Below are 103,684 nucleotides of genomic sequence, written 5' to 3' on the forward strand. Positions count from 1 at the left end.
GAATAACAAGGATTTGGACCTGGTCCGGGAGAAACAGTATATCTTTCGCTTCAGATTCATTAACGAAAACATCTTCGTCCAGTTCGAGGTGAGTCATCGATAAAATGCAATTGTTTTCACTGTCTGTCACTTATGCCTGCACATACCATAACCCCACCATGTGGCACTCTGTTCACAACGTTGACATCAGCAAACCACTTGCCCACCTGACGCCATCTGCCCGTTACAGTTGAAACTAGGATTAATCCGTGAAGAGCACACTTCTCCAGCGTGCAAGTGGCCACCGGAGGTGAGCACTTGCTCACTGAAGCCAGTTCTGACACAGTCCGGTCAAAACCCTGTTGAGGACGACAAGCACGCAGATGAGCTTCCCGAGACGGTTTCTGATAGGTTGTGCACATGTCTTGGTGTGGTGGCTGGTCTCAGACGATCCCGCAGGTGAAGAAGCCGGATGTGGAGGTCCTGTGCTGGCGTAGTTACACTTGGTCTGCGGTTGTGAGGCCGGTTGGGCGTACTGCCAAATTCACTAAAAGGACGTTGGCGGTGACTTATGGTAGACAAATTAACATTCAATTCTCTGAAAACAGCTCTGATGTACAGTCCTGCAGTCAGCATTCCAATTGCATGCTCACTCTAAACTTCATATCTGTGGCATTATGTTGTGTGACAAAACTGCACATTTTAGAGTTGCCTTTTATTGTACGCAGCACAAGGTGCACTGGTGTAATGGTCATGCTGTTTAATCAGCTTCTTGATATGCCACACCTGTCAGGTGGATGGATTATCTTAACAAAGGAGAAATGCTTACTAACAGGAATGAAAACAAATTTGTGCACATCATTTGAGAGAAATACGCTTTTTGTGCATATAGAACATTTCTGGGATCTTTTATTTCAGCTCATGAAACATGGAACCAACACTTTACATTTTTGTTTACAGTTTTGTTCAGTAGTTACATGACGGAGAGCTTGCTATGTGGTATTGAAGAATTCTCCGATTTTACAAACATTTTTGGTGTACCAATAAACATTTTCATAGCTTATATCACTTTTACCTGAAAAAAAGGTAAACAATCATTGTTCAGCATAGTTTTGTAGAGGAATATGAAGAAACAACAAGAAAAATAATCATTCTAAAAAGGGCCCAAAACACACATTGATATCTACCAGTTTGTACTTCCCAGTTAACCAGCAGCCAAAGGAAACCTTTTTGTTTCCCCATAAAATACACAAGGAGACTTTGTAAAACAGTCACACATTGGTATTTCCCCTGTCCCTCAAGTTGTTTCTCTGTAGACAAAGCAAAACATTGTCAATGTCAAGAAATTGCTTGTCATTTGGAATGATTCTGACAGGGAAGTGCGTTTGAATAATGCATTTAAATACATTGGAGTTGGCTCGTTCTCAGCATTGATTGTCAAACATCATTTCAAATGTCTCATTCAACTTGAGTCACAATGTTGTGAAGTTTCAAATATTAAAATGTGAAAAGTAGTCAAAAAAAAAAGAAAGTTGGTTCTGGTGTTGCTTGTCAAACATTGGCTAACCTTTGGCTTGAGTAGTATAACAAGCGTTCTTCTTGGCTAGTTATTTTCTTGTGTGACTTGACCACTTCCAATACATTCTCTTCCCTCTTTGATGCACCCTTGTTTTGACATTTCCACCCATTGTGCAACTAGAGGTGTACCACACGCAACACACAAAACCAATAACATTATCAAGTCCACCTCTACAACTCAGCACCTCTTCAGCCCCACGTCACCCCAAGGCACAGTCAGGGATCAGTCACTCAATCAGAACAATACAATAGACCTCCACGGTCAACGTCATTGACGTCCCTCCTCACCCTCCCTCGCATCCCTCTTGTCCTTCCTCTGATGTAGTGCAGTGGCTCAGACTTAGACCAAATATGGACCCATCTGTCCCTGTGTACTGTGTTCCACCTCCTCAAATCTCAATCTTAAACCAGCTCAAAACTAGCCCAGACCAGTTCAAACCGACTCAAACCAGCTCCCTGCACCCGAGGAGACATGCCTAGCACTACCAGCCATGGTAGACAGTACACATCACTGTGCAAGCTTTGATTGGAGTCAATAACACACATCCATCCTTCTATGGGCTACTTATTCTTGACTTGGCTTTCTGAAGTTGCTCCCCCGTTGGATGCAGTGGGGGCATTGGCAGTTTCAGATCGTGGTTTAGATTTAGGAGCGGCGTCTGGCTCCCAGAGGAAGAACTCGTGCAGGAGGGTGTTGACGCTCTCGGGACACTCCATCATCACCATGTGACTGCCCTCATTGATTATCTTCAGGAAGGCCAGCAGCAAGATCTGAGAAGAGGTAGAGAGGTTAGATTAGGTTTAAAGAAAGGGTTCAAGTTGGCGTTTAAAGGTTTCTCTCTCACCTCTGCCATACGTTGATCCTCCTCCACGGGCACAAACTTGTCGTACATGCCGTGCACCAGTAGGATGGGCACAGTGATCTCTGCATGGTACACTTCGTCGCCCTCTGGCCAGTACTGGCCACTCATCATGGCACGCAGCACGAAGGAGGACACGTTGAAAGCATTGTTGTCTTTCAACAGCTGCTTCTCCTTTGCACCCTGATGGGCAAATCCAGCCCTGAGGGAAGCAGAGGAGAGAGTGAGTAGGATATAGGATATCATACTTGAACGTCATAGACGGAAAGATATTTGTACTGAAGTTTGTCTGTATGGGAGGGAAGGTGCGCACACACTCTCTCTCACTCTCTCTCACTCTTACTTGAGAAAGCTCCAGGAGAGGCAGGGGGAGAGGCAGTGCAGGATGCAGGTGGGCAGGTTGAAGATGGAACAAAGGCTGGGCTCCAGGGCTGTGGGGCCTCCTCCGTTTATCATCACCACCTTGTGGACCTGGTCCGGGTACTCATGGGCCAGGAATGTACAGAATGACACACTGTACAAAGAGAGAGATGGAGAGAGTCTGGGAGAGCAAAAGGCAGAAAATATGTGTGTCTATAATATGTCTATAACTAACACACTTCTGTCTAACTCACCCATAAGAGTGTCCAATGAGAATGTTCCTTTTCCGTGCATATCTCTTAAAGATGGCCCTCATGTCCTCGGCCAGGGCATAGAATGTGTATGCCGCCGCAATCTGGGGCGCCGAGCTCGCCCCGTGACCTACCAGATCTGGCACGATGACCTCATAGCCCAGACGGAAGAAGAAGTCCAGCTGACTGCCCCAGATGTCCAGCGAGCCACCCACACCGTGCACAAAGAACAGTGCCACGTCCGCGTGTGTCCCCTTACACGATGTGATCTTCCTCTCGCTGTCGATCACCACTGTGCGCTTGGGCTTCCGCCGTCGCTTCCGGGCCTGCTGGGTCAGATCTGGAGCTGTTGCTGCTCCCCCTGCCCCAATCTCCCCTGTCCCAACCACTGACCCTGTCTTGTCCACTTTGGTGTCAGAATTGAGAGTTGGATTGGAAGGTGGGTCTGCAAGCTCTACCTCTACTGTACAGTTGGGTTCTGCTTCTCCGTTCAGAGCATGTAACCGCTCCGGTCTCACCGCATCCCCCAGGTTTTCTATCAGTAGCTGTCCGTTACGATACACTGTGATCTTCCTCTTGCAGCGGACGCTTCCCCCTGGCCCGCTGGGCTCTTCCTCCACCTCCCGTTCCGGAATGACATGTCGGACCCTCAGGACGCGACCTGGTTTGACCTCCACAAACTCGTAGCCGTCAGCGGGTTCTGAGGTTTCTATGGGAACCACAACATTGGCCGACTTCCCCGTCAGGCAGCAGAGGAGGCCGTCCATTAAGGTGGTCAGCATGGCTGCCCCTGGATGTTCACACACATAGACATAAACAAGAGTCAATTGCATATGAATAATGAAGGCAATAACAGTGTCTGACGATACATAGCCGGCTGTTTCACTATACATATACAAATATAAGGAAACACGCACCCACTAACAGCATCCACACACAAACACATGCTGCCAGGATAATCCCTATTCTAAAGCCGTTAGGGGTAAGGTTAGACTATGTGAACAGAGTCCACTCTTAGAATCCCAGCACAACAGAATAATGAGCGCATAATATATCAGAAATGGGAGAGGAACTCCTTTGACACGTTGGTGACTCGTTGAAACGCCCGAAACGTGACCATTTTCCTTCAGACGTGGCTGATAAATAGGCTCTTCTATCAAGCCTCTTCCCCTAGTGAGGCCTTAGAAGTATTAATAGAAAGGGGGGACCGTAATAGCCCATGGCTGAGATAAAGCCGGCTACAGTATGCCCCCTGTGTCTTCCAGAATTATTACACTTCATAGGACCCAAGGCCTGGGGTGAATATTGTTGAGGCTACAAAGCAAGAACGTGTGTGTTTGTTTTGATAAGCAAAGTAAATGACAAACTTTGGATTTAATTTGCTGATGCTGTTTTCCAACTACTGTTTTTTTTAATTTAGAATACTTAAAACAATGGTTCTGTGATTTTCGGGCTGTTCCAATCTGATTATGAAAATGGGGTATTTGGGAGTGGGACTGCTCTGAATGAAACGAAGATGACATGCGTTCACAGATGTTGCCCACACAAACATAAATCAGGCTCTGGACAGCCCTTGTAAAGGGATTGGGGTGTGGCTCTTCTTTAAGATCCCATTTAAATCAAATAAACTATTCTGAGTGGGCAGCATCTTGGCTTTTAACATAGACTTGTTACTCTGTTTTCACATATTGACAAACAGCTGACAAAATGTTCCTGACAAAAGAACAAAACAAAATCAGACAAAACCAGATAGTGTGAAATACATATCAGTAGTTGTAACAATGTCCTCTCACTGTGTTCCTAATGTATTATTTCCTGAGCAGCAACTCTTAAGATAAGTGTTTATTTATCAGACTGGCAATAGCAGAGAGAGTCAAGCTGGGTCTGTCTCCTGTGCTATTAGTCTTCCTGCTGCTCTCCTCACCTTTCTTTCCTGGGAAAAGAGGGATGTACACCCCTTTCTTTCGCTCCCTCCAGACACACTGCAATCCGCAATATGTTTGTCTATCTATCCTTTTTTTTTAAATATATTTTTAAAATATGTGATCCCATTAACAATTCTTTCAACTTTTGTGTTTGCAATAGAATAGAATAGAAAAGGCCAGATATGTCTTTTCTTTTGTGGTTTGATGTTGGAACCAGACGTTCTCTTTGTACAACTGCAGACTTTTCAACCTCAGCCCCCACTGCTCACTGTGGTTGGATGAGGATTATAGTAACAATGTAGCATATAACTCTGCTCCTCTGGTTTCCTCTCCTTTCCCCCCCTCTCTTTTGCTTACTTGCACTTCCTCAGCCCACACAGTGTTCTGTGGTGCTGTGTGTTGTGTGATAAGCTGTAGGCCTCGATGTCTGACACATCAGGTTTGAACTATTGAAAAAACGTGTCCCTCGACTACTGTGGCGTGGCCCTCCATTTTCTCTCAGTGTCGATTCTGACAGGGGCATGGCCAGCATGTAAAGACCCTGTCCTGTGTTTTAAAGGTAAACCTCTTATAGGCTACCTAACTTACCATACACTTTACTGTTAATAAGTAGTCCATTTCAGGTGTCATTTTAGGTAGAAAACTGACACACATTGCATCCCCCTCCATAAATGACTGCCTTTAAACCACACCTACCCCTCCTTTTCATAGCAGTCTCCCTCAGTGCTCATATATATTATTCAATAACCAGGAGTATAGATGCTATAGGTTTAAATTATTCATAATTCCAGTGATTCCTAAAAACAGACTCAGTGTCTCGTCACAACACACTGAATGAAAAATCACTGAGTGGGACCTCTCCCATAAATGCCACAAACTGCAACCGTGGGCTTATTTGTGGTGTGGCACACAACGGTTTTACATCTCTCATATGTGGTCTTATCTGAAATAATAATAAAGGATTCGAAGGTACTGCCACCCACTTTCTTGGCCAATAACGCTGTTATGATGTTATCGGCATAACACGGCACTGGCTACAAATAGCAGAAGTCCCACATACATTCTTCGCGTGCACACTCATTAAAATCCCCCCGCTGTCTACCCACTGAGGAACAAGTGTGTAACTTTTTGGCAACTACAAACAATTTCAGCAATTGGGTCAAAATCTCTGGTCCATATGCAAATTTAGTCAATCCTTCAAAATTGGCCAGTAATATCTGCAAGGCTAGCAGTAGCAACACACAGACTTCCTGCCAATGGCGTAGCTAAAAGAGTGTTATATAAGCCCAGATCAAAGGGTAGTCAACTCTGCGTAGGGATTGGCGCTTAGAAAAGAGCAGATAGCATCAGATGGATTAAAACACATTATGGCCTGTGCTGACGGTCTCGGGCCTGCTAAGGGTCAACAAACACTAACAATAATCCTTCTTCTTCTTCTAGGTGTGACTACGGGCGTGCTTCTGTTCTGCACGATGCAAAGTGGCATCCTTAATATATCAAAGGTCACAATATTGTGTGATTGTATGTAGTTCTGTCCTTCAGCGGTCATTGCCTGTTCATGTTATGTATTATGTCATATTTTATGTTTTGTGTGGACCCCATACTAACAATGGCTCCAACTTCTGTGGATGAGTGTCAGGACAATTGATTTGATGGCTCATGGTGAGAGTCATAACCATGAGATGTGCATAGGCTACATGGGATCAATAAATACTTTTAAAATGGTGTTGAAATATGATGCTAAGCGGACTCTAAATTCAGAATACATGTTGTGTATTCTGTACTAAATCAGAGGCGAGACCAGCCATGAGAAAAGTTTGAGGAGTTGATCAAAATCAGAGCCTATTTGGTACTAAAAACACAATAATTTCTAAATGCTGCTGAGAATGTGTTCAATATCCTCCAATGGACTGGTGTCAGCTGGAGGATCCAATCAATATCAGCTACTTTACAAGGCAACACATCACATGACCTATCACTGGGTGACATCTTCAAATCAATACAGGATAGGTGCTTTGTCTTGAATACAAAATAATCAAAACAATTGGTCACAAAACCAATCAAATAGGATATTGGTGTGACACTAAATACAAAAGACATCCTGAGGTAGTCGGGAACATTATTTTCATGACGATGTATTAATAATGTATCTATTTATATAGTTATTAGGCCTTTTGAAATGACATGAAATATATATCATCCAAGCTTATTTTGAAACCCTCAACCAGTACAATATAATCTCAGGAATATCTTGCAATAAATGAGCTGTCCAAAGGACAAATCCTATCTGGGCTCTCATGAATCACATGTCAATAATTAGGTCATATCGCAACTGAAATGAATCTAATATCATTTATTGTTAGCTATCTAATAAATGAGGTAGTTTATTTGCTACTGTTCCGTTTACTATAGGTCCCCTTCCATATAATGGACAACAACAAAGCGTGCGCACTGCCTTTTACTTCTGAATTGGATCACTGACCGAACATCTGATGCAGCAAATATACAGCAAACGCCAGAATGTTTTTCACCTTTTGTTCACCAATTTTCAAGATGCATTAGATCAGCCATACCACTTTACACACAAGTAATACCACATCCCCATTGTGGTATTTGATTTACATTGAGAATTTGTTATGCAATTGGTTTAGTGGATCTCCCTACTTTCCCGGTGCGTTCTCTTTTTGCCTTCTGTTGACACGAAATACAATTATAATCATACATCAGGCTTCATTCATATACATTCTCAACAACGAAGAATCATACCTTATTATTGTCGAAGTCCACAGGGGTAAAATGGTTAGATCATAAGCGTCTTCCTCCGTATACTGCGTCTTGGAAGCAGGCGCGCTATAATCTGTTGCAGCCAATCCAATAATCTAATCTAATTGGAGTCAGCAGCACTGTTCTCAACCTCAACATTCTTACCCGTTAGTTTACCTGACAAGCTACTAAAAATGAAAACCAAGGTGCATTATCAATTCCATTGCATATTGGACGTGCCCGTGGGCGCATAGTGGATGCGCACGGCCGGTGTCTATCTACATGTGCAGGTTTTTAATCCATTGTAAAGCGCGCGGTTCACTCTTTTTCCAACTGTTCCCTGGTCCTGTGACTGCCTCTCCCGAACCTGGTCTCAGAGCAAAACGTATTATATTTGACTAAAATCCGGGTCAATCCGTTTAGTATGAAATGTTACTTTACATTAGGTTACATTACATTGGCCCTACCAATGTAATAACGGTCGTAAAATATAATATGAATTGTAGGATGTATAGTATCCTATATCTTGATCACATTTGACCTGTTTAGTATGATACATTACATTTGACTACTTTAGTGTGATATGCTAAATTCGACTGCTTTAGTATGATATGCTATGTTAGGTTAGGGTTAAGGTTAGGAGTTAGGTTAAAGGGTTCAATTTAAGGGTTAAGGTTAGGGAAAGGGTTAGCTAACATGCTAAGTAGTTGCATTGTAGCGAAACAGTAGTAAGTAGGCAAAAAGTCCATATGGCAAGAACAGCTCAAATAAGCAAAGAGAAACGACAGTCCATCATCACTTTAAGACATGAAGGTCAGTCAATCTGGAAAATTTCAAGTGCAGTAGCATAAACCATCAAATGCTCTGATGGAACAGGCTCTCATGAGGACTGCCACAGGAAGAGCCAGAGTTACCTCTGCTGCAGAGGACAAGTTCATTAGAGTTACCAGTTTCAGAAATGGCAGCCCAAATAAATGCTCCACAGAGTTCAAGTAACAGTCACATTTCAACATCAACTGTTCAGAGTAGACTGCAAGAATCAGGCCTTCATAGTAGAATTGCTGCAAAGAAACCACTACTAAAGGACACCAATAATAAGAAGACTTGCTTGGGCCAAGAAACACAAGCAATGGACATTAGACCGGTGGAAATCTGTCCTGTGGTCTGATGAGTCCAAATTTGAGGTCTTTGGTTCCAACCGCCATGTCCTTGTGAGACGCAGAGTAGGTGAACGGATGAGGTGTGGTTCCCACCATGCAGCATAGAGGAGGTGTGATGGTGTGGGGGTGGGTGCTTTTCTGGTGACATTGCCTGGGATTTATTTAGAATTCAAGGCACACTTAACCAGCATGGCTACCACAGCATTCTGCAGCAATACACCATCCCATCTTGTTTGCGCTTAGTGGGACTATCATTTGTTTCTCATTTGTTTTTCAACAGCACAATGGCCCAACACACCTCCAGGCTGTGTAAGGGCTATTTGACCAAGAAGGAGAGTGATGGAGTGCTGCATCAGATGACCTGGCCTCCACAATCACCCGACCTCAACCCAATTGAGATGGATGGGGATGAGTTAGATCGCAGAGTGAAGGAAAAGCAGCCAACAAGTGCTCAGCATATGTGGGAACTCATTCAAGATAGTTGGAAAAGCATTTAAGGTGAAGCTGGTTGAGAGAATGCAAAGAGTGTGCAAAGCTGTCATCAAGGCAAAGGGTGGCTACTCTGAAGAATCTCAAATATAAAATATATTTTGATTTGTTTAAAACTTTTTTGGTTACTACATTATTCCATTTGTGCTATTTCATAGTGTTGATGTCTTCACTATTATTCTACAATGTATAAAATAGTAAAAATAAAGAAAAACCCTTGAATGAGTAGGTGTGTCTAAACATTTTACTGGTACTGTACGTGTGTCAAGGTAAGTTCTGATACAAATTTCCTCTGACACAACATCAATGTACATCCAATTCAATGGAAGGAAACATTTAGCACACATACACGCAAGTGAGATCAACTTATTTTGTTTTCTCTCTCCTTGGACATTTCCAAAGTGATTCAATAAAACATTTCACTTGGTCCAAAAGGGACTGATATTCCGGTAATGGCTGAAACTGGTTTCAATACCATGGATCAATATCAGTTTAGGCCATTTCCAGATCTATGTATAAATTGTCCATTGCCCCCCCCCTTACAGTGCCAACATTTGTCAGACACAGAAGCTTGCATGAGTTTAAATTTCTTAGGGGTCATACATTTTAAATGAATTAATAATATATTCATAACAGAATTGGATAGTTAGCACGTTTTTCCAGATATTTTCCCATGTTTCAGGAGAAAGGCGGACACCCAAATCAATCTCCCAGGACAGTTCTACACCGTGGTAAACAGAAGATCTGGAATTATTAATGATTTTATAAAGTTGACTAGCTATGTGTCTTTTGGACTTAAAAATGTAAATAAGTTTGTTTTCAAATTCAGTAGACTTTGGAGGGTAGATCTTGAGTAGGAATTTTTTATTGGGTAAATTGAATACATTTCTAAACAATCTCATATTGTTGTCAAAGAGGGGCTTGGGGTGATTATATTCCAACAAAGCCCATAGTTTTATGTCAATTGAAAGCAATCTTATGATAGGATTCTTTATCCCTTACCAGTATTTCAGATGGTCTCTTCAAGGCTGAGTGGTACAAAGGACATTTGTTCATGTCTAAGACTTCTTGTTCTATGATCTCCCAAGGAGTGGGAGTGAAATCGTTGTGAAAAGCCCATTTAAGAGGGTACCTTGTATTAAATGCCAAATAGTATTTCTGAATATCAGGAAGGCCCAGGCCACCTCTATTTCTGTCCATTGATAATTTTGAGCAGCTGACTCAAGGGGGTTTCTCCCTACAGAAGAACTTCCTGAATAAAGTATTGAACCTCCAGCTAACTTGTCTAAATATTCGGAAATAACTTTTAGAAAGATAAGCTTGAACTGTGCTTGGTGTAGGCTAATTGACTGAACAACAAAATACACATATCTAAGTTTAGCTTTCTTAATTATCCAGAAAATCTATTGTTCTTTCTGAATTGTTTATTGAAGTTAGCTGGCTAACTAGTATACCCCTCTGCTCTGTGAATTAATTAACCCAGCTGTCTCCATGGAGATGGTTTCCAATGTATCATATGTAGGCTGCCGTGTTCACCTCCTAGCAGACACACTACTGATACAGGGGGAATGTAATCTATTCATGGATAAACAGTTTCTGAAAAGTACCATTTCAGTAAAAGCTAAGTTGTTTCCATTTACACTGGAAAACAGTTGCAACTGTAACTGATAAAGCCAATGAATCCCATTGGTTTCCAAACAAGTCTAACAGGAAAATGCAAACTCCCAAAATCTTCCTCTCTCCCTATCCTCCTCTAGCTGACAACCACTGCTGATGTGGTTTCTATTAGTTTTGTTGCTAAGGAACAGTTACCAAGGGTCCAGGTGCCAGAGAGGTGAGACAAGGCAGACTTCCATACATCAGCGGTGATGGCCTATATTCACAGCTGTGTTTCACATAGACTTACCACAAAAATAATCATACAGAGCAGCAACATAGGTCTCAAATAAAGTTTAGAAATTCGCTGAAATGATCTTGCGAAGATATTCTGTGATTGGCCTATATCAATTTAGTCATACAGCATCAATGCACTAGCGAGAAAGAACTGGTAGGGGAAAGCAAATTCCACAAAGTCTGCATTTGTGTCATACATCAATGAGAGGAGACTATCGAGATGCATCATTTCCATCCCTACCTGACCATTTGTCAACCTATCCCTGGTTTTGGAGTGGGGCTAAAATATTATAGCCAAGAATGGAGAGCCCTGCTCTAATTATAATCCTACCTGACTTCAAAAGGAATATTAAGAAATGTAGGATGGGACCTACAGGACTTTTTGAAACATTCAAAATAAAAAAACTAAATTAGGCTTTTGAAATATCTAAGGGCAGGTCTGTTTGTGACAGCCCTTTCACAGACTCATTCACAACCAGACAACCAACCATTCCACTACAGGAGTGTCCCCAGCATCCTTCAGGTTGGGATAAGCTTCCAGGGTAACCCTTCATTTTACAGCCTGTTAGTAGGTAAATACATAGTAGCAAAAACAAAATATGTACCAACAATTTAGTCTTAAACATAGTTACTAGGAACCAAGCAAGTAAGTACTACATATATAGTATAGTTAAGTACAAGTAAGTACCAGTGAGCCTACCAGATGAGCTAAATGACTTCTATGCTCGCTTCTAGGAAAGCAACACTGAACCATGCATGAGAGCGCCAGTGGTTCCAGATAACTGTGTGATGATGAGGCAGCCTATAGGGAGGAGGTCAGAGACCTGGCAGTGTGGTGGCAGGACAACAAACTATCCCTCAACGTCAGCAAGACAAAGGAGCTGATCGCGGACTACAGGAAACGGAAGGATGAGCTTCCGACCCCATCCACATCGCGTTCCTCAAAAAGTTATACAGCTGCACCATTGAGAGCACTGGCTGCATCACCGCTTGGTACGGCAACTGCAAGGCACCCGACAGCAAGGTGCTACAGAGGGTGGTGAATACGGCCCAGTCCATCACTGTGTTTGAAAGTAACTCCTATAACTTTTCTTACACAAGCTGTATGTGAAAGTAAATTCAGAGTGAGGTTGGGATCATGTGCTTTTTTTTAACCAATCTATCAATAGGTTCCCTTCTTAGTAAGGCATTGCAAAACCTCCCAGGTCTTTGTGGTTGAATCTGTGTTTTAAATTCACTGCTCGACTGAGGGACCTTACAGATAATTGTATGTGTGGGGTACAGCGATGAGATAGTAATTCAAAAATCATGATAAACACTATTATTGCACAAAGAGCCTTGTAACTTATTATGTGTGACTTGTTAAAGCATATTTTACTCCTGCATTTATTTGGGCTTGCCATAACAAAGGGGTTAAATACTTATTGACTCAAGACATTTCAGCTTTTCATTAATAATAATAATTTAGCTTTGACATTATGGGGTATTGTGTGTAGGCCAGTGACACAAAATCTTAATGTAATTCATTTTAAATTCAGGCTCTAGCACAAAAAAAATTGGATAAAGTCTAGAGGTGTGAAAACTTTGAAAGCACTGTATGTACATACAGTTCCTTGCAAAAGTGTTTTTCCTATTTTGTTGCATTACAACCTGTAATTTAAATTGATATTTATTTGGAGTCCATGTAATGGACATGCATAAAATATTCCAAATTGGTGAAGTGAAATTATTGTTTTATTTTATTAAAAAAATTTTATATAAAAACATGCATATGTAGTGGTGCGTGCATATGTATGCACCCTCTTTGCTATGAAGCCCCTAAATAAGATCTGGTGCAACCAATTACCTTCAGAAGTCACATAATTAGTTAGATTGCACATAGGTGGACTTTATTTAAGTGTCACATGATCTCAGTATATATATACATATATTATATATACATATACATATATTATATATACATATACATATATTATATATACATATACATATATATATATTATATTATATATACATATACATATATATATACATATATATTATATATACATATATATTATATATACATACATATATATATATATATATATATATATATACATATACATATACATATACATATATTATATATACATATATACATATACATATACATATATATATATATATATATATATATATACACATACATACACACACACCTGTTCTGAAAGGCCCCAGAGTCTGCAACACCACTAAGCAAGCGGCGCCACCAAGCAAGCGGCACCACGAAGACCAAGGAGCTCTCCAAACACGTCAGGGACAAAGTTGTGGAGAAGTAAAGATCAGGGTTGAGTTATAAAAAAAAATACCAGAAACTTTGAACATCCCATGGAGCAACATTAAATCCATTATTAATAAATGGAAAGAATATGGCACCACAACAAACCTGCCAGGAGAGGGTCGCCCACGAAAACTTACGGACCAGGCAAGGAGGGCATTAATCAGAGAGGCAACAAAGAGACCAAAAATAACCTTGAAGGAGCTGCAAAGCTCCACAGCGGAGATTGGAGTATCTGTCCATAGGACCACTTTAAGCCGCACACTCCACAGAGCTGAGCTTTACAGAAGAGTGGCCAGAAAAAAAGCTATTGCTTATAGAAAAAAATAAGCAAACATGTTTGGTGTTCGCCAAAAGGCATGTGGGAGAGTCCCCAAGCATATGGAAGAAGGTACTCTGGTCAGATGAGACTAAAATTGAGCTTATTGGCCATCAAGGAAAATGCTATATCTGGCACACACCCAACACCTCTCATCACCCCGAGAACATCATCCCCACAGTGTAGCATGGTGGTGGCAGCATCATGTGTTGGGGATGTTTTTCATCGGCAGGGACTAGGAAACTGTTCAGAATGGAAGGAATGATGGTGGATGGCCCTAAATACAGGGAACTTCTTGAGGGAAACCTGTTTCAGTCTTCCAGAGAATTGAGACTGGGACAGAGGTTCACCTTCCAGCAGGACAATGACCCTAAGCATACTGCTAAAGCAACACTTGAGTGGTTAAAGGGGAAACATTTAAGTCTTGGAATGGCCTAGTCAAAGCCCAGACCTCAATACAATTGAGAATCTGTGGTATGACTTAAAGGTGGCTGTACACCAGCGGAACCCATCCAACTTGAAGGAGCTGGAGCAGTTTTGCCTTGCAGAATGGGAAACAAAATCCCAGTGCCTAGATGTGCCAAGCTTATAGAGACATACCCCAAGAGACTTGCAGCTGTAATTGCTGCAAAAGGTGGCACTACAAAGAATTGACATTAGGGGGGTGAATAGTTATGCACGCTCAAGTTCTGTTTTATGTCTTATTTCTTGTTTCACAATAATAATACAAATATTTTGCACCCTCAAAGCGATAGGCATGTTGTGTAAATCAAATGATACAAACCCCCCCCAAAAAATCAATTTCAATTCCAGGTTGTACGGCAACAAAATAGGAAAAATGCAAAGGGGGGTGAATACTTTCACAAGTCACTGTATAGGTAGGGTTAAAGTGACTAGGCAACAGGATTGATAATATACAGGAGCAGCAGCATGTAGCCATATGATTCGCTATTTAGCAGTTTTGTTGCTCAGTCTTATGGCTTGGGGGTAGAAGCTGTTCAGGGTCCTGTTGGTTCCAGACTTGGTGCACTGGTACTGCTTGGGTGGCTGGAGTCTTTGACAATGTTTTGGTCCTACCTCCGACACTGCCTGGTATAGAGGTCTTGGATGGCAGGGAGCTCAGTCGTATTCACCACCCTCTTTAGTGCCTTACGGTCGGGTGTCTTGCAGTTGCCGTACCAAGTGACAATGCAGCCAGTCAAGATGCTCTCAATGGTGCAGCTGTAGACTGTTTTGAGGATATTTTGGTGACGAGTCACTGCTCTCTTCACAACTGTGAGGGTTAGTGTTAACCATGTACTTTCCTTAGTGACATGGACGCCGAGGAACAAAAATATAAAACGCAACATGCAAGAATTTCAAAGATTTGACTGAGTTACAGTTCATATAAAGAAATTTGCTAATTTTAATTAATTAATTAGGCCCTATTCTATGGATTTCACGTGACTTGGAATAGAGATATGCATCCCTTGGTCATAGAGACCTGAAAAGAAAAGTAGGGGAGTGGGTCAGAAAACCAGTCAGTATCTTTGTGTGACTACAATCTGCCTCATGCAGCACATCTCCTTCACATAGAGCTGATCAGGCTGTTGATTGTGACCTGTGGAATGTTGTTCCACTCTTCAATAGCTGTGCGAAGTTGCTGGGTATTGACGGGAACTGGAACAAACTGTTTTACACGTCAATCCAGAGCATCCCAAACATGCTCAATGGGTGACATGTCTAGTGAGTATGCAGGCCATGGAAGTACTGGGACATTTTCAGCTTCCAGGAATTGTGTATAGATCCTTGCGACATGTGGCCATGTATTATAATGCTGGAATATTCTGCAAACCGCTCACTAAAGTCGGTGACGACGCCGAACTGCAGTCAGGTCAAAACCCTGGTGAGGACAATGAGCACACCGATCAGCTTTCCTAAGACGGTTTCTGACAGTTTGTGCAGAAATTCTTCGGTTGTGCAAACCCTGTGCAAACCCACAGTTTCATCAGTTGTCTGAGTGGCTGGTCTCAGACGATCCCGCAGATGAAGAAGCCGGATGTCGAGGCCCTGGGCTGGCGTAGTTACACGTCGTCTGCTGTTGTGAAGGCGGTTTGACATACTGCAAAATTCTCTAAAATGACGTTGGAGCCGGTTTATGGTAGAGAAATTAACATTCAATAATCTGGCAACAGGTTTTGTGGACATTCCAACAGTTAACATGCCAATTGCACGCTCCCTCAAAACTTGAGACATCTGTGGCATTGTGTTATGTGACTGTACATTTTTGAGTGGCCTTTTATTGTTCCCAGCACAAGGTGCAACTGTGTAAGGATCATGCTGTTTAATCAGCTTCTTGATATGCCACACCTGTCAGTTGGATGGATTATTATTTTCAAAAAATATTTTGGGGGTGGGAGTAGATAAACTTTAATATTGCAGATTGATTGAAGCCACAATCTATGTAATAGGCTGCATAATTTCCAATCCCCCAATATATTTTCCCCTAACCCTACCACCCCAGGATAACACAATACAAAATGAACAAGGGAAACTAATATACAGGCAAAGATGTTTGAGTGTAATCATGTTGGACATATTGGATTCAAAATTAAATGTATCTATATCTTTATGGGCATGAGTGTTGCACACAATTCTGAAAAATGTCTCTCACTAATAAAATGCATATTTACAGGTGATTTAACCTCCATCAAATGGTATTATGGCAGCCATATTGGATACCATATTGGATTTGAGGCAAAATCCAAAGTTGCCCCCAAAATAATCTGTGTTGCCGCCCTGATATATTTGTAAGAGTAGGGGCTCATGTGTAACTGTATTTGCTTTTGTAGGCAGGACCATACATCACTGAATGAGAGCAAATTTGACTTGGAAAGTTGTCTATTAATTAGTTAACAAAATGTAAAGCTTACATTCTTCATAAATATTCATAGTTGATATTTCTGCATATTGTATCAATGTGTTACAGGTCTATATTCCCAAAATGCCATTTTTATTTTTATTTTTTATTTCACCAGGTAGGCCAGTTGAGAACAAGTTCTCATTTACAACTGCGGCCTGGCCAAGATAAGGCAAAGCAGTGCGACACAAACAACACAGAGTTACATATGGGATAAACAAACATACAGTCAATAACACAATAGAAAAATCTATATAAAGTGTGTGCAAATGTAGTAAGATTAGAGAGGTAAGGCAATAAATACGCCATAGTGGTGAAATATTTACAATTTAGCAATTAAAGACTGGAGTGATAGATGTGCAGAAGATGAATATGCAAGTAGAGACACTGGGGTGCAAAGGAGCAAAAAGACAAAAACAATATGGGGGTGAGGTAGTTGGGTGGGGTATTTACAGATGGGCTGTGTACGGGTATAGTGATCGGTAAGCTGCTCTGACAGCTGATACTTAAAGTTAGTGAGGGAGATGACTCCAGCTTCAGTGATTTTTACAATTAGTTCCAGTCATTGGCAGCAAAGAACTGGAAAGAAAGGTAGCCAAAGGAGGAGTTGGCTTTGGGGATCACCAGTGAAATAAACCTGCTGGAGCGCATGCTGCTATGGTGATCAGTGAGCTGAGATAAGGCGGGGCTTTACCTAGCAAAGACTTATAGATGACCTGGAGCCAGTGGGTTTGGCGACGAATATGAAGCGAGGGCCAGCCAACGAGACCATACAGGTCGCAGTGGTTGGTAGTATATGGGGCTTCGATGACAAAACGGATGGCATTGTGATAGACTACATCCAATTTGCTGAGTAGAGTGTTGGAGGCGATTTTGTAAATGACATCGACGAAGTCAAGGATCGGTATGACAGTCAGTTTTGCGAGGGTATGTTTGACAGCATGAGTGAAGGAGGCTTTTTTGCGAAATAGGAAGCCGATTCTAGATTTCATTTTGGATTGGAGATGCTTAATTTGATTCTGGAAGGAGAGTTTACAGTCTAACCAGACATCTAGGTATTTGTAGTTGTCCACATATTCTAAGTCAGAACCGTTCAGAGTAGTGATGCTAGACGGGCGGGAGGGTAAGGGCAGCGATCAGTTGAAGAGCATGCATTTAGTTTTGTTTGCATTTAAGAGCAGTTGGAGGCCACGAAAGGAGAGTTGTATGGCATTGAAGCTCGTCTGGAGGTTAGTTAACACAGGGCCAGAAGGGCCAGAAGTATACAGAATGGTGTCGTCTGCGTAGAGGTGGATCAGAGAATCACCAGCAGCATGAGCGACACCATTGATGTATACAGAGAAAAGAGTCATGCCGAGAATTGAACCCTGTGGCACCCCCATAGAGACTGCCAGAGGTTCGGACAACAGGCCCTCCAATTTGACACACTGAACTCTATCTGAGAAGTAGTTGGTGAACCAGGCTAGGCAGTCATTTGAGAAACCAAGGCTGTTGAGTCTGCCGATAAGAATGCGGTGATTGACAGAGTCGAAAGCCTTGGCCAGGTTGATGAAGATGGCTGCATAGTATTGTCTTTTATTGATGGTGGTTATGATATCGTTTAGGACCTTGAGCGTGACACCCATGACCAGCTCGGAAACCAGATTGCATAGTTGTAAAAATCACTGAAGCTGGAGTCATCTCCCTCACTAACTTTAAGTATCAGCTGTCAGAGCAGCTTACCGATCACTATACCCGTACACAGCCCATCTGTAAATACCCCACCCAACTACCTCACCCCCATATTGTTTTTGTCTTTTTGCTCCTTTGCACCCCAGTGTCTCTACTTGCATATTCATATTCATCTGTTTGTTAACTTGGCGTTAGAAAACTTTAGAAAAGCAGAACAGGATGGATATAGGTCTATAACAGTTTGGGTCTAGAGTGTCTCTCCCTTTGAAGAGGGGGATGACCGTGGAAGCTTTCCAATCTTTAGGGATCTCAGACGATACGAAAGAGAGGTTGAACAGGCTAGTAATAAGGGTTGCAACAATTGCAGTGGATACTTTTTAAAAAGAGAGGGTCCAGATTGTCTAACACAGCTCATTTGTAGGGGTCCAGATTTTGCAGCTCTTTCAGAACATCAGCTATCTGGATTTGGGTGAAGGAGAAATGGGGAGGCTTGGGCAAGTTGCTGTGGGGGGTGCAGAGCTGTTGACCGGGGTAGCCAGGTTGAAAGCATGGCCAGCTGTAGAAAAATGCTTATTGAAATTCTCGATTATCATGGATTTATTGGTGGTGACAGTGTTTCCTGGCCTCAGTGTAGTGGGCAGCTGGGAGGAGGTGCTCTTATTCTCCATGGACTTTACAGTGTCCTACAACTTTTTGGAGTTTGTGCTACAGGATGCAAATTCTTGTTTGAAAAAGCTAGCCTTTGCTTTCCTAACTGCCTGTGTATATTGGTTCCTAACTTCCCTGAAAAGTTGCATATCGCGGGGGCTATTTGATGCTAATGCAGTACGCCACAGGATGTTTTTGTGGGCAGTCAAGTCTGGAGTGAACCAAGGGCTATATCTGTTCTTAGTTCTACATTTTTTGAATGGGGTATGCTTGTCTAAGATGGTGAGGAAAGCACTTTTAAAGAATAACCAGGCATCCTCTACTGATGGAACGAGGTCAATATCCTTCCAGGATACCCAGGCTAGGTCGAGTAGAAAGGCCTTCTCGCTGATGTGTTTTAGGGAGCTTTTGACAGTGATGAGGGGTGGTCGTTTGACCGCGGACCCATTACGGATGCAGGCAACGAGGCAGTGATTGCTGAGATCCTGGTTGAAGACAGCAGAGGTGTATTTAGAGGGCAAGTTTGTCAGGATGATATCTATGAGGGTGCCTGTGTTTACGGATTTAGGGTTATACCTGGTAGGTTCCTTGATAATTTGTGTGAGATTGAGGGCATCTAATTTAGATTGTCGGACGGCCGGTGTTAAGCATATCCCAGTTTAGGTCACCTAACAGTACAAACTCTGAAGATAAATGGGGGGGGGGGCAATTAATTCAAATATGGTGTCCAGGGCACAGCTGAGGGGGTCTATAACAAGCGGCAACAGTGAGAGACTTATTTCTCCATAACTTATTTAGGCATGCCATAACGAAGGGTATGAATCCTCATTAACTCAAGATATTTCTGTATTTAATTTTCAATAAATGTGCCAAAATTACTAAAAACATGTTTCCACTTTGTCATTATGGGGTATTGTGTGTAGATGGATTAAAAACAAATGTTTTAATCCATTTTTAATTCAGGCTGTAACACAACAAAATGTGGAAAAAGTCAAGGAGTGTGAATACTTTCTAAAGGCACTGTAAATCCGACCTGTCAGCCCCTTTTCGCTTAAAGATAACAACAGATTAGATAATGTATCTAATGATGTTCTACTCAATATGTTCTTTATTAAACTCTATTCCTGCATCCCCTTTCCCCTCATTCTCTATCTCAGTCTCTCCCTTTCCATCTCATACCATCCACACTGTATCAGTACATGTTCCACTGTCTTTGTTTCCTGGCAGTAATCAAACCTTCCTGTTCAATGCTTTCCTATCATATTTCATGTCTTACTCAGCCGGCTGTGTCCCACCCTTAGCCTTCTAAAGATGGCCTCCTCTCTTCTGTCTCTTCCTGCCGTTCTCCCCGACTTTCCTCTGTACTTGGAATACATGTCTACCATTTGTGTCTCTGTTCCACTGCTCCTGCCATCTCTGCACCACTACTTCCCATATCAGTCGCTTAGACTCAGCCTTGCTCATTGGCACCTCCACATCCATCTCTCCTAATAGGCTAGTGGCAAGAACCCCAACATTTTGAGATAAGCCTACCCGAAGTATAACAAAACAAAACATGTTTTCCATATTTCTAATGTCTCCCATATATGAAATGGATGGTTGTATAAAAATATTTTACTGCAAAGTGGTTAAATTGATAAATATTGTGTTAAAACCCCCTTAACTCCTGAGTGGCACAGCGGTCTAAGGCACTACATCTCAGTGCTAGAGGTGTCATTACAGACACCCTGATTCGAATCCAGGCTGTATCACATCCGGCCATGATTGGGAGTCCCATAGGGCGGCGCACAATTGGTCCGGGTTTGGCCGGTGTAGGCCGTCATTGTAAATAAGAATTTGTTCTTAACTGACTTGCCTAGGTTCTAAATAAAGGTTCAATCAAATAAATAACAAACAAACTGCAGAAAAATGACTGTCTGGATTGGGGAGGGGCCACAAACTCATGTAACCCAATATTTCAAGCTTTTTTGAATACAAGTAGGTGTCTACCCCACAAACACAAACAGAATTAGGATATATTATTATATTATGAGCTCCCCAAGATGGCGTAGCAGTAGGATGTGTGTATTTGTCTTTGTCTTATCCTGTGTAAATAGCAAGTCTTTTTTTGTATATATCTTAATCTCACTTTCTATCTACAAACTAAATATACTTTCCTGCAACCCGCCTCACCCAATGTGGTACGGATCTGCTATTGTTATTCCTTATAACTGGAACTTCCATCATGAGCTCGCCAGCTACTAGTCTTTATTAGCCAAGGTCTTCACCTTTTTCTCTGTCAACAAGCCAGCCTTAGCTCGGACAACACCTGCCAGTCTGCACAGCGCGAAATCAACCCAGAGCATATCGGACTGCTTCTCCCTACCATATCACCGGATTCCTGCCGCTCTGGATCAATACACCAGATCATTGCAGCTAGCTAGCTGCAAACGAGTGGCTACTGTTAGCTAACGCCTCGAAGCAAGCAAGCAAGCACCAGCTAGCCTTGATCTAGCCTCAAACTAGGCCCATATACCAGCTAATTCTAGGTACAATACCTCATTTGCCAATTGGCCTGGACCCTTTATTGTCAACACGGAACCCCGCCGATCCATCACGACTGGGCTGCCAACGTGATCGCCCGATGTGGTCTCAACAGGCTATTCTGTTACGATGTCGCTACAAGCTCCGGACCGCTAGCTTTTCTGAACGCTGTGTCCCCTGCTCGACTAGCGTAGTAGTGACTACAGAATGGCACCCTGACTCACCTATTGCTGCTCTTTTGACCCTATGATCACTCAGCTACACAGCTGATGCCCCCTGGACTGTTTCAATAACACGGTACCTCATTTTGTTTACCTGTCAGCCCCAGTCTCGAACTCAGGTCCTGTTTGTACCTAACTGACTCGCTGTGCCCATTCATCGCCATTTACCCGATGTTGTCTTAGCTCTCCTAATCAACACCTGTGATTGCTTTTTACCTCTCTCGAATGTCAATATGCCTCGTCTACTGCTGTCTTGGCTAGTTCTTATTGTTTTATTTCACTGTAGAGCCCTCAGTCCCCCTCAAAATACCTTAAATAGCTCTTTTGTCCCACCCCACACACATGCGGAGACCTCACCTGGCTTAACTGGTGCCTCCAGAGAGGAAACCTCTCTCATCGTCACTCAACGCCTAGGTTTACCTCCACTGTACTCCCATCCTACCATACCATTGTCTGTACATTATTGCCTGAATCTATTCTACCATGCCCAGAAATCTGCTCCTTTTATTCTCTGTCCCCAACGCACTAGATGACCAGTTCTTATAGCCTTTAGCCGTACCCTTATCCTACTCCTCCTCTGGTGATGTAGAGGTTAAAAGGGGGTGGAGTTGTAATCTATTGCAGAGATAGCTTTGTACTTTTAAAAAGTAGAACAAGTCAAGAGGTATGAATACTCTCTGAAGGCACGGTTGTTCCTTACTGTCTCTGGCCCACACTCACATACAGTTGGTGGTGTTAATGCACCATTAATGTTTGATGCTAAACGGCAATAAATCCCATCGAAGGAGAATGCTAAAGAGGTCGGTGACGCTCGCCGCTTTGTGCGATGCAGATCCGCAGGAGAGAGTGGGAAATGGAAAAGTCTGTTCTTTTGAGTTTTGATGTAGAGTCTTTACCATAAGATTAAGGTAAGAAGTGTAAGTTATCCTGTGAGAGCGTTTGTTCCTAAAATACTAAAGTGTTTTAGGTGTCAAGTTTATGGGCATGTTGCAGCAGTATGTAGGAGGGAGAGTCCTAGATGCGTGAAGTGTGCAGGAGGGCATGAGACAAAAGAATGTGTAGTTTCAGTGGAGAAAGTTGTGTGTGTTAGTTGTGGGGTTGCCCATGAGGCTGGAGCTCAGAGGTGTCTGATGAGAGAAAGGCAGGTTGAGGTTGCTCGTACAGAAAGTGTTATATGCTGAAGCAGTGAAGAGAGTGGTAGAGGAAGATGGGTACAGGGTGAAGGGACCCTGAGATAATTCCTGTGAGTAGGCAAAGACTAACAGAGTGATGGGAAAAATATTTGCATCAGTAATGTAGGTTTCTTGGCATTCATAGCTATGGTTGTCAATTGTACTGCAGTAATGGATCAAAAGTCACAGAAATAAAGGTTGTGGTGGCAGCAGCAGAAATACACTTGTGATTGCGAGGTTTTACTGCAGAACAGTTCAGGGGGTGTTGAGTGGTAGTGTTCTGTCCTCCCAGACTGTTGGGCTGGAGTTTGATTAGATTTATTTACCCTATCTAATCCTACTCCAGCCCAAATAAGGGTAAATAATGGAGTGGTGTTTTTTTTTTAGAGAGAGAGAGAGATGGCTAATAGTTGGCATGGTAATTTTTCCTTTTCCCCAATTTTATAGTACTGTGCCACAAATTATTGAATGTCAGTAGGCCGTGAATGGCGTCACACCCTAGTACATTAGGGTGCGGTGTCTGCACCTTAAATTGAATGCGATCCGCAAACACAATCTCAAGATTTTCTCCAACTGCTAACATCAGTGGAATCTGAGGACGATTGCTGGGACGAGGGTTGATCGGAGCTCCGGTATCAATCGTTGATAAACACACAATCAAACCTTTCTCTGCGTGGCGGCTGTTCGGCACGGCTGTGCTGTGACTGGGGCAGAGATGGTATGAGATAGTGATAGAGAAGAAAGTCAAGCAAGTATGGAGCAAAGCGGTACAAGGGGTGATTAGGAAAGAGAAAAGGAAAGCGGGAGAGAAAGGGAGTAGGGGTTTTAAGGGGAGCGAGAGGTTTAAGGAGGCAGAAAAATACGTTTTAGGAAAGCAACAGTTTCCAACGCTAGCGGCAGTTTCCAACGCTAGAGGCAGAGAGCGCAGAAGAAGTGCGAGATAAGTTGCGAGGGGAGCATAAAGTGATTCTGAAGTTTAGGGAGGAAGGGAGAGTTGGGGCAATGAGTCTGATAAGGTTGACGGCTGTGATAAAATAGTTGATTGGGGAAGTTATCAATGCTAAAGAGATGGGAGCGTGTTGGTTCTGTAAGAACATGGCGCAGAGGGAAAAATCTCTCAGGGTGAAGCAAATAGGGAAGTGTAAGGTGGTGTCGAGCTGCTGGGATGTTCAAGCAGGGAAGCAGTGGATTAAAGGAGTGATAACAGGAGTGTCTGTCAGTTAGCATTAAAGAGGTTAGCAACAACTTGAGAGGTGTTTTATTGAATGTTCAAAGATTGCAAGCACTAAAGTGGTGCAATTAGGGTCGACAGCCTGTCTATTCTGTTACACATCAAGGACAGGGTACTGCCAAATAAAGTAAATATAGGATATGAGTTATTATGAGAGGGCGTATGTACCGAAGCCTTTAAGATGTATTACTGCCAGAGATTTGGGCATGTGGCAGCAGTTTGTAAAGAGAAAAAGAGGTGCTAGGTGAGGAGTGGAGCATAAGTATGGGAAGTGTGGGGATGGTGTATAACCAAAGTGTTGCAGCTGTGGGGGCGCTCAATAGTGTGGCATATGGTGGGTGTGTTGCCATGAAGCAGGCAGTGGAAGTGCAACAAGTGAGAGTGGAGAGAAGGGTGTCATATGCTGAGGCAGTGAGGGTGGTCCAGGAGAGATGGGTAGGAGCATCTAGACAGAGTATTACAGGGCAGGTGGGCGGCGATATGGCATACATAGATAAAAGAAAGCTGGTGACGTTTATAGCAGGAGCTATCAATAGCACTGCTAAAGTAGAGTAGCTAAAGTAGAGCCTAAAACAGAGAGGATTCAGCTAATAGTGAATGCGGCTGGGAGGCGTCTGAGAATGACAGGGTTGACATGGGAAGAGGTTAGAGATTACCTCAATCAACCAAGGGTGGAGTAATTTATTACTGGATCTTTGTTATGGTGGTAGTACTACCATGGACTGCTCGAAGCGTGTTGGCAGGAGTTCAAGCAGTTCATAGTGGATATGCCAGGTAAGCAACAAAAAAACAAGATGGCGCCAACAGAGCTGGTTGCCTCGCTTCAGATTCTTAAGAAACTATGCAGTAATTTGTTTTTTTTAATGTATTATTTCTTACATTGTTAACCCAGAAAATCTCAAGTGTAATTACATACAGCCGGGAAGAACTACTGGATATAAGAGCGACGTCAACTTACAATCAGGAATAAGACTTTCCCGAAGCGGACCCTTTGTTCAGACCTCCACCTTGGACATGGGATCTTATCTCAGAGGCCGACACAAAACAACACGGTTGCGCCGCAGGAGAGGCAGATGGAGCAGTCTACTGGTCAGACTTAGAAGTTGAGCACACCATCCACCGCTTCCGAGCATACTACTCGCCAATGTCGAATCTCTAGACAATAAGGTGGACGAAATGATGGCACGATTTGCCTTCCAGAGAGACAGAGATTGTAACATTCTCTGTTTCACGAAAACATGGCTCACTCTGGATATGTTCTCAGAGTCGGTACAGCCACCCGGTTTCTTCATGCATCGCGCCGACAGAAACAAACATCTCTCTGGTAAGAAGAAGGGTGATGGTCTATGCCTTATGTTTAATGGCTCATGGTGTAATCATAACAACATACAGGAACTCAAGTCTTCTTGTTCACCTGACCTAGAATTCCTTACAATCAAATGCCGAACGCATTATCTACCTAGAGAATTCGCTTTGATTATAGTCACAGCCGTGTATATCTTCCCCCCAAGCAGATACCTTGAAGGCCCTGAAAGAACTTCACTGGACTTGATGTAAAATGGAAACCATATATCCTGAGGCTGCATTTATTGTAGTTGGGGATTTTAATCTCTCTAGGACAGGGGGACAGTCACGTCTCACTTGGCCAAAAGCCAGGAAAAATGCAGAGTGGCAAATTCAAATAAAATTATATAAAGATCAAGCTTTCATTAAATCACACATGTAAGATACTAAATTAAAGCTACACTCGTTCTGAATCCAGCCAACATGTCAGATTTTAAAAAGGCTTTTCGGTGAAAGCATAAGATGCTACTATCTGATGATAGCACAACAGTAAACAAAGAGAGTAGCATATTTCAACCCTGCAGGCGCTACACAAAACGCAGAAATAAAATATAAATCATGCCTTACCTTTGACGAGCTTCTTTTGTTGGCACTCCAATATATCACAAATGGTTCTTTTGTTTGATTAATTCTGTCTATATATATATATATATATATATACACACAAAATGTCCATTTATTTTGCGTGTTTGATCCAGAAAAAACAGCTTCCAATTTGCGCAAAGTCACTACAAAATATCTCAAAAGTTACCTGTAAACTTTGCCAAAACATTTCAAAATACTTTTGTAATGCAACTTTAGGTATTTTTAAATGTTAATAATCGATCAAATTGAAGACGGGTCTATCTGTTTTCAATAGAGGACGAGAGGTAACTAACGCTACTTTTCTAGTCTTGCCCAACTCTCAACAGTAGTACCCTGTTCCAAGATGGCCGTACTTCTTCATTGCACAAAGGAATAACCTCAACCAAATTCCAAAGGCTGGTGACATCCAGTGGAAGTGGTAGGAACTGCAAACAAGTGCCTAAGAAATATTGTTTCCCCATGAGAACCCATTGAACAGACAGTGACCTCAAAAATAAATCATTCTGAATGGTTAGTCCTCGGGGTTTTGCCTGCTACATAAGTTCTGTTATACTCACAGACATGATTCAAACAGTTTTAGATACTTCAGAGTGTTTTCTGTCCAAATCTACTAATAATATACATATCTTATATTCTTGGCATGAGTAGCAGGAAGTTGAAATTGGGCACGCTATTTATCCAAAAGTGAAAATGCTGCCCCCTATACCAGAGGTTAACAAAGCTAATCCGAGAACAAGGCTTCCTGCATCTACAGATGCACAATCGAGAGCATCCTGGCGGGCTGTATCACCGCCTGGTACGGCAACTGCTCCGCCCACAACCGTAAGGCTCTCCAGAGGGTAGTGAGGTCTGCACAACGCATCACCGGGGGCAAACTACCTGCCCTCCAGGACACCTACACCACCCGATGTTACAGGAAGGCCATAAAGATCATCAAGGACATCAACCACCCGAGCCACTGCCTGTTCACCCCGCTATCATCCAGAAGGCGAGGTCAGTACAGGTGCATCAAAGCTGGGACCGAGAGACTGAAAAACAGCTTCTATCTCAAGGCCATCAGACTGTTAAACAGCCACCACTAACATTGAGTGGCTGCTGCCAACACACTGACACTGACACAACTCCAGCCACTTTAATAATGGGAATTGATGGGAAATGTAAATATATCACTAGCCACTTTAAACAATGCTACCTTGTGTAGTGTTGCTTACCCTACATTATTCATCTCATATGCATACGTATATACTGTACTCTATATCATCGACTGCATCCTTATGTAATACATGTATCACTAGCCACTTTAACTATGCCACTTTGTTTACACACTCATCTCATATGTATATACTGTACTATACCATCTACTGTATCTTGCCTATGCTGCTCTGTACCATCACTCATTCATATATCCTTATGTACATATTCTTTATCCCCTTACACTGTGTATAAGACAGTAGTTTTGGAATTGTTAGTTAGATTACTTGTTGGTTATTACTGCATTGTCGGAACTAGAAGCACAAGCATTTCGCTACACTCGCATTAACATCTGCTAACCATGTGTATGTGACAAATAAAATTTGATTTGATTTGAAATTCTATCAGCATTTTGAATGAGCGACATGAGCTGGTAGCAATCTGGACCATTGCTAATCTGGACAATTGCTTCCGCGAGCCTATAGACAGAAACTAAAACAGGAAACGCCCATGCTCAGGTCTATCCAACGCTGGTCCGACCAATTGGATTCCACACGACAAGATTGCTTTGATCACGTGGACTGGGATATGTTCCGGATAGCCTCAGACAACAACATTGACGTAGACGCTGACTAGGTGAGCGTATTTATTAGCAAGCGGGTCGGTGATGTTGTACCCAATGTGACTATTAAAACCTTCCCTAACCAGAAACTGTGGATTGTTGGCAGCATTCGCGCAAAAATGAAAGTGCTAACCACCGCTTTTAATTATGGCAAGGCGACTGGAATCATGACTGAATATAAACAGTGTAGCTATTCCCTCTGCAAGGCAATCAAACAAGCAAAGTGTCAGTATAGAGACAAAGTAGTCGCAATTCAACGGATCAAACACAAGACGTATGTGGCAGGGTCTACAGTCAATCATGGATTAAAAAAAAGAAAACCAGCCCCGTCGCGGACATCGACGTCTTGCTCCCAGACAAATTAAACAACTACTTTGCTTGCTTTGAGGAAAATACAGTGCCACTGACACGGGCCCACTACCAAAGCCTGTGGGCTCTCCTTCACCGTGGCCAACGTGAGTAAAACATTAAAACGTGTTAACCCTCCCAAGGCTGCCGGCCCAGACCGCATCCCGAGCCGCGTCCTCAGCGCATACGCAGACCAGCTAGCTGGTGTTTTTACAGACATATTCAATAAATCCCTATCCCAGTGAGCTATGCTTCAAGATGGCCACCATTGTTCCTGTTCCAAAGAAAGCTAAGGTAACTTAACTAAATGACTATCGCCCCGTAGCACTCACTTCTGTCATCATGAAGTGCTTTGAAAGACTAGTCAAGGATCATATCATCTCCACCCTACCTGTCGCCCTAGACCCACTGCAATTTTCTTACCGCCCCAATAGGTCCACAGACGACCCAATCACCATCACACTGCACAATGCCCTATCCCACCTGGACAAGAGGAATACCCATGTAAGAATGCTGTTCATGGACTACAACTCAGCATTTAACACCATACCACCCTCCAAACTCATCATGAAGCTCGAGACACTGGGTCTCAACCCCGCCCTGTTCCACTTGGTCCTGGACTTTCTGACGGGCTGCCCCCAGGTGGTGAAGGTAGGAAACAACATCTCCACCCCGCTGATCCTCAACACTGGGGCCCCACAAGGATGCGTTCTCAGCCCTCTCCTATACTCCCTGTTCACCCATGACTGTGTGGCCATGTACATCTCCAACTCAACCATCAAGTTTGCAGTACAGTGGTAGGTTTGATTACCAACAACGACGAGACGGCCTACAGGGAGGAGGTAAGAGCTCTCGGTGTGGTGTAAGGAAAATAACCTCTCACTCAACGTCAACAAAACAAAAGAGATGATCGTGGACTTCAGGAAACAGCAGAGGGAGCATCCCCCCATCCACATCGACTGGACAGTAGTGGAGAAGGTGGAAAGTTTTAAGTTCCTCGGCATACACATCACGGACAAACTGAAATGGTCCACCCACACAGACAGCGTGGTTAAGAAGGCGCAACAGCGCCTCTTCAACGTCAGGAGGCTGAAGAAATGTGGCTTGTCACCTAAAACGCTCAAACTTTTACAGATGCACAATCGAGAGCATCCTGTCAGGCTGTATCACCACCTGGTACGGAAACTGCACCGCACACAACTGCAAGGCTCTCCAGAGGGTGATGCGGTCTGCACAACGCATCACCGGGGGCAAACTACCTGCCCTCCAGGACACCTACAGCACCCGATGTCACAGGAAGGTCAAAAAGATCAAGAACAACAACCACCCGAGCCACTGCCTGTTTACCCCGCAATCATCCAGAAGGCGAGGTCAGTACAGTTGCATCAAAGCTGGAACAGAGAGACGGAAAAACAGCTTCTATATCAAGGCCATCAGACTGTTAAATAGGCATCACTAAGAGAGTAGCTGCTGACAACATACAGACTCAAATCTCTGGCCAACTTAATAAATGTTATAAATTGATTTAATAAAAGGTATCACTAGTCACTTTAAATAACGTCTACATATCCTACATATATACTGTATTCTATACCATCTACTGCATCTTGCCTACGCCGCACGGCCGCACTGCATCTTGCCTATACCGCACATCCATATATTTACATGTACATTTTCTTATCTTTTTCTTTACATTTGTGTGTATAAGATAGTCTTTGTGAATTTATTAGATTACTTGTTAGATATTAATGCCCTATCTGAACTAGAAGCACAAGCATTACGCTACACTCGCATTAACATCTGCTAACCATGTGTATGTGACAGGAAACATGTCTCAGTCTGACTGTGGAGGGATATGTAGTGGTTTCTAGGGACAGATATGGGGGGGTGAGCCACCTTCATAAAGCAAGGACTTTATTAAGGTGGCAAAGGTATTGAACAGGAATGTGTGGTGGTAAAGGTGTGGTTGAGACTGCGAGGAAGGGGCTAGTGGTAGTGAACTACTATAATCCTTGTCAGATATTGGACTGGGAAGTGCTGGAGAGGGTGGAGGGCCAGAATTGAAATAAGGTGATGTGGTGTGGGGATTTTAATGGATGGAAATGGCCAAGTGATGGAAAATCTGATAGTAATTAAAAATATGGTGTGCCTGAATTATGGCCGAGGGACCAGTATCTATGTAGCCAGAGGGAAAGAGTCTGCCTTGGACCTCACTCTGGTATCTAGTGCGATGGCAGGAATCTGTGAGTGGGAGGTATGGGAGGAGTCGACAGTAGGGAGTGATCATTACCTCATAGTATGCACAGTTGGCCGGAGGGAGGCAGAGGTGTCAGTGGATGGGGTAGGCAGGTGGGTGTTTGGAAGGACAAAGTGGGATCCGTTTCAGGAGCTGAGTGAGCAGGTGATTACTCAGGTGGATAAGAGAGGGGATGTGGACAGAATGAATAACTTGGTGAGAACAGCATTAGTGGGGGCAGCTACTGAGGCTACACTTCAGGGAGGAGAGTTCAGGGAGGAGGAGGAAAGCAGTCCCATAGTGGACAGAGAAGTGTGGGGCAATGATGAGGAGTAGGAACAGGGCATTTAGAGCACAGAAAGGGACAAATAACTTCCAACATCTGATTCAGTATAAGCAGGCCCAGGCCCTGGTGAGGAGAACTATCAATCAGGCAAAGGGGTCATGCTGGCGTTGGTTCTGTGACACCATTGGAAGGGGATGATTAAGAGGATGAGTGGGGTCAGAAGGGAGTGGGGTTATCCAGTGTTGACACGTGGGAAGGATGTGGCAGTAACAGGTGAGGAAAAGGCAGAGATGATGGCCAAATGGTTTGTCCAAGTGCATAGCTCTGCAAATTTGTCAGGAGGGGCGGAGGGGGAGAGAGAGAAAGAGAGGAGCACCCTGGAGTGCTAGAAAGGAGGGATGACGTAAATTATGTGTTGAATGCACCATTTACTATGGCAGAGATGAAAAGGATAATAGATAAGCTTCGGTTAACGTCACCTGGGAAAGATGAGGTGTGCTATGTTATTTTGGCCCATTTTTGTGATGAAGCACTGGATAAGGTATTGTTGTTGTACAACAGAGTGTAGGAGGAGGGGAAACTACCAGGCAGCTGGAAGGAGGCAGTAGTGGTTGGATGTTAGCGGAGCCCGAGGCTTGCACCGAAGGTCAGGATAAAGATGAGTCTGTGACAGTAGGAGTAATGTTTAGAAAAAGTGGACCCTTGCCTTTTAGCTAATCCATTTGTGATTTCAGGGTGGGTGAAAACAGAGTTGGGTGCTGTTGAATTGGTGAGGGTAACCAGAAGTGGTCTTGTGATAATTGTTAGTGTTCCTGCTGGTCAGAGGGAGTAGGCGCTCCTGGTTAAAAGAATGGGGGCAAGAAATGTGAATGGTTTTGCTCTCGAAAAGAGCGCCATTGAAAGGAGTGATTACTGGGGTAGCAGTAAATGTAAAGGTTGACCAACTGAAGGGGAAGATTCCCGGTGTTTGCGGGTGGCATGAGTGGTGAAACAGAAGAATTATTGTCTGTTCTTTTGAATTTTGATGTGGAGTCTGGCCGACAAAGTGATGTTAGGATTTATAATTTATCATGTTCGAGCTATTATGCCGAATACATTTTATTGTTACAGGTGTCAAGCTTATGGGCATGTGGCAGCAGTGTGTAGGAGGGAGGTTCCTAGGTGTGAGAAGTGTGCAGAAGGGCATGAGACAAAGGAATGTGTAGCATTGGGGAAAGTAGTGGTATGTGTTCGTTGTAGGGGTGCCCATGGAGCTGAGGATCAGAAATGTCCTGTAAGAGAGAGGCAGGTTGAGGTTTACAGAGTTAAAATAGTGCAGCATATGCTGAGGTAGTGAAGAAAGTAGAGGAAGATGGGTCAAGAGGGAGGGATCCTGAGAGGAGTGGTGTTTGTAGTGTATACTGTATGTACCAGCACAGAGGGATAGGCCAACAAGTGATATATGTTTCAGTAAGATTGGATTTATAGCAATGGTTATCAACTGTACTGCAGGGATGGAAGGTAAGTCACAGAAAATTGGGTTGTGGTGGCAGCTGCAGAGAAGTATTTGGGTGTGCGAGATTTGATATCAGAAGAGTTACAAGTGTTGGTATAGTTTTTTTTAAAGCAAAGTATAAGGGAGTTATACTCCAATCTAGTAGGTGGCGGTAATGCAAACATTTATTGGATGCCAACCGCAGTTAAACCTAGTCGAAGAAGTGCCTCACCGTACTTGCGGTTTTTCATGATTACAGAAGATAAAGTTGGACGCAAGAATGTATACAACAGCGTGCTTCAAATAACAAGTGACTGTGGAGGATTTCATAAACATTGGCTAGTAGGCTGGAGAGAAGGTAGCAATCTAACTAGCTAAAACAGCAGTCTAACGTTCGCTGGCTTGATAAAACAGTCCATTAACTTTACCTAGCTACCTGCCACATTATCTATCCAGCTGCAAGATATTGTGCAAAGCTCAGTCTGCGTTTCATCTTGCGACACAAAAAGGGAACATCATGGACAAGGTAACTTACCGGCAAAACGTTTTGCGAAGAGAAAGCAACCACCTAGCTGGCAGCTTAGCAAGACAACGTTAGCTAATGTCAGTTCAGTGATCTCATCATATGGCTGTTCATTTTTCAGTTATTTCATTGTATGATCTGAAGTAGCCTGCTCGCTTTCTGTCTTATTGGTAACGTTCATGTGTTGCCATTAAATACTTAGTTAGCTTGTATCACATAACAATGAGACAGATATTTCACCAGATGGATAAATGTGAAGCATCCGGTTGGCGTTTCCACTCACTATCAAATATGGTAGTGAGAGGAAGCCCAGTGTCCGGCAGTGGGAGAAGATGGAACGAGATGGATTTTGGCCGACATTCTGTTAATATACTAATCGATGAAACATTTGATCTCAATAGTTTTCTGTAACCAAAACAAAGGTCTGTTGCAAACAGTGGGCTTTTTTGTAGACTTTACCCTTTTACAAAGTTTTGTTTATTTATTTTAAATTTGCGTTTAGACGGGGTGCAAAGGCGTCTCGAGTTATTGTACACGCGCATTTGAGTAGGCGTTCCCCAACGGAAATATGCAAATGTTGCTAGAACACGCCAATTGGATCTCGCTATGTCGTGCTTTTGGGTCTTCCCCCCTTGCTTGTTCTGCCCACTATGGCTCATTTGTTCCCATTTGAAACGACAGACCACAGCCTATCTTGTTTTAGTTATACAAATCTTTGCTTGTATCTCACCTGCCAGCCAGCAAGCCAGATAGAATCCTCCACTTGTTTCGACCATATGACAGGGAACGCCCAGGGTGTCAGCCACATGGCATCAGCCCCGGTTTTGAGCAGAGGTGTACCCCACCCACCGAATGGTGTCTTGGAGCTCACTTATTCCAGAACATACAGTCCTTTGCTTCTCTGTAGTTTGAACCAACTGCTGTCAAAGGGGCAGTAAAGAATCCTTCATATTGAACTAACTAGATGTCAACCTAAACTAGCCATGTACCCCAACTCCTCCACTGAGTTGAGCGCAGACTAGAGTTTAAAAAAACATTTTAACCTCTGATTCCTTCGAGTCACTCTGTGTCGATACTTAAATGTACCCATGTTTGTCCTCTGTTGCGTGCCTTTCGCTGTTTCTTTTTAATAAAACTTTAATTAAAAATACAACCACCTCGGCGCTAATGCTCATGTGCCAATTTAATTTCAATGTGGAGGAGGTACTTAGCTAACCTAAAACCGGACATCATAGATAAGGCAAGGGATGGTACAGAATCTTGCAGGGCAAGAGGCTTGGTCACCCATGAACTACAGGACTAGGATGACGCTCTGCAAAATTGGCAACTATTAGATGTAGTCTACACCTTTGCTTAGCTACACAACACATACTGAATCATATTTTTCTACAGGCAGATTTCTTAAAGGGTCTCCCTGTTTACAACAAGAACAATTTCAGCCTGTTCCATGCAGACCCTGTGTGCAAAGCATCGGTGAGCACTTACTCATCTATCAGAACATTTGTAATATGACAGATGAACATCATCAGTCTTGCTCCACCTGAAACGATTTTAAATCACTTTTTACAGAACCGAAGACCATCCGTGTACCTCCCGACATGCGAGTACCCCTCAGAACAGAGTAAGTTCCTTCATCCTTACTGGAGAGCACATACTTCATCGATGGTGTTTATTTTCTTTGTCTTGGGAAATATGTACTGCTAGAAATGTAAAAATGTATTTTAAACTCAAGCCATTTCCCCTCCCAAAACAACTAAATTATTCCTCATAAATGGATTTCTTTTACTTCCTAGTCATTGTCACGGAGAAAACAAATATCCTCCTTCGCTACCTTCACCAACAGTGGGACAAAAAGGTGAGTTGGCGGGGGCTTCCCATTCCTGAATGAATAGATACATTTATGAATAGCAAGGTGTCATGCAAGAGTAACAGATGTGACCTGTAACAGACCAGGAACTGCTTAAAGCATGGTCAGCAATGCTCACTCTGAAACTGGAACATCAACTTTGTAGAGGAGGTTGTCAATCAGGTGAGTGAAAGCACTGATTGTCCTCCTCTGTTGAACAGAATGCAGCGAAGAAGAGGGAACAGGATCAAGGAGAGGGAGGGAGTCCAGCACCTCCACACAAAATTGCAAGGACAGATAGCCAAGAGATGAACGAGGACTCTTAGGAGTGTGTGTGTGCATCTGGAGGAAGTACAGGCACACAACAGACATGACTATAAAGACATACGAGACACTCACACTTTGACAAACAACCTGAGAAAATGTTCACCCTGGTTTGGGAAAATGAAAAAAAGTGGCTTTTTTTTTTTGTTACCTTCAAAGAGTTTCCTGCCTTGTCTAGTGCCCTGTTTTCAGCTTCACTCGCAAGCCCTGACCACATGGGGCGCTGCAACATCTTTCCACACAGTTTACAGACCCAATACACTGAACTTCTGCCTGCCACAGCAGGGGAGGACCCGAGGATGTATATAAACTCTGGTTTGATGATGCAATGTATTGGCCGTTGAGAGGCTTTGAAGCCACTGGTCGGCCATATTGGCACTCTCCAGTAGGAGCAGTCCGCCGTAGGAATTCATGGAATTCAACAGTATTTCAATTAAATGTTTGAAGAACAAAATTACATGCATTTCATTTTACAGTAACCCTAGTACTCACAAAAAAATATAAACATTTAATGTTCAGCTCACATAATATAATTTAAAAGTATGTATTAGTGTCTAATAGACTGTGTCAAAAACGAATGTGCCTTCCACAATCTTTTTTTTTTTTTTTACAATGGAGGATTACCAAGATGGCTGTGCTGAGGCTTCAATACAGTGCCCCCTGTCAGTCATCCAGGGTTTATACACATCATTGGGAAGAACCCTCCCCCTGGACTTAATGTTCAACGTGCATTATCTTCCATTCTGCTCTGGATTTGTTTGTGTTTGAAGTTTGCTGCTTTGTTTTACTGTCAATTTTAGTTCTGAGATGTTAACTAGGACAAGTCAGTTAAGAACAAATTCTTATTTACAATGATGGCCAAACCTGGACGATGCTGGGACAATTGTGCGCCGCCCTATGGGACTCCCAATCACGACTGGATGTGATTCAGCCTGGATGACAAGTGACTCAATAGTATACTCGCTTAGTTTGAATTTTTGCTGCTTTCTGGCAAAGTATCCCTGTTAAACAAAAATGATAATATGTCATGCCAAATTGTTTTAGTCACAGGTGTTGACTACTCAGTTTGCTAGAATTGCTTTTCAATTTGTTTATACTGCAATTGATGGACCCATTAGGTATTTTAAACTCAAACGTTATAGCACCGGTAGAACAAAGAATAGTAGCCTACATCAATTGAGGGGAAGAGAGAAAGTTGTATTCAGTATGAAGACCTACAGTGCCTCCTGAAAGTACACACCCCTTGCACATTCTTCACATTTTTGCTGCCTTAGAATTAAATCTAAAAAGGAATGAAATGGGATTTTTTTTCTCCACCTTGTAGATCGGTTGAAAAATAAACAAATGTAGTCCTGTGTTGTCTTTTTATTTTATTTTTATATAGCAAAATGTGAAGACTGCAACTTGTATGTAAATATAATAACCAGTGCCAGCTGTTAGATATTAAGGTCTTGGCTTGATATTTATCAAAATAAATTACTTTGAATCTGCCTTTTTGTAAAAATGAATACACGTAGCTACATGGATATTATACTAGATGCTGTTATTAAATGTTAAGAGAAGCACTGCTACCCAAATGTTTGATCTTGAAGAAGAAAAAACGTCAAACTTCCCGAGCTGGGGGGGAAGTTGTGTGGAGAAGAGGATAAGGGAATAAAGATGGTATGATATGTAACAGACCACTTGCCGTGGAACGCTAAAATAGGTGCAGTCGCCATCCTGCCTTGTTCCAGAGATTTAGTTGGTACTAGCACTGGTGTACATTCACAACATTGAAGATAAAATAGTAATGAAAAGAGATGACATGATTAATATCTGCTCTGGAGGTCGACCGATTTATCGGCATGGCCGATTGATTAGGGCCGATTTCAAGTTTTCATAACATTCGGTAATTGGCCTTTTTGGATGCCGATTATGGCCAATTACATTGCAATCCATGAGGAAACTGCGTGGCAGGCTGACCACCTATTACATGAGTGCAGCGCGTCAAAAGGACCTAGTTGCTAGTTAGCATTAAACTTATCTAATAAAAAACAATCTTCACATAATCACTAGTTAACTACACATGGTTGATGATATTACTAGTTTAACTAGCTTGTCCTGCGTTGCATATAATCAATGTGTTGCCTGTTAATTTATCATCGAATCACAGCCTACTTCAACTTCGCCAAAAGGGTGATTTAACAAAAGCACATTCATGAAAAAAAGCACTATCGTTGCACAAATGTACCTAACCATGAACAGCAATGCCTTTCTTAAAATCAATACACAGAAGTATATATTTTTAAACCTGCATATTTAGTTAAGAAATTCATGTTAGCAGGCAATATTAACTAGGGAAATTGTGTCACTTCTCTTGCGTTCAGTGCAAGCTGAGTCCAGGTATATGCAACAGTTTGGGCCGCAGCTCCATGTGAACTGTGAGCTAATTTGCCAGAACCTTACATAGACATTGACGGTTGTGCAATGTAACAGAAATATTTAGACTCAGGGTTGCCACCCATTCAATAAAATACAGACGGTTCCGTATTTCACTGAAAGAATAAACTTTTTTTTCCCTCAAAATTATAGTTTCCGGATTTGACCATATTAATGACCAAAGGCTCGTATTTCTGTGTTTATTATATTATAAGTCTATGATTTTATATTTGATAGAGCAGTCTGACTGAGTGGTGGAAGGCAGCAGCAGACTCGTAAGCATTCATTCAAACAGCACTTTACTGCGTTTGCCAGCTGCTCTTAGCAATGCTTGATGCACAGCTCTGTTTATGACTTCAAGCCTATCAACTCCCGAGATTAGGCTGGCAATACTAAAGTGCCTATAAGAACATCCAATAGTCAAAGATATATGAAATACAAATGGTATAGAGAGAAATAGTCGACACATCATAATTCCTATAACTACAACCTAATAAAATGGGTTGATTAATCGCCATCTGCTTTTTTTGGTCCTCCAATAATCAGTATCTGTGTTGAAAAATCATAATCGGTCAACCTCTAATCTGCTCTATATAATACATTTTCTGTAACGTTGCACCCTTCAGAACAGGCCCCAGACCTATGTTAATATTTACACTGCTCAACAAAATCACTGCAAATATATTTTCCAGATGCTGCAATCGAAGTGAGTTGACGGTTGTCAGTGATGTTCCTTCTGTAGGTCTACTTGCCATCCTCTGACTTTGAAGCATAATGTTATGCTTCTACTAAACTGTTCTCAATACACATGCTACGCCTTGCCCTGTTTTATTGTGTATAGATGGGTTGGCTGACAACATCATGAAAATTATGGGCGCACATCGATGTGGCCGGAAGGTGCACGTTATGATTCTGAAAAGTCAGAAAAATTGCAACAATGAAAAGAAGCTGCCTTGTGGGGGATCGTAGGTGGCTTGTTTCAGTTCATATCTTGTTATTGAAGCCATGTCTTGTTTTGACTGATGTCTATGCCTATATGGCAAAGATTTGCTAGCTAGCGAACCAACAACTGTAAATATGTATTTGAGAGACAAGTGCTCATTGTGCGAATGTATTTGTTTTCAATAAACATTGAGATTAAATATAGTTTACTTGTCAACAGTCTAAGCCAACCCCGTCTGTTTTGCCCCATAGATGCGTATGTGTCGAAACAACTAACCTATCTATGTAGGTCAAATGTTCTTTTCAGCTTCGCTCAAAAAAAAAAAAAGATTTAAAAGTAGACCGCTGCTGGAAACTAAGACATTGCAGTGCTTAAGGCATCTCTACAGACCAGGGTTCAATCCCAGCCTGTGTCGCAGCTGGCCATGACCGGGAGATCTATGAGGTGGCGCACAATTGGCACACAGTTGTACGTGTTAGGGGAGGGTTTGGCCAGCCGGGATGTCCTTGTCCCATCGCGCTCTATAGCACGCGCTCTAGCAACTTCTTGTGGCAGGCCGGGCGCATGCACGCTGACTTCGGTAGCAAGCTGTAGGTGTTTCCTCTGACACATTGGTACGGCTGGCTTCCGGGTTAAAAGCGAGCAAAAGTAGCAGTGCGGCTTGACAGGGTCATGCTTCGAGAATGCATGGCTTTCGACCTTCGCCTCTCGGCGATGGGACAAGACTGTAACTACCACTTGGATATCTCAAAAATTGGAGAAAAATGAGTAAAAAGTACCCAAAAATTATAATACACATTTTTTAAAAGTTGTTTCCGTTATGTAATTGAAACAATGTAAATGTACATTTGTTTCATACTTTCATGTTTCAGGGAAGAAAGAAATGAACATTTCAGTTTACATTTGTTTTATTATCTATTTTCAAATCTTACAAAAAATATGACAAAATAAAATAAATAATCCCATTTCCCAGTATTATATTTTTCTTGAAAATAAAGATTTTTTTTGTACAGTGGTACATTGGAAGAGAACATGATGTCTTGTCAGTGAGGCTGTTGTGAATAAGTTTTTTAAAATTTAGTTGAGGTTTAAGGGAAGGGTTCTACATACTGGTAGCTGTACAGTACACCTGTACACCTCCACTTCACGGCATCAACAGCACTCCTCCCACAAGTCTCCAGAAAACATATGTTTTGGGACTGAGAGGGACCTTTTCATTATAAAGTTGGAGGAAATACATTCCTAGCATGCAAGGAATGTGTTTGCTGGCCTCGTAAATGCTCGCCAGCTAGTTAACCTGTTTGCAATTCCTTTAGCGTTGCTTGCTGGATAGCTACAGAAGGTTAGCTGGCTAGTTAGCTACTGCCATCAGTTGTTGTGTTGGTATCATATTTGGCCTATTCCACCATTTGTAGAATGCATACTGGCATTTGAATGTAGCGTGGGATAAGGGAATCCGGACACGGTAGACACATTTAAATATAGGTGTAGACACGACGCATTCGTAATACCATGATCCAGAACTCTGATCGGATATTAAACTGAACTGTCAAGTCAAATGTCAAGTCTAAACATGGCCTCAGTTCTCTTCTCGTAACCCTTGTAATATTTGTAACTAAGCAGTGGAATGATAGAACATCAAAAGGTAAACTCTTTCAGAGTACTTCCTTACAGTTTTAAAATACGTATAGTTGCATTGATACGGACATGAACCATTTCACTACTTCTAAGAAGCTCTGTCTGATAAAAGGGTCAACGTGTTTAGTGAGGCCAAAGGACATGGACGGCCGCTGACCCAAGGCAGGCTGCATCTCGATGGTGAGCTCCTCGTCTCCTTTCCATCATCGGCACTTATCTGAAAATACCGGACAGGTAAAAGCAACATGTTAGTTGCCTGCTGGGAATTTGCTTTAGCTTGTCCATTTCTTTCAGATCAGGGAAATAGAGGAAGCCATTCAGAACTACGAAGATACAGGTTGTATCAAAGGTGAAACAAACAAAGAAACCAACCTAGTCTGGTTCCAGAGCTGCGGCAGGCAGGTGTACCATGGATGACTGTTACTAACAATAGTCTATGACAGAAAACCTAATCAAACACTTCCAAATGTGTCTGACTAAGCAGCTGCAGTAAAAGAGAACAAAATTGAAATCATGTGTCATCCGTGGCCTAGTTATTTGGCATTATTCACAAATGTATGGTGACGATGATAGTAACCAAATGGTTTCCTTGTTATTTGTACAGAATTACTTAATGGCTGTAGAGTGAGGGGGAAATGTAATGATAAGGTCAAACAACTGCTCTTTTTGTTTCCTTGAAGTGCCTTTTCAGCTCAAATACATTCTCATGTAACTACTAGTTCAGTCAGTCAGAGCTCAATACTCATTGTTTCAATCATATGCATGAAAATACTCAACCTGGTCTCAGAGCATTTCTTATCATTCTGTACATAAATCCAAGAAACTCCACTTAGTATGATGTCGTATGATATGTATTAATTTGTGATGTCCATCACCAACATTGTATGATATGTTACAAATTACAATTCGTATTATATGTTACAAATTTGCAAAACATCCAATATGTTACAAATTTGCTAAATGTATATGTTACGAATTCTAGCTAGGTGTCTAACATTAGCTAGGCTAGGGGTTAAGGTTAAAGCGTTAGGGTTTGCTAAAATGATTAAGATTAGGGGAAGGGTTAGCCTAAAGGGTTAGGGGAAAGGTTAGCTAACATGCTAAGTAGTTGCAAAGTAGCTAAAAAGTAGTAAGTAGTTCAAGTTGCTAATTAACTATAAATTGTCCATGATGAGATAAGTCACCATACTAAACATAATATATCATACTAACTTGAGTGTCCCGGATGTACATGTACTATGTCTAGTCTATGAGACCAGGCTGAAATACCATATTGAGTTTCATTGCAGAAGCATGACATTATTTTGTAGCTTGTATAATTACAACAAGGCAATCCATGCAAAATGAAAGTTTATGCATGTTTTTGCCAAAATTCATATTTGATAGGCATTTTAGGTAACCTCATCTCATATTTAAAGCACAGAGAGAGATGAAAAGTACAGTGAACCAGGGAAGCTTCCTTAGATTAGGTTTCCTATTTCAGAAGGGAGACAGCTGTGTGTCTGGTTCAGCCCAGATGGAGAGAGGAGAGATGAGATGTTAATACCCACACTGAGAAGCCAGGTAAGATGGAGGAGATCGAAAAATTTGGGTGGTGGAACAAGAGATGCAGTTGGCTAAGGCATGGACCAGTAGAAGACTAGTGTATATGGCTGAGCCACTATGTCCCTCCAATACTATATTATTGCAAAGATCCTGGCCAAAGAGGATGACATGGAGGTGCAAAGTTAGTTTACTGCATGTCTCTGTGCTGAATCTCTGCTGTGAATTGCAGTGGTTCTTCTCTTTAATGAAGAAGACTGGATGTACTATGAGTTTATAGGCACAGATCTAATGTTAGATTAACTTCCCCAAATCCAAAATTTAACAGTAGGGGTAGGGGACACACAACTGACTGCTGATCAGTATCCAAGGACAATGCCACCGTACTCTAAATTAGAGACGTACAAACCACTTTCTTGTTCTCTTGGCACCATCCTCTGGCCACATTATAGAAAATAAAGATGTTTGAATAATCCCTTTGGATTTTCTTATAAAAGGAATATAGAAATCTGGCATCTCCAGAAATGTAACTATGTTCTCACATGCCAGAAAGGTACCGCTTTGGCAACATCCCAAATGACATATGTCCCCAAAGACACAAGGTGAAGTAAAATATATGTCAGCTCTCAAATGATTGGGATCATCAGCCATCCAGATGAAATAACAACAGCATCAGTATAAAATACTAGCGATAGAAAAAGCAAGTGTTTGCATATGTTAGGTTGTGTTATGAGCCAGGCTGGTATGGTCCTTCCTTACACCTGCAGAACAAGCTCTGCTGTCTCAGTGCAGTACTTCGGGGTTTAGTGCAAATGTTCTCTCTTTTCTATCTCACTAATCTAGTCAGATCTTTGTGTTGAAATGGAGTGCCATGATTAGTATACTGTCTATAATGTGTCTCTCTGCCGGCTTGAATGGGGAGAGATTAGAATGGCACACAGTAGACTACAGTAACCTAAACTCTCCATAGCACATACTGTATACTGTCTAGTCTACACACACATCCATGTCAACATCCTGTGGCATCTTCCTTCATCGGACTCTCAGTTTCCTGGGCAGGCATCAGTCAAAACAACTGTCATTCTCTCCCTCTCTTTCTTTTCCTCTCTCCCTAGAACACATACTGATACGAGACAGTATGTGTTGGTTGTCTTTTATCAAACAACTTTCATCTCGGTCTTTCACAACATCCACTCTCACTGTCAGACATACACTTCAGATATTCCTGTTGTTTTCTTGGGAGGTATATACTAAGCTCGGGTGGTTCTTTTTGCTTTGTAAATAAAGCTCATAGCACTTCATGTATGTCTTTAAATGGGAGATGAGGCTGATGAGAATGAACTTCACGTGTTTTGCAGTACTGCCCAAATTTTAAACACTGATTGATATTGCATGGCTAGCAAAGCCGCTTCGTTTAAGTAGAAAAGCTGATAGGCCTTCATAGTTCAAAATTTGTATGAGATCAGGCGACCATATTGTGGATACTACGAAAGGTCTCATTATGCCTTTGATAAATGTTTTTCCTTCTCTCCCCAAAACCAGGCTATTATGTTTCAGTGGCAAGATGGCCACCAAGATGATTTAAATTTTCAGATGAGAATAAATCAAGATAAACTGCTCTCCCTTTTTTCCCCCAAAAAGTTTTAGAAACACAGCTCATGCATGTCTATATGTATTGCAGACAAAAGTGAGGTATGTGTGTGTCTCTAAGCGCGCACGGGTTATGTTATCATCATCAACACCATCAGCCCATTCCCCTCACAGCCTCTAGGCAGTGTCTACATACACAACCTCAGACAGCATGGAGAGGCTTGGCCTTTTCACCCCACTTATTTTTTCCTTGTAGTAGATATATCAAGTTAAGTTCTCACAGCAGTTTATTATCTCTTTCCAAAGAGAGACTAGACTTTACGGTCCGGGGAGTCTGTGTGGTGTTCGTTCTCCCCTGCGTCCCCTCCAGGTGAACGTCTCTCTTCCGTCACCCCATTCAGGTCAGACTTGGTGAGCTGTTTGTCAGACACCTGGGACCCCTCTCCTGGTCGGGGTAACTGGGTCCCATTCACACAGGAGCCCCCCTCCGACTTCCCAAAGTTAAACAGTTTCCCAGGGTTGAATGACTTGCTTGGCGACTGAGACCACTCCTGGTTACCACTTGGGACGGTCGCAGACATCGTGTTATTCGTTGCCGTGGCTGCCGCTACTGCAGCAGCAGTCGCTGCCGCTTCCTTCTTATTCTCGGGCGACTTGAGGAACTTGAAGCTAAGGAACCCGGGGAGCTTGGGTTCGTTTCCGGTGGGAGACTGAGGGGAGCGCGCGCTGCTTGAGGAGAACTTGTTCTGTAAGGGGATGATTTGTTTGAGCTTCATCACGTTGTTGTTGGCCAAGAGGGAGCTGGGCCTCTTGGGCTTGTCCCCCCCTCCACCCCCCAGTGTGGGACTTCCCCCTATGGCTCTTGTCGTGGTGGTCTCCCCCAGAGGAGTCCTTCCCCTCATCTCTCTCCCTTTCCCTGCGAGCCTGATACTCCGCCTGCCTCTGCCTCTCCTCCTCCTCTCTCTTCCTCCTCTGTAGCTGTTGATAGTGTTGCTGTGCTTGCCGCTCGTGCCTCTGTAGGGAGAGAATCAACCGTTACAACAACTCATACAATCAGTCTGACAAAACTGTGCACACTCTGAACCGAGAAACTATCTATTCACTCTTCACCTCTACCAGGTACAGCCAGAAGAGGATGGTTTCTTTTCTGGGGAGTTTTCCTACCCAATGTGCCTCTGCTTGCTCTTTGAGCTCTAGGCCGGGTTACTGTATCACTTTGGGTTACTGGGTCACTTTGTGACAACTAGTGATATAAAAATGGCTTTCTAAATCAATTTGATTGATTATTGATTGATTGATACAATAAACTCCTCACAACACCAATGTGATTCAGGCATGGACAATTTACCTTAAAGGCCTCCCTGCGTTGGTACTCCAGTTTTGCTATCTTCTCTCCTACCCAGCTGGGGATATCTGGGATCGCTACGTGAATGATGTACTTCAGCAGGATGGCAAAGTGCTGAGAGAGAGCGAGCAAGAGAGAACGTTATAACATTTAAAAAACCGGGCTGGTCAGGCCTTTTGAGTTAGCAGGCCCAAGCCAGAGAGCTGTTTACCTGTGAGCTGTTTACTGGCTGCAGTGCTGTGTTGTGTTTATTTAGCATGTTGAGACTGTCCTATCCTGTCCACCCCACTCCCTCCCCTTTATACCTCACCACCGGGAGTGTGACAGAGTGGTGGAGATGTCCAGAGATCATGTAACACTTGAGCTTTCTTACAGGTACGTACAGTCTCTGGCTAGGAGTAGGGTTCACATCACTCACCACCCACCTGCCCTGTCAACAACCACAGAAGTAGCCAGGAATGATCCGCCTCATTTCACACTTACTCATTTTTACTGCTATGGGCACTTAGTTGAATAGCTGAAAGCTGCCTCAGAGAAGGATACATTTCATTGAGGTAGCTGTGGCTAGCTTCAAAATAGTATTGCCTGTTTCTAAGCTTTCATAGGGGCTTAAGACACACCTGCTGCTGACTAGTGAGCAAGACTAGCTTCAACATGGTAGATACCATTCTAACGAAAATCCCTTCTCTGGGATGTAAAACAACTTTGACATCTTTACTTACGAAAGATTTAAATAAAGGAGGAAGCTCATATGAAATTGCAAATGACATGCCCAGCAGTCTCCAAAATATTTGTCATATTTATTATATTGACTTAATTTTAATCTCATCTGAAAGCCTGCTAGTATACTGCACACTGAGGACGGCTTGATGCCAAAACGCATTGGTGGAGCTGCAGGTCATAATAAACGTTTGAAATGTGTCTTGGAAGACGCTACTATGACCACAGCCCCCCGAGGTGACTTTTAAAGAGACAAGTCTATAAGGCCTGCTGGGCTGCTGTCAGTTTGAGAGGTTGAGCTGCTCTGAGATCAGTTGACCAGCCATATATCCTCCCCTCAACTATTAGAAGACGTCAATCAAATCTGACTCTGGATCAGTGCTGAGAGTTAGTCTACCTCCTACAAAATCCCTATTTAAACCCTGCCAACACTGAAACAGAGTGAGACTCAAAAACCCCATCAGCCAACTGAGCTAAAGCCTAGGCATTAGCTGATGTCAGGTGTGTGACTGTAGTAGTCTGTACTTCGAGGATGACAATGGAGATGATGGCCATCTCAGGGCTGAGCCAGGGGAAGAGTCGCTGCAGCTGACCACACTGACCAATCAGGTAACAGTTAACTATGATGCCGATTAGACCCATGGCTTCCATTGCTGTCTGCAGAAAGAGACACACACACACACACACACACAAGACAGGCTTACTGTATTTACATGCAGTATAACACATGCTTTCAAAGCTTACACAGGGTAAATTCATGATTAGGTTTATACTAAAGGACAGGGCTCTGTTTATGAAATATTAGTGCTGGGCTGCAACAAAAGCCCGTGAACACTGTGGCCTTCCATAACCAGTCCCCTGTTCCCACTGCCAGTCTTAGGACTGTCCTTTATTCCTACCTGTCACTGTCCCTTAGTCCAACCTGTCCTTGTCATTGTCCCTCAGCCCTACCGTCCTGTCCCTCTGTCCTACCTGTGCCGTCGCTCAGTACTATCTGTCCCTCAGTCCTACGTTCCACTGTCCGTCCCGCAGTCCTACCTGTCACTCAGTCCTACCTGTCACTGTCCCTCAGTCCTACTTGTCACTGTCCCTCAGTCCTTGTCACTGTCCCTGTCCTACCATCCTGTCCCTCAGTCCTGCCAGTGTCCCTCACTGTCCCTCAGTCCTACCTGCCAGTGTCCCTCAGTCCTGCCAGTGTCCCTCAGTCCTAGTGTCCTCAGTCCAGTGTCCCTCAGTCCTACCTGCCAGTGTCCCTCAGTCCTCAGTCCTGCCAGTGTCCCTCAGTCCTACCTGCCAGTGTCCCTCAGTCCTACCTGCCAGTGTCCCTCAGTCCTACCTGCCAGTGTCCCTCAGTCCTATCCATCCTGTCCCTCAGTCCTATCCATCCTGTCCCTCAGTCCTACCTGCCAGTGTCCCTCAGTCCTACCTGTACTTCAGTCCTACCTGCCATTGTCCCTAAGTATCATTTCTACTTTTTTTTGTAAGTGCTTTCAATTTGACATTATATTAAGTACTGAGCTTGAACAGACTGTTCTACCTGCCACTGTCCGATGCTCTCCACCCTCTGACCAAAGGGCCTCTGCAGGCCGGTACAGAGCTTTAAGGCGTCGCTGCGGATCTCTATGATGTTGTTAATGAGAGCACACATGGCCGCCAAGGGGAAGGCTGAGGAGAAGAGAACCACATAGCCAAACTGGACAAACATCTCCTGGTAGTCCTGGAAGGTGTCCTGGAAGGGACAAAATACACAACAGACACTGTTACCACTGTGACATGGATAGATGATTATCACAGTGTTTAATATCTTTATTGTTTCAGTACAGAACAGAAGTTGTGTAAATGTAGTTGTACATGTATGGGAAGTTAGCTAGTCATGGCTAACTTTGCCTCGCACAGTGACGTCAAAAGACCTAAAGTAAATATCTTACTGATTCTCAGTGCAAGACACAGACACCATGTATTTACATTTCTTGGTGGTAATACATACTGTATCTGCACTGTAGGGTTGTTCCACGAAGAGTGCCTTTTGTGTCTCTTTGATATTTTAATATGAAATTGTGCACCAATATATTGCATTTTAAAAGCCAGTTATATTAGGGGCCTCCCAAGTAGCGCAGTGATTTAAGGCACTGCATCGCAGTGCTAGCTGTGCCACTAGAGATCCTGGTTCGAGTCCAGGCTCTGTCGCAGCCGGCCGCAACTGTGAGACCCATGGGGCGGTGCATGCTTGGCCCAGCGTCATCCAGGTTAGGGGAGGGTTTGGCCGACAGGGATGTCCTTGTCCCATCGTGCTCTAGCGAGTCCTGTGGTGGGCCAAAGATGGCACGCTGACACGGTCGCCAGGTGTACGGTGAATCCTCCGACACATTGGTGTGGCTGGCTTCCAGGTTAAGCGGGCATTGTGTCAAGAAGCAGTGCGGCTTGGTTGGGTTGTGTTTTGTTTTCGGGGGACTTAAATCACTGCTCTCGACTTTTGCCTCTCCCGAGTCCGTACGGGAGTTGCAGCGATGAGACAAGACTAACTACCAATTGGAAACCATGAAATTGGGGAGAAAAAAAGGGGTAAAATATGAAGAAAAAAAATATCAGCCAGTTATATTAAATTAAGTGCCTTTTAATATAGACCACATGGAGAATTCAATAAATCTTATTTTTATATGAATAAAGACTTGCTCAAGTGCTGACATACAGCATTTTGACACGCCCCCCTGTGCACCCTCTGACTTATAGGAAGATTTTAACCCACTTAACCAACATTTCTCCAAGTTTTCACCATTAGTAGCTAGATTTCCATCTAATTGGTGATAGATTTTCATGTGCATATTCTAAAATTTGCATGAAATAATATCCATTTTCCCACCAGATATGTTTCAATCAAATATGTGTTTCTATCAAAAAAAGGCTTTGCGTGATGATGTAGTGCACTTAAAATACCCTTTGAAGTCAAATGGGTTTCCATTGCATTTTCAACTCTACTGATGTTTTTCTCATAAAAATGTTGCACTATATAGCATGTGCCCACTCTGGTATTGGCACTTGTGCTCTAGCCAACAGCTCTTAGATACAGTGCGGGTAGGATAGCCTACATGAGATTATTATGGAGAGCATCATGTTGTGGGGGTGCTTTGCTGCAGGAGGGACTGGTGCACTTCACAAAATAGACGGCATCTTGAGGGAGGAGAAATTATGTGGATATATTGAAGCAACATCGCAAGACATCAGTCAGGAAGTTAAAGCTTGGTCTCAAATGGGTCTTCCAAATGCACAATGACCTCAAGCATACTTCCAAAGTTGTGGCAAAATGGCTTAAGGACAACAAAGTCAGGGTATTGGAGTGGCCATCACAAACCGCTGACCTCAATTTTATAGAACATTTGTGGGCAGAACTGAAAAGGCGTGTGCGAGCAAGGAGGCCTACAAACCTGACTCAGTTACACCAGCTCTGTCAGAAGGCATGGGCCAAAATTCACCAGCAGGGAATTTTTACTAGGATTAAATGTCAGGAATTGTGAAGAACTTAGTTTAAATGTATTTGGCTAAGGTGTATGTAAACTTCCAACTTCAACTGTATCCATGTATGTGTGTTTGTGTGTGTGTGTGTTGTCCTACCTCATAAGTCTGCATGCAGCTCTCAATCTCAGCCTGTGCCAGAATCGTACTCTCTTGCTCCTCTGGAGGGTCGATCCACGACTCCCTCTTGGTCTCAGAGTCTAGTCTCTCCAAACTCCTCTGCCTTCTGTGATGACGCACCCTCACCGTGCTCTCCGGCCCAGAAGGCAGTGGGGCAGCTGCCACACTTTCATTGGCCAAACCACCTGTGTCCTTCATCTCATTGTCATCGGCATCATCATACGTCTCGAACACCGAGGCCGGGTCCATCCCCTTCTCCACCATGGTGGGGCTGCCATCCTCCAAGAAACTATCCTCTATTGTAGGGACGCAGCCCCCTCCAGACGACTTCCTGTCCACCTTCTCTATGAAGCTAACCTTCCTCAGCTTCAGGCCACAGTCTGTCAACTCCTCGTTCTCTCCCTCACTGAACCTCCCGCTGTCTCCCTCCTCCCTCTCCTCCTCGTCAGGCACCCCACATCCCCCGTTCAGACACTTCTTCTCCCTATAGAACAGCAGAAAGGTTAGGCTTCCACTTACAATAGTGTTGATTAGACTAAAGTATGTAAATGTCAATAGATCACACATCCTCAAACAATTCAAAACATAGGCTTGTCTATAGTCAAAGAAACATGCCCTAAAAAAAGCTCTAATTTAACTTATTCATGAATGAATATAAGCCGTTGTGTCAGCATTACCCGCGGCCAGGCTGTCCCACCCCGGCTCTGGTTCCCCTCAGGCCGTGGCTCGGTACGGCCTGGTCGGTGGGTGAAGCCTGGGCCTTTCCTGCGGCCAGCCGGCAGTACTTGAGCAGGGCTGAGAGGAGCAGGTCCCAGACGCCGTGCAGGGTGAGCTTGCCCAGCTTGTGGCGCTCGTACAGGTAAGGCTGCAGCACCTCTTTCACGTTCTGGACAAACTGCCGGGTGATCAGAAGGGTGGCCAGCATCTGACAGGATCAAGGCTTAAAGGTCAGAGTTGTCATGATCGGTCACTGGGTTTGAATACCATGGGTGGAGTTTCCCATAAGTAGGCACCACACTAAACAAATAAAATGGTAAAAAATAGAATTCCTTTGCAAAAATACACTGCGTATACAAAACATTAAGAACACCAGTCCATGACATAGACTGACCAGGTGAATCCAGGTGAAAGCTATGATCTCTTATTGATGTCACTTGTAAATCCACTTCAATAAGTGTAGATGAAGGGGAGGAAACAATTTAGACATGGATTGTGTGTGTGCCATTCAGAGGGGGGTAATGGGCAAAATATTTAAGTGCCTTTCAATGGGATATGGTAGTAGGTGCGAAGCGCACCGGTTTGTGTCAAGAACTGCACCGCTGCTGGGTTTTTCATGCTCAACAGTTTCCTGTGTGTATCAAGAATGGTCCACCACCCAAATGACATCCAACCAACTTGAAACAACTGTGGGAAGCATGGGAGTTAACAAGGGCCAGAATCCCTGTGGAACGCTTTCAACACCTTGTGGAGTCCATGCCCTGACGAATTGAGACGGTCCTGAGGGCAAAACTCAATATTAGGAAGGTGTTCCTAATGTTTGGTATACTCAGTGTATAATATTCACTCGGTACTATATATGATGGACTGAAAACAATCCTCTATATAAACCGCAAGCAGTTCACGCCCATTCAAATACAGTAGATACACACACTACTCTGTATGCAGCCTAGTCAAATGTGCGACATCAAAACCATGACATGTAAAACTACTACTGCAGGAATAACTACAGGGCATTGTGCCCAGAGGTAATACCCAGGACACAGACACAGTTTCCTTTCACTGCAAACCATGACCAAGTCAACGCACAAACCACAGATAGCACATTTACAGACAGCCCATAGTCAGTCCATCAGTTTACACAAAGGCCCATTCAGTGCTTATAATGTTCCTTAACACGAACAGAAAGTGCAGTATGAAAAGATATCCCAGACATTTTTAGCTTACAGAAATAAAACACTGGGAATATACAGGAAACACCCAAAGACAGTAATAACAGAGTGGCTGAAAGACAGACGGAAAAGAGTACAGAGTGATGTGCCAGGCACATGACTTTCACGACACAAACCTTATAGGTCAAATGTCCAAATCCACAGGTAGTCAGACGCTATAAAACCCATAACATAACACTGCTTAACAGACATGTCAAATGCTTCAAAATTTACATCATATACACAATTACACAATAGAACAAAAAACAACTGTGGGAAGCATTGGTTTTGTGTGTTATGTTCTGTAAATCAACATAGCATTAAGTTCTGGGTACATACATGTTAACTTCTTGGATATAGGGGGCGCTCTTTTAATTTATGGATAAAAAAACGTGCCCGTTTTAAGCGCAATATTTTGTCACGAAAAGATGCTCGTCTATGCATATAATTGACAGCTTTGGAAAGAAAACACTCTGACGTTTCCAAAACTGCAAAGATATTATTATTATTAAAGATATTATGTGAGTGCCACAGAACTCATGCTACAGGCGAAACCAAGATGAAACTTCAAACAGGAAATGAGCAGAATTTTTGAGGCTCTGTTTTCCATTGTCTCCTTATATGGCTGTGAGTGTGCCAGGAATGAGCCTGCCCTTTCTGTCGTTTCCCCAAGTTGTCTACAGCATTGTGACGCATTTGTAGGCATATCATTGGAAGATTGGCCATAAGAGACTACATTTATCAGGGGTCCGCCCGGTGTCCTTTGTCTAAATTGGTGCGTAATCTCCAAGCTGCACGCATTGATCCATGTGATTGAGGGGAGAGGAAACACCTTGAGGATTGATTCTAAACAACGTTTACCATGTTTCAGTCGATATTATGGAGTTCATTTGGAAAAAAGTTTGGCGTTTTGATGACTGAATTCTCGTTTTTTTTTTGGTAGCCAAACGTGATGTACAAAACGGAGCGATTTCTCCTACACAAATAATATTTTTGGACAACTGAACATTTGCTATCTAACTGAGAGTCTCCTCATTGAAAACATCCGAAGTTCTTCAAAGGTAAATTATTTTATTTGAATGCTTTTCTAGTTTTTGTGAAAATGTTGCCTGCTCAATGCTAACGCTAAATGCTACGCTAGCTATCAATACTGTTACACAAATGCTCGTTTTGCTATGGTTGAAAAGCATATTTTGAAAATCTGAGATGACAGTGTTGTTAACAAAAGGCTAAGCTTGAGAGCTAGCATATTTATTTCATTTCATTTGCGATTTTCATGAATAGTTAACGTTGTGTTATGCTAATGAGCTGCGGGGATAATTGCACTCCTGGATACAGGTTTTTTTCTTAGCTAAACGTGATGAACAAAACGGAGCGATTTGTCCTAAACAAATCATCTTTTTGGAAAAACTGAACATTTGCTATCTAACAGAGTCTTCTCATTGAAAACATCTGAAGTTCTTCAAAGGTAAATTATTTTATTTGAATGCTTTTCTTGTTTTTGTGAAAATGTTGCATGCTGAATGCTACGCTAAATGCTACGCTAGCTATCAATAATCTTACACAAATGCTTGTTTTGCTATGGTTGAAAAGCATATTTTGAAAATCTGAGATGACAGTGTTGTTAACAAAAGGCTAAGCTTGAGAGCTAGCATATTTATTTCATTTCATTTGCGATTTTCATGAATAGTTAACGTTGCGTTATGGTAATGAGCTTGAGGCTGTATTCACGATCCCGGATGGCTAGAATCAAGAGGTTAAGGGATCAAGAAATGCTAGAACGATGAGCTCCACCCTCTCTCGGCAAGTTACGGGCCAAATGTCCCTCCTCCTCCGAATTTCGAAACATACTAACTGCGAAATCGTGATTTATCGAAAAACCCTGGGACTACTGCTACTCTTATATTACGCATCCCATTCAGTCCCGACAGATTCTCTCGATTTACACGCATAATCTTTCCACGAGAGATTCACCTAAACATATAAACGCGTTCTATGCAATGCCAACGATGCATAAGGAGGCTACAAACGACAAGCACAACAAACGTACAGACTACAACTCTAAACAAATAAGCGCGGGTGAAAGTAAAGTGCTTCGGTACGGCGTCCTGGCAAAACACGAGCCGATCACATTAGTGGCCACGTATAATCTGGCCTAATGTCAATCGGCATTACACTTTTTGGTGTTTTGTGTAACAGGTGTCTCTTTCCATTCACCACTGTTTGGAGGCTGGAAATATGTTGCGAGTGGATGAACATGCGCGGGTAGCCTAGTAAAGGAGCCCTTTGAAGTGAGTGATTGACAATCATATGAAAACATCATAATGGGTTGCATTTATGCCACAATAAATACATTTTAAAAGTTGAAGACACATCTTCACACCTAGGCCCACAGAGATAATATTGAATTAAATAGGGATTCTATATGTAATTCTATGATTAGGCCAATAAAAAATGTGGGGTGCTGGGCAGGTAATGTCGAGATGACTAACCCCTGACCCCACGGTGGTGGGCAAAGTCGTACTTTGGACCTAAAAGAGGCCCTGATGACCCAGATGGTGAAGACCATCAGCTGGATCTTGGGAAAGAGATATGGCAGCACATTGTCCTTCAGCTGCCTGAGAAGACTCTGGCCCAGTGAGAACACCAGTAACATCGAGGACCACACGACAAGACCAGCACCAAAGACCCACACCACACAGAGACAGATGGAGAAATAGGCAGAATGGAGAGAGAGCAACATGTGAAGAAGGTAGAAGGATTAAGGAAGGAAGACCAGGGAGGTGAAAATGGTTTGGGTAACTTTTGGAAGGAGAGGAAACATGGTGGGATTTCAGTGGCTTTTACCTCTTTCAGACGCTCCATGTCTCTGAGGTAGAATCCAATGTAGAAAAGACTGAGATACGAATTTACAAACTGAAACTGCAAATAAAGAAACAAAACATGCGAGTTGAAAAACTTTCGAGAGAAAGTATAAGTGTGGATTCTGTATTTCAATCATTTCTCATGTGAAAAGTGAGTCCAATTTCCATGTAATAAGGAAGAAGATGACACCACTCACAAGAACCATTTTGATGATGAGATTTTTCTCATAGGCACTCTGGAGTCTGTAGTTTTCTGTGGGGGAAGAAATATAAATGTCAGCATTCACAGAAATAATCATCATCACCTGAATAAAAAGAAAATACACTGCTCAAAAAGATAAAGGGAACACTTAAACAACACAATGTATCTCCAAGTCAATCACACTTCTTTGAAATCAAACTGTCCACTTTGGAAGCAACACTGATTGACAATACATTTCACATGCTGTTGTGCAAATGGAATAGACAGGTGGAAATTATAGGCAATTAGCAAGACACCCCCAATAAAGGAGTGGTTCTGCAGGTGGTGACCACAGACCACTTCAGTTCCCGAGGGCCCGGGGCCCGACGTCAGGGTCCGACGTCTACATGTGGGGGTTGTGCTTACAGCCCAACACCGTGCAGGACGTTTGGCATTTGCCAGAGAACACCAAGATTGGCAAATTCGCCACTGGCGCCCTGTGCTCTTCACAGATGAAAGCAGGTTCACACTGAGCACATGTGACAGAGTCTGGAGACGCCGTGGAGAACGTTCTGCTGCCTGCAACATCCTCCAGCATGACCGGTTTGGCGGTGGGTCAGTCATGGTGTGGGGTGGCATTTCTTTGGGGGGGCCGCACAGCCCTATATGTGTTCGCCAGAGGTAGCATGACTGCCATTAGGTACCGAGATGAGATCCTCAGACCCCTTGTGAGACCATATGCTGGTGTGGTTGGCCCTGGGTTCCTCCTAATGCAAGACAATGCTAGACCTCATGTGGCTGGAGTGTTTCAGCAGTTCCTGCAAGAGGAAGGCATTGATGCTATGGACTGGCCCGCCCGTTCCCCAGACCTGAATCCAATTGAGCACATGTGGGACATCATGTCTCGCTCCATCCACCAACGCCACGTTGCACCACAGACTGTCCAGGAGTTGGCGGATGCTTTAGTCCAGGTCTGTGAGGAGATCCCTCAGGAGACCATCCGCCACCTCATCAGGAGTATGCCCAGGCGTTGTAGGGAGGTCATACAGGCACGTGGAGGCCACACACACTACTGAGCCTCATTTTGACTTGTTTTCAGGACATTACATCAAAGTTGGATCAGCCTGTAGTGTGGTTTTCCACTTTAATTTTGAGTGTGATTCCAAATCCAGACCTCCATGGGTTGATACATTTGATTTCCATTGATCATTTTTGTGTGATTTTGTTGTCAGCACATTCAACTATGTAAAGAAAAAAGTATTTAATAAGAATATTTCATTCATTCAGATCTAGGATGTGTTATTTTAGTGTTCCCTTTATTTTTTTGAGCAGTGTATATATCAACTCAGCAAAAAAATAAATCATCCTCTCACTGTCAACTGCGTTTATTTTCAGCAAAACTTAAAATGTGTAAATATTTGTATGAACATAAGATTCAACAACTGAGACAAACTGAACAAGTTCCACAGACTTGTTACTAACAGAAGTGGAATAATGTGTCTATGAACAAAGGGGGGGGATTCAAAAGTAACAGTCAGTATCTGGTGTGGCCACCAGCTGCATTAAGTACTGGCAGAACACTGTCTTGCAGGAAATCCCGCACAGAACGAGCCGTATGGCTGGTGGCATTGTCATGCCGGAGGGTCATGTCAGGATGAGCTTGCAGGAAGGGTACCACATGAGGGAGGAGGTTGTCTTCCCTGTAACGCACAGCGTTGAGATTGCCTGCAATGACAACAAGCTCAGTCCAATGATGCTGTGACACACCGCCCCAGACCATGATGGACCCTCCACCTCCAAATTGATCCCGCTCCAGAGTACAGACCTCGGTGTAACGCTCATTCCTTCGACGATAAACGTGAATCTGACGATTACCCCCGATGAGACAAAACCGCAAATCGTCATTAAGGAGCACTTTTTGCCATTCCAGTCTGGTGCAGCGAAAGTTTGTGCCAATAGGCGACGTTGTTGCCGGTGATGTCTGGTGAGTACCTGCCTTACAACAGGCCTACAAGCCCTCAGTCCAGCCTCTCTCAGCCTATTGCGGACAGTCTGAGTACTGATGGAGGGATTGTGCATTCATGGTGTAACTCGGGCAGTTGTTGTTGCCATCCTGTACATGTCCCGCAGGTGTGATGTTCAGATGTACCAATCCTGTGCAGGTGTTGTTACACATGGTCTGCCACTGCGAGGACGATCAGCTGTCCGTCCTGTCTCCTTGTAGCATTGTCTTAGGCGTCTCACAGTACGGACATTGCTATTTATTGCCCTGGCCACATCTGCAGTCCTCATGCCTCCTTGCAGCATACCTAAGGCACTTTGACGCAGATGAGCAGGGACCCTGGGCCTCTTTCTTTTGGTGAGTCAGTAGAAAGGCCTCTAGTGTCCGAAGTTTTCATAACTGTGACCTTAATTGCTTACCGTCTAAGTTGTTAGTGTCTTAACGACCATTCCACAGGTGCACGTTCATTAATTGTTTGTGTTTAATTGAACAAGCATGGGAAACAGTGTTTAAACCCTTTACAATGAGGATCTGTGAAGTTATTTCTATTTTTACAAATTATCTTTGAAAGACAGGGTCCTGAAAAACGCACTACCGGTCAAAAGTTTTAGAACACCTACTCATTCATGGGTTTGTCTTTATTTTCACAATTTTCTACATTGTAGAATAATAGTGAAGACATCAAAACTATGAAATAACACATATGGAATCATGTAGTAACCAAAAAAAGTGTCAAAATAAAAATATATTTGATATATTTTTGAGATTATTCAAAGTAGCCACCCTTTGCCTTGATGACAGCTTTGCACAGTCTTGGTGGCATTCTCTCAACCAGCTTCACCTGTTATGCTTTTCCAACAGTCTTTAAGGAATTCCCACATATGCTGAGCACTTGTTGGCTGCCTTTCCTTCATTCTGCGGTCCGACTCATCCCAAACCATCACAATTTGGTTGAGGTCGGGGGATTGTGGAGGCCAGGTCATCTGATGCAGGACTCCATCACTCTCCTTCTTGGTAAAATAGCCCTAACACAGCCATGTGTTCATGTGTTCATGTGTGTGTGTGTGTGTGTGTGTGTGTGTGTGTGTGTGTGTGTGTGTGTGTGTGTGTGTGTGTGTGTGTGTGTGTGTGTGTGTGTGTGTGTATTTGCCTACGTGTTCTCACCCATGTCGTTGAGCCAGCAGGCTATCTTCCGGTACACCTCGTCACAGGCGGTCACAGTGATGGCCAGCATGATCTTAGGGATGAACCTGGCCAAGCGAGGTACCTCCTTGATCCCCATCACAAACTCCTGTGAGACAACAACAGCTGCCTAATATTGTTGCAATCCTCGCTAATATGAGCCACGTTACAATTCCCACCAAGCGGGCTAACTCTATTGGCACAACGCATGGGTGTTGACATTTCACGGCAGCGACCCGTTACAATCAATTCCACAGGTATATTTCCTTTCAAATCCTTTCTACGGTTGAAGGAAATTTTCTTTTGTAGGGTTGTTAAATTCCATTAACTTTCTCAAAATTCCCAGGTTTTCCAGAAATCCCAGTTGGAAACTTTCCAGGAATGACGAAGGAATAAGCACAAAATCCACAATTCTCCAACCAGGTTTTCTGGAAAACCTGTGAATTTTGGGGAAGCTCCCTAGACACTAGGAAGGCAGTTATGTAGGTAGAGCAGCAGCAGCCAGAAGGAGCAGTACTGACATACCTGTAGCTCGAAGCAGATGAGCATGGCCAGGAAGACAAAGCAGAGACAAAGGATACAGATGGGCAGGCTGACCAGCCACCTGAACATCCTCCTCCTCCACGGAGAGTAGTATAACTCCTCACAGCCTGTTATGGGACTGCACCGCTTTACGCCCTGCAGGGGGGAGGGGGCGAGAGAGGAGATGGAGGGAGAGAGGGGAGATGGAGGGGATGGGGCAAGAGGGAAAGGGTGAGAGAGAGGATAAAGGGTAGGAGGAGAAAGGTGGAGGGAAACTGAGAGGGAAGAGAAAAGCAAGAAAGGGTAGAGCTGCCACTTTCAAGTAGCGGAACTATTTTAAAAAATATATATATTTAACCTTTATTTAACTAGGCAAGTCAGTTAAGAACAAATTCTCATTTATAATGACGGCCCACACCGGCCAAACCCGGACGACGCTGTGCGCCGCTCTATGGGATTCCCAACCAAGGCCAGATATGATGCAGCCTGGATTTGAACCTGACTGCTGCGCCAATCGGAAGCCCCTAAAGCTTATAACCCGGAAGCTTATAAGTAATCCTGCTATACAAGACTAAGATCGAATCGTACTACACCGGCTCCAACGCTCGTCGGATGTGGCAGGGCTTGCAAACTATTAAAAACTACAAAGAGAAGCACAGCAGAGAGCTGCCCAGTGACACGAGCCTATCAGGCGAGCTAAATTACTTCTATGCTCGCTTCGAGTCAAGTAGCACTGAAACATGCATGAGAGCATCAGCTGTTCCGGACGACTGTGAGATCAGGCTCTTTGCAGCCGATGTGAGTAAGACCTTTAAACAGGTCAACATTTACAAGGATAACCAGGACGTGTACTCCAAGCATGCGCTGACCAACTGGCAAGTGTCTTCACTGACATTTTCATCCTCTCCCTGTCTGAGTATGTAATACCAACATGTTTCAAACAGACCACCATAGTCCCTGTGCCCAAGAACACTAAGGTAACCTGCCTAAATGACTACCAACACGTAGCACTCACGTCTGAAGCCATGAAGTGCTTTATAAGGCTGGTCATGGCTCACATCAACAACATTATCACAAAAACCCTACACCCACTCCAATTTGCATACTGCCCTAACATATCCACAGATGATGCAATTTCTATCACACTCCACACTGCCCTTTCCCACCTGGAGAAGAGGAACACCTATGTGAGAATGCTATTCATTGACTACAGCTCAGCGTTCAACAACATAGTGCCCTCAAAGCTCATCACTAAGCTAAGGACCCTGGGACTAAACACCTCCCTCTGCAACTGGATCCTGGACTTCCTGACGGGCCGCCACCAGGTTGCAAGGGTAGGTAACAACCCATCCGCCACGCTGATCCTCAATACGGAGGCCCCACAAGGGTGCATGCTCAGTACCCTCCTGTGCTCCCTGTTCACTCATGACTGCACGGCCAGGCACGACTCCAACACCATCATTAAGTTTGCCGATGACAACAGTGGTAGGCCTGATCACTGACAATGACGAGACAGCCTATAGGGAGGGGGTCAGAGACCTCGCCGTGTGGTGCCAGGACAAACAACCCCTCCCTCAACATGATCAAGACAAAGAAGATAATTGTTGACTTCAGGAAAAGGAGGACCAAGCAGGCCCCCATCCTTATTGACGGGGCTGTAGTGGAGCAGGTTAAGAGCTTCAAGTTCCTTGGAGTCCACATCACCAGCAAACTAACATGGTCCAAACACACCAAGACAGTCATGAAGAGGGCACGACAAAACCTATTCCCCTTCAGGAGACTGAAAAGACTTGGCATGGGTCCTCAGATCCTCAAAAGGTTCTACAGCTGCACCATCGAGAGCATCCTGACTGGTTGCATCACTGCCTGGTATGTCAACTGCTCGGCCTCCAAATGCAAGGCACTACAAAGGGTAGTGCATATGGCCCAGTACACCACTGGGGCCAAGCTTCCTGCCATCCAGGACCTCTATACCAGGTGGAGTCAAAGGAAGGCCCTAAAAATTGTCAAAGACTCCAGCCACCCTAGTCATAGACTGTTCTCTCTGCTACCGCACGGCAAGCGGTACCGGAGCGCCAAGTCTAGGTCCAAAAGGCTTCTCAACAGCCATAAGACTCCTGAATAACTAATCAAAGGCCTACCCAGACCCCTCTTTTATGCTGCTACTCCTCTCTGTTATTGTCTATGATTCGTCACTAACTCTACCTACATGTACATATTACCTCAATTACCTCGACTAACCGGTGCCCCCGCACATTGACTCTATACCGGTACCCCCTGTATATAGCCTCGCTATTGTTATTTGACTGCTGCCATTGAATTATTTGTTACTTTTATTTTCTATTTCTTACTTAACACTTAGTTTTCTTAAATCTTCTTAAAGCATTGTTGGTTAAGGGCTTATAAGTAAGCATTTCACTGTACGGTCTACACCTGTTGTATTCGGCACATGTGAAAAATAAAATGTTATTTGATTTGAAATGTTCTCATGTCCTCCTCACCATAAACTGTGTCCGTGGTTCCTCTAGGGACTCGTTAGGGGTATCCAGCGTACCCCACTTATAGGCTAGCTCCGCCCCCCTCCTCTTCCACCTCTCCAGGAACAGCGTGGCCCACACCACGTTGAACAGAGCAAACACTACACAGCAGATATCACGACTTGTCTGAGAGAACACACAGAGAATACACAGGTGAATATTTAAATAGGAAACATGTAACCTCTATAACACCTGTGTAAAAACTAAAGGAGGACTGGAGGAAAAGGAAAACATCTTAGAAAGAAATGGGATCATCATATCTGAGGTTACTTCGAAATACTTTCTACATTTTCAAGTGTCAACAGTTCGATATCTCATCTAGAAAACGGCATAAGTCTGTTAGAGAGCAGATGAGTGTATCACAATTAACATCTGTGTCCAGACAGTGCACTTGAAAAGTAAGTGGTAAGTAAGCCTTGGACAAGTAAGGCTTGTCTGAGCCAGAATTGCCCATAGGGGCAGAATCTTATAGTGCCTTCAGAAATTATTTATGCCCCTAGACTACCACATTTTGTTGTGTTACAGCCTGAATTGAAAATGGATTATACACGCAATACCCCATAATGACAAAGTGAAAACCAGGGGTTGGAACCGGTTCAGGAAACAGAACAGAAAACCGTAAAATAACGCAATTTCTCAGTAACAGAAACGTAACCTGAAACGAAAGTAATCCATACTGTTCCGGGAACAGAACCGTTACTTTTAAAGCATGGGAACTGGTTAATAACATTGTTTTACGTTTCAGACATTTTTTTCTAGTCCCACAACAAAATACAACAAAGCACCCATGCAAAGCCCTCACTCTGTCACTCAGAAACATATACCAGTGTGTCACGCCCTGATCTGTTTCACCTGTCCTTGTGATTGTCTCCACCCCCTCCAGGTGTCGCCGATTTTCCCCAGTGTATCTATCCCTGTGTTTCCTGTCTCTCTGTGCCAGTTTGTCTTGTATGTTTCCAAGTCAACCAGCGGTTTTGCCGTTCTCCTGCTTTTTGCATTCTCCTTTTTCTAGTCCTCCCGGTTTTGACCCTTGACTGTTTCTGAACTCTGTACCTGCCTGCCTGACCATTCTGCCTGCCTTGACCACGAGCCTATCTGCCACTCTGTACCTCCTGGACTCTGATCTGGTTTTGACCATTTGCCTGTCCACGACCATTCTCTTGCCTACCCCTTTGGATTAATAAACATGTTAAGACTCGAACCATCTGCCTCCTGTGTCTGCATCTGGGTCTTGCCTTGTGCCTTGATAAGTGTCTGCCTGCAAGCTGAAAATCTTTGCCTGTGCGTGTTTAGGCTACCTCCCCCTCCCGAAGCATAGGCTACTGTACTGATGTTACAAGCTTGATTCAGAAGATAAGGAGAGAGATTTTTAATTAGTAGAGAAGAATTGATAAACTTTTTCAATGCTAGGATACTATAGGTCTATTTATCACATTGTATTTATTAAGGCCTGTCTAACTAAAAACAGGTAAGACGTGTTTTTAATATTGTGCTGCTTTGCACACACAAGCTAGCTAGCTCAAGCTTGTAAGCTAGCTAGCTCAAAGGACATTTCAAGGTTCCTCCATAGAAGCCACTCCTTCTAGGTATAATTCATATAATGCATGTCATAACAACATGCCCAGCGATTCAAGCCTCCTCCTCAATCCTCTTTTACTCTCTCCCCACCCACAAAATTTAAGTTGCATATTGCAGCATAGGCTACACTTGTCTGTCCACCACGAATGTAAACAACTAGCTTGCCTGCGCTCTCCGCACGGATTGAAGTAATTTAATGAGCTAAATGTAAAAACCTGTTGATTTCACAGGTTAAAAAAGGAACAGAAAGGAACAATATAAAATTGTACTTTTTTGGGGTCGAACCGGTTCAGGACTTTATTTTGCCTCTCGGAACAGTGGAACAAACCCCCCAAAATAATGGTTCTGTTCAGATCGAAACAATTGAAAAATTATTTTTGTTCCAACCCCTGCTGAAAACGTTATATTTTTTGTGTGCACATTTATTGAAAAATAAATACAGCAATATCTCATTTACATACGGTATGTATTCACACCTCAATACTTTGTAGAAGCACCTTTGGCAGTGATTACAGCTATGAGTCTTTCTGGGTGAGTCTTGAAGAGTTTTCCACACCTGGATTGTGCAACATTTGCCAATTGTTATTTTCAAAATTATTCAAGCTCTGTCAAATTGTTTGTTGATCATTGCTAGACCACCATTTTCAGGTTTTGTCATAGATTTTCAAGTAGGTTTAAGTCAGAACATTTACTGTCTTGTTGGTAAGCAATTTCAGTGTCGATTTGGCCATCTGTTTTAGTTTATTTTCCTGCTGAAATGTGAATTAATCTCCCAGAGCCTGGTGGAAAGCAGAATGAACCAGGTTTTCCTCTGGGATTTTGCCTTAGCTTCATTCCATTTGTTTTTTTTATACTAAAAACTCCCCAGTCCTTAATGATTACAACAATATCCATAACATGATACAACCACGCTTGAAAATATGGGAGAATGGTATTCAGTAATGTGTTGTATCTGCCCCAAACATAACACTTTGTATTAAGGACAAAAATGTAATTTGCTTTACAATTTTTTTTTGCATTATTACGTTAGTGCCTTGTTGCAAACAGGATGCATGTTTTGGATTATTTTTTTATTCTGTACAGGCTTCCTTCTTTTATTTCTGTCAATTAGGTTGGTATTGTGGAGTAACTACAATGTTGTTGATTCATCCTCAGTTTTCTCCCGTCACAGCCATTAAACTCTGTAACTATTTTAAAGTCACCATTGGCCTCTTGGTGAACGCCACTGGCCTCCTCTCCGGCAACGGAGTTAGGAAAGATGCCTGTATCCTTGTTGTCTCTGTATTGATACACCTTCCTAATTGTAATTAATAACTTTACCATGCTGAAAGGGATATTCAATGTCTGCTGTTTTTTTTATACCCATCTATTAATAAGTCCCCTTCTTTAAAAGGCATTGGAAAATCGTATTGTGTAAATCCATTTTAAATCAGGCTGCAACACAACAAAATGTGGAAAAAAGTCAAGGGGTGTGGATACTTTCTGAAGGCAATGTATCTCCGGTTTCTGTAGTGAGGCAGCTTGATATACAAGTACACCCCGTGGACAGGATGCTAGAAAAGGCACTTGATAAGGCCCAGTGTGAACGTCACCTGATCAGACTCCGTCAGAATCCAGAGCACAAAGCCTATGACAGCTGGATACAGCATAGATGTGGTGTAGAATCCCAGCCAGGCAAAGTACATGGCTATCTTCACCCCAAAGTAATCATGAATATCATCTAGATACACCACAGAGGGACCAAGGGAGAGAGACAGTTGGCAATGAAACATTTATAATTCAATTCAACATACAATTGAAGTGAAGATACTTTTTCTGGTCAGTTTTGGCCTCGGTTGACCTTAAACTTAAGGTCACATGAACCACATATACAGTTGAAGTCAGATGTTTACATACACCTTAGCCAAATACATTTAAAAACTCAAAACATTTTCACAATTCCTGACATTTAATCAAAGTAAAAATTCCCTGTCTTCGGTCAGTTAGGATCACCACTTTATTTTAAGAATGTGAAATGTCAGAATAATAGTTGAGCGAATGATTTATCAGCTTTTATTTCTTTCATCACATTCCCAGTGGGTCAGAAGTTTACATACAGTCAATTAGTATTTGGTAACACTGCCTTTAAAATTTTTAACTTGGGTCAAACGTTTCAGGTAGCCTTCCACAAGCTTCCTACAATCAGTTGGGTGATTTTTGGCCCATTCCTGACAGAGCTGGTGTAACTGAGTAAGGTTTGTAGACCTCCTTGCTCGCACATGCTTTTTCAGTTCTGCCCACAAATTTTCTATAGGATTGAGGTCGGGCTTTGTGATGGCCACTCCAATACCTTGACTTTGTTGTCCTTAAGCCATTTTGCCACAACTTTGGAAGTATGCTTGGGGTCATTGCCCATTTGGAAGACCCATTTGTGACCAAGCTTTAACTTCCTGACTGATGTCTTGAGATGTTGCTTCAATATATCCACATACTTATCCTTCCTCTATTTTGTGAAGGGCACCAGTCCCTGGTGCAGCAAAGCACCCCCACAACATGATGCTGCCACCCCCGTGCTTCACGGTTGGATCATGTTCTTCGGCTTGCAAGCCTCCCCCTTTAACCTCCAAACATAATGATGGTCATTATGGCCAAACAGTTCTATTTTTGTTTCATCAGACCAGAGGACATTTCTCCAAAAAGTACGATCTTTGTCCCCATGTGCAGTTGCAAACTGTAGTCTGGCTTTTTTTATGGCGGTTTTGGAGCAGTGGCTTCTTCCTTGCTGAGTGGCCTTTCAGGTTATGTCGATATAGGACTCGTTTTACTGTGAATATAGATAATTTTGTACCTGTTTCCTCCAGCATCTTCACAAGGTCCTTTGCTGTTGTTCTGGGATTGATTTGCACTTTTCGCACCAAAGTACGTTCATCTCTAGGAGACAGAACGTGTCTTCTTCCTGAGCAGTATGACGGCTGCGTGGTCCCATGGTGTTAACAGTTGCTTACTATTGTTTGTACAAATGAACGTGGTACCTTAAGTTGTTTGGAAATTGCTCCCAAGGATGAACCAGACTTGTGGAGGTCTACAATTATTTTTCTGAGGTCTTGGCTGATTTCTTTAGATTTTCCCATGATGTCAAGCAAAGAGGTACTGAGGTTGAAGGTAGTCCTTGAAATACATCCACAGGTACACCTCCAATTGACTCTAAAGCCATGACATCATTTTCTGGAATTTAATAAAGACACAGTCAACTTAGTGTATGTAAACATCTGACCCACTGGAATTGTGATACAGTGAATTATAAGTGAAATAATCTGTCTGTAAACAATTGTTGGAAAAATTACTTGTGTCATGCACAAAGTAGGTGTCCTAACCGACTTGCCGAGACTATAGTTTATTAACAAAAAAATTGTGGAGTGGTTGAAAAACAAGTTAATGTCTCCAACCTAAGTGTATGTAAACTTCCGACTTCAACTGTACATCATGAAAGATTCACCCAGCACAGCCTGACTGCACTAACAATTCACTTCCAGCAAACACTCGTCTACCAAGACGGAGGAAAAGTACACAAACAGTTCTGTGTGTGTGAGAGAGTGTTAACTGGAGAGAACGGGCTTGTGGTAATGGCTGGAGCAGAAAAAGTAGAATGGTATCAAATGCATCAAACACATGGTTTCCATGTGTTTAATGCCATTCCATTCACTCCATTCCAGCCTTTTTTATGAGCCGTCCTCCCCTCAGCAGCCTCCACTGGTACTGACCTAGTGGCTGTTTTTCACACACGGCCTGCACCCAGGACTTCATCAGCTGACTGAGGACCCTCTGCTCATGGAGCGGAAACACCTTCTGGATCACGCCCCGCACACTTAGCTCTGGGACTGGTGGAACACGCATACAAACATGAATTCTTATTTTCTAACACACAGAGTACAAAGTGGTACACATAGAAGCATTCAGGAGCACGCACACACACACACCCGTTTACAGTATGGTATTGGGATTAACACAGTGCTGGGTATAAACAAGTTACACAACATGATTTACTTCACAGTGACTAACAAAGGCAAAACAAACAACAGATGCTGCTCACTGATTGGCTGTCCCTCCAGGAACTGTATGTTGTGAAGCACCTCTCCATTCTTGGCACGTAGATTGTCGAGCCAGTACTTGATGATGCTTTGCCTCTCCTGAGGAGAGATAGGGACCGACTGGTCAGACAGAATCAAATCTTCAGGTTCTCAGACAAGGTTATTTATCACACACACGTGTGTGTGTGTGTGTGTGTGTGTGTGTGTGTGTGTGTGTGTGTGTGTGACCTGTGATGTGATGTGAAGAAGCATAGTTCACTCTCAATGTTCTCATAGATGTAGTCTTCTTCACAGGAGAAGCTGCGTGTTCCTCCCCCAAACTCTGGCTTCACAGATTTCCTCAGACCCATCTCCTCTGCCCCACGCAACAGACTGAGAGACAGGGAGAGAGAGAGAGAGTAAGAGGGAGAGAGTTAGGGAAACACACACAAGCTTCCACAGGCCCACAAGGCTGGAGCAGAGTTGGGATGGAGAAACGCACACTCACAAACCAACAGAGTGGCACAGAGTGACAGACAAGCAAACAGACAGGTGTTAGGACACGCACACACACACACACACACACACACACACACACACACACACACACACACACACACACACACACACACACACACACACACACACACACAAAACACACAATAAAAACAAGAACATACACACAAAGATTGGAATACATGGTCTAATGTGAATAAGACCTGTCCTGACATGCCACACATCTGATAAGAATTCCATATGACACACCCCATGATAGATGCACATGAAGGGACCAAATAACACTAAACAGAGCAGCAAAGGAAAGCCTGAGTAAACTCTGAATGACAGAATTCTCGAATGACAACAGTATCTATTCTAGGTTCTACTTCGCCTCTCCTCCTCCATTCCTATCCTCCTCTCTCTAGAGGCAGACTCTATGCAGTTGTGCTCTGTTCTCTCTGCAGAATGATAAGCCCAACTCACACAGCTACACACACACACACCTGAGTGAGGCCACACTCCTATTAGCTGCCATTTACCAGCACACATCTATCACACTGTTATGGCCCTCTCGGGTCGTGAATGAAACTGCTTTACAATATAGTCCATAGTACTGAACTCAACAATGACTGAAACCGATCAACGATCTAAGAAGGATTATATCTATTTATAGGGTAACACAGACTGCATTTACTCAAATCCACAATTTCTTATCCAGATGAAGCCAGTATGTTTTAGAGAGAGGTATCCTGCTACTGCAAACACTCTTTACGAGGGGTCGTGACTGAACACGTCCAAGCACCCAAGCTTCTATTGGATTAAAAGTTTCTAGACTTATTTTCCTTTCAATTCAAGAAGTCATTACCTGCGTTTAGTGTCCCGTTGTCATTGGCCACTGCTAACCTGGGATAAATAACCCAGTCTAATACTGCTGAGAGGGCTAGCCTAGCCAGTTGTACTCTATGCAGCTTGCTCTGTGCTAATTTAGAAAATAATATATCACCAGTAATGAAAAATTCTGCCCTGCTTGCGGGAAAAAACAGCGAACTCAGACCTAAAGAAGAGTGAATGAATTGATGAATGTTGCCATCTGCTAGAAGATAAGTACGATAAGCAAGAATTTCAATAAGCATTTTTCTATGGCTGGCCATGCTTTCCACCTGGCTACCCCTACCCCGGCCAACAGCTCTGCACCTCCCGCAGCAACTTGCCCAAGCCCCCTCCCCGCTTCTTCTTCACCCAAATCCAGATAGCTGATGTTCTGAAAGAGCTGCAAAATCTGCATCCCTACAAATCAGCTGGGCTAGATCATTTGGACCCTCTCTCCTAAAATTATCCACCAAAATTGTTGCAACCCCTATTACCAGCTTGTTCAATCTCTCTTTTGTATCGTCTGAGATCCCTAAAGATTGGAAAGTTGCCGGGGTCAGACACTCTAGACCGAAACGGTTACAGGCCTATATCCATCCTGCTCTGCCTTTCTAAAGTCTTCGAAAGCCAAGTTAACAGATCACTGACCATTTCGAATCCCACCGTACCTTCTCCACTCTGCAATCTGGTTTCAGAGCTGGTCATGGGTGCTCCTCAGCCACGCTCAAGGTCCTAAACGATATTATAATCGCCATAGATAAAAGACAGTATTGTGCAGCCGTCTTCATCGACCTGGCCAAGTCTTTCGACTCTGTCAATCGCCGCATTCTTATCGGCAGACTCAAAAGCCTTGGCTTCTCAAATGACTGCCTCGCCTGGTTCACCAACTACTTCTCAGATAGAGTTCAGTGTGTCAAATCGGAGGGCCTGTTGTCTGGACCTCTGACAGTCTCTATGGGGTGCCACAGGGTTCTCGGGCCGACTCTTTTCTCTGTATATATCAATGATATCGCTCTTGCTGCTGGTGATTCTCTGATCCACCTCTACTCAGACGACACCATTCTGTATACATCTGGCCCTTCCTTGGACACTGTGTTAACAAACCTCCAAACGAGCTTCAATGACATACAACAGTCCTTCCGTGGCCTCCAACTGCTCTTAAATGCTAGTAAAACTAAATGCATGCTCTTCAACCGATTGCTGCCCACACCTGCCCGCCCGTCTAGCATCACTACTCTGGACGGTTCTGACTTAGAATAAGTGGACAATTACAAATATCTAGGTGTCTGGTTAGACTGTAAACTCTCCTTCCAGACTCACATTAAGCATCTCCAATCCAAAATTAAATCTAGAATCGGCTTCCTATTTCGCAAACAAAGCCTACTTCACTCATGTTGCCAAACATACCCTCGTAAAACTGACTATCCTACCGATCCTTGACTTCGGCGATGTCATACAAAATAGCCTCCAACACTCTACTCAGCAAATTGGATGTAGTCTATCACAGTGCCATCTGTTTTGTCACTGAAGCCCCATATACTACCCACCACTGCGACCTGTATGCTCTCGTTGGCTGGCCCTCGCTACATATTCGTCGGCAAACCCACTGGCTCCAGGTCATCTATAAGTCTTTGCTAGGTAAAGCCCTGCCTTATCTCAGCTCACTGGTCTCCATAACAACACCCACCCATAGCACGTGCTCCAGCAGGTATATTTCACTGATCATCCCCAAAGCCAACACCTCCTTTGTCCGCCTTTCCTTCTAGTTCTCTGCTGCCAATGACTGGAACGAATTGCAAAAATCACTGAAGCTGGAGACTTAGATCTCCCTTACTAACTTTAAGCCAGCTGTCAGAGCAGCTTACCAATCACTGTACCTGTACACAGCCCATAGGTAAATAGCACACCTAACTACCTCATCCCCATATCGTTATTTTTTTGTTGCTTTTTTGCACCCCAGTATCTCTAATTGCACATCATCATCTGCACTCCAGTGTTAATGCTAAATTGTAATTATTTCACTACTATGGCATATTTATGGCCTTACCTCCCTAACCTTACGACATTTGCACACACTGTACATAGATTTTTCTATTTTGTTTTTGACTGTACATTTGTTTGTCCCATGTGTAACTCTGTGTTGTTGGTTATGTCGCACTGCTTTGCTTTATCTTGGCCAGGTCGCAGTTGTAAATGAGAACTTGTTCTCAACTGGCCAACCTGGTTAAATAAAGGTGCAATAAATAAAGTGAACGTGTATCATTTTCTTTTAACCTTCTATCTCACGATTATTAGCATTTCCATATCACTTTCATGGTTCAACACAAGTTTGAATCGTTTCAGCAGCAGTAAATGAGATTACATACATTAGCTTTTCTATCACGTTAATTTAGGTCATCCAATACACCTGAGAACGAGCGTGCAAGTATGTGTGACTGTGTGTATGTGAGATTGTGTGCGCACACATGCTGGTACAGCCATCTGCCTTGAGCATTTCTTCAGTAACGCACACTGACACACTTACAGAAAGCTCTCCCTCTTTCTCTCTACTCCGTTCACTTGTTAAGAGGTGAAAGCCACCCTTAAAACTCTCGGGATAGGATAGTCAAGAGCCCTTCAAGACAGATCAGTCAGCACAGCAGTCAGTCAGCACAGCAGACATCATCTAACACAGAGTGAACTGCATTGTGGGGTAGTGTGGCTAATGCCCGCTGCACTCTTACTTTGGTTGTTGAGTATTTACCCAGAGTCATCTCTAAATCCCCTGGTATTTACCCAGAGAGGTAAGATACAGCATAATAGCATCATGTACAGTACAGTGTTTAGAAATAGTTGAAGCTATTGTAGAATGTAAGTCCTTCTAACATTCTACAATGAAATTCTTGTAACTTTCCCCAAATTCCCTGGTTTTCCAGAAATCCTGGTTGGAACATTCCCGGAATAATGAGAAATGAAGGAGGTAATCTGGGAATCCTCCAACCAGGATTTCTGGAAACCCAGGGAATTTGGGGATAGTTACCAAAATTGTGCAATCCTAGGTCCAGATCTCTTAGCAGTGGTTGTAATACACTCACATACAGCAACGGGAGGTCACACTAGTATTGCTAATACACTAACTAACCTTCTGCTGATGTAGGAAATGTTCTATTTGTGATCAGTCAAGACACTAATTCAAACAAGTTTACTAAAGCCTCGGTAACTACCCTCTATCCCCGGACCCATTTAGATGCTAACAATAATAATGACAATTAATTCATACTGCAGCACACAATGTCATTGTCAATACTGTACATTAGCTGGCCATGCCGCCCCCCCCGGGTTCTTACTTCTCATAGGTTGCTGTGACGAAGAAGGCATGGACACGCGTGCGTTTGTGATGTCGGATCTGGATGTTGAGTTCCGGAATGCCCAGACGCAGGTGGTTCAGTAGCCATAGCAACGTGTGGTCATCTGTCTGGTCTGTCACAGGGAAGAAATAGAATGGAGATGAAACACATACAGTACATGCATGTTTTAAAAAATACAATTATTTGGTTACATCATAATAACGGTTTAAATGAAAATTCCAACCTTCAAGATATTAACAGTTTTACTGTGAAATTGTTCCACATAAACCAACACAGAAACACTGTTTTTAATTCAACTCAGAGGTAGCATCATTATCTCAAAATAGTAAATAACCCATGTTGTCTAATGCGCGTTGTCTAATGAGCATTATGTTCCAGTAATGACTGAGAAGAGTAGCACAGCATATCTATGTACTGGGATGGCTAATGTTTCTATTACATTATCACCATTCATAAAGTCAGGCCACAGAGACCAACATGAAAAATTACTTGTGCGTACTTCTGCTTTTCAAAGTCCTGGATGGCCATGCAAACATGTAGGTAAACAAAAACAAAGAGACACCTGAGAAAGTCATGAGGATGTCACAGTTCTCAGTGGGCACGGTCTTCATCCAGGACTTATGAGACATTATGTGCCGCCCAGCCTGCAGCAGCCGCTTCCCAAATAACTTATCTAGAGAGGAGAGAGAAAGAGACAGAGAGAAAGAGAATCACAACGACAGTCACCTTCCAATAGTGAAGCAGAATGACAGATTAGGACACTTCTTTTCAAACGGTCAGTCAGTGCTCCTCTCCTCCTCCCCCCCATTCACACACACATCCTTTTGCTCTACCACACATACACACACATCCTTTTGCTCTACCACACACGCAATCTGCCAAACACACACACAGTGCATTTGGAAAGGATTCAGACCCCTTGACTTTTTCCACTTTTGTTACATTAAAGCCTCATTCTAAAATTGATTAAATATATTTTCCCTTCATCACTCATTGAGCTCAGGTGCATTCTGTTTCCATTGATCATCCTTGAGATGTTTCTACAACTTGATTTTTAGTCCACCTGTGGGAAATTCAATTGTTTGGACATGATTTGGAAAAAGGCACACACCTGTCTATATAAAGGTCCCACAGTTGACAGTGCATGTCAGAGCAAAAACCAAGCCATGAGGTCAAATGAATTGTCTGTAGAACTCTGCAGCATTGAATGACCAAGAACACAGTTGTCTCCATCATTCTCAAATGAAAGACGTTTGGAACCACCAAGACTCTTCCTAGAGCTGGCCACACGGCCATACTGAGTAATTGGGGGAGAAGGGCCTTGGTCAGGGAAGTGAACAAGAACCAGATCTTCACTCTGACAGAGCAAAATAGTTTCTCTGTGGAGATGGAAGAACCTTGCAGAAGGACAACCATCTCTGCAGCACTCCACCAATCAGGCCTTTATGGTAGAGTGATCAAACGGAAGCCACTCCTCAGTAAAAAAGGCACATGACAGCCCACTTGGAGTTTGTCAAAAATTCTCTGGTCTGATGAAACCAAGATAGGACTCTTTGGCCTGAATGCCAAGCGTCACGTATGGAGGAAACCTGGCACCATCCCTACGGTGAAGCATGGCGGTGGCAGCATCATGCTGTGGGGAAGTTTCCAACAGGACAACTACCTTAAGCACACAGCCAAGACAACACAGGAGTGGCTTCGGGACAAGTCTCTGAATGTCCTTAAGTGACCCAGCCAGAGCCCGGACTTGAACCCGATCTAACATCTCTGGAGAGACCTGAAAATATTTGTGCAGCGACGTTCCCCATCCAACCTGACAGAGCTTGAGAGAATCTGCAGAGAAGAAGGGGAGAAACTCCCCAAATACAGGTGTGCCAAGCTTGTAGCGTCATACCAAAGAAGACTCAAGGCTGTAATCGCTGCCAAAGGTGCTTCAACAAAGTACTGAGTAAAGGGTCTGAATACGTATGCAAATGTGATATTCCGAGCTGACAAGGTAAAACTCTTGTCATTCTGCCCCTGAGCTAGGCAGTTAACCCACTGTTCCCAGGGCGCCGATGACATGGATGAAACTTAAGGCAGACCCCGCACCTCTCTGATTCAGAGGAGTTGGGTTAAATGCGGAAGACACATTTCAGTTGAATGCATTCAGTTGTACAACTGAAAGTCAAGGGGTCTGAATACTTTCCGAACGCATTGTACACCCGTCCCCTCTCTATCTGCCAGAATTAAATGTCACCCTCCTTCCCTCTGCAACATAAGAGCGAGGGAGTCGGACTTAACCCCTACCTTTCGGGGAGACATTGTCAACACTCTCTTTCTCCTTCTATTACTGTGTATGTGTGCATGCATTTATTCCTATAAGTGTGTCTGCATGTGTGCATGAGACCATACACATACACACACACACACACAATGACCCAACACATCTCCAGGCTGTGTAAGGGCTATTTGGTCAATAAGGAGAGTGATGGAGTGCTGCATCAGATGGCCTCCACAATCACCTGACCTCAACCCAATTGAGATGGTTTGGGATGAGTTGGAAGGCAGAGTGAAGGAAAAGCAGTCAAAAAGTGCTCAGCATATGTGGGAACTCCTTCAAAACTGTCGGAAAAGCATTGCAGGTGAAGCTGGTTCATAGAATTTATTTTATTTTATTCAACCTTTATTTAACTTGGCAAGTCAGTTAAAAACAAATTATTATTTACAGTGATGGCGACTGAACAGTACAGGCGTGGCCAAAAGTTGAGAATGACACAAATATTAATTTTCACAAAGTCTGCTGCCTCACTTTGTATGATGGCAATTTGCATATACTCCAGAATGTTATGAAGAGTGATCAGATGAATTGCAAAGTCCCTCTTTGCCATGCAAATTAACTGAATCCCAAAACAACATTTCAGCCCTGCCACAAAAGGACCAGCTGACATGATGTCAGTGATTCTCTCATTAACACAGGTGTGAGTGTTGACGAGGACAAGGCTGGAGATCACTCTGTCATGCTGATTGAGTTCAAATAACAGACTGGAAGCTTCAAAAGGTGGGTGGTGCTTGGAATCATTGTTCTTCCTCTGTCAACCATGGTTACCTGCAAGGAAACAGGTGCCATCATTGCTTTGCACAAAAAGGGCTTCACAGGCAAGGATATTGCTGCCAGTAAGATTGCACCTAAATCAACCATTTATCGGATCACCAAGAACTTCAAGGAGAGCGGTTCAATTGTTGTGAAGAAGGCTTCAGGGAGCCCATGAAAGTCCAGTAAGCGCCATGCCCGTCTCCTAAAGTTGATTCAGCTGCGGGATCGGGGCACCACCAGTACAGAGCTTGCTCAGGAATGGCAGCAGGCAGGTGTGAGTGCATCTGCACACACAGTGAGGCGAAGACCTTTGGAGGATGGCCTGGTGTCAAGAAGGGCAACAAAGAAGCCACTTCTCTCCAGGAAAAACATCAGGGACAGACTGATATTCTGCTAAAGGTACAGGGATTGGACTGCTAAGGACTGGGCTAAAGTCATTTTCTCTGATGAATCCCCTTTCCGATTGTTTGGGGTATCCGGAAATAAGCTTGTCCGGAGAAGACAAGGTGAGTGCATCAGTCCTGTGTCATGGCAACAGTAAAGCATCCTGAGACCATTCATGTGTGGGGTTGCTTCTCAGCCAAGGGAGTGGGCTCACTCACAATTTTGCCTAAGAACACAGCCGTGAATAAAGAATGGTACCAACACATCCTCTGAGAGCAACTTCTCCCAACCATCCAGGAACAGTTTGGTGACGAACAATGCCTTTTCCAGCATGATGGAGCACCTTGCCATAAGGCAAAAGTGATAAATAAGTGGCTCAGGGAACAAAACATCGATATTTTGGGTCCATGGCCAGGAAACTCCCCAGACCTTAATCCCATTGTGAATCTGTGGTCAATCCTCGAAGAGGCGGGTGTACAAACAAAAACCAACTAATTCTGACAAACTCCAAGCATTGATTATGCAAGAATGGGCTGCCATCAGTCCAGAAGGTAATTGACAGCATGCCAGGGCGGTTTACAGAGGTCTTGAAAAAGAAGGGTCAACACTTCGAATATTGTCTCTTTGCATCAACTTCATTTAATTGCCAATAAAAGCCTTTGACACTTATCTTCTTAAAATCATATATCATGAGTTGAACTAGATACCACAGCCCTATAATCACCTGCCACATTAAAACACTTGTTCTCTGACCAGTCCACGGTGACCTCTAGCCACATATCGGATTTATACCAGCACTAGTCAAACAGTCAACTGAGCTAACCACCAAGCCCTTGACCAGTTGAATTAGGTGGACTAGAGTGTATATTTGGAATATGTATCAAATATGTTGAATAGCTAGGGGTCCCCAAGGACTGGTTTGAGAAATACACTGTTCAGCTCTGTGTGGTTCTGCTTCCTGGAACAGACTGAGGATGAAAGAAGGGCAGAGTAGGACTACTTCCTGGAAAGAATGCCCAGGGGTTGTTCCAGAGAAATAAAAATAGCCCCCATACTGTCAAGATGTACATCGCAAGGTCAAATACGGTTTGGATTGTTATTCTGTAACACTAGATAACCTTCATGCCTGCATCAGTTTGTTACATAGGCAGTCTGAACATGTCGAGTTGAATTTGAAGTTCTTACAAAGAGAGTTAAGGAATTTCATCCCACTGGGCACACTGGTTGAATCAACACTGTTTCCACATCGTTTCAACGTGGAACAGACGTTGAATCAACACTGAGCCCAGTGGGATTTTGTTTCAGGATGTTATTCTATTCCAAATAGTGATTTAACAAATGAAAACAATAGAAACAAATGTAAAAAACATTTTTATTTCAGTTTCATCTTAAGAGTTATTATTCAGTCTCTAAATCCATCCTGTTCCCCATGCAGCTGCAGTTTGGCAGAAAAAGAACAGCCTGACAAGCATTCTAATGAGGCCTGTATTCACTGCTCTAGACACACACACACCGTCTGAAAGCTAACCCATCTGGACAAGAGGAATACCTATGTGAGAATGCTGTTCATCGACTACAGCTCGGCATTCAACACCATAGTATCCTCCAAGCTCGTCATCAAGCTTGAGACCCTGGGTCTCGACCACGCCCTGTGCAACTGGGTACTGGACTTCCTGACGGGCCGCCCCCAGGTGGTGAGGGTAGGCAACAACATCTCCACCCCGCTGATCCTCAACACTGGGGCCCCACAAGGGTGGGTTCTGAGCCCTCTCCTGTACTCCCTGTTCACCCACGACTGCGTGGCCTCGCACGCCTCCAACTCAATCATCAAGTTTGCGGACGACACAACAGTGGTAGGCTTGATTACCAACAACGACGAGACGGCCTACAGGGAGGAGGTGAGGGCCCTCGGAGTGTGGTGTCAGGAAAATAACCTCACACTCAACGTCAACAAAACTAAGGAGATGATTGTGGACTTCAGGAAACAGCAGAGGGAACACCCCCCTATCCACATCGATGGAACAGTAGTGGAGAGGGTAGCAAGTTTTAAGTTCCTCGGCGTACACATCACAGACAAACTGAATTGGTCCACTCACACAGACAGCATCGTGAAGAAGGCGCAGCAGCGCCTCTTCAACCTCAGGAGGCTGAAGAAATTCGGCTTGTCACCAAAAGCACTCACAATCTTCTACAGATGCACAATCGAGAGCATCCTGGCGGGCTGCATCACCACCTGGTACGGCAACTGCTCCGCCCACAACCGTAAGGCTCTCCAGAGGGTAGTGAGGTCTGCACAACGCATCACCGGGGGCAAACTACCTGCCCTCCAGGACACCTACACCACCCGATGTTACAGGAAGGCCATAAAGATCATCAAGGACAACAACCACCCGAGCAACTGCCTGTTCACCCCGCTATCATCCAGAAGGCGAGGTCAGTACAGGTGCATCAAAGCTGGGACCGAGAGACTGAAAAACAGCTTCTATCTCAAGGCCATCAGACTGTTAAACAGCCACCACTAACATTGAGTGGCTGCTGCCAACACACTGACTCAACTCCAGCCACTTTAATAATGGGAATTGATGGGAAATGTAAAATATATCACTAGCCACTTTAAACAATGCTACCTAATATAATGTTACATACCCTACATTATTCATCTCATATGCATACGTATATACTGTACTCTATATCATCTACTGCATCCTTATGTAATACATGTATCACTAGCCACTTTAACTATGCCACTTTGTTTACATACTCATCTCATATGTATATGAGTATATATGTATGTACTCGATACCATCCACTGTATCTTGCCTATGCTGCTCTGTACCATCACTCATTCATATATCTTTATGTACATATTCTTTATCCCCTTACACTGTGTATAAGACAGTAGTTTTGAAATTGTTAGTTAGATTACTTGTTGGTTATTACTGCATTGTCGGAACTAGAAGCACAAGCATTTCGCTACACTCGCATTAACATCCGCTAACCATGTGTATGTGACAAATAAAATTTGATTTGATTTGATTTGACACACCGTCTGAAAGCCAACACCTCCACAATACCTCGATTTATGAACCAAATTGACAGGCAGACTGCTGTGCAGCTTACGTGTGTGTGTGGGTTTTAGTGTGTGTGTTCGTCTCTGTGTTTGAGTAATGCTCATAGAAAAACCCATTCACACTGGTGGTGTCTCCATTTTTACTTAACTAGACAAATCAGTTAAGAACAAATTCTTATTTACAATGACGGCCTACCCCGGATGACCCTGGCCCAATTGTGCGCCGCCCTATGGGACCCCCAATCACAGTTGGTTGTGATACAGCCTAGAATCAAACCAGGGTCTGTAGTGACACCTCTAGCATTGAGATGCAGTGCCTTAGACCGCTGCGCCAATCGAGAGCCCCCATTTTCACAGACATTGCCCATCAGGGCTTAAGTGGGGACAATTTGCCGGTCCCTACAAGGAAAATGGTTAGGCTTAGGGGATAGGTTTAGGGTTACAAGTAGAGGGTTAGGAGTAAGGGTTAAAAGGTTAGCTTTAGGGAAAATAGGATTTAGAATTGGAATCAATTGCTTGTCCCCGACAAGGATAGCAAAACAAATGTGTGCGTGTGTGTGCTCTGCTCACTTGGCTCCCCTGCAAGAGGAGGTCGTAATTTCCACCAAAATACCATGGAGAGACAAGCGCACCTGACACCATGCTGCTGAAGAGACGGAGGAAAATACAGCCCCTATCAACAGACCCAGGGTCAGCAGTCACAGACAAACTCAAGCACTTTTACTGGGAAATCACTGTTTGGGATTGTGGAGGCCAGGTTATATGACGCAGCACTCCATCACAAACTGGAGGTGTGTTTTGAGTCATTGTCCTTTTGAAAAACAAAATGACAGTCCCACTAAGCGCAAACCAGATGGCAAATAGCTGCAGAATGTTGTGGTAGCCATGCTGGTTAAGTGTGCCTTGAATTCGAAATAAATCACCGACAGTGTCACCCGAAATGTACACCCACATCATCACAACTCCATCCTCTGCAGTGCGAACCACACATGCGGAGACCATCCGTTCACTTACTCTGCATCTCAAAGACACATATAAAATTTGGACTCATCAGACCAAAGGACAGATTTCCGCCATTCTAATGTCCATTGCTCATGTTTCTTGACCCAAGCAATTCTCTTCTTCTTATTGGTGTCCTTTACAAGTGGTTTCTTTGCAGCAATTCGACCATGAAGGCCTGATTCACGCAGTCTCCTCTGAACAGTTGATGTTGAAATGTGTCTGTTACTTGAAGCATTTATTTGGGCTGCAATCTGAGGTGCAGGTAACTCTGGGTCTTCCTTTCCTGTGGCGGTCTGCATGAGAGCCAGTTTCATCATAGCGATTGATGATTTTTGCGACTGCACTTGAAGAAACTAAGTTATTGAAATTTTCCAGATTGACTTTCATGTCTTAAAGTAATGATGGACTGTCATTTCTCTTTGCTTATTTGAGCTGTTCTTGCCATAATATGGACTTGGTCTTTTACCAAATAGGGCTATCTTCTGTATACCACCCCTACCTTGTCACAACACAACTGTTTGACTCAAAAGCATTAAGGAAACAAATTCAACCAATTCACTTTTAACAAGGCTCGTGAAGCTTGTTGAGAGAATGCCAAGAGTGTGCAAAGCTGGCATCAAGGCAAAGGGTGGCTACTTTGAATAAATCACACAAATAAAATACATCTTGACATGTTTAACACTTTTTTGTTTTCGATGTGAATCCATACATGTTATTTCTTAGTTTTGATGTCCTCACTGTTATTCTACAATGTAGAAAATAGTAACAATGAAAAACCCTGGAATGAGTAGGGGTGTCCAAACTTTTGACTGGTTGTCACGCCCTGGTCTTAGTATTTTGTGTTTTCTTTATTTATTTGGTCAGGCCAGGGTGTGACATGGGTTTATTTTGTGGTGTGTTTTTGTATTGGGGTTTTTCGTAGGTTTTGGGATTGTGGCTTAGTGGGGTGTTCTAGCAAAGTCTATGGTTGTCTGAGGCGGTTCTCAATCAGAGGCAGGTGATTATTGTTGTCTCTGATTGGGAACCATATTTAGGCAGCCATATTCTTTGAGTGTTTCGTGGGTGATTGTTCATGTCTCTGTGTTTGTTTGCACAAGATAACCTAAACAGCCTTTCGCGTTACGTTTCTTGTTTTTGTATTGTTCGTGTTTATTCGTTAATTAAACATGTATCAAAATTACCACCCTGCATTTTGGTCCGATCCTTGCTACACCTCTTCGTCAGAGGAGGAGATAGAGGAAAACCGTAACAGAATCACCCACCACAACAAGACCAAGCGGCGTGGTGCCAGGCAGCGGCAGCAGGAGCAACAAAGTTTGGAATATACGACTTGGGAGGAAATAGACAGGTGGGCGGTCGACCCAGGGAGAGTGCCGGAGCCCGCCTGGGATTCACTGGAGCAGTGCGAAGAGGGTTATAGGAGAATGGAGTTGAAGAGACAAGCACGGCGGCGCGGAAGGAAGCCCGAGAGTCAGCCCCAGCCAGGATCCGCCATTCAGCCAGGATCCACCAGTCAGCCAGGATCCGCCAGTCAGCCAGGATCTGCCAGAACCGCCAGTCAGCCAGGATCTGCCAGAGCCAACTACCTGCCTGAGCTTCCTCTCAGTACTGGGCTTCCTCTCAGTCCCGGGCTTCCCCTCGGTCCCGAGCTTCCCCTCGGTCCCGAGCTTCCCCTCGGTCCCGAGCTTCCCCTCGGTCCCGAGCTTCCCCTCGGTCCCGATCTCAGTGACATCAGCCAAAGTAATTCAATTTCACTGAGACTTAAAATACTATCACACTCTGAGCACTACAGCTCAGGTTTCTGTAGTTTAGCTGTATTCACAGACACTTCAGAGTATATTAAGTGGTTGAGAGCATCATATTGAATCCTGGGGGTTGACTCAGGGGGTGGGTCAGCACATGTGAACAAGGTTTAGGGGTGCTTTCATGGGGTCTACATCCAGAGCGTGATGCGCTGTGCAACGCCAACATGTCACATACTAAATTACTGCATACACAGGACAACAGATGGGATGTCAACTTTGACTAAACAGACCTGGAACTTATCTCATATTCATACTGCAAAACAGACCTGAAACTAACTGCTTATTACACATTTATAACAAAATTCTGACTACATAAATGTGCGTTCATGAAACCAGGAACAGTTCATAACATGTTTATTACACATTCATAACAGCATTCATAAACTACAAATAGGTTCTGCTGGGACTTTTTCCAAGTATATGTTATGTAGTGACCCCAAAAAAAATGTATTCTCTGTCAATCCATGGAATTTTAGACTACATATTAACAATAGATTCTAAATTTGGATTCAGTACTCACACAGAAACACCTCTAGGGTGAGTTACATGCTGACCACACCACTCACGTTACGTGTGTGTGAGCGTTGCAAAATACATTTACACATGCATGTTATTCAATTATTTAATCCAAACTGCTCGCACGTGTTTGCGTCGTTAGGCGCTAAAATAGGACTTTGTGCTATTTTTTAACATTTTAAGCGCTTCAAGTCCCGCCTCTCCCATCTCCTCATTGGTTTTTAGGAGCATATATCCACGTGGGAGATTGAAAGCAGAACTGAGGTCCACACTCCAGTCCAGTTGGTGGTGGTAATGCACCTTAAAAAGTCCACAGAAGAAGAGATCATTAGAAACAAACTAAGTTTCCCCTTTTATTTGTGGATTAAATTGTTGGAGTAGAGAACACACCTTTTTTTGTGTGACTCAGTGGGTCAAAATTCTACAAAGATCAAGGGAAAAAAGGACCTTGAGCATTTCAGGTAAAATAACAACCCAATGTTTATATCCCAGGACAAATTAGCTAGTAACAACAAATTAGCTAGCAACAGCAAACTAGCTAGCTAAATGTCCATGAATGTTTCATGTTTTTCAAACTGTTCCCAAATTAAATAGTTGGTTCAGAGTTTATTTTGATATTTCAACCTGCGTGTCCTGATCGTGTCTGGTGTGGATGGATAAAAATCAACAAGCCTTTGATGACGCGCGTGCCCAGTGTAATCCGCATGTTAGTGTTCTTTCTTATCCCATATTCCCCCTAGCAACAGTGACTATTACCTCACAGGCAGACCAGGGGGAAGGGAGTGTGTGGAACTGCTTTGAGCGGCACCTGTTTCTCAAGGGTTGGTTTTAGAGGGATGACATATACCGAACCCCATTCTAAAAACCCACAACCAGCCCTAGCCCTTTAGGGACTACGCTGAAGATCTGAAAGAACTGGACAGCTGCCCATTGATTTGGGATTCAGCACTACCCTATGTACTAACATGATTCTGTATGACTAACAACCATGTCCACAGCCACAATACCAGTACAGTGTAATAGCAATGATCCCATTAAGAACATCTGCTCTGTTTCTGGGCCAAATGATCTAATCATGCTCATTTCTTCAATTAGAAGGTCTTCTGTTCCTATAATTCCTCTCTCTCCCCCTTTCTCTCTCCCCCTCTCTCTCTCCCCCTCTCTCTCTCTCCCCCTCTCTCTCTCTCCCCCCTCTCTCTCTCCCCCCTCTCGCTCGACCGCACCCTCTTTCTCTCGCCCCCTCTCTTGCCCCCTCACCTGCCCCCTCTCGCTACCCCTCCTCTTGCCACCCCTCTTGCCCGCCTCCTCTCTCTCCCGCCCCTCTCTCTCCCTCTCTCTCAAAATGTGGGGCTCTTAAGGTTTTAAAGCCTTTCACTAATTTGTGCTAGTTCAACAACCGTATATTTTGTCAATAGAAAATGGGGGTTCAAGAACATAACTGAGTGTGACCTTCAACACAGTATATTACACTGTATAAAGAAGAGTGGGCTAGATCAGACAGTGAAGAGCAGCAGTATAAGGCAGAGTCTGAACAGTAAAGTGCCAGAGCCACAATGCCTGCTATTCATCCAGGTAACAATCATCAAAGAGTGCCAGTGTGGAGCGGAGCCCCTTTCGCACAACTCCATACAGACTTCTTCCCAGATCCACAGCTTGCTGGTTATCTAACTGGCTGAATTGGCCATTGTGATGAAGGGGGATTAATAAGAGAGTGGCTCTGAATATAGTTAATGAATAGCAGCTTTTGTGTGTCCAACTCCAACGGACAGCCTTGTTCCATAGTTGTCACAGGAAAAGCCCCCAAACACAAGAGGAAGATCCTCTAATGACCACAGCAACAAAGGGATACAGGATTTACCAGATCAACAGTACAACCATGACGATGCAAGGCTGTTTGGGCATTGCAAGATATAGCACAATTTTTTGTAACGTGAAGTTGTGCACGTTACAAATCACTGGGGGGGGGGGATAATTGATTGGGTGGGGTCTGAACTATTAAGTCTGATGTGATAACCCTAACTCAAGAGAAGGAATTTACAGAAGGAAAAAGTTGTGAGATATAACCTACGGTTGAAAACAGTTCCATAAAAAGGAGGTATAGGTTTTTGATGTGTTTCTCAAACAAAAAAAGATAAGGAAACCAAAGGGTACCAAAGGAGGTGAGCAGAACTAAACCAAGCACAAGCCGTCTTTCAGTAAGATGCTTAAAGGGAGAGGGCATTAGTGTTGGAGGCACTGACCCACTTCTGACTGACACCCCACTGGGCAAAAACTGGTTGAATCAACATTGTTTCCACAATTTCAACCCCGAAAAATCTATGACGTTGAATCAACGTAGAAAACTGAATGGATTTGCAAAAAGTCGTCAACTCAAGGGCATTTCATTTTATTTCACCCAACTTTTAATCTAAATCCAATGACATGGTGACATTTGTTGTTGATTTCAAATGTAAATCAAAACTAGATGTTGAACTGAGGTCTGTGTCCAGTGGGACTGTTAGCAATGACCAACTATTTCAGGAAATAAGGGATTTAAATCTATTTCCATTTTGAGGCAAAGACCTACTAGTGTATTATCTGTATAAAGAATTGAAAAACTCAAGTCCATTTATATCTCTCTCTCCGTCTATTATTAGGTTACAGTGAGTAAAAAAACAATTACAATGCACCCAGCTAGCACATTTAGTTCCTTGGAAGTTGTTTGAACATACGTTTTTGGTTTCCCATTGGTTCTGGGAACGAAGCCATACGTTTCCTGACTGGTAAAAACAGAACGTTATTTAAATGTTCTGAGAACATTCATTTTTAGGTTGCAGGGAGGTTCTGAGAATGTCTTACTATGGTTCCCTGAAAGTTTTCCTGGGAGATTTTATTAACATTCTGTGAATGGAATTGATAGGTTTTTAAAAAAGTAATTAAAATAACATTCTGAAAATAAGATTTTTAATAACACTGCTAGCTTAGTTTGGATGAACTGCTTTGAACGCTAAGCACAGATGGGACACATGGAAATTAATTTGCATGAGCATTAATGATGCAAACATTGTTTTTATTATTGTGGCATCAAGGAGATTTGAACCTATGATCTTCTGTTCTCTATCAACAAAATTAGTCCACTGAGCCATGTTTTTTTAATTCACACAAAGCTGATCATTTGTCTATTCAATCAGCCCCCCTTTCAAAGGAAACAAGTATTGATTAAGATCAGCTGAGGCCAATTAGTAAGTGCGGCCACCACACCTGAACACACTTACCAAGATAGAAGACAGAGAGAGTTCGGTTGATGCTGCAAACGGAATGTATATGTTTTAAATTCATTATTATAATGTTCTTTGGACGTCAATGTTTTGTTGTGTTTTTATAGTCCCGGTAGGTATTCACACAATAATAAGGAATTCTCCTCGACCACACCCACAAATTGGGCAAAAACCAACATTCTTTCCTATTGACCCCTACTGTAAAAGAGGCAACTTTGTTGTTTTTGGTTATACAGAGATAAAAAAAAAACATGTCGAGAAGCTGCTGTGTTGTTCAATGTACAGAAACTAATTTATAAAAAATGTAAACTGAAATATCACATTTACATAGGTATTCAGACCCTTTACTCTGTACTTTGTTGAAGCACTTTTGGCAGCTATCACAGCTTTGAGTCTTCTTGGGTATGACGCTACAAGCTTGGCATACCTGTATTTGGGGAGTTTCTCCCATTCTTCTCTGCAGATCCTCTCAAGTTCAGTCAGGTTGGATGGGGAGAGTTTCTGCACAGCTATTTCAGGTCTCTCCAGAGATGTTAATTTGAGTTCAAGTCCGGGCTCTGGCTAGGCCACTCAGAGACTTGTCCCGAAGCCACTCCTGCATTTTCTTGGCTGTGTGCTTAGGGTCATTGTCTTGTTGGAAGGTAAACTGTCACCCCAGTCTGAGGTCCTGAGCACTCTGGAGCAGGTTTTCATTAAGGAACTGTACTTTGCTCCATTCATCTTTGTCTCGACTAGTCTTCCATTCCCTGCTGCTGAAAACCATCCCCACGGGATGATGCTGCCACCACCATGCTTCACTGTAGGGATGGTGCCAGGTTTCCTCCACATGTGACGCTTGGCATTCAGGCCAAAGAGTTGAATCTTGGTTTGATCAGACCAGACGATCTTGTTTCTCATGGTCTGAGAGTCTTTAGGTGTCTTTTGGCAAACTCCAAGCGGGCTGTCATGTGCCTTTTACTGAGGAGTGGCTCCCATCTGGCCACTCTACCTTAAAGGCCTGATTGGTAGAGTGCTTCAGAACTCTGGAGCTCAGTTAGAGTGACCCCGATTGTTCAGTTTGGCCGGGTGGCCAGCTCTAGGAAGAGTTGGTGCTTCCAAACTTCTTCCATTTAAGAATGATGGATGCCACTGTGTGCTTGGGCACCTTCGATGCTGCAGAAATGTTTTAGTACCCTTCCCGAGATCTGTGCCTTGACACAATCCTGTCTCGGAGCTCCATGGACAATTCCTTCGACCTCATGGCTTGGTTTTTGCTCTGACATGCACTGTCAATTGTGGGACCTTATATAGACAGGCGTGTGCATTTCCAAATCAATTTATTTTACCATAGGTGGACTCCAATTAAGTCGTAGAAACGTCTCAAGGATGATCAATGGATTCAAGATGCACCTGAGCGCAATTTCGAGTCTCATAGCAAAGGGTCTGAACGCTTTATGTAAATAAGTTTTTTTTTTATACATTTGCAAACATTTCTAAAAACCTGTTTTTGCTTTGTCATTCTGGGGTATTGTGTATAGATTGCTGAGGATATTTGTGTTTTATCCATTTTAGAATAAGGCTGTAAAATGTGGAAAAAGTCAAGGGGTCTGAATACTTTAAGGCACTGTAGATCTAGCCAGGTCAAAAATAACTGACCTACGGTTTGCAATTCTCCCACGTAGGGAAATAGAGCCTGCGAAAATAGTTAGGCTATTCGTTTGAGAGAGTGGGAAACGTGGGGACGCTGTGTCCAAGTAGGCTACACGTAGCTATGTGTAAAGAAAACATTTAATCACAGGTAAGACATTTAACTTGTTTAGTACAGTCTGTTTGTAACTCAACTCACTACTTGTAGCTCTATAGTCCGTTTGTGTTGTTGATCTTGGCTAGCTTAATGTTCAGGTCAGTAGCTATCTAGCACTCACTCACTCAAGTGGCTCCTAGAATCGTCATGAAAAGGGGTATGAGGGAAGCCCAGTGCTCACCAAACTTTTCTGAGTCAAGATCACTCTCTGAGTCTAAATCAAATTAAGCCCAATCAAATTGATGTGGCTTAAGCATTGTTGTGGACTTAGAACATCACATTTTTGTATTTTTTCTATTACAAAAAAAAGTTTGATTTTGAAAGTGAAAATCCCCCAAAATCTACGTGAAAACTCGTTAAAAAAAATAGGAAAACATGATTTTCACACAGGGTGCCGTTCCTTCGCTGGGTGGGCCGTTTGGGAACTTTTTGGCAAAATTAGAGTATTCCCACCTCTCCAGGCACCAGTACACCATAGGGCCGATGGAAAGACAGCAATCACACAGCGCATGATGTTAAAGGATATACATACAGTAATAAGCCAGTAGGTCCCAATCATAAGAACACAAAAACACAACCATTAAGCATTTCCCAATAAGGAGTTAAATAATTACTTCATTGCAAAAACATGTTGCCAAAAACATGTAATTGGTGACCTAAAGTTTGAATGCAACAATGTTTCACACACATAAGTTATTTTCAAAGAGATGGCTAACAACAGCTAGCGAGCTGCAATTTAAAATCAAATAAAAACACAGTTCCACTCACCAGATGATGATAATTTGAAACTTAACTTTTGTTGAAAGTTATTCTTGAAAAGGGAGAAGCTAACAAATTAGCAACAACATCCTCTTTGATAACACCTGCTGGAGCTGCTGAAAACTAGCCGACAACAAAAACTAGTTAACTAGACCATGGGAAAACTACTGCTAGCTTATTGCGCAGAGACCGGTTGGCCTTTGAGAAGGCAGAAGTATCCATACGTTTTTGTAAGTCAAAATGTGATTGGTTGATGTCACAGTCACTACAAATTGTTGCCTTATTACAGATGAATGGCAAATGACTTCTATCTTGCTTCTGATCCATCTAGCCAAAGGCTGACTAGATTTAGCTCCCCAGAGACTAGCAAAGAAAAATCCTGATTGGATCTTTTTTTCCTCTTCAGTGTTAACCCTTTCCAACAAAACTGAAGAGATTAAATCAGAACATTGAAAATATTATTATTATTTTATAAATACTTATCCCTTCTCTGAAGGCATAGAAGGCCCATTCTCCCACACTGTTATGAATGTCTTAAGAATTCATATGTTGTTCTGAAATACTGGACAATTTGACAAAAATTACAATCATGGACCCCTCGTCCCCCCTCCCGGTCTCGGTCTTGACTCGGCCTCGCCCCCCTCTCGACTTGGTCTCGACTCCAAATCTATTTGTTCCGGTCTTGAAATCGGTCTTGCTTTAAGTGGTCTCGAACACAACACTGCTTCAGACACATGAAATGGTTCAAAATGGGAACACTTCGCCCGGCGTGCAGGGCAGCTGATCGACCGGTTGGTGACAAATGTCCTACAATATGATGTTTTTCTAAGTAGTGAGAATGCTTGGGAGTAGGCAATGTTGAAAAGTAATCTTTAGACATGTACTTTTTTTTAAAATGTAGTTTTGTAATTACTAAAACAAGCAGACAAGAAAATTGCATTTGAAAAATGTTAAGTTCTTGCTGTGAGCCAGGCAGGGTCGCGACGTTCTGTGTAATACCGACCGAGTCTATGGAACGTTTTCTTTTTGTTCTGAAAACATGACTTTAAATACAACCATGAGGAAACGTGATGCTAATGTATTGAAATTCCCACAGAAGAACATTGTTTCTTAACATTCTCTGAAAAATGTAAGAACTTTACTTTAAATAGAACCATGAGGAAACGTGTAGGAAACGTTAAGCTGAAGTACTGAAATTCACACCTAAGAAAGATATGGTTCTCAGAACAATATGTGCTAGCTGGGCATTATTTGTGTCCCTTATTTCACCTCTCTCATTTCACATCTCATCAGTTTACTTCTCATAAGGTCAATAAGGAATCACATAACACTTATTACTACAATATTACATATTTACACCCTTCACTGCATTTTCATGTGTAGAGCCCATGGCTCTAACAGTCAAATAACATGGTACATTTTACTTAATATGATGTAATGTAATACTATGGTAGACCAGCGATGAGATGACAGACTGTCTAGCAGTGACTTAATCCAGATTCGTAATAATTTTATTTCTGTCTAAAAGAGAGAACATTTCACTTTCCTGATGAATTAGTTCAAATAGCCAAACTGCTGCTGTGCTCTGCCTCTGAGCAACGCTCATCTCCATACTGTACAACCACACTGATGATAACAGAATATCTATTTATAGAAAGTCATTCTAGATCTAATTTCCGCTTTTAACTCGCACACACTATCACACATACTATAGTGACGCATAGTATCCTACTGTATATCCAGCAACCCTAACCCTCATATCCGTGCTGAGACTGATGCCCTATACCGTAGTAATGATATCTATGTGACGTCTTTGAGGATGTGGATGTCAATAATAATGGCAGTGGGACACTACAGTCAGTAATTGGGCTGCTGATCTCGAGCTCTTATCACTGCTATTATAGGCCTAGGTTTTATCTGTAGAAAGGTCCTATTGTAGTGGTAGATACAGTACATGTTCATGGACGGTTCCCAGGCAGATCGATACCCTGAGGATGTAGAAATTACAGCCCTTAGATCCACTCGCAGTCGGCGTTCCAATTCACCACAAAGTTGTTTGATGGGCTTGAGGTCAGGGCCCTGTGCAGGCCAGTCAAGTTCTTCCACACCGGTCTCAACAAACAATTTTTGTACGGACCTCGCTTTCTGCACAGGGCATTGTCATGCTGAAACAGGAAAGGGCCTTCCCCAAACTGTTTCCACAAGTTGGAAGCACAGATGTGTACCATGACCAGTCTTTCAAAGCATTTCCTGGCTACAGATGTGAGTGCTATGGGCTATAGTTATTTAGTCAGGTTACCTTGGCGTTCTTGGGCACGGGGACTAGGGTGGTCTGCTTGAAATATGTGGGTATTACAGACTGGGTCAGGGAGAGGTTGAAAATGTCAGTGAAGACACTTACTAGCTGATTAGCGCATGCTCTGAGTACGGGTCCTGATAATCCATCTGGCCCTGCAGCCTTGTGAATGTTACCTGTTAAAAGGTTTTACTCACATCGGATACGGAGAGTGCAATCACACGGTCGTGCTCTCATGCATGGTTCAGTGTTGCTTGCCTTGAAGCGAGCATAGAAGGCATTTGGCTCATCTGGTAGGCTTGCGTTATCCGCAGCACGCGGCTGGATTTCCCTTTGTAATCCATGATAGTTTGCAGGCCCTGCCACATCTGACGAGTGACAGGATTCAATCTTAGTAGTATGATTCGATTTTAGTCCTGTATTGACGCAATTCTGAGGACATCAACATAAGACAAAAACACTTAGACAGATTTCTAAAGTGGAAATGTCAGGTGCAGAATCAGGGTATAGAGAAGGTTTTGCACTGCATTTTCCTGACAGCCTATTTGTGAGAGTTTCTTATGCAACACTGCACAAAGGCAGGCGACCCTCTTGTTTTAGTTTTGCTGAGGGGTCAAAAGTGGCACAAGAACCACAGCGAGGAGTTTGGTTAGCAACTGTGTTTTAATCACTTTGCCTATGCACCGAAATATAACTAATATGATTGTATGTGGGGGTTTTTTAATCTCCACTGCTCATTTACCACAAATATAAAATGTATTCAGAACTGAATCTGTCATCTATTTTTGGAATAACCAATTAGGAAAAGAGGAGAGACAGTGATGAACTGTTGCTGAAATACTAATGCCTGAAAATGGACCAGAAAGTGTTCCTCTCCCCTGTAGGCTAACTAAAAAGCCCTTCGGTAGAGGGTAGAGAGGAGCTGATCTGGTGATATGCCATATGTCATGACTGAGGCTAAAAACAGCCTTCCTCTGCATGGCTCCATCGCCATTGTACTTCTACTGGCCTTGCTTAGCAACAACAACAAAAATCCCCCCCTGCTCAGTCCCCCCCTGCTCAGGGAGGATAAAGGAGAGGGATTCTCAGTTTCCATGAGAATTGCAATATCTATTTACACACACCAAAGAAGAGCAGTATTGACTCTGCAGGCAGCGATCACAGGGTGACATGCTCAAGAAAGACATTCAAAAGCCTCTCTGTATTGGCAAGGTGGATGTTTATAGATGAAATGCAAACATTTCTCATGTCTAGAATAGACCTAACTTTTAGGAACAGAGTCCACATGCATCCACAAGCCAGTCAAAACCATAACCACAGGCTCTTGAGTAAGAGGCAGGCGGACTAGATTTCACCCTCAGACAGACAAGATAAATGTATGACCAGTTCCACTCTTGCATTTTTCATCTCTGGAAGAACGATAGAAACACAAGACAGCAACTTGAGACAGAGAACGGACTGGAGGGCCCCACCAGGTTGCTCACAAATACTCTCATCATCCCTAAATATGTCCCGTAGACTGCACAGCAACTGCTATCTTTAATCTACCCGATCTTTGGGTCGTTACATGAAATTAATGCCCTTTGCTTCCCTTTGATACTTGTAAGTAGAAAATGTGAACCAGAGCCTGTTATATTCAATGAAGTGCCCTTTAATGTAGACCTAAATGTTAACCTAAGTATACCTCATAATATCTATAGCTACTTCATCATGGACTTAGCCCAAGTATAACAATGGACTGTGCAATGGACTGGCTGTTAAAATATCAAAAACATCCCTGTGCTTCTCCTATAAAGCAGTAGTCTATGGTGCTATGAGAGGAGAAGGCGGTTAATAGGTAGTTATCAATAAAACGTCACAATAAGGCGCAGAGTGTGGGATTTGCCTGCTGGGGGGCTAGGAGACCCTCAACTGGCAATATGAACTATTGGGTTGTAATATCACCTCTTGAAGAGCATAGTCAGAACTACAAAATGTCAGATTATTCCAAATGTAGCTCTATCATCAGAGTTATACAGCAAGTACAGTGGGGGGAAAAAGTATTTAGTCAGCCACCAATTGTGCAGGTTCTCCCACTAAAAAAGATGAGAGAGGCCTGTAATTTTCATCATAGGTACACTTCAACTATGACAGACAAAATTAGAAAAAAAAATCCAGAAAATCACATTGTAGGATTTAATCAATTTATTTGCAAATTAAGGTATTTGATGAAAATTACAGTTCTCTCTCATCTTTTTAAGTGGGAGAACTTGCACAATTGGTGGCTGACTAAATACTTTTTTGCCCCACTGTAACTGCATGCTTTTCGTGATCAGTAAACATCAATTGATCATGTCATTTCAGATATGTGTGAGTAGCCTTAAGATATCTCTCAATATTGGCCACCATTCAGATATGCGAGGGTAGAACATTCTTATTACAGCTCAGTGGGGTAGCCTCACGATATCTCTCAATATTGGCAGTAGAAAGGCGCATTTGCCGATGTACTGTTAGCTGATGTTTTCTTTGCAAGCTACTGGTAGAAACTTTGCACAGTTGGCTTAAAACAGTGGTAATTATACCTAATGTACTTTTTTCTCCAACCAACGTAGGGCTACCTAGCGAAGTTAGCTAACATTATCCCCTTTTCAACATTGTTTTTAAGAGTGTTTAATTATGATTGCTGCTGACAAGACATGATATGCTACAATGATCGATGGACGATGTCAAATTAGCTAGCTAACTAATAACAGATCACGTCAATATGGCTGGTTAAGAAGCTAACTTTCAGGGTATAAACTAGATGGCAAGCTATTTCCAAATATAGTTGGATTTGCATGCCATCTACAGTGGTGATGACAGAAGTCCGACTGGCAACTTTACCAGGACGAGGATTTACCGGTGTAAATGGATAGGTTACCCTCACGTATCTTAAATGACATGATCAATTGGTGTTTACTGATCATGAAAAGAATGCAGTTACTTGATATATAACTCTGATGATGGTGTAGTTCTGACCATGCTCTTCAAGCAGTGATATTAAAACCAAATAGTTAGCTATAACATTTATTTAACAATCCCTTGAAAACAGCATATAGTTGTCAATGGTTTTCTGAGAAGCTGGGGGTCTTCTTGCTCCCCAGTAGCCAAATCGAATACTCTACACCATATTGTGACATTAGAATAAAATAGGATCAGATAGAATTGAATGTCTACTGCAATGTCTACAGTAAAAAGTGTAGGTTCTTGCTTCTACAAATGTGGTGGTGAGTTTGATGCTTTTGCATAAATTGTCTTGCCTTTCAGTGCTGTCAGAGGGTTGGTGTGCACTATTAGAAAAAAAGTGTTCTTCAGCTGTCCCCAATAGGAGACATTTTTGATTCCAGGCAGAAACTGTTTTTAGTTCCAGATAGAACCCTCTATGAAAAGGGTTTGGTTCTATGAGATAATAGCAGTCAGTTAACATGACTATGACTTATGAAGCCTGTATGTCATTTGTTTTTTATTATTATAGAATATTCACAAAAAGTGACGTAAGCAGATGAAGATTAAACCTACAAAAACATTTTCCTCATAAGCTTTGTCCAACGAACCATGGCGGAGTTGGTGCCTACAAAAAGAAGCTATTGCTATTTCTCTCTAAGGGGACAGCCAAAGAACCCTTTTGGGTTCTAGATACACTCTTAGAAAGAAAGGTGCTATTTAAACCAACTTGTGTGACATTGGACCTGTCTAAATCTGCTTAAAGCAGAGCGGAGGACTCCTTGCTGAGGGGTAAAAAGAGAGAAACAGAGAAAGTGGAATCCCTGTCAGTGCCAAGGGTGTGTGGATGATGTGTGCTGAGACAGTGTGCATATCCCTGCTTAGAGGGATAATTCGGGATTTTGGCAATCTACTTCACCAGAGTCAGATAAACTTGTGGATACCATTGTTTTGTATCTGCATGCAGTTTAAAGGAAGTTGCAAACTACCGTTAGTACAATGACTGGAAGTCTATGAGACTAGTACACTTCCATTCATTGAGATAACACGAGTTAGCACTGACTTGTGAAACTACCTCTAGCTTCCTTTATACTGGACACAGAGGCATATAAAGGGTATCCACGATTGACAAAATACCGACCTATTCCTTTTACTTGTGCCTTATTGCACAAGGAGAATCGCCTTTATTAATGCTGAGTTCTAAAGAAAGAAACTCTGTTAAATAAGTTTACACAGATTCAAATTGACCCCCCCCCCCATCCTATCTCACCAAGATCACAGAATAGATCGAATGCCACTTTCTGAGGTTGTTTGAGTCGGCAGAGTGGAAACCCTTCTCATGATCTGATCGTTTTAGACAGGAGGGGGGTTTCTCAATATATAAACTCCCGTGCTCCACACTCTCATGCTCAGAGTTTGTTCTCCAAGAGTGTTCAAGTTTAGTCTTAATTTGGGGACTTGTATCGCTTAGATCAGTGCTTCACTTGATCTATAGAGAGAAATACAGTAAAACCAATGGGAATTAGAAAATATACTTGTTATAAGCACAGTTCAAGTACATGTTTAGAGGAGTAACCCTCTTCACAACCATTACATCAGGTTAGGGAAACTCCACATAAACTTTTGCTTGCCTTTGACAATAATGGATGTCCCTTCCAAACAACAAAAACACTGATGTTCTGGTTGAATGAATATCCACCATAAAACCTGTGCCCTTGATTTCACTACTGTAACCATCTGTATCTTATCAGCAGCACCACTCTGCACTGGAGTGGTCAATACTTTCTGAAACTACGGAGACGCCCCAAATGGCAGCCTATTCCCCTGGTCAAAAGTAGTGGACCACATAGGGAACAGGGTACCATTTGGGACTCATCCTAAGATGACTATGTTATATGATGGACATGTAATTAATGTGGAGGACGAGGGAGGGGACTGAGAGGGTGAGGTCACAAAGGATGGTGTCTTAATGGATCAAAGCTATTTTAGGCTAACTGAAAAAAGATTAGGAAGACTTGCTTAAAACATGGAGAAGAAACATCCAATCCTCCCCGCCCGGCTAAAACAGAGAGCAGGGCTGAGGGGGGAAATCAGGCATCAGGATTCAACATGCTGTGTGGCGGCGTGGCGCTGACAGACACTGACACGTGTGAAAGCAGTTATGTGATATGTTAATCATGATGAAAGTCTGCACTGACTCCCCAGCTCTTCTCCCCCATGAACCAACTGGGATATACAGCCCATAATATATACTACACGAAGTGTACAAAACATTAGGAACACCTTCCTAATATTGACTGGCACCATCTTTTGCCCTCAGAACACTCAATCCGTCGGGGAATGGACTCTACAAGGTGTAAGGCATTCCATAGGGATGCTGTTCCATGTTGACTCCAATGATTCCCAGAGTTGTGTCAAGTTGGCTGGATGTCCTTTGAGTGGTGGACCATTCTTGATACACACGGGAAACTGTTGTGCGTACTGCCATGACCTGTTCAAAGAACTTACATGTTGTCTTGCCCATTTACCCTATGAATGGCACACATACACAACCCATGTCTCTGTCTCAAATGTCTCAAGGCTTAACAATCTTTGTTTAACTTGTCTCCCACTCTTCATCTACACTGATTGAAGTGGATTTAAATGGCCGGGCGGCCAGCTCTAGGAAGAGTTGGTGCTTCCAAACTTCTTCCATTTAAGAATGATGGAGGCCAATGTGTTCTTGGGGACCTTCAATGCTGCAGAAATATTTTGTTACCCTTCCCCATAGTCCTGTCTCGGAGCTCTACGGACAATTCCTTCGAGCTTGGTTTTTGCTCGGACATGCACTGTCAACTGTGGGACCTTATATAGGCAGGTGTGTGCCTTTCCAAATCATGTTCAATCAATTGAATTTACCACAGGTGGACTCCGATCAAGTTGTAAAAACATCAAGTATGATCAATGGAAACAGGATGCAAGGGAGCTCAATTTCAAATCTCATAGCAAAGGGTGTGAATACTTATGTAAATAAGGTATTTCTGTTTTTATATTGTATTTCTAAAAACCTGTTTTCGCTTGGTCATTATGGGGTATTGTGTGTAGATTGATGAGGAAAATAAATAATTTCATCAATTCTAGAATAAGGCTATAACGTATCAAAATCTGGAAAAAGGGAAGGGGTCTGAACACTTTCCGAATGCACTGTACAAAGTAAAAGTGCTATACATCAAATTCCTTGTATTAAGCAAACCAGACGGCACGATTTTCTTTATTTTTTTGTATTCCTATTTTCCACCATAATTTGCAAATAAATTCAATATAAATCCTACAATGTGGTTTTCTGGACTTTTTTTTCTCATTTTGAAGAAGCTGCTAGCGCTGCCTGTTCTGCAGTGATAGCCTCCCGTCAGCTCAGCTTGTGCTGCACTCAGCTGATCCCAACGATCGCAGAGAAACACGCTGATCTACAGACGGATTTCTGACAACAGTCACTCTTAACCTCTATGCGATCGGTATTCACCTCTGAAGGTAAATAATGTCCTTACATTCAGTAATCTAGCTGATTTGTCATCATGAGGGTCCCAGAGATAATATGTAGCATCATTTTGTTTGATCAAATCAAATTTTATATTCAAATGTAGTAACTGGGTTCTACAGTTTGAACCCCTGCTGTGTAATAATTTAGCTAGCTATTCTGCATATTTCATAGAGTCAGAGTGGAGTGATATCAAAAATTAGGAACTAAGTTTTTTTTAAATTGAATAGCGGATGATCAGGAATCCTAACATTTTAGGATGAGTCCCACAAGACAGATTGGATGAGGGAAGTGCATCGCGTTGGAGTGATGCCATCTGACGTAAGACAATGGGCCTATATAGCGTTTGCAAAATCATCAACATCTGTTTCAATTCAACCCAGAATTTAACTAAAAATAGACAATAAAATAGGCCTAGGGTTTCAAGCTCTGGTTGATTTCAAATGTAATGATATATACTGATATTGAATTGTGTTCGGATGTCAATCAATATTTGAAGGAGATGTATCTTCTGCTTGGATAGTTCCATCTGTGACACTGGCTTTAATTCCAGTTTGTCTACAGATTAATAATTGATATGTTGGATTCAAGTCTCCATCTCAACCCAAAATCAAGGTAAAGAATAGGAATAATTCAAACTTTATTTAAAGTGCATTTAAAAGTTTGATTTAGACCCTATTCTTTAACCTTTTGGGGTTTGAGAAGGAGACATGAATCCAACATATCAATTATCAATTTGTAGACAAACAAAGTCAGTGGCACAGATGGAGCCAACTATCCAAACAGAAGACAAATCTCCTTCAAATGTTGATATTTGGTTGCGTTGACAACCAAACACAATTCAATATAATTTTGAAATACAATAAATAGCCTATTAACTTAGACAAGTTAACAAACTATATGTTGGATTCATGTCTCCAACTCAACCACAAATAAAAATGTAAGAATGGGATTAAGACAGTGGCTCAGATGGAACAATCAACAATCAGTAGATACATCGCCTTTAAATGTTATTTGGTTGCGTTGTCAACCAAACACAATTCAATATTACTTTTTTAATACTAAAGTTAAGGCTAACATTCCACATTAAAATGGCCACATTGAGGTTACATGATCTGCGCAAAATCTTGAACGGCATTGATGACTTGCACTTGTATTTTTATGTATTTTCAACTGCAATCCAGGCCACTTGGTTCTGCTATTAACACACTGATAACACAATAAAATGTTGCATAAATAAACAAAATATCTGACATTGTATTCATATTTAAAGTGTTATCAGTGTGTTTGTATTCCTATTTAATCCTATTTAATTGAAAGCACAGTAATGGACATTTGGGTGACTAACTGTCACGTGTCATGGAAAATCTTCCCTAACACACACCCTGACCTTAGAGCTTTTTATGTCTCTATTTTGGTTTGGTCAGGGTGTGTTTTGGGTGGGCATTCAATGTTCTTTTTTCTATGTTTTTGTATTTCTTTGTTTTGGTCGGGTATGGTTCTCAATCAGGGACAGCTGTCTATCGTTGTCTCTGATTGGGAACCATACTTAGGTAGCTTTTGCCCACATGGGTTTTGTGGGTCGTTGTTTTCTGTATGGTTTAGTTTCCTTACAGAACTGTTCGTTTTCCTCTTTGTTTGAGTATTCTGAGTTAATAAAATATCATGAACGTGCCACACTGCGCTTTGGTCCAGTCATTTACAGGAAGAGGATCGTTACACTAACTAAACCAAAATCAGATATTGTTTTTCCATTAGAATTTGTTGATGCTTTTAGATGGTTGCAAAGCATAGTGATAACACATTGGAAATTCAACAAATTATTTTTGCATGGGTAAATAAATATTGTAATCTCATTGAACAACATCAACCAAATATTACCCAATTATCCACATTGAAATTATGTGGTGTGCTCAGTAGGTTGATAGAAGGGGGCACAATGCCAAAGAATCTTCACAAAATACTTAATTTAATTAACAAAATATTCAACTGTCATTATGGGAAATGCGTTTTGGTTGAACAGGCTATATAGCCTAAGTTTTCGTGGTAAACGGTTAAAACCAGACCATTTGAAAACTCAGAATACAGCAGCCCTAATCCATAAAATGCTGCCCATTGGGCACAGAAATCAGTTCAACGTCTAGTTTTTAATTTACTTTTGGTTAAGTTGTCACGTAAGTGAAATCAAGGTGAAATCAACAAAACATCTCACCATGCCATTGGATGGATTTAGGTTAAAAGTTGGGTGAAAAAAATAAATGCCATTATGTTGATGACTTTTTACAAATCCAATCAGTTTTCCACATTGATTCAATGTCCCCACGTTCATATTTTTGGGGTTGATTTCACGTGGAAATAACGTTGATTCAACCAGTTTTTGCACAGTGGATGGTAATTCCAGGTTGTTGCTGGATATTAGAGGCTAAACCTCCCACATGTCAAACCTACAACACACACATGTGGAGTGAGTGTTAGCAGGCTAGCCTAGAGACAGCGACGATGATACTGTAAATTTAAGGACAAATACACCCTTCTACAAACAATATAAGATGTGGGCTGTTTCTATGGTGGCCATGTGCCTGAAAAGACGAAAGGACGGTGCGGCTCGGATCCTATATTGCTCGTCTCGTTTCCCTTCGCATCTACCCGTCCCGTCGCCGCAATTCTAACTACATTACATTTCCGCCCACAAGCCAAACTGACCCTTTGAAATACGGGCTCACCCAGTACACCGGAGGACGTTTGCTGCGAGGAGGCAGCACTTGGATCTGTCTTTTCTCCCTCGCGTTGCGATCGGTGTTTGTGCAAAAAGCCCTCCGTGCAGTCTCTGCTGTCGGAGGAGCTGATACGGGCAGCTGCAGCTGCTGCTCCCGTCGCCCCGGTCTCAGACATGCTCTTTCAGTGGGGTGTAACGGTCGATACTCTCCGGGAAAAGGGAGAATGAAATCGCATCTCAGGCAGGCAAAGCATGGACCGCGACAGACCGGTGGGTCAGAGATATAGAGGTTAAATTAACGTGAAGTGATGGTTGTTGTGCTGGTGGCTCATCTTGGTTTGCAGCAGAATGCGAGCAGATGGATAGCGCTCGGTTGATTCTTAAGTATCGAGGCTTAAGAGAAAAGAGGAGACGACACGTAGGCTACAGCCAGCCACCACACACAGACACATGCCCTGGAAATAAAATATCGTTATTTTCCTCCTTGCCCTCCAAGAGAGCATTTCAATAAATACACCTTTCACTTTCTCTGACCTCTGCAAACAGCCAGAGAGCATTTTTCTTTTTTATAGAACCACTACCCGATGCAGAAGCGCCACCCCCCATCTGATATCAGTCAAAATACTAAACGATTTACTTTCCAATCCCACTGGTCACGCTGTCATTTCAACGTAGATAATTGGGTACTATTTGATTGAGACGTTGATCAATGATATTACAACCTATAGTCACCCACTCAAAAATACAAAAGTTAGTAAAATGTCCAATGTATTATCATGATGCTTTCAACCATCTACTAGTAAAACCACAACCAAATTCCAAGGGAAAAACAATGTCAGATTGTTGGTTAAATTGGCACCCAAATGTCTGTCACTTTCAACCATTTAAAGGCACAGCAAAGTTCAAATGGGAATACAATGATCTATATTGTGTTTATGTATACAGCAGATTAGTGTGATATCACTGCTTCATCTAATAGCACAACCAAATGATGCTGGATTGCAGTTGAGATGCATTACCAGTAGTACTACTGTTCAAGACTTTGTGCAGATTATTACAGCAATTGTGAAGATCACCACTGACCTGTGATGACCTATGGGTTCTATCTTGAACAGGCATGCTTTACATGATTGCGTAAGAAGAAATGTATTGTTACAGTAACCTCAAAATATGGCTATGGATGTGTTACTCCATTTTCAGGTTGAATGTTACGTTAGTTTATAGCCTTAACTTTAGGATATTTATTATATTACAAAAGTAAGGCTTAAAAAACCAGATATATATTTTTATCAATAATGTCTATTAATGCTGAAAAGGCTTCGACCATCTTGAATGGCCTTTTCTATTCCAAATTTGGAAGCTTTCAACTTTCCAGCTGGAATAACAAATGTAATAAAACATATTATATAAATGCTCCTTAATCCAAAATATACACAAATAATACATTATCTGATGAAATTGCTTTAGAAAGTGGCACAAGACAGGGTTGTCCTCTCTCCCTCCAGTTTTCACTGGCAATTGAACAGCTTGCAGAAAGAATTTGACAATAACCAAATGTAACAGGTGCAGTATTGGTAAGCATGAATATAAACTAATATTATTTGCAGATGATCTCCTGATATACCTGACCAATATTGAAAACTCAATGCCCCACTTGTTAAAAATATTTTCAAAATACGCTAAAATCTCAGGATATACAGTGCCTTGCGAAAGTATTCGGCCCCCTTGAACTTTGCGACCTTTTGCCACATTTCAGGCTTCAAACATAAAGATATAAAACTGTATTTTTTTGTGAAGAATCAACAACAAGTCGGACACAATCATGAAGTGGAACGACATTTATTGGATATTTCAAACTTTTTTAACAAATCAAAAACTGAAAAATTGGGCGTGCAAAATTATTCAGCCCCTTTACTTTCAGTGCAGCAAACTCTCTCCAGAAGTTCAGTGAGGATCTCTGAATGATCCAATGTTGACCTAAATGACTAATGATGATAAATACAATCCACCTGTGTGTAATCAAGTCTCCGTATAAATGCACCTGCACTGTGATAGTCTCAGAGGTCCGTTAAAAGCGCAGAGAGCATCATGAAGAACAAGGAATACACCAGGCATCACTTTTTCCACATTTTGGATGACATTTATTTTTTTCCTCATTAATCTACACACAATAGCCCATAATGACAAAGCGAAAACAGGTTTTTAGAAATACCTTATTTACAGTTGAAGTCGAAAGTTTACATACAGTACACCTTAGCCAAATAGATTTAAACTCCGTTTTTCACAATTCCTGACATTTAATCCTTGCAAAAATTCCCTGTCTTAGGTCAGTTAGGATCACCACTTTATTTTAAGAATGTGAAATGTCAGAATTATAGTAAAGAGAATGATCTATTTCAGCTTTTCTTTCTTTCATCACATTCCCAGTGGGTCAGATGTTTACATACACTCAATTAGTATTTGGTAACATTGCCTTTAAATTGTTTAACTTGGGTCAAACGGTTCGTGTAGCCTTCCACAAGCTTCCCACAATAAGTTGGGTGAATTTTGGCCCATTCCTCCTGACAGAGCTGGTGTAACTGAGTCAGGTTTGTAGGCCTCCTTGCTCGCACACGCTTTTTCAGTTCTGCCCACAAATGTTCTATAGGATTGAGGTCAGGGGTTTGTGATGGCCACTCCAATACCTTGACTTTGTTGTCCTTAAGCCATGTTGCTTCAATATATCCACAGAATTTTCCGCCCTCATGATGCCATCTATTTTGTGAAGTACACAAGTCCCTCCTGCAGCAAAGCACCCCCGTGCTTCACTTTTGGGATGGTGTTCTTCAGCTTGCAAGCTCCCCCTTTAACCTCCAAACATAACGATGGTCATTATGGCCAAACAGTTCTATTTTTGTTTCTTCAGACCAGAGGACATTTCTATGATCTTTGTCACCATGTGCAGTTGCAAACTGTAGTCTGGCTTTTTTTATGGCAGTTATGGAGCAGTGGCTTCTTCCTTGCTGAGCGGCTTTTCAGGTTATGTCGATATAGGACTCATTTTACTGTGGATATAGGTACTTTTTAACCTGTTTCTTCCAGCATCTTCACAAGGTCATCTGCTGTTGTTCTGGGATTGATTTGCACTTTTCGCACCAAAGTACGTTCATCTCTAGGAAACAGAATGCGTCTCCTTCCTGAGCGGTATGACGGCTTTATGGTCCCACTGTGTTTATACTTGCGTACCATTGTTTGTACAGATGAACGTGGTACCTTCAGGCATTTGGAAATTGCTCCCAAGGATGAACCAGACTACTGGAGGTCTACAATTTATTTTTCAAAGTTATTGGCTGATATATTTTGTTTTTCCCATGATGTCAAGCAAAAGAAGCACTGAGTTTGAAGGTTGGCCTTGAAATACATCAATTTTTTGAGGTCAGGGCTCTGTGCAGGCCAGTCAAATACTGCTGCAAACCAGACACTGAACATTTCATCATCTGAAATTGACGATTCCTTCCCTAGTGGTAAGTTGACAGTAGGCTGTGCATAGCAATAGTACACTGTAGGTGAACGTGAGCTAGCTAGCAAAATAGTTCTAACAACATTAGACCAAGTAACATTAGCCTACGATTAGTCCACTGGTGATGCACAAGTCCATTGCTTACAATAAGTGGACTATGTGAAGCAATGATACATTGTAGCAATTATAAACTGTAACAATGGCAATGGTACACTACTGTAAGTTACCGGTAGCTAGCTAGTAAAATAATAACAGGAGGCCATGTAATGTATGGCTTGCCTGTGAGTAGTCCCATTGATGATGCAAGTACGTTGCTTACAATACACAGACCTTTTATCTAACCAACTAGCCAGCTCAGTCACATTTCAACTTATTTTGGTTACAGTAATCAATACTGCAAATGTATTCAAGCCTTGAATATTTGTTTTTCAGGTGAACCTGCTTGTGCTTCAAGGGACATTATCCAGAAAGTGGGGACCTGTACCACCAGTGACAAAGAGGAAAAGGAAGACACCTGACACACACAGCACCACGGCAGCAATTGCAGACACAGAATAAACAATTTGAGGAGTGTGTGAAGTTGGAGATTGATCGCCTCTTGAGAGAGAATGAGCAGGTAGATCAAATGGTGGCATGGACAGCAAATGAGGAGAAGAACAGCGAAAGGCAGGTTCAGCAAATGGATGAACTCCTCAACGAGAATAAGAGCTTTGTTACTGTGTTTCAGCAGCTGTTGTAAAGGACGTCACGCTGCTTGCTTACCGAGTGCCACTTCCTCTGCCTTGCTAGCACAATTGACTGAAAATTGACTCAAAATTGATCAAATATAGATTTTTTCCCCCCCATCTATACACAATACCCCATAATGACATGAAAACATGTTTTCAGACATTTTGCAAATGTATTGAAAATAAAATACAGAAATAACTCATTTACATAAGTATTCACACCCCTGAGTCAAAACTTTGTAGAAGAACCTTTGGCAGTGATTGCAGCTGAGAGTCTTTCTGGGTAAGTCTCGAAGAACATTCCGCACTTGGATTGTGTAACATTTGTCTGTTCTTCTTTATAAAATTCTTCAAGCTTTTGTCAAATTGGTTGTTGATCATTTGCTAGACAACCATTTTCAGTTCAAGTAGATTTAAGTCAAAAGTGTAACTCAGACACCCAGGAACTTTCACTGTATTCTTGGTAAGCAACTCCAATGTATATTTAATGATTTCAAGCATACCCATAACATGATGCAGCCACCACTATGCTTGAAAATATGAAGAGTGTTACTCACTAATGTGTTGTATTAGATTTGCGCCAAACATAATTTGTTTTCAGGATAAAAAGTTAATTTATTTGCCACAAAAAAAGAACATGCGGTATTGTGTTTTTAATTTCAGGTTGTAACATAACAAAATGTGGAAAAATTAGAGGGGTGTAAATACTTTCTCAAGGCACCGTATTCATAATTGAGAACGAGCCATCAACATCCACCACAACCACATATCGTCATCTGTAGCCATCCGGTGCATAAATGTTGTCTGATTTAATCAAATACATATCATTGTCACGGCCGTCGTCGGGGTGGAATTGACAGGACCAAGGTGCAGCGTAGTGAGCGTACATTTTCCTTTATTTATATAAATGTCACCAACAAAACAAGCAACGACCGTGAAGCTTACTAGGGCTGTAGTGCCACTAACAAAGTCAACTATCCACAAAATACAAAGGAAAAAAGGCTGCCTAAGTATGATTCCCAATCAGAGACAATGATATACAGCTGTCCCTGATTGAGAATCATACCCGGCCAAAACATAGAAACAGAAAACATAGAAATAAGGAAACTAGAATGCCCACCCTAGTCACACCCTGGCCTACCCTACCCCCCCCAAAGGTGCGGACATTGGCACCTGACTCTAAAGGGAAGGGTCCGGGTGGGCATCCCTTACGGCAGCGGCTCTGGTGCATGACGTAGACCCCCCTCCGCCTCTGGCTCCCCCCACTTTGGTGGCGCCTCTGGTGCGGGGACCCTCGCCGCCGGCCCCGGACTGGGGACCCTCGCCGCCGGCCCCGGACTGGGGACCCTCGCCGCCGGCCCCGGACTGGGGACCCTCGCCGCCGGCCCCGGACTGGGGACCCTCGCCGCCGGCCCCGGACGGGGGACCCTCGCCGCCGGCCCCGGACTGGGGACCCTCGCCGCCGGCCCCGGACTGGGGACCCTCGCCGCCGGCCCCGGACTGGGGACCCTCGCCGCCGGCCCCGGACTGGGGACCCTCGCCGGAGGCCCCGGACTGGGGACCCTCGCCGGAGGCCCCGGACTGGGGACCGTCCCTGGAGGCCCCGGACTGGCCCGTGGAGCAGGCACAGGACTCACCAGGCTGGGGAGACCTACTGGAGGCCTGGTCCTTGGAGGAGGCACAGGATGAACTGGGCTGTGGGGGAGCACTGGAGATCTGGTCTTTGGAGGAGGCACAGGATGAACCGGGCTGTGGGGTGCACTGGAGATCTGGTGCATATCCTTGGCACCACTCTTCCGGGCTGAATGCCCACTCTAACCCGGCACCTCCAGAGCGCAGGCACAGGTCGAACCGGGCTGTGGGGGAGCACTGGGGGTCTGGAGCATGGGGCTG

The 103,684-nt window shown here is 42.9% G+C and overlaps 3 protein-coding genes across 4 annotated transcripts; 1 reads left to right on the forward strand and 2 right to left on the reverse strand.

The window, feature by feature from the left end:
• Positions 1-870: 870 nt before the first annotated feature.
• LOC112251034 (protein ABHD8) lies at positions 871-33,152 on the reverse strand. 2 transcript variants are annotated; one of them, XM_024421674.2, is made up of 5 exons: positions 32,884-33,152; positions 3,032-3,818; positions 2,761-2,931; positions 2,403-2,619; positions 871-2,328 (listed from the first exon to the last, which is right to left on the reverse strand). In XM_024421674.2, exons 2-5 carry the CDS (start codon positions 3,808-3,810, stop codon positions 2,119-2,121), a joined length of 1,377 nt encoding a protein of 458 aa, XP_024277442.1. In that variant the 5' UTR covers positions 3,811-3,818; positions 32,884-33,152; the 3' UTR covers positions 871-2,118. The 2 variants fall into 2 exon arrangements, with proteins under 2 accessions (XP_024277442.1, XP_024277452.1); XM_024421684.2 differs by lacking the exon at positions 32,884-33,152 and adding an exon at positions 7,720-8,068.
• LOC112251042 (DET1- and DDB1-associated protein 1) lies at positions 32,529-36,396 on the forward strand. The gene is made up of 5 exons (XM_024421697.2): positions 32,529-32,874; positions 34,264-34,344; positions 34,441-34,492; positions 34,665-34,726; positions 34,939-36,396. The coding sequence occupies exons 1-5, from the start codon at positions 32,866-32,868 to the stop codon at positions 35,041-35,043; spliced, it is 309 nt and encodes a 102-aa protein (XP_024277465.1). The 5' UTR covers positions 32,529-32,865; the 3' UTR covers positions 35,044-36,396.
• Positions 36,397-39,292: 2,896 nt separating this feature from the next.
• LOC112251047 (anoctamin-8-like) lies at positions 39,293-98,141 on the reverse strand. Its single transcript, XM_042321745.1, is given in 19 exon segments — positions 39,293-44,023; positions 44,025-44,186; positions 44,521-44,631; positions 45,763-45,894; positions 46,775-46,966; positions 48,847-49,351; positions 49,545-49,792; positions 53,643-53,717; positions 53,857-53,912; positions 57,007-57,133; positions 57,550-57,702; positions 60,048-60,209; positions 63,254-63,381; positions 65,402-65,518; positions 65,731-65,822; positions 65,957-66,100; positions 70,402-70,534; positions 70,985-71,095; positions 97,572-98,141. Coding segments are annotated over 19 exon segments (3,357 nt in total). The 5' UTR covers positions 97,741-98,141; the 3' UTR covers positions 39,293-43,483.
• Between the last annotated feature and the right edge of the window lie 5,543 nt (positions 98,142-103,684).

Source organism: Oncorhynchus tshawytscha, linkage group LG01 (genome assembly GCF_018296145.1).
Source record: "Oncorhynchus tshawytscha isolate Ot180627B linkage group LG01, Otsh_v2.0, whole genome shotgun sequence".
In the NCBI taxonomy this organism is placed as follows: domain Eukaryota; kingdom Metazoa; phylum Chordata; class Actinopteri; order Salmoniformes; family Salmonidae; genus Oncorhynchus; species Oncorhynchus tshawytscha.

Excerpts from the sequence above, each read along its gene's own strand:
- LOC112251034 (XM_024421674.2), bottom strand. The coding sequence starts at position 3,810 with ATGCTGACCACCTTAATGGACGGCCTCCTCTGCTGCCTGACGGGGAAG. Across the intron at positions 2,932-3,031 it reads CTCATTGGACACTCTTATGG|TGTGTCATTCTGTACATTCC; the intron begins GTGAGTTAGACA and ends CTCTTTGTACAG. Across the intron at positions 2,329-2,402 it reads AGGATCAACGTATGGCAGAG|ATCTTGCTGCTGGCCTTCCT; the intron begins GTGAGAGAGAAA and ends ACCTCTTCTCAG.
- LOC112251042 (XM_024421697.2), top strand. Across the intron at positions 34,345-34,440 it reads ACCCTGTGTGCAAAGCATCG|AACCGAAGACCATCCGTGTA; the intron begins GTGAGCACTTAC and ends CACTTTTTACAG. Across the intron at positions 34,493-34,664 it reads CGAGTACCCCTCAGAACAGA|TCATTGTCACGGAGAAAACA; the intron begins GTAAGTTCCTTC and ends TTTACTTCCTAG.